This window comes from Camelina sativa, chromosome 17, assembly GCF_030686135.1.
Source record: "Camelina sativa cultivar CO46 ecotype springtype chromosome 17, ASM3068613v1".
NCBI lineage: Eukaryota > Viridiplantae > Streptophyta > Magnoliopsida > Brassicales > Brassicaceae > Camelina > Camelina sativa.
In genome coordinates this window covers 19,690,791-19,798,703 of record NC_141896.1, presented here as the reverse complement: position 1 = coordinate 19,798,703, position 107,913 = coordinate 19,690,791, and the positions used below count along the sequence as shown (strand labels likewise).

Here is a 107,913-nt window from a genome sequence, read left to right as displayed (position 1 = left end):
GTATAGAAAACTTATCTCGATGAATGTGTCGGACAGAATGCGTCTGTTTAAGAAACACGTTGATAGCTTTTGGTAGAAATTGCCGATTGACATGGAATTGGTCTTGTTAGATAGATAAGCTTCGGGGCTTCAAATTGATATGTTGATCGGCGTCTGGCGCCTTCTAGAGTGGCAGGAAATTGCTTCCAAAGTCGGCTCTTTGGACAAGTCAGATCTGTCATTTAGAGTTTTGACATATCACACCTGTTGAGGGAAATTGGTGATAAATTTCTTGAAACAGCTTGGCTTCAGGCGAAGTCGATCTCCTAAGAGAGATGAGACTCGGGGCTTCAAGCTGATATGCAGATTGATTACATCTTCCATATGGATTGCTGGGAATATCGTCATGATGTAAGGCGATCTGACAATTGCGGAAAGGCTGCATCTGATCAAGATAACTGATCATAAGTTGAGATGTTGAGCACCAATGAAGATGTGATCGATCTCGTTAGGAAGATAAGCCTTGGCGCTTCAAATTGACATGGTTCTTCCTAGAACGCCAGAAAGTTGTCTTCAAAGTTTGATTTTCTTGACAGATCGGATTAACGATTTAGGGTTTTGACAGATTGCACCAGTCGAGGAAAATCTGTGATAAGTTTTTTAAAACAGCTCGGATTGAGGCGAGGTTGGTCTCGTTAGAATCATAAGCGTCGGGGCATCAGATTTATATGTCATACGACGCTTGGTACTTTCCAGATCGATGGGAAACGTCGTTAAAAGTCGGCTTACTTTTACAAGTCGGTTCTGCGATATAGAGGTCTGACAGATTAGACCAGTTGAGGCAGATTGGTGATAAATTTTTTGAAACAGCTCGGCTTTAGGCGAGGTCGGTCTCGTAAGAGAGATGAGACTCGGGACTTCACACTGATATGCAGATCGCCTAAAGGTCTATCTAGATCGCTGGGAATATTGTCACGATGTGAGACGACCTGGCAATTGCGGACAAGCTGCATCTGCTCCGGAAAATTAGTCATAAGTTTAGATAGAGAGCACTGATTGAGACGTGGACGATCTGGTTAGACAAATAAGCCTTGGGGCTTCAAATTGATATGTAGATCGCCGTTTCGGTTCCTTCTATATCGGTGGCGAACTACTCTTTAAGTCATGACGGTGAGCTGATAGCTAGACTTTCGACCAGGATATGTCAGTTCGGAAGTAGGGTGATAACTTTCGGTAGACACTTCGGATTGAGTTGAGATTGGCTTTTCTGGGAAGATAAACCTCTGAGCTTCAGTATGATATGTATACTGGCTCTAGGTTCCATCTATATCGGTGGCAAACTGCTCTCCAAGTCGGGATGACGAACTGACAGCTATAGTTTCGAACAAGATGTGCCTGTTCCGGAAATAGAGTGATATCTTCCGGTAGACACTGCAGTTTGAGACGAGGTCGGTCTCATTAGAAAGATAAGCCTTAGGGCTTAAATTTGATATGCATACCGGCTCTAGGTTCCTTTTAGATCGATGGCAACCCGCTCTCCAAGTCGGGACGGCGAGCTGTTATCTTGGCGCTAGAGCATCATTGGAAGCTAAGCGATCTAGGAGAAAAGCTAGGCAGTTGGGCGACCTAGAGAGGTAGTTGACAATTTTGGCGACCTAGAGAGGTAGGTGACAAGCTGGACAACCTGACGAGGTCGGTAACAAGCTAGGCGAACTGGCTAGTTCGGTGACGAGCTAGACGATCTGGTGAGTTCGGTGACGAGCTAGACGACCTGGTGAGTTTGGCCACAAGTTGGGTAGATTGGCAGACTGCTCTGAACTGTCAGCTAGGTAATCTGTTGACGAGCCTGTTCGCTTTGGTTTGCTTGAAAATTGTTTCCAAAGCAGGTTGGTCTGCGTTTTAGGGTTTTAGACACGCTGCACAGAACAGGCAACAACTCTTAGTTCAGAGCTCGGACTCAACCAGGGTCGGTTTTTCTGGAAAGCTGACGTTAAGGGCTATCCGTGGATAGGTTATGCGTAATCTGGGTCATAGTACTTTGTCGGAAAATCGATCCCGAAACTGACTGGTGCGATAAAGACAGATCTGCGTTTTAACAGATTGTATATGTTTGCAGAGAAACAGTGATATCTCTCGGTAGACGGATCCGATCGACGTGAAACCGGATTCTATGGAAAGCTTATTCTCTGGTCGATCCATAGGTAGGTTATTTATAACCTAGTTCGGCGGAGTCGGCTGATAAATCGGCCCCGAGGTCGACTGGTCGGGACCCGTCAGATCTATATTAATTTCAACAGATAGAATATGCCGCAGTAAGAAGGCGATATCTCTCTGAAGAAAACTCCGATTGAAACGAAATTGAGTTATATGGAAAGCTTATTTTCAGGGCAATCCATAGATAGATTATTCACGACCTGATTCGTTGTACTCAACCGGGAAATCGATCCCGAGGCTGGCTGGTCGAAAACAGACGAATCTATATTTGAAGGATAGAGTATATTGCAGAGAAACTGCAATATCTCTTGGAAGGGAGCTCGGATTGAAACGAAATTTGGTTCTACGGAAAGCTGGTTTCCGAGGCAATCCGTAGACGGGTTATTCGTCTTCCAGTTCGTCGGGAGCTGCCGGGAAATCGCCTTGCAAGGAGGCGGTTTGGATGGTAAAACTTTTGTTGATCTTCTGGTTTGTTTTAGTTTTTGCGGTAGAGAGAAAACGTAGAACTTTGTGTAAGGGTCCCCACAGACGGGGCCAATTGTTGAATCTAGAATTCACACAATGAATTTGTTTGAGTGGGGAACAAATTCACTTAAGATCTCTCTTTAGAAAACTGGATTAAAGCTAGAAAATAAAGAGGGGTTATGATTTCTTGAAGAAGAGGGTAGGGTTTCTCTCAAGAACAATAAAGAAGTAGGGTTTTTGTATTAATTGCTAGATATCTTACAAGGAAGAGGTATTCCTCTATTTATACTTTGTCTTAGATTACAAAATATATCTACTTTCCTTAAATCTCGGATTGAAGATATGGTAAATTTCCTCTTCTGAAGATCAAATCGGATTTTGGAGGCGGTCTCGGGGGTCGGTTGAGTGACTTCGTCGGGCTTCTGCTTATAGGTCCGTTTAGCTGGCCCAAAAGGGGGGTCCCTCGATTTAGTTGATGTGCAGAGTTTATTCGGTTTAACTTTGGTTTAGATCGGTATGTCGTGGGTGCTAAATCCCGCACCAACAAAAACTTTTGGTCATATATGTTTTGTAGCCACGCGACGACCAAGAAGACCGTAAACATAAATCAAGCGTTCACATCACCATTATACAACTTTTGGTCATATAGTTTTGTATTCGCCGACGACTAAGAAGACCTTAAAATAAAAATCATAGATAAGATTTTATTATATGGCACTGATTGAATCTCTTGTTGATGGTGTAATACTGTGACTAACCAAACAAATTAAATTCTCGGACAAAAAACAGGTGTGTAATTTATATCGACAATGTGGACTCTCTTCTCGGCTCTTGTTCTGTTCTTCACCATCATCACAAGCTTCTTTGCGACTCTAACAACATCCACTTCACCAGCTTTACATCCAGATGAATGTATCAACTCAAAAGATTAATTCTTCTAATATTAAAGGTCAACAACATCAATACTTTTCCATTTGCATGTATTATATACTCATAATTTGTGCAGTGAATGCACTTGAGGAGATAGCTACTACACTTGGCATAAAGAGATTAAACCTAAGTTATGGAGACCCTTGCCATTTAGGAACTCTAAAGATGGATGTTGTTTCGAAATCGGAGATAGAAAACATCATTAAGTGTGATTGTTCCTTCAACAACAACACGACATGTCATATTACAGAGTTGTGAGTGTTAATCTTTATTTTGTAGTGTTCTCTAATGAGATATATATTAACTTTTATACTAATTCTTTTTGTTGTACGTGAAAAAACACAGAATTCTCAAGTCCGCGAGTCTTTCAGGAAAACTTCCGCCTGAGTTGGCCAAGCTTCTATATCTCCAGAAGATGTAAGAGTTTTTTTAAAAGAATCCATGATTTGTCAGAGGATATGCACAATCCATGGTTGGTAATTTATATATAAGGGAAAATTAATGCTCAAACAACAACTCAGCCGTTATTTTAGGTCAAAAAATAAGAGTTGTTTTGCTCATATATTTACAAGAGAAATAGAAACAAACTTGTTATGTATCAAGAAAATATGAAGTACAACTTATTATTGTGTTGCTCTTGTTTGCAGAAACTTTTGCAGGAACTACCTCTCAGGCACAATCCCAATGGAGTGGGCTTCATTGCCTTACCTCACTTTCATGTTAGCTCTCTCTCTCTCTCTCTATCTTCTCTCTCCATGATGCTTCTTCTACATGATCCACGAGTAACTTTGACTTTTCCTCACAGCTCGGTTTGCGCAAATCGTTTGTCTGGGAATTTACCTACTGGATTGCAAAACTTTAAGAGTCTGACATTCTTGTACGTCACAAATTGTTTCCTAGCTATACCGGAATATGCCTTTTAATTTTATCTAATACTACGGTTATATGACAATTTGTAGAGGGGTTGAAGCAAACCAGTTCTCTGGCCTGATTCCTAATGAGCTTGGTTACTTAACCAACCTAACAGGATTGTAAGACCATTTACATATAATATTTTAACCATTTTTGAAAATCCATAAGTGTTTTTAGAATGTTATTATGTGAAACTGGGTTTTTTAGGGAACTTGCCTCCAATCAATTTACAGGCAGCCTTCCTAGCACTCTCGCTAGACTGGTTAACCTTAAAAAATTGTAAGTTGTTGATATATATATATATATATATATATATATATATTAACAATGATAGGTTCTTAGAATCTTTTGGCCTTTTTAATTGGAAATGATCTTCTTGAATATATAATTAGACTGAAAGGCTAGTAGATTTATGAAGTTGATATATCGTTGGAAACTTTGAAGGTGTTCTTTTATTGCCAATGCCACCTATAATTATATATTGACATGGCACCAGTTAATTAGTACTTTTGCGTTGAGAATCTTCCTTGACTTTAGGTATGTTGTCTCTTTTTCTTTTGGTAGTGAATTGATTTGACACATGCATACGAAAGGCTCAAATAAGTGTGTGAATAGATATCCCAAAATAGAGCATATATAAAGTAGTCTAAGAAGATAAGTTTAGCAAAGCTTCAAACTAGTTGTTTGTTTTCATTATGCAGTAGGATATGTGATAATAACTTCATTGGCATCATCCCAGAATATATCGGCAACTGGTCGCGGCTTAATAGGCTGTAAGATTGTCCATGATCGCTAATTCTAATTATTCTCTCTTTCTTATAGTTTTTGTTTTTGTGTCATCTAACATGTTTCAGTTTGATATACAGAGATTTATACGCAAGTGGACTGAAAGGACCTATTCCTGATGCAGTTTCCCGCCTAGAAAATCTTACTGAACTGTAATGATACTATTTTCATTAGATTACCAAAACGAAAATTGAGATATTACTGATGTTTTTAGCGGTATATTCATATGCAGGAGTATTAGTGATACGACTGGGATAAACTTCTTTCCTAATATATCTAGCAAAGTCATCACAAACTTGTATGTGTTTGCAAATGAAGCTTAATTATTCTTCTTCTATTTTTTTTTATTTTTTTTTTTTTTTTGAGAATGTCAAATTTAAGTCTTTGTTCTCGTTTCAGGATTTTGCGGAATGTGAGTATGTCTGGCCCAATTCCTTCATACATATGGAATAAGTCGAACTTAAGAACTCTGTAAGTATTCTTTTCATTTTTGCATGAAATGTTAAAAGACTGTAAATTCAAAGCAAGGTAGCCCAATATTCCACCTACTGAGATGTTTGGGTGAAATATGACATCTTACATTTATTTTAGTATGGCTATTATCAATTAAGTAGGCCCTTCTCCTCTCGAAAATCAGTTTCTACAGAGAGTCAATAGCTCAACAGGTAAAGATTTATGATAAAACTAACTTAGAGGTCATTGGTTCAAGTAACATTGCCCCATAATTTTTTAGTTATTCAAAAAAGAGAGTCCGTTTCTAGGTGTAAATATTGATTTTCTTGGAACACATAAATAAATATCGTAGAGAGACGAAATGGTGTATGACATGATCCAAATATAGGCAAAATATTTACTCATGATTTACATTCATACAAAAAAAGTTCATTTGTTTTGTTCATGTTGTTTGCTGCAGTGACTTATCCTTTAACAAGTTGACGGGTGAAGTTCATGGAATAAAAGTAGCACCATTATATACGTAAGTACTTTAAATGTGAATATCATAGATTACTCCTTGCGGATATATAGTTTAACTTTTTTACATGGTCTTACAGCTATCTGACCGGCAATATGCTTTCTGGAAACATCAATTCTAGTGCTTTCCTCAGCAAGCAATCTAATATGTATGTTTCAAGATTTCTCTTGTTTCTGTGGCTTGAGAAATCTTCATGTAAACTAATATTCTAGTTGGTTCGACATTTGGTGAATTTCTCAGTGATCTCTCTTATAACAATTTCTCATGGTCGTCTAGCTGCCAGGAAAAGAGGTACCTACATAAATATATTTGTTAAATAATTAATCTGCTAATATAGAATTTTGACATTATGCTCTTAATTTCTGTTGAATCAGTAACATTAACACATACAAGAGCTCATATTTGAAAAACAGTTTGTAAGTACAGTCTTGTACCTCATCATCTTGCAAGAATTGATTAAACTTAGTAATCTCTAGACTCTAGCTTTCCAATACGGAACTAGAGACGGTTTGAAAGCGTTGAGCTGATTAGATGCCAAATTACTATGATTGTTTTTGTTATACAGAGCTGGGCTTCTTCCATGCGCTGGTCCAATCAACTGTAGGAACTGTACGTACCTGTATATATTGATATCTTACATGCATGCATTCAATACTTGACATAAGAATTAATATTTATTGTTATTTCTACGTACTATTATCTTACGCTGTTAATTCCCTCCTTTTAACATTAAGAAATCAAACACCCTTTTACTTCTTCTGTTGATGGTGATAATTGTTATGGATTGTAGATCAACGATCACTACATATAAATTGTGGTGGAGAAAGTGTTAATATTACAACCCCTCTGCGTAAAATCACTTATCAAGCTGATAACAGTGAACTCAGAGCTGCTACAAGTCAACACTTCAAAAACTGGGGAGTCAGTAACACGGGTGACTTTGGCGATGATAATGCAGATGAAGATACATACATCACTTCAAATACTTCAGCACTATCTGGAAATTTTCCTGATATATATAAGACTGCACGTCGATCTGCTCTCTCTCTAGTTTATTATGCGTATTGCTTGGAAAATGGGCCATACAATTTAAAACTCCATTTTATGGAGCTTCAGTTTTCAGAAGAAGACCTATATAATCGTTTAGGTAGGCTCATATTTGATGTCTACGTTCAGGTATAGAGTCACTACTTACTGAATACTTGATATTTCTAGTAATCTTTAAAAATAAGTTGTGGAAGATTAAAGTTCATTTTCTTTTTGTCCTTCTTTCTCTTGTTCAGGGAGAATTGTTCTTGAGGAATTTTAACATCAAAGAAGAAGCTAATGGTACTCTAAAGCCTGTTGTGAAAGAAAATAAAGCTGTTAACGTGACGGATCATATGTTAGAGATTAGGTTGTATTGGGCGGGGAAAGGGACAACCCTCATTCCCAAAAGAGGAAATTATGGTCTTCTTATCTCTGCAATCTCCTTGTGTCACAGTAAGTACCCCTTTTCCTCTGTCAAATCTCTGCTTGAGAAAACTCCGGATTCTTAAACTTTAGTATATATATGGTTGCTTTTTTGAGCTTCACTTTCATCTTCTTGATTATACTCGTTTTTTCCTCCTAGCCATAATGTTAATCATCTTTCAAAAATTTCAGGTCTGGAACGACGATGTGGAGGTTGTATATAAATTTTAAAATTACTTTGTTAAAATTATTTTCTGTAGGCCATGTATATGCATGGTTTAATACCTTTTAGTGTTTAATGTGCAGTGGAGATTATAAAACATCAAACTAATTATCCTCTAATTTTCGGGGCAACGGGTGCCTTGGTAACAATACTTATTATCTTGACTTTGGGAATATATGCTCGGAGGAGATACATAAGAGACAATAACACAAGAGAACGAGGTATCACTTAGCAGAGTTCAATTATATACGAAACCATTCTTGGTACACGACTGATTTGTATTCGCATTAGTAATGTTATAATTATGTTGTGATCACATAGACCTGAGAGCCCATGGTCTACAAACAGTTTGCTTTACTTGGAGGCAACTACAAGCTGCAACAAACAATTTTGATGAAGCCAACAAACTTGGAGAAGGAGGTTTCGGATCCGTATTCAAAGTATGCTAAATCAGACACCAAGTTCTTCTCAAACGAAAATATGGCTTTAATTAGTGGTGTACTGATATGAGAAACTAAGTGTAGGGAGAGCTGTCAGATGGGACTATCATAGCAGTCAAGCAGCTTTCTTCCAAGTCAAGCCAAGGAAACCGCGAATTTGTGAATGAGATAGGAATGATCTCAGGTCTAAATCATCCAAACCTTGTCAAGCTTTATGGTTGCTGTGTCGAGAAGAATCAATTGCTACTAGTGTATGAGTACATGGAAAATAACTCTCTTGCACTTGCGTTGTTTGGTAATTTAAAGTCGTTCAGCTTTTTTTTTTGTTTTAAATATGTTTTGAGTCTAATAAAAGTGTACGTATAGGTTATTACATGTAAAGTGATATGGTTTCTCCTTGGTTTACTTCCGTTACCAGGAAAGAGCTCCCTTAAACTAGACTGGGCAGCGAGACAAAAGATCTGTGTGGGGGATTGCACAAGGCCTTGAATTCCTCCACGAAGGATCGATGATCAAAATGGTTCACCGTGACATAAAAGCCCCTAATGTGCTCCTAGACACCGACCTTAATGCAAAGATATCTGACTTTGGATTGGCTAGGCTCCACGAAAATGAAAACACGCATATCAGCACCAACGTTGCAGGAACCATGTAAGTAGTTTTGCATAAACATACCCATGACACATAGTGTGCTACAAGTATTGAATATGTCTTAATTTCTCTTTATGCTGTAGTGGCTATATGGCTCCAGAATATGCGTTACAGGGTCACTTGACAGAGAAAGCAGACGTGTACAGCTTCGGAGTTATGGCAATGGAAATTGTTAGTGGAAAGAGTATTACAAAACAGCTGGGAAGTGCTGATAACGTCTCGCTTATCAATTGGGTAACCCTGGAGTGTATATGTTTCTCTTTCCCACGCAGTTAATAGTTGAATCTGTGATTTCTTTTACCATTAAGTTGTTCACATCAAATCTCAGGCGCTGACTCTAGAACAGAGAGGGGACATAATGGAGATCGTAGATCCGATGCTGGAAGGTGAATGCGACAGAAAAGAAGCAATGAGGATGATCAAAGTTGCTCTTGTTTGCACAAATGCAGTTCCTTCGTTAAGGCCATTGATGTCTGAGGCTGTGAAAATGCTCCAGGGAAAGATGGAAATAACACAGGTTCTGTCAGACCATGCTGTGTATGGACACGACTTGAACTTCTCAAAGCTGACGGAGACGAGACCAGAACAATCTTCGATGTCTGGTTATGATCTGTATCCACACAACACAGAATCCACAACTCTAAACTCCACAGTAGAGTTTTCTTCCTCGTCAACGTACTCTTAAACGTTGTGCATATTGCTTTTGTCTCTTGTGATTTTGAGAGGTTTGTGGATCTCATATCTTATTAACTGCAAAGTCATACAACTAAAAGTTGTATGAAACCTTATATTAGCTAGAATGTTTGTAGAATAATAGTATCTTTACATGAAAGTTTCTTGTGTTTGCTGTGATTTTCCTTTTTGAATGGAATTTTTACCAAGACCAATAGCTCAGGTTACAATGAATGCGACCTTAAATCTGATATGAAAGTTACAAGAGTTTGAATCACACTTTGGGCTATGAACTAGGGAGGGCGAGTGGCTAACCAAGGTGAGGTCATCCTCGTAATTATAGTCTCCTCGGTTTCGGATGGAGCTGAACCGGTTCCTTATGTTTTTATCGATGAGTTTTGCAAGACGAGATATATTGATCTTTCTCTCGATGGGGTTGAGTCAGCTGGCATCAAATGGGAAAAGGGAAGTTGAACTATATTTTAACCAAATCAAGAATGTATATATAACTGCCTCAATACAATTTTATATCTTGTATTGCAAACTAAAGGCTTTAAAAAAGAGAGAAATTATATCGCATTTGGTGTTAAACAACATACGGCCGGGTCACAGAAAAAGAGACATAAAAATAAAAATCAAGTCACATCAGTATTATAACTTGTTGGTCATATATGTTTTGTAGCTGGGCGACGACCAAGAAGAGTAAGAAGACCTTAAAAAGAAAAATAATAGATCAGACGACGACCAAGAAGACCTTAAAAATAAATACAATTATAGATAAGCTTTTTATGATATGGCACTGATTGAATCTCTTTTTTTTTCCCGCAGCACTGATTGAATCTCTTGTAATGGTAATAATGGGACTAACATCGAAAATGTGGACTGTCTTCTCGACTCTTTTTATGTTATTCAGCATCATCACAAGCTTCTTCGCGACTCAAACAACATCCACTTCACCAGCTTTACATCCAGATGAATGTATTAACTCAAAAGAATAACAACATCCATACTTTTCCATATGTGTTATTTATATACTCATAATTTTTGCAGTGATCGCACTTGAGGAGATAGCTACCACACTTGGCATAAAGAGACTAAATCTAAGTTATGGAGACCCTTGCCGTTTAAGAACTCTAAAGATCATACAGGAAGCTGATATTGTCTGGAATCCGGTTATGAACAACACCATTCTTTGTGATTGTAGCTTCAACAATAACACTATTTGTCATATTACAGCCTTGTAAGTGTTATTCTTCTTTTTTTTTTTCCTCTCTCTATTTTCTTTTCTATATTGCACTAATATGAAACAAATACAGAACTCTCAGGAATTCTACTCTTTCGGGGAAAGTTCCACCTGAGTTGGCCAAGCTTCGACATCTCCGGTCAATGTAAGTTCTAGCTACCGGGCAGAATATACAGAACAAATACTTGATTAGTCTTACTCTCAAGGCTTAATAAATTTACAAGAAATTGATTTTAGAAAAATAATTAAGCTTCGGTTGTTTGAATTTGATTATGTTGGTTAAGAAACAATCAGTTTAAAACTTTATTTGATCAATCCACAAAAAAAAAAAAAATGCAAGAGAATAATTAATCCTCAAGAGAGCCGTGAGAAAAGTTTCCATAACGCTCTTCTTTGCAGTGACTTATACCGAAATTACCTAACGGGCAAAATTCCAATGGAATGGGCTTCGTTGCGATACCTCACTTTCATGTTAGCTCTCTCTGTTTCCTCTCTGTGATGTTTTCATCTCCATGATGTTGCGAGTAATAACTTTGGCTTTTGTCCCAGCTCACTCTCTGCGAATCGGTTGTCTGGGAATTTACCAACTGGGTTACAAAACTTCAAAAATCTAAAATATTTGTACAATTTCAAACTAACATTTTCCCATCTATGGTTATGTATAATTATGTTCGTTTTGATTAGATGTCTAATATTACAGTAATGTGATCAAATTTTTAGTGGGGGTAATCAGTTTTCTGGTTCGATTCCTGATGAGCTTGGTAACTTGACCAACCTAAAAGTATTGTAAGCCAGTATATCTTTCATATATATGAATTAATTCTTTGGTTTTATGGAATTTTTATTTATTTTTTCATTATGTTTTTATTTGTTAAACCGATTTTTGCAGGTTTCTTTCGTCCAATCAATTTTCAGGAAGCCTTCCTAGCACTCTGGCTAGATTAGTAAACCTTGAGGAATTGTGAGTTGTATTTGTAAATTGAAAATTTCAAAAGTTTTTTTTTTGCCTTGTTAACTGGATACGCTGATTTTTGACTAGACTGAAATCACAGTCAAATTCACTGAGTTTTCAGAGGAGGAGGCACATTTTTCTGGAAGCTTTCAGGAACAAATCATTTTGTAGATTATACTGAAACGTGTATTTAACTAAAGCTTTTTTGCTAAGCCTTTCCTTCACTTTATACATGCATGGTTACTTCGTAGTATGTGTCGTTTGGTAGCAAATTAATCTGTTACTTTCAAGACACGCTTACTTAACTTAAGTGTGTGGAATGATTGTACGTAACACCTATAAACCAGTTCAAGAAGATCAGTTTTCCGAAGTTCTAAATTAAATTAGTGGTTTGTTCTCATTTTGTAGTGTGATATGTGACAATAACCTTACTGGAATCATCCCAGGATATATTGGCAATTGGTCTCGGCTTAAAAAGCTGTTAGTTTCTCTTCCATCACTAACAATAGATTTTCTTTTTGTTTATTTCTTCCTACCATCTAACATATGTTGGTTTTGATTAACAGACATCTTTATGCAAGTGGACTGAGAGGACCTATCCCCGATGGAGTGGTCAGCCTAGAAAGTCTTGCTATACTGTACTTCACTACCTTCAATATATTACTAAAGGGCCATTAAAATGACGACGATGGTGTTTAAATGTTAGATTAATGATTTTTTCATGCAGGACCATTAGTGATACAACTGGGATAAACTCCTTTCCAAATATATCCAGCAAAACCATCAAAACCTTGTATCCATTTTCCACTGAAGCTTATTTTTTTTGTCTTCCTAATATTAGAAAATTTCAGTCTAATGTCTCCACTCTTGTTCCAGGAGTGTCGGGTCCGATTCCTTCTTCCATCTGGAATATGCCGAACCTAAATGTTCTGTAAGTTCCTTTTTTTTATGAGACTTTGTAAATTGTAAACTTATCCGAACTCGGTTGTATAATGTGTTACGTTCCACATCTATCTACTGAAGATACTGCGTATGCGTAAATTTTGTCTTTAAATTTAGTAGGATATATGAATTTTTATGTGTAAATTCTAGAGAGAAAAAATAGTAGTAACATTTTGTGAGAGCGGATATCCAAGTATCATGATATGTTTAAACCTGAAAAAAAAATCTTTATGTATGTGTATATTTGCAGAATTTATATATCAAAATAGTGTCCCATAGATAGCTAAAGTTACAGGCGGAATATTTTTTCTCACTGTAATAGCAAGCTAGCTTGTTCAATATGTTCTACGTACGTAGTAAGGACTTCCTATGCCTAGATATGTATAGTCATAACAACATTTAATTTATATGTTTGGACTGAGTGAAATCAAAGATTGTCAGTGTCATAAGTAAGCACATGCATGAAAACTTTTGTAAGAGCAGTATGCAAATAAGAAATGATCTTTTAAAAGATTTACTCTCTTTTCTTATGCAAACAAATAGAATATCTGGTACAATTACGTTTTGTACCAAATAATATTTACAAATTGTTTGTTGTAGTGATTTATCGTTTAACAAGTTGACTGGTGAAGTCCAAGCAATACAAAGAACACCCAAATATAGGTAAGTACTGTCACTGCATTCCAGGATTGAGTATTTTAAAGTGATGACGACCTTTTAATGTGAATACCGCTTAATATTGGTTCAAATTGTTCTTTCAGCTATTTGATAGGCAACATGCTTTCTGGCAAAATTGAATCCGGTGTTTTCCTTAAGAGCAAATCTAATATGTACGTGTTAGGATTTTTCTTTTTTTTTTTGTATGGCTTTTGGTAATTTTTCGTCATGCATGCAAACTAATCTTTCTTCTTGGTTTTTTTTATATTTGGTGAATTTTCATAGTGATCTTTCTTACAACAATTTTTCATGGTCTTCAAGCTGTCAGGAAAAAAGGTATGAACACAATCTTGGTAGATAGGATACATCTTCTATATATATGTTAACCTGCTCATGATGAAGTTTTTGTTGTTTCAGTAACATTAACACATACAGGAGCTCATATTTGAAAAATAGTTTGTAAGTAGAGTCTTCTGCCTTATCTTGCAACAAGAATGTATTAAACTTAGTAAAATTATTGCTTTCCAATAGGGCAATAGAGTTGGTGTACTACTGATTACATGTGTAATTACTATGATCGTTTTGTTATACAGAGTTGGGCTTCTTCCATGCGCTGGTCCAATCAACTGTAGGAAATGTATGTACAATACATGTAATATCTTATTGTTATTTCTACTATCTAGTTACTACGTTAATTTCTTCCTTAACTTTCAGAAATATTAAACACCTTAATTTTTTTATGTTGATTGTGGTTTTCTTTATGGATTATATTGTAGATCAGCGATCACTACATATAAACTGTGGTGGAGAAACTGTAACTATTACAAACTCATTTGGTAAAATCACTTATCAAGCTGACAACAGCGAAACCACTGCCGTAACAAATCAACACTTGGAAAACTGGGGAATCAGTAACACGGGTCACTTTACCGATGATGGAAGCGATGATGACGCATACGTCATTTCAACTAGTTTAAAATCATCTGGAGATTTTCCTGATATTTATAAGACCGCACGTAGATCTGCTCTCTCTCTAGTTTATTATGCGTTTTGCTTAGAAAATGGAGCATACAATGTGAATCTTCATTTTTTGGAGATTCCGTTTTCAAACGAGGAACTATACAGTCGTCTCGGTAGGCGCATATTTGATATCTATGTTCAGGTGAAGCGTCACATTATTTTACTTAATAAAGTTTTCATTTAATCATCTTTGAAAATAAGTTCCATGGAAAATTGAAGTATCATTTATTTTTGTCCTTTGCTTCCCCCTTAGGGAAACTTGTTTTTGAAGGATTTTAACATTAATGAGGAAACTAATGGGACCCTGAAGCCTGTTGTGAAAGAAGTGAAAGATGTTAATGTGACGGATCATTTGTTAGAGATTCGGTTGTATTGGGCGGGGAAAGGGACAACCCACATTCCAAACAGAGGATATTATGGTCCTCTCATCTCTGCAATCTCCTTGTGTCACAGTAAGTACCCTCAACTGGCTTGAGTACCCCAACTCTATCCAAATTAAAGGCAGTTGGTTTGCTCTCAACTGTCTATTATTTCAGATTAACACTTTTTCGTATATGATTTTTTTTTCCCTTCATCTACTTCCAATCATAATATTTGTTTTTATACTTACAGGTCAGGAGCTACACTGTGGAGGTCTATACTACATTTATAAAGATAAGTTTCTGTAGTTGCTATATATATTTAAACTTTAGGTGTCTCATTTGCAGCGGAGAAAACAAAACATCACACAAAATATCTACTATATTTCGGAATAACGGGTGCCTTGGTGACAATTATTATCTTGGCTATGGGATTATATGCTCTGAAAATATACAGAGGATACAAGAACATGAGAGAAAGAGGTATCGAAATTAACAGCGTATATGAATCCATTCCTCATGTATATATGCTCATAGCATTTACTGATGAATCTCTCTTGTGGACCTGATCATATAGAAATGAGATCCCAGGGTCTGCAAACGGTTTGCTTTACTTGGAGACAACTGCAAGCTGCAACAAACAATTTTGATCAAGCTAACAAACTTGGAGAAGGAGGTTTCGGATCCGTATTCAAAGTACGTAGTACTGAAAAATATGCCAAGTTCTTCTCAGATATAGATACCTGAGATGTTTTGGGTTTCTGATATGAGACACTTAATGCAGGGGAAACTGTCGGATGGGACTATTATAGCAGTCAAGCAGCTTTCTTCCAAGTCAAGCCAAGGAAACCGCGAGTTTGTGAATGAGATAGGAATGATCTCAGGTCTGAACCATCCAAACCTTGTCAAGCTTTATGGATGTTGTGTGGAGAAGAATCAATTGATGCTCGTGTATGAGTACATGGAAAACAACTCCCTTGCTCTTGTGTTGTGTGGTAATTTAAAGTCATTCAGCTTTTATTTTACGTTTTGAGTTTAATTCAAGTGTTAAGTGATACTATTTCTCTTTGGTTCACATCCACCATTGCCAGGAAAGAACTCTCTGAAATTGGACTGGCCAGCAAGACAAAAAATATGTCTTGGAATAGCAAGAGGGCTTGAATTCCTTCACGAAGGATCGATGATCAGGATGGTTCACCGTGACATAAAAACCAGTAACGTTCTTCTTGATGCCGACCTTAATGCAAAGCTATCTGACTTTGGATTAGCTCGGCTCCACGAAGAAGACCACACTCACATTAGCACCAAAGTTGCAGGAACCATGTAAGTCAGTAAGTGTAATAATTGTATTAAGTTTTAAAACCACACCGTGGCAGACGAAAAATAACATAGTCTTTGTTTTTCTTATAACGCAGGGGATATATGGCTCCAGAATATGTATTATGGGGCCAATTAACAGAGAAAGCAGACGTGTACAGCTTCGGGGTTGTGGCAATGGAAATTGTTAGTGGCAAGAGTAATACAAAACATAAGGGAATATCTGAAAACGTCTCGCTTATCGATTGGGTAAACATGGAGCTAGCTTTTCTTTCTCATTAGCCCCCTATATATTTTTTTCTGGGCTGAGGAGTACATCCTCTCAGGCTTTTATGTGGTCTCGTCCCAAGCGCCACTCGAACCAGCTACATCTAGACTTTTGCCAGATATTTTTATCAGCTGAGCTATTGGCTTTTGGTATATGCACATTTTATAATGTTTTTACATTTAATCTCAGGCGCTGACGCTACAACAAAAAGGGGACATATTGGAGATTGTAGATCCAATGCTGGAAGGTAATTTCAACAGCAAAGAAGCCGTGAGGATGATCAATATGGCTCTTGTTTGCACAAATTCATCTCCTTCATTGAGACCAACAATGTCAGAGGCAGTGCGAATGCTCGAGGGAGTGATGGAGATAACACCGGTTATGTCAGATCCTGGTTTATATGGACAAAACTGGTGCTCAAAGCTGAAGAACATTGATACAGATGGTAGCTCCAGCACGTCTGGTATGACCGATCAAATAACAAGGACAACGAAATCATCTGTTTCTGGTTATGATCTCTACCCGTTATACCCAGAATCCATTATCCAAAACTCCACATCAGAGTCTTCTCCATAGTCATTGTAATATTAAAACCTGTTTACATGCTTTATCTCTGATAAGTGGCTTGTGAGATTATACTTCAGTTAACTACGTAGCTATATCCTATACTAGTAGTCACTCCTTACTATGCACGGATTTAGTTTTCATTGTTTTTGGATATTTTTTTATGATTTTGGAGATTGTTAGTTAAGACAATACTAAGTAAATAAAAATATTATGTGAGATTTGAGATATAGTATGAAGGTTAGTAAAATGTGTATCTTTCTATTAATAAGGAAAATTGTAATTAAGCCGCATATAGTATAGAAATTTTATTATTTAATTGGATAATAAATACACTAATTTTTATATCAATTTCTATTTATTAGGTAAATGTAATTTATACTTCTTCCGGTTTTTTACTTGTGGTTAAACTATTAAATTTTCTGTTTTACCTTGAATTAATATATTTTATAAATATTTCATTGGTCAAAACTTTAAACAGCATGGATAAACTGGAATATTAACTAAACATTTTTATTGAAAACCTACAACGACAACTAAATTAAAATAGAGGGAGTATTTCATTGTTATAGGAGCCACATAAACTATGCAAGAGTTATAGATATGCAATCATTACATATTAATATATTTTCTTATATATGTAATATTTCTAAATGTTATTATTAATCATTCATTGCATTACTATAAATATTATGAAAGTTACAAAAATGAGAGTTAGTACAAAATATGGGATTGATGAGATAGAATAGGAAAGTTAATAAAAAAATGTGTCAGTTTTATAAAAATACAATATTGTGAATTAATAACTAAAATTGTCTATTTTTTTTTAAATATATATTCAAGAGTTATATATTATAAATATAGACATATGAAAGGGCGGTCTTAGCTAATCAAATCATGAATTTAAATATATATTCACTTCTCTCTTTAAACAGAAATATATACAGTTATCTCTTTATTACAAAAAAATATATACAATTCTCATTTAGCTATTTAGAAATTATATATTAAAATATACTTTAGTTTATTATTATTATTTTTTTTGTCAACCATTTGGCCACAACAGACCAGCCCATTAGCTAAATCTCTATATTCGTATGGAGCGAAACTCAATCTATGGTGTGATGGTGCCTTGTGCATTAAGGACTTACCATTGGTTTTGTGTAAATAGATTATAAATGATATAAAATAATGTAATATCAAGATCATGTGAATTATTTATATTAAAGTGTCGAAATAAAACAGCCAATTATTACTCGACATTATTTTATACAACCCAAATATATATATTATAATCTTATATCCTTAAACTATTTAATCATCAAATTATTTGTTAAGAAAAAAATTTATTATGTAAATTCAATTGAATAAATTTGTTACACTAAAAATTTAAAGAAACAAAATGACACTTGTCAAAGAAGAGAGCATCAAATGACAATGTTTTGGAGCTTACCAAAACAAAATTTTACTTTAGTATTAAATAATATAGTAATGTTTATTTCAACTCTTACTCTAAGAATCTAAGCCAATCATCATTATATATTAAAATTCTTTTTAAATCAAATACACATACAATTATTTATTTTCTTTTATAAATATTTTAAAATGATTGCATAAATCATCAAAAGATGAACAATAGTAAAAATAATTTACATTTTTGGAAAAATTATTCAAAACTTAGTAAGATAATTATCTTCTAAAGTTAGAAACTTCCCAAAAATGGATGATCCGAACGACGATACTATTGTTACCAGTGTTTTGTTGTTCGTTGGAAATTGAATTGAGAATAGAAAAGAAAGTAAATGTTTTAGTTTTCACAATAATCTGAAAGAGGATGTGTTTGTATGGTAATAGGTTTTTTTTAGAAAACCAAACTTTACAGAATGTTTGAGCCTTTAAGAGAGAAAAGGGATTGAGATGAAATATTAATGATCATAAATTCGCAAGTGTTTAAAAATAATAAGTTAAAAATGAGAAGTAATATAAACAAAAATGAAAATTGAGGAAAATAGTGGGTAGATATAAGGCAATGCATAAAATGATGGTATTATTTCAAATCAAAACATAACTAATTATGTTCATAATTTATTCTGAAATTCCTAATATGAAAACTTATAAATTTTATATAATTCAAAAATACCATGACGTTTGAAATAATAAGTGTGAACCGAACAAAATAATTATAGAATTAGATTAAAATATCTCACAATCTTACGTAATAATCTAGAAAGTAAGCTCAAAAATTTAATTTTATATAAACAATTATTTAAAAAGTTAAACTAATTTACTTAAATAATATCATCCCACCATCTTACTTAAATTTGATTCCGCTTGTGCCTGTAAAAATTAAATAAGATTCAAACCTAGAAATTAAACCCAAGAATTCAAAATTGTAAATTTAATTTAATGTTGGTTTAGTTCCGAGATAAACCAACCACACACTGATATAAGGTGGCTCTAGATTTTTGGAGGTTGTATATGTTTCTGATTAAAAAGGGAGGAATGAAATGTTGATTTTTTTTTTTTTGGTTTTATGGGTCTGTAGTTAATTAGGTCCAAACTATAGTTAATTAGGTCCAAACAAAAAAAATACAGGTGTCAGATAAATAGTAAGCCAAGTGTCATCTCCTTAACAAAAGTTGAGAAAAACTTTGTCTTATTATATAAGATAGGAACAAATGTCTTTTTGGATGTTCAATAATATTCATTGATTCGTCCAAGTGACCAGGTTTTGCAAACATTTTAGCGACACTGTGATAGTATTCGTGGTATGTATGATTCCAAATTCCCTGTACATATATATATTCTCTCCACATAGATTCACAATGCAGTGATCCCTCATAAGAATCTCCTCGCAATACAATTTGTTGCTTCATTACCATCCCCGTCGGTTGACAAATTAATCACCAAGTTTCTGAATTCATATATCTCAGGCATTTTGTCGACATCTTCAGTGTTTCATATCAACAGATCCGTAACCAGAATTGCGAGAGCTACCATCAGAAGGAGAAAGCAGAGCAATGATGCATTCATGAAGAGCCGTTGCTTCTTCTAAAGCTTCTGCTACATTACATAATTTCGCTAACGTTAAAAGTCTGATATATATACCATAACTCCCACCCGAGGTTTCACTTTTATTTTCCAATAAATATTTGACATGAAAGCCAACGCATTTCGGAAGTTGTGCAGATCAGCAGATGCTAGATGAAGAGAGTAAAGAGATCATATCATATCAGTTGTACGGTGGTGACTTGCTCTTGAAGTCATCGTGTGATTATAGAGCCGTCGCACAACATATTGGGGCCACAAACCCATGTTAAGGCTGATTTTTTAGTGGACCATATTGTTCTCAAATAAAAGTTTGAAGATTGAATATAAAGAATATCTTTCTTTATTACTTAAGAAAACTCTCTCAAAAACTTAAGTCTCTCCAATCTCTCTCACAAACTCATAAGTTATGTCACACCTTGACATCTCCTTATATATAAACTTTTAGTCCTAAACCTATTAGGAAACACCTTGTGTCTAGATAACTCCTAAACACTTTGATCCTTATCTCTTAACCATTGCCCGGTTGGATAAGGATTCCCACATTTCTTCAAGTTGACTTCATGCTTAAGCCAACAATCTCCCTTCTAAGCTTGAAGTCTCTCACTCCAATCAATTCTCTCATTACCTTGAACTTGATTCTCCCAAGAGGTTTTGTTAAAATGTCTGCCTTCTGTTTTTCACCAGGAACATGTTCAACCTCTATCTGTCCATTCTCTACACACTCTCTAATAAAATGAAATATGGTGTGTATATGTTTACTGCGTCCATGAAATACTGGATTTCTTGGAAGAGCTATTGCAGACTCATTATCGATTCGAACAATTACCTTCGCACACGCCAACATTGTGATCTCGCTCAATAACTCTTGGAGCCAAATCGCTTGTCTTGCTGCCTCAGTCGCAGCCATGAACTCTGCTTCACAAGAAGACAGAGCAACTGTGTCTTGCTTTTGTGAACACCAAGTAATCAGACTTCCACCGAGATAAAACACATGTCCAGTCGTGCTCTTCCCGTCATCAGGGTCCACATTGTGACTACTGTCACTATAACCAACTAACCTTAACGTCTCATTGGAAGAACACTTGAACATCAACCCAAACGAAGTGGTTCCTCGCAAATACCTGAGACATTGTTTTAATGCAGCTCCATGCGACTCTTTTGGGGCCTGCATATACCTACTTAAAACTCCAACACAATAAGACAAGTCAGGCCGTGTGTGAAGTAGGTATCGCAGACAGCCTACAATTCTCCTGTAGTTCGTGCCATCAATGTCTTTCTCCTTTTCTGATTTCGACAGCTTAATACCATCGTCCATTGGTGTCTCTACCGAGTTACACTTGCTCATACCAGTCTCCTCCAGAATTCTTAGTGCATATCGCTCCTGACTCAGAGTTATCCCATTATGATTTTGGCAAACCTCAATACCTAGATAGTAAGTTAACTTACCGAGATCACTCATCTCAAACTTCAAAGACATTTCCTTCTTGAAATTCTCTACAACCGATGTACTTGATCCTGAAACAAATATGTCATCGACATATACTGCAACAAGTAGAATTTCTTGACCCACCTTTTTCCGGAACACTGATGGTTCTTTAGTGCACTTTCTGAACTGGAGTCCTTTAAGAACCTGATTAAGCTTCTCATTCCAAGCTCTCGGAGCTTGCTTCAAGCCATACAAGGCTTTATGGAGTTTGTACACTTTATCTTCACTCCCTTCTACAATGAAACCATCAGGTTGCGAGACGTAAACTGTTTCCTTCAATTCTCCATTGAGAAAAGCTGTTTTAACATCTAGATGATGTATCTCCCATCCCCTTGAAGCAGCAAGACTTATGAGAAGTCGGATTGTCTCTATTCGAGCCACTGGAGCAAACACATCTTCGTAATCAATTCCATACCGTTGTACGTACCCCTTTGCTACCAGCCTAGCCTTATATTTATTTATAGATCCATCAGAATTCCTCTTGAGCTTAAAAACCCATTTTAAGCCTATAGCTTTAGCACCATGTGGTAAATCAACGAGACTCCAAGTATTATTCTTAGAGATCGAACTCATCTCTTCCTTACAAGCTGCTAACCACTGTTTTGACTCTCTTGCTTCACTAAAGTCTCTTGGTTCATTATCCACACACATTAGCAGCTGTTCTCCTTTGATCTCTGCCAATAATATATAATCATTGAGATATTTAGGTCTGGTCACCACTCTCGATGATCTTCTTACCACTATCTGTTCCTCATCAGCTTCGTTCCCTTCTTGCTCAACTCCTTCTTCGTCATGATCAGACTCTGCATCAGTTAGTTCATCACTCGTATTTGCAGGTTCTGCATCATTCTCCTCTGTTGCAGGTTGTTCTAACATGTTGCTGTTTTGATCAATTCCTCTGATCCCATGATTGCCAAACACTCCAAGTTGTATTTTGAAATCTCCAGCTCTACTCTGTTCTTGAGTAATCTCCCTCCAATACCATCCTTTAGTTTCGTCGAAGACAACATCTCTACTTACCACTATTCTTTGAGTTATTGGGTCTAAGAGTCGATACGCTTTTGTTCCTGGTTCCACTCCTAAGTGCACTAGCCTTCGCGATCTGTCATCAAGTTTCTTAAGATGCGGAGTGTCCACCTTTGCATATCCGATACAGCCAAAAATCCGCAGATGTTCGATAGTTGGTGTCTTGTTACGGAACAATTCATACGGTGTCTTGTCCTTAACAGCTCTTGTAGCAATTCTATTTAGCAAATAAGTCGAATGCCTCACAGCTTCTCCCCAAAGATGGTTCGGAATACTCATGTGTTTCATAATACTTCTGGTCATCTCCATGAGAGTCCTGTTTCACCTTTCAACCACTCCGTTCTGCTGTGGTGAGTATGGAGCTGTGAGATGACGTCTTATCCCTGATTCTTCACATTAAGAATTAAACTCAATCGATGTGAACTCTCCTCCTCTGTCTGTTCTAAACGTTTTAATCTTCTCTCCCGATTCTTGTTCTACAACAGACTTGAACTTCTGAAATTTAGAGAATGCATCACTCTTTTCTTTTAACAATATTGTCCACATATATCTTGAGTAATCATCTATGAGAACAAAGATATATCTGTTCCCAGCGGCTGCGCTTGGTGTGATTGGTCCACACAAATCTCCGTGAATCAATTCAAGTTGTTTGGTAGCTCGAAACAGAGTTGCCTTGGGGAACATTTGTCTCGTCTGTTTTCCCAGTAAACATGAAGTACAAACTTCCTTCTCTATCTTGACTTGTGGAACCCCTGTAACTATCTTCTTTGTATCATCGACCTCATTGTCTCAAGGTTTATATGCCCCAATCTTGCATGCCATTTGTTAGACTCGCTTAGCACCTTTACACTTAAACACATGTGGTCTTTAATGTTCATGCGAACCTTGTACAATCGATTCCTTGACCTAGTAGTCTTAACAACTAACTTCCCATCTGTATCGTGCATAGTTAGGTCTTCTCCTCGCATTCGTACATCAAAACCAACCTCAGTCGCCTGTCCAAGGCTAATAATACTGCTCTTCAAATCAGGAATGTAGTATACGCTAGACATAGTTCTTTCTTCCCCATTCATATCGACAAACTCAATAGATCCATTCCCTTTTATATCCACGCGAGAGTCATCTCCAAACCTCACTTTTCCAGTAATAGTAGTATCCAAAGATGAAAAATACCTGCGGTCTCCAGTCATATGATTGCTAGCTCCATTATCAAGGTACCACACATTATCCTCCTTAGTATCTGTCTCATACTTCTTTGGATCAACCTTTTTCTCATTCAAAAATACAATCTCATGCATCATGAGCTCATCTGCTTCTTCAGTGTCTTTTATATCAGTTTCTTGAGTTTCTTGTAGCTTGAGCAATCTGTCTGGACACTCTGACGCATAATGACCAAGTTTATCACATCGAAAACACTCAACTTTTAAAAAATCTCTTGCTCCGTTAAATCTCCCACGGCCTCTTCCTCTAAATCGTCCTCCGCGACCCCTGCCTCGATACCCTCCATAGTATCCTCCATTGAAGTCACGATTTTGTTCAAAACGGTTTGATTGTGGTGCTTGAGGCTCCGAATTTGTGTACATCAATTTATTTTGATCTTCAAGGACCTCTTCTTCTTCTGCAATACGTTCTTCGTAAGCCTTCATGCGACCAACAATGTCTGCAAAACTTGTTTTGTTCAGATCGAGCACTTGCTCTAAGGAAGCAACCATGTGTATGTATTTTTTCCGAGGGAGACACTTAAGAAAATTTTTGACAAGTTTCGATTCCTCAATATCCTCTCCTAGAGCAGCAGATTTAGATGAAATAGCAGATAGATTCCCAGCAAAATCGTCAATAGTCTCTGAATCTTTCATCTTGATCCGGTCGAACTCTGCCATCAAAGTCTGCAGTCTGGCTTCTTTCACCCGCTCTGCCCCAACATGACGAGACTTTATGGCATCCCATACCTTCTTTGCTGTGTCTAGCTCTCCTACTTGCAGTATCAGAGACTCGGGGATGGACTGGAAAAGTAACGCCATGGCGAGGTCATTCATATCCTCGTCCTTGTCCTCTGTTTCGATAGCATCCCATACTTTGTTTACTCTGAGAAGTATCCTCATGCGCATGGCCGAGACAGTGTAGTTGCTCATGCTTAGCATAGGACACTTGATGGAAGAAGGTCCTCCTCCTTCCTTTTGTTTGCTCGTTGATGTCTCTGTGTCATCGTTCTTCATCATCTTTTCTTCCTTGCTCTGATACCAAATATTGTTCTCAAATAAAAGTTTGAAGATTGAATATAAAGAACACCTTTCTTTATTACTTAAGAAAACTCTCTCAAAAACTTAAGTCTCTCCAATCTCTCTCACAAACTCATAAGTTATGTCACACCTTGACATCTCCTTATATATAAACTTTTAGTCCTAAACCTATTAGGAAACACCTTGTGTCTAGATAACTCCTAAACACTTTGATCCTTATCTCTTAACCATTGCCCGGTTGGATAAGGATTCCCACATTTCTTCAAGTTGACTTCATGCTTAAGCCAACAGACCAAAGAAAATAAAAATAAAAATTGTTAGAAACAGAGGTGATTGGGCTCGAACACAGACCTCTATTACTTTTTAAATGACTTTTACCACTGCACTAACAAACATATTATGAAAGGCTGAGAAACTAGATATTATTTTATGGCCGCAAGCACATACTTCATCAGCATGTGCTTGGGGCCGGCTATCGTGGCAATTAAGGCCTTGATTGTTAGTGTATATAAATGAGCATATAGATTTTAGAAAGCCAATCACGTTTTGTTTAGAAAGCATAAAGGGAGCATAAAAGGCTTTAGAATGCTCTACAGCCCAATGCTCCTAAACGAAGCATTTCCCAAGCATAATGGTTTTAAAGTTATTAAAATACAATTTTACCCTCATTAAACACTTAGAGTTTACTATATTTGTATATTTAAAATATCTAATTTTGTAATTTTATGTCTAAATGCTAACAGTTGTACCAATCACATATCATTGTTAATAAATAATAGCATACAACTTATGCATCATACTGCTCATGCTGCATAATGCTAATGCTTCACTAACTGTTGTTCCAATCAAGGCCTAATAAGTTATACGTACCCTTCTATTTGTTGGCTACAATGGGCTCAAAAGAAGTGTGAAATTAGGGCTCCATCATTCTGGCTGCAAATGGCCAGGGTTTTATTTTGATCAATATGTTCTAAAATATACTTTAAATCTTATTTTCATTTTATTCTTACATCGACATAAACACTTAAAATTCTTTATAAAGATAAAAACTTGACATTGATATCCATAAGGTACACTTCTAAGTTCGAACCAGTGGCTGATCCATAAATATTTGTTATTTGGCCAAAATCTATACTAAATAAAAATAGGAGCTTATATCCTAAGACTGTCCACGTAGAATTAAAAACATATAATCGGGGTTCGACATGTCACTAATTAACATTTTTTAAAATTTTCAAAATTTTCTATATTAAAATTTTTTTAAAACGACCAATCGCGATCAGACAACTCAATATTTAACATTTTTGAAATTATGTTAAATTTCTATATTAAAATACTTATAAATAAGTGAATTTAAACCGTCTCACATCGGCTAGAAAAATTTATACAATGGTTGAGAACCATTATAAATAAGATTAATATGCTTCCAACTACGAATGAGCACGAAGCTTGATTTATCAAGCGTCCAAATTTTGAAATTTTAAAAGTTTAAAATATTATAATTATTGCAACTTTTCAAAAGTTCAAATATTATCATTATTCTCTCCTACGAAGGCGATGAAAACGGCGACGGCTGATCTAGATTTCTAAATGGATCGTAATGTATTCTCTTTGGATTGTTATCGGGTTTTTTCTGGTCTCCTGGATCTTTAAATCTTCCTTTTTCTCTTGGCTCATCTGGAGCGTATGGAAAGAGATTATTGGGTCTCACAGTGATGTCCAAATCTTCGCTTGGAGATATGGTTTTAATTTGGTATCCTGGGTTTCTATGGGCAAGCGGATTCGGGATCGTGTAATACGATCAGCATTAATGGGTTTTGAGGTTGAGATATCCCACATCTCCCTCCAAATGCGATCCGATTGGTATGTACGATCTAATGTCATTGATGATAGCGGAAGCTTGATTTGGGACAATGGTTTGTTTGCATTTCAAATCCGTTTGAGGGTTGATTCGCAATGGCAAATAACAATGATTCTTGTTTCCTTTTTAGGTTCAATGGTGATTTCGGATTCTCTTCTGATTTCTGAGTATCAAGAAAAGTCCAGTTGCCTTTTCTGCTTCGAAGAAAAACAGAAGGTTCGGATGGACGACATTAAAGCACAAAGGCCGCTTTGTCAATGCTTGTATATTTGGGACAAAGGTTTGATCTTATTTCGAATCCGATCGAAGATTGATTCGCACAAGAGATCATCAATGATTCGATCAACCTGTCTGAATGTTTTAATGGTGATTTCAGATATTATTCTGATACTTGCGTATCATGAGGTTGTCAATTGCCATTTATGTATCGAATCGGTTGGATTCATAGCTCTTTGGTTTTGGAATGTTTGGGGCTATATAAGAGATCGCCTTGCAGCACTCAGTCCTCATCACAACATCTTTTGCTTCCTTGTCTCAGTATCCGAGTGTTCTCTTTTCTTGTCTAGTTGGTGTGCTTGGTTTTCGCTGGTGAGCTTCATCATGTCTCAGAGTGCTTTCTTGGGGAAGAATGTGGAGAGTAAGAGTGAAGAGGGTATGGTTCCCAAGCGCAGAATAAAAATCCCATATTTTGATAATTCTGCCTTGATTGCGGGGTATTCAAAAACAATGGTGGGTCGCTGTATGAATCCTAAGGTGCAGGATATGAAGTCCCTCTTGATCATGCTACCCAAGTTTTGGCATGTTGAAGGAAGTGTTGTGGGAGCTGACCTTGGGCTTGGGAAGTTTCAATTTGATTTTGACAATGAAGAAGACATCCTGGAGGTTCTATAGATGGGTCCATTTCATTTTGATGGTTGGATGGTGTCACTGGTTTGGTGGAGCCCAACAGTGGATCCTGCCTACCCTTCAGACTTAACTTTTTGGGTCAGAGTCCTGGATGTTCCATTTCAGTTCTAGGCTGAGCCAACCTTTCGTAGCATTGGCTCAGAACTTGGTCGAGTGGAGACGGTGGATATCGATGGTGGAAGAGTGAAAGTGACAGTAAATGGGTTCAAGCCCTTGTGCTTTGACACGGTGATCGAGTTTTACAATGGCTAGGAGACTATTGTCAACCTTCATTATGAGCGTCTTCATGGTTGTTGCAAGAAGTTCTCCAGTCTATGTCACGATGAGAATCATTGCCCACTGTGGGCTACCAACAAGATCACTCCGGCGTTGCATGTTCCTATTGAAGACGACTCAGCTCGTCCGTTGCAGAGTTACAAAGGGGCTGTCATGAATGATAGAAACAAGGGAAAAGGTAAGGCGGTGGATACACGGAGATTGTCTCAGTCCAGTCAGCGCCCATCCAAGGGAAAGTAGGATGCAGGGACAAAGAATCGGTTGGGTGAACCTTCATCTAAACCATGTCAGTCCAACAATACTGTGCCTTTTAATGATTACCGCCAAAAGAATAGAGCTACCACGACTGTGGTACCTCCCTTGGGTGTAGCTCTGGTTGAGGAATTGGAACCGGGACAGATTCCAGATCAGGTCGAGCATGTGGCGGTTCAGGCTACAACTTTTGGGGTTCCACCATTGAAGCGGGTCCGGAGGCCTCTTTTCTAGGAACCAGAGTTGGTTCAACAGTCCCGCTTGGAAGAAGAGGTGATCTTGGTTGATGCGGGTTCTTCAGTCCTGGGTGATGGGTTAGTTCCACAGTTCACTGGCTCTGGTGTTCTGCAGTCTGACTCAACTGAGGTGAATGCTGGCGAAATTTCGGCACCTGTGAGTGAGACACCGACTCAGCAGGTGTCGACAGCAGCAAAGGAAACTTTGGAGGAGAGCTTTGATTAGCAGATGGAGGAGGTAGAGGCAGAGGATGTGGACAAAACGGTTGAGGATCCACAGCAGCAGACTGATGGAGACATGGATGTTTCGGTGGAAGATCCTACCTTTGATCCAGCCATGGTCAATGCGGCTCTCGGAGGAGCACCAGCGGACTCAGGTGGTGGCCCCATGGAAGCAAAACTTAACTCAGGTGTAGCTTCTGTTGCGGTTCCGCAAGTGGAGAAGGCCAACAAGGTGAAGCCTCCTTTGGCTCTCAAAGGAGATTTTTCCAGGAAATTGAATGTGTATCTATGTACAACACCAAGGAAACGCCATGTCCCTAAAGAGGCTGGAGAAGGACCAAACCTAAGGAACCCGGAACAGGAGAAGGGTTCAACTGGTGGAACAAAGCTGGAATGAAGATTTTAAGCTGGAATTGTCAAGGACTTGGGAATAAAGCAACTATTGGGTATCTCAGGGATTTGTGGGGAAAGCATAGACCTGATTTTTTATTTTTATCTGAAATAGACAGCCTTTATCTATTTTGTAACCTTTTATTGGTCATTTTGGTTATTCAAATTTAAAAACAGTTGATCCTATTGGATGTAGTGGCGGTTTGGCCTTATTTTATAATAAGAATTATGATGTTTCAATTTTATTTGAGTCAAACTGTTTGATTGATTTGGAACTTACCTATAAAGGACATGTTATTTACTTTACCTTTGTCTATGGTGATCCGGTTCCAACGAATCAAGATCTAGTGTGGGAACGGTTAACGCGGATTGGTTTGTCTCGTGATTCTCCTTGGTTTCTCATAGGTGATTTTAATGAACTTAAAGGTAACCACGAAAAACAGGGCGGAAAGCTTCGTCATGCCTCCTCTTTTGTGAATTTTAACACAATGATCCGGCATTGTGGATTATTAGAGTTTCCAGCGGTTGGGGATAGCTTGTCGTGGCGCGATTGGTGGGATTAGAAGCCAATCAGATGTCGTCTCGACTGCGCCCTAGCCAACGAGAAACTCCATGACATGTTTCGGAATGCGTTTACAGAATATCTACCAATGATAGCCTCAGATCATAAACCGGTGGTAGCCTCTTTGGAGGATACAGTTCGGAAAGGGAGGAGCATTTTTCGATTTGACCGACGGTGGCTTGAAAAAGAGGGTTTCTTTGGAGCCATTTCAGAGGGTTGGGCCTCAGGGGAAACTGGGGTGCCTAGGAATTTAATGGACAAAATAATAAAGTGCCACCAAGCAATTTCCCGTTGGAGGAAACCACAAGCCCCGTTTGGACGTGAAACGATTGAGGAGTTAAAATCCCAATTAGCAATTGCTCAGGAGGACGACTCTGTTTCTGTTGAGGTTATCTCAGAATTGAATTGGAAATTGCGTGAAGCTTATCGGGATGAGGAGATTTACTGGTATCAGAAAAGCCGAAGTAGGTGGATGCGTTTCGAGGACCAAAATACTAGTTATTTTCATGCCCAAACAAAATTAAGAAGAGCTAATAATCGGATTGTCGGGATGCATGATGAATCCAGACACTGGATTACGGAGGAGACTCGGGTTCAGGAAATTGCAATATCATATTTTTAAGAGGTATTCACGTCTATCGACCCCTCAGAGATTGAGGAATCGTTGGGCGAAATAAGCACCTCTATCACGGACGACACCAATGAGACACTGACTAGACCAGTCACAGAACAAGAAATTAAAGAGGCTCTATTTATGATGCATCCTGATAAAGCCCCGGGACCGGACGGTATGACGGCCCTGTTTTGTCAGCGTGCTTGGGATACGGTTAAGGCTGACTTAAAGCTTTCGGTGGATTCCTTTTTTCAGGATGGGAGTTTTGATAAACGCCTAAATAGGACAAATATTTGTCTCATCCCGAAGGTAGAAAAACCGACCCGGATACTGAATGGCGCCCCATTAGTTTATGTAATGTCGGGTACAAGATTATTTCGAAGATCTTATGTCAGCGGTTGCATAAGTTTCTACCAGCATTGATTTCTGAGACACAATCGGCATTTGTAGAAGGATGCTTGATTACGGATAATATTTTGATTGCTCAGGAAATGTTTCACGGACTTCGTACCAATCCCTCTTGCAAGGGCAAGTTTATGGCCATCAAAACAGATATGAGTAAGGCCTATGATCGGGTAGAATGGTCTTTTGTTGAATTATTATTGCGGAAATTTGGTTTCAGTGACAAATGGATTTCTTGGATCATGTAGTGCGTGACATCAGTTGAATATAGTGTCTTATTAAATGGTCAACCCCATGGATCATAATCCCGTCTAGAGGGCTCCGTCAAGGAGACCCTTGTCACCTTACCTTTTTATCCTCTGCATTGAGGTCCTTATTGCAAATTTACGGAAGGCGGAAAGGTCTAAACTTATTACAGGTATTAAGGTCTCCACTGTGTGTCCGGCAATCTCACATTTATTGTTTGCAGATGATAGTCTGTTTTTCTTTCGGGCCATGAAGGAGCAGTGTGAAGTTATTTTGGGGATTCTCAGGCAATATGAACGGATTTCTGGTCAGAGGATAAACTTCCAGAAGTCTTCAGTTCAATTTGGACATACAGTAGATGCAGGAGTACGTGAAGATTTAATATGTATTCTGGGCATTACCACTTTAGGCGGCATGAGCTCATATTTGGGAATCCCGGAAAGTCCTGGTGGGTCGAAAACCAAAATATTCTCTTTCTTCCAAGATCGGTTACAAAAACGGGCTGCTGGATGGCCTGCCAGGTTACTATCTCGGGGGGGGGGGGGGGGAAGAGGTCATGATCAAATCGGACGCAACCGCTGTCTCTACCTTTGTTATGTCTTGTTTTAGAATTCCGAAAACAGTTACATGGAAACTTACGAGTGCCATCTCAAACTTCTGGTGGAGCTCTTCAGGAGAAACTTGGGGTCTTCATTGGATCGCCTGGGACAGGCTGTGTGTTGATAAAATGGAGGGAGGCTTGGGGTTTAGGTGTTTGGACGATTTCAATACCGCATTTTTTGCTAAACAACTTTGGCGTTTGATCTCAGTTCCAGATTCCTTATTTGCAAAGGTTTTCAATGGACGATATTATAGGCATTCTGATCCATTGGATCCTATTAAATCTTATTCTCCATCTTATGGATGGCGAAGTATGATTTCTGCTCGCTCTTTGGTGAACAAAGGACTCATTAAACGGGTAGGAACTGGGGCCTCCATTTCAGTATGGTCTGACCCTTGGATACCTGCTCAACTCCCGGGACCAGCATTGCGTTCAGGATCGCCATTCGATCCAACGCTTAGAGTTGAAAATTTCATTGACAGGACTTCACGTTCCTGGAATTTGGCATTACTTTTGGCTTTTTTCGAGCCGGAGGATGTAGCCCTTATTTCTGCTTTACCCCTTGGCAATCTTACCACACCGGATAGTTTGGGATGCCATTTGACTAAAACCGGTGGCTATACTATTAAATCTGGGTATCAAGCTTTGCGGCAGAAACCGGTAAGTGATCTCCCCATTTCCGGTCCCAATATTATTTCTCTACAGGCATTTGTCTGGCACATTCGGTGTCCACCAAAAGACATTTTTTGTGGCTAGCAATTACGGGTTGCATGGCGACAACAGCTAATCTACGACGTCGTGGACTAAGTAGTGATATGGAATGCGCAATTTGTGGAGGGACGGAGGAGACAGTTAACCATGCTCTCTTCTTATGTCCTCCGGCTAGGCAGGTTTGGGGATGGTCCCAATTCCCGACCTCTTTGGGTTGCTTCCCAACGGATTTTGTATATACTAATATGGACTCCTTATTTTGGAGGTTTCAAGACATTCCTTCGGTGGAAATGTTTCTGTGGATTCTATGGTATATCTGGAAGACCCGAAATGATAAATTATTCAGTAACTTGGACTCCAATCCGATAGCAATTTTACGGTTAGCAGAGGAAGAATTCAGGCTTTGGTCTTCAGCCCAGGAAGATCTATTAGGATCCTTTTCTCCTGGTGTCCCTCGGCCTCTATCCAGATCTATGACTCAGACTTGTAACACGGTTCATGGTTATGAGTCTAGTCATCGATGCTTTGTAGATGGTTCCTGGAAGGTGACTGATCAGTTTATGGGTAGAGGATGGTATTGCATTTCTCCCGAGGGAGAATCTCTCACCATGGGTGCATCTAATTCTCGCCGTAGCTTGTCACCACTCCATGCAGAGGTAGAAGCCCTTATCTGGGCAATGAGATGTATGATTGGTGCTGATAATGATAAAGTCGTTTTTCTCACAGACTGTTCTGATTTGGTGAAGATGGTGTCTTCGCCTTCCGAGTGGCCTGCTTTCAAGACATATCTGGACGTTATTGATGAAGATAAGGGTGAATTCCTTTCATTCTCTCTCGTTCAGGTACCAAGATCACAAAATGGTAGAGCGGACAAACTGGCGCGTCGAGCTAGAGTGGAATCGCTTCCAATCACATTTGTGAACAATTTTCCGTCTAATTGGCTCATTTGAGCCAATCTTGTAATCTGCTAGCAAAAAAAAAAAAAAAGTTCAAATATTATAAATTTTTAAACTTTATAGGATATTTAAAAATATTATAAATACCTCCATACAGTAAAAGAAAATGATTTTATTGAGACAAAAAATTTATGTCACAAATTTGTGACACTTTAAATATGATATTATGACTAAATTTATTTGTCACAAATTCATAGTATTTTCGTCACTATATTATGACGGTAAAATTCATAACCAAAATTTGTCACAATTAGTGACGAATATGCTACGATATTATTAATCATCACTCTTATGACTACATTGTGATCAATATGTTGTTGCAAATTGGTTATGAACTTATAACATATATGCAAGTCACAATTTGTGACATTAAAATGAGTAAACATTAGTCATAAAATAATATAAATTGTTATGTCAATTATGCAAGGCCCATTAAGCCAAGTCTCTAATTCTAATTTAACAAGACTTATTTAAGAGATGATTATAGTTTTATTCTTTATAATTTTGTGCCTCCTAAACCTAGAGAGAGAGAGAGAGAGTAAACGTTTGAGAGAAAGAGAACAATGAGCCACAATTGAGATTAAGGACAGATCTTACATGTCCTAGGAGATGGTGAAAAAGAAGGAGTAAACAGACTCTTTTATGGACGAATTTTGGTGAGCATTTTCCCAACCAATAGATGTAAGTTTTCCCCAAAGGATTTTGTAACCCTTTTTGTAGATTAAAAGTTATACATGTTTTCTCAAACCTATTCTGCATAGATTCGCGAATTAACATCAGTCATCTTGTGAAATCGTTTCCCACTCCTACAAATTGAACCAGAAGCTGTTCTACCCGCTGTTGGCAAGATATGAGTTTACCTTACCAGAGAGCTTGAGATCGTTTCCATAGGAGTTATAATATGAGAGTTATGGTCGAATATGTGTATCTGGACGAATTTAAAATTTATTTTGTTTGTAAGAATAAAGATAGCTTATAATGTATATCTAATGTTTATGATTATAAAAAAATTGTATGATTATAAATTTTAAAAAAAAATTTTGAGATTATTTCTTTAGTTATAATTTTTTTCATATGCAATAAATTTTTTAGTAATAACTTGTGACTATTTGAATCTAACTTCTAATGATGAGACTGGACATTATGATAGTCACAAAATATCATGATTTTTGAGTATTTGTTAAAATTCTGCGACAAATTTTTAATTATCATTTGTGACTATTTGAGACTATAGTTTCATAATAATAAGATACATAACTAAAACGTTATTTTAAACACGAATTGTGACGATTTAAAGATGTTTTGTCAGTCTGTATTAAAAATTTTATATTAAAATACTTATAAATAACATTTAACATTTAAGATCGACAACTCAATATTTAACATTTTTGAAATTATGTCAAAATTTCTATATTTAAATACTTATAAATAAGTGTATTTACAACTTCCCACATCAGCTAGAAAATTATAGACAATGGCTGAGAACCATTATAAATAAGACTAATATGCTTCCAACTATGAATGAGTAGGAAACTTGATTTATCAGACGTCCAAATTTAAAAAATTTAAAAGTCTAAACTATTAGAATTATTAAAACTTTTTAAAAATTCAAATATTATAAATATTTAAACTTTATAGGTTGTTTAAAAATATTATAAATACCTCCATAGAAAGTTTAAAATATTATAAATATTTAAATTTTATAAGAAGTTTAAATATTATTAATATTTAACTCTCAAAAATTTAAAACATGTTTTTATGTATGACTTTATAGATGATTTATTATTGGTTCAAAAATTTTGAGGATTATTACACAAGTGTGCATAACAATAGGGGATTCAAAATACAATTTTAAAATTTTAGAGGGTTCAAAACACAAAACCTAAAATTTAGAAGATTCAGAAGTAGACTATATATTACATATTTCTAAAACTTAGTAGGGTCAGGGGTAGGCATGATCAAAATTAAACCATAACCATATTTTGGACCGTATTCAAACCGTAACCATATCAAAACCATTGGTTTACCGCATAGGTAAACTGTAATTTGTTAAACGTAACTGTTTTTAAAACATAATAAATATACTAACTCTGCATCGACCGATGCATGCTCGACATTTCACGAAAAACCCTAGTTTCATCGACCGACGCCTCCACATGGCATCGACCGATGCTCCTAGGTCAAATCGCGCCGTCCTCGTATTTGCATTGACCGACACACAAAGTGCATCGATCGACGCATCTGCCGAGCATCGCTTTTTCCGAAGCTTCTCGCCGGATCACCGTTCCTAAACCATCAAAAACTCGATTCCAAGCCACAAGAAAGCTCCAAAAAGTCCCAAATATCATTCTAACAAGCCAAACAAGCAGATCAGAGAAATCTCAAGTTTAGATAAGCCATGGTCATTTACTCACCTTTGCCAAGAAGATTCTAAACTTAAACAAGAAGATCTACACTCCTAGGAAGCTCCTACAACGATCCCAGCTACAGATCTCGCAATAACAACCACCAAACTCCAAGAATCTCACCAAGAGCACTCAAGAACACTTCCTCTCTTTTCTTTTTCCCAGAAACGGCCAAACTCGGCCAAACCCTCGAGTTTCTGCTTTTATAAGCGATTCCAAGGTTTTTCTAACCCCAAAATGCAACGTTTAACTTAAACTCGTCCGTGAAAACTAATCTTGCATCGATCGATGCACTATCTCCTAAACCAAAATTCCGGTTCGCAAATGTTACAATATATAACCGTAACCGTATAACCGTTTATTAAATGGTTATAGTTACGGTTAAAACAAAATTTCTAACCGTAGTCATGCACTATCTTCATTTACTGCTTCCGCCCCTGTTCTAAGTTCTAACGAATGTGCTTGACTATTGCATGTTTACTTTTAGTTTTTTTTTTCCTCCTAGGAACATGATTTTAAAAGCTTTCTTTATAGTATAAGAACGAGTGGTGTGTATTTTGGCGTTGCGTTTACTTTTGCGTCTTCATCCGGTGATTTTGTGAAATTATTTTGCTTTTTGACTTTTCTGCGTACCCAAATATTGAATCAATCAATTTGGGAAAGTAGCATTCGTTTATTTTTTCTTACGGTTGTTAGGTTGGATCAATATCTTATTCACTTTTACCATTATAAGGAACGAGAGCTGCTAATAACAGTTGCGATATTTTGTTTTATTTTTCATATAATATATATATATATATATATATATATATTTTAAAAAATTTAGACAATTACACTTTTTTATATAATTGCGTTTATTTATTGTAGAATTGTGTCTTTTCAATATATTTTATTTGAATCTTTTCATCATAATTTTTTTTTATAGTTGTGTCTTTTAAAAACAATTTTGTCTGTTTATATGTTCATGTTTGAATTTAAATAATTTGAATTCCAATATCCAATATCTAACGTTATTAAATACTCTACCTATATTTGTTTGAAAGGATCATACTAATATACAAATTTTAAATCTTTAAATCTTTAAATCACTTATGAAGCTGATAACAGTGAAACCAAAGCAGCTACAAATCAGCACTTTGAAAACTGGGGAGTTAGTAGCACAGTTTCACTTTGAAAATTAGTGATGAATGATGTATACTTCAGGCGTTCCTCGAACCCTGGTTCCCACCCTTTAATAACCAGTAGGTTATTGGTGCGTCAGGCGTTCCTCGAACCCTGGTTCCCACCCTTTAACAACCTTCTCACAGGACAAACTGTCACCAATTGACCTGCAGATCAATTGGTGACAGCTTGTCCTGTGGGAAAGTTGTTAAAGGGTGGGGACCAGGGTTCGAGGAACGCCTGGCGCACCAATAACGTACTAGTGGAATTAGATGAATAGTTCCTTTCCACAATGAGGAGTTAGGATTGATGCCCTGCAGGGCCAGCTTGGAGCCTATGGGGGCAAGCTAGCAGTGGGCTAATGGGGTCAACGGGATGGATTGTCACAGATACTTGGCATAATAACCAAACAGCCTCTAGTGTTGTTGACTGGAGTAGTGGTGTGTGGTTCACTCACCCCACCCCAAAATTTTCCTTTTGTGCCTGGTTAGCTGTTCAGAACCGTCTATCCACAGGGGATAGGATGTTGTTCTGGAACAGGGGAGCTGATGCAACTTTTGTGCTCTGTCACAATGCACTTAAAACGAGAGACCACATCATTTTCTCATGTGATTTTTGGCTCGTATTTGGAACAACCTTTCTGCGCACATTTACACCACATGACACTCCGCAGATTGGCAAACTATTGTACAGAGCGCTTCTAATCACTAGCCTAACCGGACAGTAGGGTTTCTTGCGCGCTACGTTCTGCAGATCTCTGTCTACACTCTTTGGCAGGAGCGGAGTGACCGTCGACACGAGGCACCCCCAACCGCACAAGCTCAATCATTAAATGGATTGATAGACAGATTCGAAACCAGCTGCTCGCAATCCCACTTGGGGGTGACGAGCGGTATGCTAACGGACTGAGCATTTAGCTATCATCACGACTATAACTGTTTTTGTTTCTCCTTAATCAGCTACCTCTGTTTTGCTATTACTTTTAATTTCAATGCTGCACAAATTGTAAAAACGCTATTTCTTTTTTAAATCTAATTTTAAAAAAAAAATAAAAATTGGTTGAACACTTTTCTGAACTAATTTACATCAATTTCTCTCCATGAGACCTTGATGGCATCGAAGGACACGAACGAGTAACTTGATGATCATTTAACCAAGTCTAAAAACTTACTGCTAATATAAATGATTTAGACAAAGATGTCTCTATAAGTTGAAAACATATTCGAGTAGAGGAAAATGTCTCTATAAGTAGAAAAAATATCTTATCAATGATTTTTTATTGCTTTAAATTATCATATAATACATCATATTAATAAACATCATCATATACTATATAATGCATATGTTGGGATTCTAATATTTTTTAGAAAGGACATATATTATTCAATTAATGAAAGAAAAATGTGTTTAATGTCCCATATGGCCTAAAAGTTGTAGACAATGATTTATGGTCATATTTTATTATATAAATTTTGGTTTTCAAAGTTAGTAACTCATATGATTGTGACATGCGTCAATTTTAACGATTAACGATTTTGCTATGTAGAAAATAAAAACTTAGTTTTAATAATTTTTTTAAAAGTATAAAGATAATTATAAGAAAATGTCCTAAAAGAAAAAGGATTATAAAAACTTATCTCTATCTAAAAACTAAACTATTTAATATTTTCTCACTTAATAATGTAATTTCTTCAACTTTGTTACATTGGTAAAGCTATTGTTTTTTTAAGAAATATTTTTTTATGAGGTTGTATTATTTTTATGATGATGTTTCATATTATAAAGTAAACTACACAAAAATTGTATAAAATATCTCATATTTTCAAAATTTTACTAGATTTTAACACGCGGTATACCGCGAGATTAATTTTTTTTACTAAAATCATTAATTTTTAAATTGTAATTGTTAGTTAATTTTTTACGTTTTATTTGAAGTTTATGATTGTATAATTGTATTTTGATTGTTAATTCTATGGCTTAATCTGCGGTTTATATACAACACAATAATTTATTTTTGTTATAAATTAATTTCACCAATCCAAGATAAAAATATTCGGAGAATGAGCCAGAATTCATTACAAAACTTATTAATATCCGTTTATACTATTAAGTTGTACTAATTTGTTTATAATAATCATGTATATAGAGATGTAAAACAGGTCGGTCCTCATTTTTTTTTCATGGACCGCAGCGGGTCAACCCGCTAAGGCCGTGGTCGTTAAAGTTATGCCCAAGCATGTCCTCAACCTAAATTTTATATTAATTATTCTTAAAAAATTTAGTGGCAAAAAAAAAAAAAATTTTAAATAACTTATAATATTGATATTTTGGAGTTATCTTAATTGGTGTAAATTAAATTTCCTCACATTATCACATATTTCACGTATTATATATACAGAACTATATAAAAATATTATTTATATATATAATATATTTATTTAAATCTTATATTTTTAGTTTTTGGGATAACCCGCCAACCGCAGACATACCTTGCTAAAATCCGTTATCCCGATAGACTTAATTGTAATGACCATCTTTTAACGGTACAGTACAGGCCGATATTTTCTATATAAATTATATCTTTAGAAATTTATTACTTTTTATTATAATATACTGATGGTCGTAGCGATGGATTATTAAAATTTTAAATTTATAAGAATATCGATCGTAACCCGTCCCATAATAATTTAAATTTATTAAAGTTTATTAAATAATATATTTAAAACATTTATAAAAATTAATTGCTATACAGAAATCTGACTGTTTAGGAACTAAAAATTTGTTTGTTTTATGTATTTTTAGGAATTTTATTTTGTAATGTTACTTTTCCAATCTTGTTATAGATTAAATATTTTATATTTAGTAGAGGAACTCTTTAGATTTTCTATATATTAAAGACGGAAATTCTGGAGGAATTTTTTTAAAAATTAAAAAATTTGAAGTAATTGAATACGATTGATTGAAATGAATATAGAGTTTTCTATATTGGAAAAGCAAAAATTTTGTTTAGTTTTGCAGAAAATTAGGTTCAGAGGTGGAGATAATTTAGGAAAATTATATTGGATTGATAGGAGGATATTTAATTAACATACCTTATTTTGCATATTTCATTTTTTGTTTTATTTTTTTGAAAAGTATTTTAATGGTAATGGCATTGGTTGTAAATACCTTTGAACTCCAAGTCTTCTTCTCAAAAATGCTGTAAAAATAATAATATAGATTATGAGCCCAAACTAATCCATATATATATATATGCGTGTGTGTGTTTACGTAACTCAAAGCATATGTTAACATATTATGCATATATATTATTTATCTTTTTTGACATGAAGTAAATTATTACTTAGGACAACGATATGTATATAAATATCTTAGCAAATTGGTTTCTATAAAAATTAGTGGTTTTTTTTTAACAATTACTTTTTGTTTATTTTCAAATATTTTAATTCTTATTATGATATGGACTAAGATGCATAGATTGTGTTTAATATAATTTTGTAGCTAAAATCCATTTAAGATAAAGTATGAAAAAATTAAAATATGATTTATTATGATGGTACAAATGTTAAATTGTATTAAAAATAGATATAGTGAATTTCAAACATGTTTTTTTTAAAAAATTATTCAAATGTATATATAGTCACTAATATTGAAATTATTATCGATTTATTTATTGTTTTTACCTGCGTATGAACGTGAGCCTTATCTAATATAATATATTTACTCAGTGTAATATGGTTATATTTTTTTAATAAGTAACCTGCTGATACTTTAATCATCATATTTCAAAACAAATCTATAGTTAATTCTCTTTTTATAAATGTGCCTTCTCTCTCAAAGATACATTAGGAAGTGGGAATTTTAAGTCTTATGATTTAGACTACCAATATTTTGGAGACTACCAAATTTATGTCATTAGATTACCGTGAAAATCTTAAAAGCTTACAGCTATGTTATTTTTCTGGATAGATTCACGATAATTTTTTTAAGTTATTAGAAAATGAAAACCTTGCATGGAATCAGTTCAAGCTAATGAGTCCGATTAGACCAAGATGAAGCTATTCCCCACTTCAGTCACCCATGTTTATTATTTTCAATGTTACATAGATGGCTCACGGAAAATATATTCAGATTCAAATAGTTTTGTTTTCAGGATTAAGTGGACGAATCTATAATGGGGGAAAGGAAGCATAACCATTTTCTCCCAACTAATTTGAACTAAAAGGATTAGGGGCAATGGTACTATAACATACTGTTTTTATTGGTGAAGATGATATCAAAATTCACCATATTATTCTACTTTTTACACATTTGGATGAACTCATGAAGATCAATATTTACGCACTAAAAATTGGAAGAAGAATAGTCTTATACCACAGTTTGTCAAAAAAAAAAAAATAGTCTTATAACACTCTTCTGAATCCTCTCTATAATAAAATGTAAGTAAACAACATTATTTTATAAACTATATAATTTTAATAAGTTAGTTACAAATAGGTTATATACTAATCCCCTTTTTAATAAAATGGAAGTACACGACTTCAAATTGGTAGATCATATAATATTAATATAGGTTGTAACTAAGTTGAACTCGTGATATCTTACATAAGAGATGTTATTTTCATAAGCCATATTCAGTATATGATTTCATGTCATAATATTCTATCCCAAAAAACCTTTTAAAACAAATAAAATAATTATATATGCGATGTTTTAAATAAAAATTACCAAATAAACAAAGAAGGAATTTCAATCCGTGCTCTAGCACAGATCATAGCCTAGTAGTAGCATTATTTTGTAGGCTATGTACCTCCGGTTTAAATTTTTGAAATATTTTAATTTTAATCATATTCATTGATAACAAAATAATTAAATTTAATTATTCATATTATCAACATAAAAAATATAGAAATTTTACTTATTTCGTTATCCAGTATACCTTTGTAATGATAACCAACCCAATAGATATTATGTATTAATAAATTCAGAGAGATTAGTTGGATAAATCCTAATTTTATTTTTAATTTTCTGATATAAACACTAGGATATATCCCGTGCTTAAAGCACGGGTCAACATTTTTAAAAAATTATAATATAATAATAAAAATTATTGTTTTATTTTTTTTTTAAAGTTATTTTGTTTGAGATAATATTTATTTTAAATTTTTATGTAAATCTTTTAGTCTATTTGAATACTAATTATTTTAGAATATTATAGTATTTTATTTTTGACGTATTATTACAGTTTTATATTGTTTGTTTGTTGTATTTGTATCATAATTTTGTGAAATATAAATTAGTAATTTTAATATTATAATTGTGAGCGAATAAAAATTATTAATTTATCATTTATATAAATTTAGTTTTACCAACCTGCCAATGTGAAAATTAAAACACACATTTTCATACAATGAGTAATATATATTCGTTTTTAAAAATTCAAATCACAACATATGCAGAAAAAATTATGCATTTTAAATTATAAGTATTATATGAAAATTCCAAACAATTTGTAAATAAAATAAAATAAAGATGATAGGAGAATCATAATTTGAAAACTTAACAAAATCTTCAAGTTTAGTTATTAAAAACAATTGTATTGTATACTTAGATATAAAATCTTAGTTTTTAAAATTCTGATTGGTTTATATATATTTTTTTTTTAAAAAATAATTAGTAGTTTCGTCTATAATTTATTAGAGAGAGAAAAAAAATTTTTAGATTTTTTTATATGTTTTAAATATTTGATCAGTGAGTGTTTTTTTTAAATTAATTATATTTATTTAAATTAGTTAATTAAGCTTAATTAATTTTTTCTAATGACAATTAAATGTAATTTTTTATATATTTTAAGATTAGTTTCATATTTATACTTCTCAATTAATATAGTAGGATTTGATTAGATGTTTGAATCAGTTTGCACAAAAAAAAAAAAAAGATGTTTGAATCCAACTAAGGGAAAGAAAAATACGAGGAAATTTGTTAGCAGATTTCTGTTTATTTCTTTATCTCTCATATACATTTTCTTTAACTAATAGTGTACTATCAAATTATTACACTCACAGTCACAGATTAAATGCAAATACAATGCAAATAGGACGTATAATCACGTGGGAGGCCCTCCAGGTAGGTGTCACAGACATATCACATACGCTAATCTCTAGGAAGAAGCTTAATTCGAATTAACAGACTTATAATATTTGCAACTTGTCTACCATAATGAGGTTTTCTAATAAAATATTTCTTCTAAAATAACATTTTTATACTAACACGGTTCTTTTTCTTTTTGAACACCACTAACACCTTAACACGTTCCTTATCTTATCTTTCCCTTTAGAACAAAACGTCATTATTTTGTTTCTCTTTTCTAGACATGGTCCAATACTCATCTTCATATATTAAACATATAATGGAACGAAACCGATGCGGAATTATTTGACAAGTAAATCAATGTGCATGTGGAACCCGGAGAGGAAAATTAAGTCCAATTACGGCTGCTCTTGGTGTTACTGATCAGTTTTTTTTGTCATCACTAAATCGATAAAACTCGATTCATAGCCAATTTTTACTACACGAGGTAACGTGACTTACTAGAGTCGAACTCCGGTGGAATCGATTGCAGGTCTGGGCGTTCGGATATTGAATCGGATTCAGTTAGGATATTGTGGATTTTGATTTTTTTGGATATTAGCTCTAACATCCATTCGGATATTTAAAAATTTCGGATCGATTTCGGTTCGGATAATTCAAATTTCGGATCGGTTCAGATATATTACCGTTAACCAAAATTAAACCAAAATTATTGAATAAGGTTTTATTCAGATACTTTTTAATTCTATTGTATCGAAAAAACCATACTAACTGAATATGTGAAAAATAGAAATGCAACAAATGACAAGTTTCAAGTTCAAACTAACATAAAATTATACCAATACATAAAAGTGCGACGTACTAACATACAAAGTGAGACATAAGACCGTGTCAATGCCAAAAAATAAAAACCAAAGTAAACAATAACATAAATATAGGAATATATCTATGATTCGTGTATATTGTATATAGTTAGGTGTGTATACCTATATCTATGATTTATGTATATCGTATATAGTTACTTATACATCTATGTTTACAAAGTTGTTTCTTATATTTTGGTTATATTCGGATATCTATTGAATATCGGTTTGGATCGGATTTAATCCGATATCTAAAAGTAATGAAAACAAAAACCGATAGGTTATTTTCTCATTATCGGTTCAGTTTTTATCCGATTTTTTCGGTACGGATTTGGTTAGGACTTTCGGATTTGGATTTTATGTCCAGGCCTAGGTCGAACAGGTGGTGTCTTAATGAGTTTTTCACTTTTGGTTATTATGACTGCTACAGTTTGTGAGTTTCCATATCTGCTCTCATGCCATGAATTTTATTCTAATTCTATAATCGGTAAGTTCTTCTACGAAATTTGAACAATTTTTTTTTTTTTACAACAAATTTGAACGGTTTGTTTATTAACTATATAGAAATTTCTTTTTGGCTACATTGTTGGTTTAAAGTTTGAATTGGTCTTAGTTTGTTTGTCAATAAGCTCCGATGTATAAGGAGTCAATAGGTTGTCCTAGTTTTTTGTTTCAGGTAGTAGTGCATCCTATTAATTTGCTTCCAGTATCTGTAGAAGATTGAGTCTTCAACAGTTTGGCTATTTATAGCTCTTTTCTTTGTGATAATAATACTATCGAACTATTCAGTTTTCCTTGCGTATTTGCTTCTAAGATCAACATTTGGTATTGGAGCATAACTTCTGGGAAAGGGAAACACTAGTGAGAGAGAGTGAAAACACGGGTGAGAGAGAAACAAAAACATGGGTGATTCAAGCAATTTTGCAGCGTCGAGCATACCAAGGTTTGATGGTGATTACGATCATTGGAGCTTGCTCATGGAGAACTTGCTGAAATCAAAGGAATATTTCTGTGTGGTGAGGGATGGAGTTACAGAACCAGATAACAAGGAGACACTGTCTGATGCACAGAAGAAGACTCTTGCTGAGGCAAGATTGAAGGATCTCAAAGCTAAGAACTACCTCTTCAGCGCAATTGACAAGTCTATTCTCAAAACGATTACCTTGAAGGAGACCTCCAAGCAATTGTGGGACTCAATGAAGACAAAGTATCAAGGTAATTCAAGGGTGAAGCGTGCTCAGTTTCAATCTCTAAGAATAAGTTTTGAGCTATTGGAGATGAGAACCAGAGAATCCATCACCGATTACTTCACGAGGATGATGGTGATTGCAAATGATATGCGGAATTGTGGAGATGATATGCATGACGTGAAGGTAGTGGAGAAGATCTTGCGTACTCTAACCGAAAACTTCAACTACATCGTCTGCTCCATTGAAGAATCCAAAGACATTGACAGTCTTTCTGTCGATAAACTGCAGAGCTCATTGTCTGTTCATGAGCAAAAAATGAGAAAAACAAGCCATGGAGGAGAAGAACAAGCGTTGAAGATCACATATGAAGAACGTGGCGGTAGAGGCAGGGGAAGAGGACAAGGAAGAGGAAGAGGGAGATCTCGGTTCTTTAACAAAGAATCCATCGAGTGTTTTAAATGTCACAAGCTTGGACATTTTCAATATGAGTGTCCAAAACTGGAGGGAAAGGTCAACTATGCTGAAGCTAATGGTGAGGAAGAAGATGTCTTATTGATGGCATTCACCGAAGGAGAAAGAAAAGAGGAAGACTGGTTCCTCGACTCAGGCTGCAGCAATCATATGTGTGGAGACAGGTCGTGGTTCTCATCATTCTATTGTGATTTTCGTCATTCAGTGAAACTGGGGAATAATGCATCTCTAACCGTGGTTGGAAGAGGGAGTGTGAGCTTGCGGATTGATGGGAAGGCACATACTATTAGCGATGTGTATTTTGTACCTGAGCTGAAGAGTAACTTGGTGAGCATCGGTCAGCTGACTCAGAAAGGGTGTGAAATTCTGATAAGACAAGGAGTATGCAAGCTATATCATCCGGAGCTGGGTCTAATCATGCAGTCAGAGATGACAAGAAACAAGTTATTCAAGATCACTGCAGAGAGAAATGGGAAGGAAGTGCCGGAGTGTCATAAAATCACTGAAGCAGACGAGTCACAGCTTTGGCATCGAAGGTTTGGACATCTCAACTACAAAGGTTTGAGAACCTTACAATATCAAAATATGGTAGAAGGGATGCCTCAACTGAAGAGAACAGAAGATTCTAGTACGTGTGTAAGTTTGCTTTGTGGGCAAACAACATAGGGAGAGTATTCCAAAGAAAAGTCTGTGGCGTGCATCAAGGAGACTGCAGCTGGTACACTCGGATCTCTGCGGACCAATCTATCCAGCTTCAAATAGTGACAGAAGATACATTCTTACCTTCATCGACGATCACAGCAGAAAGGTTTGGGTTTATTTTCTGTCAAATAAATCTGAGACTTTTGCTTCGTTCACAGGATTCAAGAGTCAAGTGGAGAGAGAAACTGGAGAGGCGGTTGTATGTCTGAAAACAGACAGAGGAGGGGAATATCTGTCAAATGAGTTCAAGCGTTTTTGTGAAGAAATCGAAATTAGCAGACAACTTACAACAGCCTTCACACCTCAACAAAATGGAGTGGCAGAGCGTAAGAATCGCACAATTATGGAGATGGTGAGGTGCATTCTGAGTGATAAAGAGGTTCCTAAGAGGTTCTGGCCTGATGCTGTAAGATGGGCAGTCCATGTTCTAAATCGGAGTCCCACTTCTGCTTTGAAAGAAAAAACACCAGAAGAAATGTGGAGTGGAAGCAAGCCAAAGGTGGATTATTTCAGAGTGTTTGGGTGCTTGGCTCATGTTCATGTTCCAGATCAGAGAAGGAAGAAACTAGATGATAAAAGCACTAGATGTGTTTTAATTGGAGTGAGTGATGAGTCAAAGGGTTATCGGCTGTATAATCCAACTACGCAAAAAGTGGTGACAAGTAGAGATGTGGTGTTTGAAGAAGAAAAAGGCTGGAACTGGGGAGAAACAGAAGAGAGAATAAGTGAAGAGCCATTGTTGTGGGAAGAAACTAATTCGGAAGAACTACCTCAAGAACCACCGGTGTTGCAAGCTGAAGAACCTTTGGTTACGGAGACAGTGGTTTCAGAGACTGGAGAGGTGTCTCAAAGTAACGGTGCTCAATGCTCAACAAGAACTCGGAGGCCACCAATTTACTTGAGAGAATATGAGACTGGCGACAACTTATCCGAGGAAGAAGATGTAGCTGAGTTTGCTATGTTTGCCTCAGAAACTGATCCAGTCACTTTCGACGAAGCTAAAGGTGATGAGAAGTGGAGAAAAGCTACAGAGACTGAGCTTGAATCCATTGAGAAGAATGGAACGTGGTTTCTCACTGAAATACCAAAGGGAGCAAAGAAGATAGGTGTCAAATGGGTATACAAGACCAAGCTAAATGAAAGAGGAGAGGTGGATAAGTACAAAGCCAGACTCGTTGCTAATGGTTATGCACAACAACAAGGGGTAGATTATAATGAAGTCTTCGCTCCTGTTGCAAGATGGGACACTATAAGAATGATTATGACTTTGGCAGCTCAAGAAGATTGGTGTGTTTATCAGCTGGATGTAAAGAGTGCTTTCTTACATGGTGAGCTATCTGAAAGTATCTATGTAGAGCAGCCGCTGGGTTACATCAGAGAAGGAGAGGAGCATAAAGTTTACAAACTCACAAAGGCATTGTACGGCTTGAAGCAGGCTCCTCGTGCTTGGTACAGCAAAATTGAGGCATACTTCTCCAAGGAAGGCTTTCAACGATGCGAGTATGAGCATACACTGTTTGTCAAAACAGAGGAAGGTAACAAGATTCTAATTGTTAGCTTGTATGTGGATGATTTGATCTTTACCGGGAATGATGAGAGCTTGCTAGAAGGTTTCAAAGTATCTATGAAGAAGGAGTTTGATATGACAGATTTGGGGAAGATGAAATACTTCTTAGGCGTGGAAGTGATACAGAATGCATATGGGATATTCATTCATCAAAAGAAGTATGCAGGAGAGATCTTGGAGAGATTCAATCTGTTGAATGCAAATGAGGTGAAGAATCCAATTGTGCCAGGAACAAGATTGTCAAAAGAGGGAGACGGAAACAAGGTGGATCCAACCCTGTACAAGCAGCTCATTGGCAGTCTGATGTATATCACGACAACAAGGCCAGATATGATGTATGCAGTGTGCTTGTTGAGCAGATACATGGCGGATCCTCGTGGTGAGCATATGCAAGCAGCTAAAAGAGTGATGCGTTATTTGAAAAGTACTCTTGGTTTTGGTATATTCTACTCTAGGAAAGCTGTTGGTGAGTTAACTGTCTATACAGACAGTGACTATGCTGGTGATATCGATGATAGAATAAGCACCAGTGGCTATGCGTTTCTGTTAAGTGGCGGAGCTGTGGTATGGGCGTCGAAGAAGCAGCCAGTAGTGACTTTGTCAACAACATAAGCTGAATTCGTTGCAGCAGCTCATTGTGCTTGTCAGTGTGTTTGGATGAGGAGGATCTTAGAGAAGTTTGGGTTAGAGCAGTCAGGAAGCACCACAATCATGTGCGATAATAGCTCAGCTATAAAGTTGTCAAAGAATCCTGTTCTTCATGGTCGAAGCAAGCATATTGATGTCAGGTTTCATTTCTTAAGAGATCTCATTAAGGCGGGAGTTGTGAAGTTGGTTCACTGTAGGACAAGGGAGCAGACTGCAGAAATCTTGACTAAGCCTTTAAGTTTGGAAGTCTTTGTGCAACTAAGGGAGAAGTTCGGAGTTTGTGAGAAGATAAACTGATTGCTATCGCTTTCAGTTTAGGAGAGGTAATGTTGGTTTTAAGTTTGAATTGGTCTTAGTTTGTTTGTCAATAAGCTTCGATGTATAAGGAGTCAATAGGTTGTCCTAGTTTTTTGTTTCAGGTAGTAGTGCATCCTATTAATTTGCTTCCGTATCTGTAGAAGATTGAGTCTTCAACTGTTTGACTATTTATAGCTCTTTCTTTGTGATAATAATACTATCGAACTATTCAGTTTTCCTTGTGTATTTGCTTCTGAGATCAACATACATTTGTCGATGAAAAGTAGAAATTGTCTATCGTAAAGTTTTTTTTTCATGACGAGAGTTGTTGAGGATATTTTGAGTTTCCTCATTATTCTACTTGACGTTAATTATCATGAATGATTGGTGAAGAGAGGAAAAATGATTTTTGGTGTGAAGTTGTGGGTGCATGTGGTTGTAATCGATACTCGTGTTGTGAAATGATGAAAAAATAAATGGTGGAAGAAGTAATTCAACTGATAATAAAAATTCGATATTTAGAGATCGTCAGTGCAATTGGCATTTGGAAAGACACCATATAAAGTATTCTGGCTCTAGATCCCATAACTTTTTAGCTATAAAAAATATGATTTGTTAACTATGTAAATTGTAATTGATTTCCGTTTCTACACTTAGTTATTCGAATGCATGATACTTGTGAGGGTTTGATTGTTGAGTATCATTGATAATTGTAATTTTAAATCTCATGCATCATTTATCATTTAAAAAGGGTAAGTTGCTTGTTATACATAAGACCAGGAAACTTAACTTAACAATTCAAATTTAAAAATTTGTATCGGTTACATTTGCTTCAAATACGTTTAACTATATCAGATATAAATATTTTAGAAACTTTTGAAATATTAATAATATTATAAATATTTAAATTTATAAAGTTTAAAATATCACGAAACAAGGTTATATGGCATGACGTGTTTGGATCGACATTAATAAAAATTAAAAATATCATTAATTTAGTGTTAAAAGAAAAAGATAAATCATCATTTTATTATTTTGTTAACACCATTGATAGTACAATATTGACAAATCAAATTAAATAATTCAATTACGATATGTAAAATAATATTATCTTACACAAGTGTTTTTATTCAAGTGGTTAATAGTTCGAGAAAAAGCAAGTAGGCTATTGGTACTCACCTTTATTGTCTTCTCACCAAATCCGATTCGAACCCGATCCTTGCTTATAATTTGTAAGGTTGTCAAAAAAAAAAATGGTGAATAGTTCATCTATGTGACATTTTCCATTGGAGTTTGATTTCATCAAATCACGTTATTCTGTTATTATATATAATTTATTAGTGTTTTTCAGGCTGTGTCACAATCTAATATATATGATATTTAATATATATGAATTGATTATAAGAGTTAGAGATGTATTCGAAGTGTTTATAAAACGAATACACCAGTTTTTTTTTTTTTTAGAATTTAGTTTCATGGCTTACATGACATACGGGAGAAAAAGCACAAGGAGACATGAAAATATATCAAGCGTTCACATCACCATTATAACTTTTGGTCATATATGTATAATTACTTTTGTAGCCGTGCGACGACGACCAAGAAGACCTTGAAGATTTAAACATAAAAATCACTGATAAGATTTTTATTATATGCCACCGATTGAAACTCTTGTTGATGGTAATACTGTGACTAAACAAATCCACACAAAAAAACAGGTGTATAATTTTTGACACTCTGATAGTGTTCCGTGAAATTTGTGATTCCATATTCTCTGTACATATCTTCACAATGCAATCATCCCTCGTTAACACATTCACAATGCATAGATCATTACTATGTATTCCTTCCAATGACTTTGTGTTTTTTAAATTTTTGCTGATTTTTAAAATCATAGAAAATTAGAAAGTAAAAATGAAGGATTCTATAAGAAATTGTTTAAGAAGTTATTTTAAATCTTGCTGATTTGTGTTTTCTAATATTGTAAAATCTTTCATAAAATCTTTCAAAATCTTTCTATTTGATGAAAGAGTTTTCATGACTTTTGCTATGAAGGAAATGATATAAAATCCTAAACAAATAACACAAATTTTGAATTCATTAACAATCCAAGATTCTTTTGTTTGAATTGAATAACATAAAACTTTTAATGACTTTATAAGACTCTTAATCCAATAACACTAGATTTATCAAGATTTTAGATAACTTTTTACAAATCCACAACCAATAACACCAAATTTTTAAAGAGTTTTAAAAAGTTTTGATTGAATAACAACATATTTTACATAACTTTTAAAGTCATTAAATTTCTTTCTAAATCCTAAACCAATAACCCCCTTAGATCACCTCCAATAATAAGAGATTCGTTTGAGTTAATTAAAATTCAAATATTTAATATTTTAGTAATAAAAAGAAATTGACCAAAAAATCTTAAGGTAGTGATTGGTAACAATACCAAATGCGGATTTCAGAAAAAAATTACAAAACAGCATATAGAACACCAATCACAATTGTTAACATGAATATACATTTTTCTCATTTCAAAAAGTATATTGATTTGCGGTATTATAGGCTAACAAGTATTGCCTATCAAATAAAAAAACGCACTTCATTTTGTAACATGTCTAATAACCAGCGGTTCATGAAATCCGCATCCACTGGATAACATATATATTTATATAATAATAAATCTGTATATTTATTTAAACATAAACACACAAAATAATATTCAGAAATATTATACACAATTTCTCTCTCATACCATTTAAAGAAAAAAAAAATCATTTTTCTCATTTTTCTTTTAGTAGCCATTACTATTTAAAGTTTTTTTTCTAGTTAACTTTTTTTTTTTTTTTTGTCAACCATTGGGCCACAACTGGCCGACCTATTAGCTAAATTCCTACATTCGTAGGAACCGGGACTCGATCCCGGATGTGATGGTGCCTTCTACAAATGGACTTACCTCCTGCCACTGTACTAAAGTCACTTCACTTTTTCTAGTTAACTTTTTTATAAAACTTATTATTATTACATAAGAGTTTATGAATTTAAATGTGTAATTATGTAATTTAGTTATGTTTTAGCAATTTTAAAAAATATTTGATTTTAAATGTTACATTACTTATTTAGAAATTATATGATGTTTTCATAATTTTTATCCAACAAGAAAAAATTTATAACATGTAATCCAAACTTTTATTTTTTACAAGTCATATATTTTATAGTGTACTGCAAATATTTTTTCACCAATCAAACATCATTCCATACCGTTTATTTTGCATTAACCGCACTTGTCCCGCAAATATATTTATCCCGCATGAACCGTAGTCGAACCATACCGCACTGTCAAATCATTTGTCCCACACAACCAAATTCGCTGTTACCATTCGGACCCTAGAATTCCTTCACTGTTGGAGTTGTTCTTTATGATTAGATTTAGTAAGATATTAGTTTATCAAATGAAAATTTTCAAAAGTTTCAGTATAAGATTTTAGTAAACCTGGCACTTGAGCTCAATATCCAGAAAATCAGGAGACATAAAGTGATAAAACATCAAATCACTCATATTTATCTAAAAAGAAACATCAATTATTCATGAAACTCTCTGTTCACCCTCCCCTACAACTTGACGTCAACAGTTATTTTCGCCAATATATACAGTATATATATCTTTACTATCTATGTCTAGTCACGGACGACCCAAGCAAACCACACAAAAAAAAAAATATCAACAACATTTTCTTCATGCATGTTATATAAGTAACTTTTCTATCGCTATATTACTAACATTGTGATTAACCAGCAAGCACATACACAAACAAAGAATCACTATATACATAATTTCTATCGATATGTGGATCATTTTCCTGAGTTTTCTTCTGTTCTTCACCATCATCACAAGTTCTCTTACATATATAACAACATCGGCCTCTTTGCCAGCTCTTGATCTAGATGAATGTATGAGAAGAATCACCCATTTTGGAAAATTCTTACAAAACACAGACATAATAATCCGTATATAGATTTTTATATACAACCTCCATGTTTTATGTTTTACTATTAATATATATTAATGCAGTGAATGCGCTAAAGGAGATAGCTACTACACTTGGAATCACGAGACGATTGAACCTAAGCAATGGATACCCTTGTCCTAAAGGAAAACTGATGACCATACCAGAAATTGAGTCTGTTTCGGGGATGGTCAACACCATTGTTTGTGATTGTAGCTTCAACAAAAACGCCACATGTCATATTACAGAATTGTGAGTATTATAATTCTTCTGTATTCTCTTCGTTTGATCTTTTTCTTTTTATCTCATATTAATTTTCATATACTTTTTTGCTGCATTATTAAACAAATACAGAACTCTCAAAACTATGAGTCTTCGTGGGAAACTTCCGCCTCAGTTGGTCAAGCTTCAATATCTCCGGTCAATGTAAGTTTGGATTTATATGATTAATGGATGTTTTCCTATTTGCAAGACATATTTATATATTAGGAGAAAATTGATTTTCCTAAAAAATATAGGGAACCTAAATTTTAATGGTTTTAGTCAATTTTCAAAAAAAAAAATATGAAATCTATACATGACTTGATTTTTGATTAATTTGGGAAAAAATCATAAATAACAGGAAAAAAGTTTTGTTCCAAATATATCATATCATCTTTAAAGTTCTAAACATAGCATCATGTTTTAAGTTTAAAGTTTTGATATTAAACATTAAACGCTAAACAATAAACTCTATTTCTTAAAATTTATACCCTATATGTAGATAGTCAACTCAAATCTAAATATATATTTCTAAAAAATAATGTAATTGTGTCAATTAATGCTATTTTTGAAAGCTAGGAACAGGTATATGTTATAACTTATAACTAGGTAACAACCCGCACTATATGCGGTATCAAATAATTATTAAATATTTTTACTATAATTTTTGTTTACAAAATCTATAATATTTATCAGTAGTTGTAATCTAAAATTCGATTGTGTAGCATATATATTAAAAATATATATAATTTTTTTGTATAATAATTAAAATTTAACCCATGAGAATTATTATAATATCAATCTTATATTATCATATTATATCATATGAACAAAGAGTTCTTAAAATTCATTTTAATGATTTTATGAAAATGTAATTAAAGGATGTAATTAATTTAAAAAGAGAATATAAGAATTTAATTTTGGGTTTTAATTATATTTTTGGAAAACGGATGTAAATATTATTAAAAGCTAATGACAAATAAATGAAATAGTGTCTGGAGCTCTGTGAGGGTGACACGTCAGTATTTTGTATGAGAGTACTTCTCTATTAATATATAGGAGACTAGGTAACAACCCGCACTATGTGCGGTATCCAATAATTATTAAATTTTTTTTACTATAATTTTTGTTTACAAAATCTATAATATTTATCAGTAGTTGTAATCTAAAATTCGATTGTGTAGCATATATATATTAAAAATATATATAATTTTTTTTGTATAATAATCAAAATTTAACCAATGAGAATTATTATAATATCAATCTTATATTATCATATTATATCATATGAACAAAGAGTTCTTAAAATTCATTTTAAAGATTTTATGAAACTGTAATTAAAGGATGTAAGTAAGTTAAAAAGAGAATATAAGAATTTAATTTTGGGTTTTAATTATATTTTTGGAAAACGGATGTAAATATTATTAAAAACTAATGACAAATAAATGAAATAGTGTCTGGAGCTCTGTGAGTGCGACACGTCAGCATTTTGTGTGAGAATGCTTCTCTATTACTCCCTCTGTATCATAATAGATGATGTTTTAGGATTTTTACATAAATCAAGAAAAACATTTATTATTTAACAATAAGTGTATTATTATTTTCTAATAATATATTTTTATAATTATTAACCAATAATATTTCATCAAACTCTTAAATTTTCATTTAATGATTCTTGAACTTTGCAATTTCTTAGCATTAATTGATAAAAGTATATAGAAAATCATCTATTCCGATACAAAATAAAATCCTACAACATCATCTATTCTGATACAGAGGGAGTAATATATAGGAGATATCATATGAACAAAGAGTTCTTAAAATTCATTTTAAAGATTTTATGAAAATGTAATTAAATGATGTAATTAAGTTAAAAAGAGAATATAAGAATTTAATTTTGGGTTTTAATTATATTTTTGGAAAACGGATGTAAATATTATTAAAAGCTAATGACAAATAAAGGAAATAGTGTCTGGAGCTATGTGAGTGCGATATGTCAGCATTTTGTGTGGGAATGCTTCTCTATTAATATATAGGAGATTGCTCATAAAACTTGTTTTAGTATTTGAGGGTATTTGTTTTTTTTTCCATTTTTAATCAAGCTTAGCATAGACAAGTTTTTTACGTTAGCTTTTTTACTTAACAGGTTTCTTCTAGTTTGTATAATTATGAATAAATTATGCCTTACAAAAAGCTTTATTTTTAAAGTAAAGCAACCGATTACCAGTAAGTTGTGACTTTAGGTGACTTCAAGGTTGACAGTCTGAAATTTTGTCTAAGAGTTTACATTTAAAGTACAAAAACGTGCAAAACAAAATAAAAAATTACAGTTAAAACGATACTACTTGTTTAAAAAACGTATGAATATACGTATATTCATACATGCTGTAAGAGTTTTTGTCAGCAGTTTTGATTTTATTTTATTTAAAAAACATTATAATTTAATATTCAATCTTCATGAAAATAATAAACATATATGAAATATATTTAGATATATATTCCAAATATCTGATATTATTAAATTTATTTATATATTCATTAAAATTTCGTATAAAACAATCACAATTTATACCTTCATGAATTTGATAATCAATTTTTAAACGGGTGATTCATAATTAACTACCAAAAATCTTTGAATAGATTTTAAAACTAATCGACCAAAAAAAGCTCCACAATTTCGCTTATAAGTTAAATAGTTACACTTTTGGAGAAAATAAATCAAAACAATCGACTATACCAATATTTTAGGCTTATAAATACTCACAATACTTTACTCCAAATATAAATGGAGAGATCAACAGAACTGTGATCAACGAGAGTGATGGGCAAATATTCTAGCTCGTTTTTGTTCTTGTTTGCAGATGCTTGACCCGAAACTACCTTTCGGGTACAATCCCGATGGAGTGGGGTTCAATGCCACACCTTACGAAAATGTTAGCTCCTTCTCTCTTCTTTCTTCCCGATGTTTCTTTATCTTCATGTTTTGCATGCCTGTACGTATTTTGATTTTGATTTTTTTTTTTTCTCCCAGCTCGCTCGCCGCTAATCAGTTGTCTGGAAAGTTACCACCTGAGTTGCAAAATCTCAAGAATCTGACGTTTTTGTACGTCTCTAATAGTTCCTCATCTGTATGGTGCCTTTTAATTACATCTAACGCATTAAAGTAAAAATTTCAGAGCGGTTGAAGCCAACAATTTCTCTGGTACGATTCCTGATGAGCTTGGTAATTTGACCAAACTAATAACATTGTAAGATACCCTATGCATCTTAACCATCTTAACCATCTTAACCAAGCTACAGTTTTGATCCTTTTTGTGAAACCGTGTTTTGCAGGGAACTTGCGTCCAATCAATTTACTGGAAGCCTTCCTACCTCTTTCGCTAAACTAGTCAACCTTGAGAAATTGTAAGTTGAATTCCTCTATACTTAGCTATGAAAGATTTCAAAAGGCTTGCGTTTTTAACTGGAAATGCTCTTCTTTAATTAGACTTGACACTTGAAGATGATTAACACATGAATACATGTTGATTAGGAATTTTGCTTTGAGAGTGTTCCTCACTTTAGGTATTCATGGTTTGCTTCTTTGTAGTGTGAATTGATTTGACACTTGCGAAAGGCTTACTTAAGGATGTGAAGAGATAGTCCAGAAAACATATTATACAAGTCTAAGAAAATAAGTTTAACAAAGCTCTAAATTAGTTTTGTTTGTTTTCATTATGCAGTAAGATATTTGACAATAACTTTACTGGCACCATCCCAGAATATATCGGCAACTGGTCTCGGCTTCAAAGGCTGTAAGATTGTCCATCATCACTATTTCTAATTAGTCTCTCAATTATATAGTTTGTCTTTCTGTGTCATTCTAACTTGTTGTCGGTTATGACTTACAGAGATATATACGCAAGTGGACTGAAAGGACCTATTCCTGATGCAGTGGCCCGCCTAGAAAATCTTACTCAACTGTAATGAACTATTTTCAATATAGATTACCAAAACGAAAATTGAAACTAGACTGACATTCCGAGCAATATGCAGGAGCATTAGTGATACGACTGGGATAAACTCGTTTCCAAAACTACCTAACAAACTCATAAATCTGTATGTATTTACCTATGAAGCTTTATGTGTCTCGTCTTGAGGCTTGATTTCATCTGAGCGAGGATGTTAAACTTAAACTCCTCCGTTACAGGATTTTGAGGAATGTGAATTTGTCTGGTTCAATTCCTCCTTACATATGGAATTTGACAACTCTACGGATTCTGTAAGTTTCTTGATTACATTAATTTGAAACATATCAAAACTAGCTTCTTTTTTTGTATTAAAAAAAAATTAGCTTGTTAAAGTTTACTTGCGGAATATTGCGTAGTAGGACTAAGTGTGTATAGTGTACATTTTATTTCGGTGAGAAGTGTGTATAGTGTACTGTGTAGTGTGCACATAAAACATTGGTTTGGGCCCCTATTTTATGAGTTTAGTACTTTTTGTATGTGGCATCGATAGAGAAAGATAACTTGTTGTTAGAGATAGGCAAGTATGAGAAAAATATATTTATGAATGTTTGCAAAAACTATAAATAAGCAAATTCATTTATTATTATTATATACAGTAAAACCCCTATAAATTAATAAACACTATAAATTAATAAATTTTGCTGATCCCAAGTCGGGCGAGTGTAAAAGTTAACAATATTTGATAAGATAATAAGTTTTTTGAAATCTTCATGGTCTCAATAATATCAGAAATTAATAATCATGTAAATTATATATATATATATATATACTGATATAATAGTGTATGTTTCTCCTAAAGCTCATTTCTATAAAACAATTGTAATGTTGTATTTTCAAACTATAATGATATCTCTAAAACATTCTATAACATGTCATACAGATAATTTAATTTAAAAGTTTTAATTTTTAGATATGCATCATTTACAATTTGATAATTTGATAGATTATTAAAATAAGAGAATTGATATTATTATTCATAGATTAGAATTTATGTATGTCATGTGTATAAGTCAATTTGTCTATAGTATTTGTAATTTATTGTCAATAATGATTTCTAGATATTACAAGTTCAGTTCTTAAACCATAAAATTTATAACATCCGAAAGTTTAATCTTATTTTGCTATAGTTGTTTCAATTCATAATTTTAAAAAATTTAAATAATTAAAAATATATCTATAAATTAATAATTATTAATTTACACTATAAAATAATAATTATTAATTTATAGATAAATTAATATCATTATAAATTAATAAAATGTTTTGGTCTCAACATTATTAATTTATAGAGATTTTACTGTACATGGTTTGCTGCAGTGATTTATCGTTTAACAAATTGACTGGTGAAATTCAACTACAAAAGGTTCCAAAAAAGACGTAAGTGCTATAATCTTTGTCTTTGGAAGCCTTTTAATGTGAACACGTACAACAGAACTACTCTGTATAATTTATTTACCGTTTAACATGTTCTTTTAGCTATTTGACTGGCAATTTGCTTTCTGGAAACATTGAATCTGGTGCTTTGAGCAACAGCAAATCTTATATGTACGTTTCAGGCCTTAACTTGTTTTGTATGTATGGCTTGATAATTTTTCTGCCATGCATGCATGTCAACTAATATATCTTCGGGCTTGTCGGTTTTTCTATGTTTGGTGAATCTTCACAGCGATCTCTCTTATAACAATTTCTCATGGTCGTCTAACTGCCAGGAGAGGTACGTACGTGCATGAAATTATGGTAGAAGTGATAGTTCTGTTTTCTATATATTTATTTGTTGATGCTCTCACTTTCTGTTGAATGATCAGTAGCATTAACAAATACCGAAGCTCATATTTGAAGAACAATTTGTAAGTACACTCTTCTTCTCTAATTTGCTACAATAACAAATCAAGCTTAACAGCATCTTACTTTCATATATGGCAATAATTAAATAGTATTTTTGAGATGCCTAATTATTTTGATCGCCTTGTCATACAGAACTGGGATTCTTCCATGCGCGGCTCCAATCCAATGCAACAAATGTAAGTTTGTACTGAGCCGTTCTGATTTATATCTCTTTAACATGCATTATTTTTAACTACTGATGGTAATACTTGTTATATGGATTGTAGATCAGCGATCACTGCATATAAATTGTGGTGGAGAAAATGTAACTATCACAAACTCCTTTGGTAAAACAACTTATCAAACTGATAACAGTCGTCAAACCACCTCTGCATCAAATCAGCACTTCGGAAACTGGGGAGTCAGTAACACAGGTGACTTTACGGATGATGGAAGTGATGATGATGTATACTCCATTTCAAATACTTCAACACTATCTGGAAATTATCCTCATGATCTTTATAAGACTGCACGTCGATCTGCTCTCTCTCTCGTTTATTATGCGTTTTGCTTGGAAAATGGAGCCTACGATGTGAAACTCCATTTTATGGAGCTTCAGTTTTTAAACAAAGAACTATACACTCATGTCGGTAGGCGCATATTTGATGTCTATGTTCAGGTAAAACACAAACATATACTGAATATATAATTTCACTTTTTGTAATCATATTTGAAAATGATTAAGGTGCATGGAATTGGAAATTTATTATTTTATATTATCTCACTTGTTAGGATGAATTGGTTTTGAAAGACTTTAACATCAAAGAGGAGGCTAACTATACTCTGAAGCCTGTTGTGAAAAGTATGAATGTCAACGTGACGGATCATATTTTAGAGATTCGGTTTTATTGGGCAGGGAAAGGGACAACCCTCATTCCTGGAAGAGGAAATTATGGTCCCCTTATCTCTGCAATTTCCATGTGTCATCACAGTAAGTAGCCTTCTCCTCAGCTCGTCAGACTTCAGTTTACTTAACAATCTCAATTCTCTGCTTCAGTGACCTTACTGTAGTATTCATCATCTAAAATTTCAGGTCTGGAGCCGCGTTGTGGAGGTCCAAAAACAAAACAAAAAAAATACTTAAAAAAAAAATCTTTCTATAATTGATAAAAAAAAAAAAAAAACATATTTACACTTATGTTGTGTCTCATTTTGCAGCGGAGAAAATAAAACATCCCAAGAATTACCTCCTAATTATGGGGGTTTCGGGTGCCTTGGTAGCAATTCTCTTGGCGTTAGGAATATATGCCAGGAGAAGATGGATTAAACACAATAAAAAAAGAGAAAGAGGTATATATGAAACCATTTCTTATACAAGACCGAGGGTTCGTTTTAGCATTAGTAATGTTTTTCGGTTGTGAACGTGATCACACAGATCTGAGAGCCGAGAGTCTACAAACGGTATGCTTTACGTGGAGGCAACTGCAAGCTGCAACAAACAATTTTGATGAAGCCAACAAACTTGGAGAAGGAGGTTTCGGATCCGTATTCAAAGTAGGCTAAATGATCACATACCAAGTTCTTCTCAAAGCGTAGGCACGTACGTGAGAGAATGTGGCATTAGTAGGTAGGTTACTGATATGAGAAACTTATATATTTCAGGGAGAACTGTCGGATGGAACTATGATAGCAGTCAAGCAACTTTCTTCTAAGTCATGCCAAGGAAACCGCGAATTTGTGAATGAGATAGGAATGATCTCAGGTCTGAATCATCCAAACCTTGTCAAGCTTTATGGTTGCTGTGTCGACAAGGATCAATTGCTGCTCGTGTATGAGTACATGGAAAATAACTCTCTTGCTCTTGCCTTGTTTGGTAATTTAAAGTCATGCATGTTTCTCATTACATGTTTAATTCAAGCGTCAATGTTATTATATGTAATTTCACTTTGGTTAACATCCATTAATTCCAGGAAAGGGTTCCTCGAAACTGGACTGGAAAGCAAGACAAAAAATCTGTGTTGGAATCGCAAGAGGTCTTGCATTCCTCCACGAAGGATCGACGATGAGGATGGTTCACCGTGACATAAAAACAACTAATGTGCTTCTAGACGCTGACCTTAATGCAAAGATATCTGATTTTGGGTTGGCTAGGCTCCATGAATCAGAAGACCGTCACATTAGCACCAAAATTGCAGGAACCATGTAAGTATATATTGAAGTAGAACGTAAAGTCTAAAACCGCATCATGGCTAAAGAAATATCACATTCTTAATTTCTCTAATGCTGCAGCGGATATATGGCTCCTGAATATGCATTATGGGGTCAACTGACAGAGAAAGCAGACGTGTACAGCTTCGGTGTTGTGGCAATAGAAATTGTTAGTGGAAAAAATAATGCGAAACAGAAGGGAAGTGTTGATCACGTCTCGCTTATTAATTGGGTAACAATTGAGCTTTTCTTTCACTTTAGGCCATTATGTATATATGTTTCCATAAGTTAACTTCAATCCCTTTGTTATATCAAATCACAGGCACTGACGCTGCAACAGACAGGGGATATAATGGAGATCATAGATTCAAAGCTCGAAGGTGAGTTCAACAGCGATGAAGTCGTAAGAATGGTCAAAGTTGCTCTCATTTGCACAAACTCATCTCCTTCCTTGAGGCCAGCAATGCCAGAGGCTGTTAAAATGCTCCAGGGAGAGATCGAAATACCACAGGTTATGTCAGATCCTGGTTTATATGGAGATAACTGGAACATGTCAAAGCTGAGCGACTTTGATACACATGGTAGCTCGAGCACGTCTGGTCTGACCGACCAAACAACAACAACAATAAAATCCTCTGTTTCTGATCTCTACCCATTATACCCACAATCCGTGATCCAAACTCCAACCGTAGAATAACCATCCTCGTCTCTGTAAAATCAAAAGCTGTGCACGTTACCTTTTTTCTTACTGTATTACTTTATGAGAGGCTCTTGTGAGGTTATATTCCTAAAGTTATAGTTATATCACTGAAGTTGTCTTAAACTTTACTATATGCTAAATTAATGTACATCCAAAAGCACATGTATGTATCTATCATAAATGTTTGTCAAACTCAAATCAAATATTTTTATGAAAGTCTCTTTGTTCTCACTTTGGTTGAACATTTCTTCCGAACTCATTTCCATTGATTGGATTGACTCGGATGACATAAAATGGACATTAATTGGATTAACTATATGAATATGGTCCCAAATCTAGAGTTTATTTTTTACATAAGTGACCCTGCAGAAACAAATTTCTTCATTAAACTATATATATCATTTTTTCTAAACATTTTTCTATAGAAAAAAAATAAAAGTTCGAGTAGGGAAACGATCAGTTACAGTTAGAGTTAGGCATGTCAATTAGGGCCAAAGCCCGCGGGCTGGCCCGGCCCGGCCCTGAAAAATAGTGGGCTCGGGCTTAAGTATATATGTCCAGAAAAAATCGGGCTTTTCGGGCTCAGCCCGTTTGGGCTATAGGGTTTTCCGGGCTTAGCCCGACCGGACTCGGGCCAGCCCAAAAAGCCCTCTAACAAAAATATTTGTACTTTTTTGTTAACATTTTTGTTTGATTGCAATATTTGATTAATAATTTATTGTAATTAAAGTTTTAAACTTTAATCCTAGTTTTTATATGTACTTAATAACCATATTTAATACTTTAAAAATGTTTATCTATGATATTTTATATGAATTATATATTAGTTTATTTGGTTAAAGTATCAAAATTTTGTTTAGTCTTAAATTTTTTATATTAAATTAAGTTGGTTGTAATGAATATAGATGAGTTATTAAATTTTTGATTGATTTTTTTTATAGTGCACTTTGAAACACTGTTTTTAAAGCTTATAAGTTTGAATTTTTTATCGGTAAGATAAGCCCGAAAAGCCCTGTAGCCCTGTTAGGGCCGGGCTCGGGCTTTGAAATATAGGCTCGGAAATATTTCGGGCCGGGCCGGACCGGGCTCAAACATATGCGGGCTTTACGGGATTCGGGCCGGGCCGGGCCGGGCCAGCCCGATTGACACCCCTAGTTAGAGTGAAGGAGGTAGAGAGAATGATCAAGGTTTCACGAAGTTGTAAAGATGCTTGAAGGAGAGACTAAGATAGAACTTGTATTATCAAATCCTAGAGTGTACTGGTAATGACTTGCATTTCAAGCCATCGTCTTTGTCTTATGATTATGTTGTGCTGAATAAGATCAAGATCGGATGCGATCATACTAGCACTAATGCACCGGATCCCATCAGAACTCCGCAGTTAAGCGTGCTTGGGCGAGAGTAGTACTAGGATGGGTGACCTCCCGGGAAGTCCTCGTGTTGCATCCCTCCCTAAAATTTGTTCAAAAAAAAAAATAAAAAAAAATAAGATCAAGATTAAAGGGACCGAAACCTCTGATACAACAATGTTAGAAAAAAAAGATAGTAGAACAGAGATCTCTGATACTTCCAAAAAAAAAAAAACAGAGAACAATATATAATACTTTTTTGAATGCTATTTTATTGTCTGATTTTTCTCAGATGATTAGGAATGAAAGAGACTACATGATTATATGATATTGAAAGTAAAATGTAATTGCACCCATTAATCATTATATCTTACAATTAAAACAAAAATTGAAACTCTCAAATTGATTAGAAATGAATGAGACTATGTGATGATTATATAGAAAATATAATGTAACTGCAATTAAAAGTTAAAACAGAAATTAAAACCTCCAAATTGATTAGAGATGAATGAGATTACGTGATTATATAGAAAATAAAATGTAACTACAATTGAAACCCCCAAATTGATTAGAAAATAAAAACCGACAAATACTTAAACTTTAGATCGCATTTCAACAAGTGCATCATCAACACATCCGTAACCAGAAACATCTCCATTATTACATTGCGCGAGCTAACATCAGAATGAGAAACCAGAGCAACTATGAATTGGTGAACTAACAACCTCTGCTTGACTGCTTCTGATTTATCACATAGTTTCGCCAACCTTAAAATTCCGACAGAATCCATAGCATAAACCCTTATTCCCACCCCTCGCACAAGGTTTCACTTTTTTCCTAAAATAAGTCCCCGTCTCCCCGACATGAATGAGTAGTAAGGACAAGCATGTCGGAAGTTGTGAAGATGTTTGAAGGTGAAACTGAGATAGAGTCGCCCATTTTAGACTGTTTACACTGCTGACTTGTCGTTTAAGCCATCATCTTTTCTTCTCACTATGACGTGTCGATTACGTTATCCTCTGAACTTCGTTATGATCTATGTCCACGCATTCCTGAATCCATTGTTTTCACTGGAAAATAGGTAAAAAATCTTTGATATTCTCTACACGAGGGAGTCTAAGACTCTTAAGGCTATCGCTGTGGTCTAATTAAAGTGTAGAATCTCATATCGCTGCGAACGTGTGATACTTGGAAAGGGTTTCATTTTGTCTTATAATTAACACGGATAAAGCAAATTGAGATCCAAAAATTCCCTTATAGTTCTAACAAAGTCGACTTTGAATCTTCACCGCGTTTACTTTGAATCTTCGTCCTGGGAACACACTTTAAATGCTTTCTTCTTTTATTTTTTTTGGACATCACTTTAATAAATGCTTTATCTTTGTAGTGCTGTATAAGATGGGGTAATGTGTACGTAGTGATGTGAATAGGTTGGGGACATCATGTGAATGCATGTGATTATGTGTTTACCATTTGCTTTTCGACGTAGATTTAAAATTAATTTGGAAAGTAACACATACAAAACAAGAAACATCAATATCATTCCTCGTTTTCAAAAAAGAAACATCAATTATTTATGAACATCACTATTCACTCCTATCTACTCGACATTAACATTTCTTTTCGACTTTTCGTCAATATATATCTCTACTCTCTCTAGTCACCGACCCATGAGGTCCCTAGCTAATAAATAATTGATGTTATATAAGTAACTGTTTTTTGGCTTGTTGATGATAACTTTTTCATTAACTAATAAACAAATACACATACAAAAAAATCAGTACTAATATATACAGTTTCTACCGAGATATGTCGATCGCCTTCTCAAGTTTTCTTCTGTTCTTCACCATCATCACAAGTTCCCTCACAAATATAACAGTGGCCTCTTCGCAAGCTCTTCCTCCAGATGAATGTATAAGAAGAATCGTCATTTTGGAAAATTCTTACAAAACATAGTCAAAATTCATAATCAGTATATATAAATAATTTGTATATACAATCGATTTATTTGTTGTTATATTAATGTAGTGAATGCTCTAAAGGAGATAGCTATTACACTTGGAATCACGAGACGGTTGAACCTAAGCAATGGATACCCTTGTTCTAAAGGAAAACTGATGACCATACCAGAATTTGAGTTTGTTCCGGAGATGAACAACACCATTGTTTGTGATTGTAACAACGCCACATGTCATATTACAGAAATGTGAGTATTATTCTTTATTCTTTTCTTCGTTTAGCCTTTCTTCTCTTCTATCTTAATATACTTTTTTCTGCATAATTAAAAAAAAATTTATAAAAACAGAGATCTTGTAGAAACTGAGGTTTCTCACAATAAATTTGTTTAGAGGGGAAACAAATTCGATAACAATCTCTTGAAGGATTTAGATCAAAGTAAGCAAGAAAAGAGGAAATGAAATCTCTTGAGAAACAAGTTAGGTTTTGCTCAAGAACAAAGAAGAATTTAGGGTTTTGTATTAATGATTCGATGATCTTACAATGAGAGGATTGCCCTCTATTTATAGGTATTCAAAGATCTACTGAATATATTCGAGGATATACTGAATATATTAACTTTCCTAATTACAGGCGAACTGATTAGGAAAGTCCTTCCTTTCTTGCTAGGTCAGCCGCAGGGCGAGTTGAAGTGCCGGTTTGTCACCTCGTCCATGGGCTTCTCGGTGTTACTGGGCCTTCAGAGACAAAGTCCAAACCTAGGTCGAGCTCTCGGTTTAGATAACCGGTTCCTTTAACGGGTTTATATCGGTATGTTGGGGGTGCTAATTCCCGCACCAACAATTAGTCCCCCCTCAGTTCGGTACATTCAGAAGTTAATTCGAATGACCGAACTTTAAGAGAGAATATTCGATTTGATCCGTAAAGAGATCCGAATCTAAACACTCCGGAATCCTGCTGACCTGTTGGTGCGGGAATTAGCACCCCCAACATACCGATCTAAACCCGTTAAAGGAACCAGTTCGCCTGTAATTAGGAAAGTTAATATATTCAGTATATCCTCGAATATATTAAGTAGATCTTTGAATACCTATAAATAGAGGGCAATCCTCTCATTGTAAGATCATCGAATCATTAATACAAAACCTTAAATTCTTCTTTGTTCTTGAGCAAAACCTAACTTGTTTCTCAAGATATTTCATTTCCTCTTTTCTTGCTTACTTTGATCTAAATCCTTCAAGAGATTGTTATCGAATTTGTTTCCCCTCTAAACAAATTCATTGTGAGAAACCTCAGTTTCTACAATTGGCGCTAGAAGGAGGGGCCCTAAGTTCTACAAAACACTTCTCTTCTAGATCTCATCAAAAGCAAGAGCCAACACCATGTCTTCAACCCTCAACAACGGTGCCAACGGAACTGCCCCACGACAAAACGACCCAACCAGCCGAGAGACCAACTCTCAGGACGTCGCCGCGGATCCACCTGCCGCCGCACCCACCACGCGCGTCTACGTGCGGACGGGTATTCGCCGAACTTCGGCCAACCCAGCAGATGAGTCCGCGGCACTTGCCGACGGGGTGGAGGAAGTTGAGATACCCCGCCAGGGGGATCAGGAGGCCGACGAGGTGCCACCAGTCAATGGAACCGTCGATGGACTGAGGTCGCCTGCGCAAGTCGCCCAACCATCCCAGTTCGTCACAATGGACGACCTCCGTCACGTGTTCGGAACGGTATCCAGGGACCTCTTCCAGGCTATCTCCGCAACAAATCAACGGCTGGATGCGATGGGTCACAGCGCACCCCCGCCACGTCAACAGAACGAGGCACCGTCACAGGAGGTTCGGAGGAACGATCCTCTAAACTGCCGCCTGTTCAACGACCCGTCGTCTTCGACTTTCCGATTCCCGAACCAGCCCGTACCATCCGTACTAGCATCAGGGACGCAGCCTCAGCTAGGCAGTCCTCCCAGAGAAATCCGGCCACACCTTCCTGCCCCGAGCTGGAGGAAATGGACCTCAGGATCAAAGCTATGGGGTCCCTCCTCCACCGAGCTGTAAGCTCGGCACCTGAGATCGACAGAATGTTCGAGGCCACGCAGCGATCTCCATTCACCCAGCGCATCTTGAGAACATATGTCCCGAACGTAAAGATAAGGGTTCCAACTTACGATGGAACGAAGGATCCAATGCAGCACTTGACCTCGTTCATGGCTACTATCGCAAAAGCTAGGTTTACCGAGGAGCAGAAGGACGCTGGCCAGTGCCAACTGTTCGTCGACAGTCTGATCGAGAACGCTCTAATATGGTTCTCCCATATCCCTCCGGGCACTATCGACTGTTTCGAACAACTATCGACAGCCTTCCTGCGAAATTATCGGGTGTTCATAGAACGCAACGCTTCCAGCGCCGAACTATGGGAAGTAGTCCAAGAGCCCGACGAACCCCTGCGAAAGTACCTCACCAGATTCAAGGAAAAATACGCCACCATAACGGTCGCTGAGGACGTCGCAATCGCTGCTTTCAAGAAAGGACTCATTCCCGGATCCCGACTGCACGTAGATCTCAATATCAGGGAAGCCACTGACCTGGACGAAGCCCTTCACCGAGGATCTCGCTTCGCTTATGTGGAGGAAGACGAGGAGAAGCGAGCTAACAAGCTCCCTCCTCCTCGCCCGGCCGTGGCCAAAGAAAAAAATCGGGATACCTATCAGGAACCTCGGAAGCATCACGACCAGAGGGACCCCAAGCGCGGAGTAGTCAACGCGATATCCGAGGACGAAGGACAGAACACCACTTCTCCCGATGCACAAGAGGAGCTGTACTGCGATTTTCATATGTTCGGCGGCCATTCAACAGCCGAGTGTAAGCACCTGTCCAACTATTTATACGAGAAGTACCTGTACGGTGAAATCAAAGCTGTCTACCAACCAAAAGTTTCTCGCGGCGGCCGCGGTGGCAGAGGTCGAGGAGGAAGGTTCGGGCGATCCAACCCCGGCCGAGGTCAGAAGGGCGCCAACCAATCCAACAACGCACCAGATACTCCGCAACAGCCACCCCCCACCGAGCAGCAGGCATCGCTAACAGGGACAGTGGAAGTCCCCCAGACACCGTCCAAGCGTCAAAAAGGACAGCAAAGCGATCAAGCGACACCTCGGGGTCGTATATCTATGATCATCGGCCAGACCGATGAATGCCCGGACTCTGCACGAGCCCTGAAAAAGCGAGCGCGTCAGGTCTTTAACGTCCAAGCGATTTCCAAAGACGAAGCGCTGAGCTCGGACCCCATCGCGTTCACCGCGGAAGACGCCAAGGGGATCCACCACCCTCATAACGACCCCCTAGTGGTGGAAGTCAGAATGGGCGAATTTGACGTAGAACGCGTCTTAGTGGATACTGGTAGCACGGTTAACGTCCTGTTCTCGCAAACACTGGAGAAAATGGGCGTCACGCTAGAACAAATCAAACCAGGGGGGAGAAGGCTGACCGGGTACGACGGCGTCGCCAAAACATCGATGGGCGACGTGAAACTACAAGTCCAAGCCGGTGGCATAGCACGTAAGACCAAGTTCGTGGTCATAGACGCCCCACCAATCTACAACGCCATCTTGGGTTCACCTTGGATCTACTCTATGCAAGCAGTTCCTTCCACCTACCATCTTTGCCTGAAATTCCCAATGGCTGCAGGAATTTACACGTTGTATGGCGACCAGAAGATGGCTAGGACCTGCTCCGTCCTCAAGAAAAAGCAAAGACGGAAGGACGACGCATAGCAATTACAGGGTGAGGATCACACAGTGGATCCTCACAAACCAGAGCGAGATCGGCTGAAGACCACAGGATGCCGGATCGTACAAGTCAACATCGACGAAGTAGACCCCTCCCGGACTGTCGGAATCGGGGCTGAGCTCGATGAAAGATTCGAGACCGAGCTGGTGGCATTTCTGAAATCGCGATCCTCGACGTTCGCCTGGTCCACTAAAGATATGGTAGGCATCGATCCGGCGGTCACATGCCATAAACTGAATATCGATCCCACCTTCAAACCAGTTCGGCAGAAACGGCAACGTCTCGGTGCCGATCGAGCGAAAGCGGTGCAGGACGAAGTCGAGCGACTTTTGAAGGCCGATCAGATAATGGAGATACAATACCCCGACTGGCTGGCCAATCCGGTGGTGGTCAAGAAAAAGAACGGCAAATGGCGAGTCTGCGTTGACTTCACCGACCTCAATAAGGCATATCCCAAGGACTGCTTCCTGTTGCCTCATATCGACCGGCTCGTGGAGGCCACGGCAGGCAACCAACTCCTCTCGTTCATGGACGCGTTCTCCGGATATAACCAGATCGCAATGAACCCAGCCGATCGCGAGAAAACCGCATTCATCACGGATAGAGGAACCTATTGCTACAAGGTGATGCCATTCGGTCTGAAAAACGCAGGGGCGACCTACCAACGCCTGGTCAACACAATGTTCGCCGACCTGTTAGGGAAAACGATGGAAGTCTACATTGACGACATGCTGGTAAAATCCCTTATAGCAGACCAACACGTTCAGCACCTCACCGAGTGCTTCGACATTCTAGACCGATTCCAGATGAAGTTAAATCCCACCAAGTGCACTTTCGGGGTTACCTCGGGGGAATTCTTGGGATATATCATCACAGAACGCGGAATAGAGGCGAACCCGAAACAGATCGAAGCGGTGCTGGGACTCCCATCACCAACCAACAAACGAGAGGTACAGCACTTAACAGGTCGAGTTGCCGCGCTAAACCGTTTCATTGCCCGATCAACAGACAAGTGTCTCCCATTTTATCAACTCCTCCGGGGCAATAAAGACTTTCATTGGGACGACGCCTGTGAGGCTGCCTTCGGACAGCTCAAGCAGTACCTGACCAATCAGCCGGTGCTCGTAAAGCCTGAGGAGGTAGAAACACTATACCTCTACATCTCCGTCTCCAGCTCGGCGGTAAGCGGAGTGCTAGTCCGGGATGACCGCGGTGATCAGCGACCAATATTTTACACAAGCAAGGCTCTCAACGACGCGGAAACACGCTATCCAACCTTGGAGAAACTCGCTCTCGCCTTGATCGTCGTCGATTGGAAGCTACGACCTTACTTCCAATCGCACTCCATTGTCGTGTTAACCGAGCTAAGCGAGTACGATATCGAATATTGTTCCCACCCGAGCTTGAAGTCACAAGTCCTAGCGGACTTTATCACCGAGCTATCTCCTGACCTCGAAGAGACCGTACCAAAGGAAGAACCCTGGACTTTGTTTACCGACGGCTCCTCTTCCAACCAAGGATCTGGCATCGGAATTATACTCCGATCTCCAACAGGTGAAGTCCTCGAGCAAGCTATAAAACTCGGCTTCAAGGCATCGAATAACGAGTCTGAGTACGAAGCCGTCCTCGCTGGACTGCGACTAGCTCAAGGTTTGGGAGTAACTAGCATCCGAGTGTTCTCCGACTCCCAGCTAGTGGTTAGCCAGTTTAATGGGGAGTACGGTGCTAAAAACGGGCGCATGGAGGCATATCGCCAGTTACTCCGGACTCTCTCTGCACAGTTCGCCTCGTTCGAGTTAATCAAAGTCCCGAGGAGCGAAAATGCGTCAGCAGACGCTCTCGCCGCCCTGGCAAATTGTTCCGACCCAAGTCTACGACGGACGATCCCGATCGAATGTATTGAGGCTCCTAGCATCGACCACTCCGAAATGGCATACGCCATCAGTAACGCCGCGGACCCAATGGAAGTCGACCCACCCATTCAGGAGCCCGTGGAAGTGATACAACCACCAGACGATTGGCAGCTCGAAATAAAGAAATACATCAAGGATGGCAAGGTCCCAGAGGATCGCTGGCAAGCTCGCCGTCTAAAGGCTCGGTGCGCGCACTACGCCATGATGGGGGGCAGCCTCTTCCGACGCAGTTCGTCCGGAATCCTTCTCACCTGCATCGATCGGGAAGAAGCAGAACGGATAATGATGGAGGTCCACGAAGGTGATGGCGGAAACCACTCTGGAGGGCGCGCACTCGCACTGAAAATCAAGAAGGATCGTCACTATTGGCCAACCATGATCGCCGATTGTGAGACATTTTCGGCGAAATGCGAGCCTTGCCAACACCACGGACAGATGAAACATGTACCTCCCGAGCTGCTAAACACCGTTACTGCGCCGTACCCCTTTATGCGTTGGGCGATGGATCTCGTCGGCCCACTACCCCCATCGAGGTCAAAGAAGTTCCTCTTGGTCCTGACCGATTATTTCACCAAATGGGTGGAAGCAGAGTCATTCAACAAGATACAGTCGCTGGACGTCACCAACTTCATCTGGAAAAACATTATCTGTCGCCATGGGCTCCCTTACGAAATCGTCACCGATAACGGGACACAGTTCACCTCAATGATCACCAGACGCTTCTTAGGCAAATGGGGGATACGCTTGAGCACTTCGACCCCTCGATATCCTCAGGGAAACGGCCAAGCCGAGGCGACCAACAAAACCATCATTGACGGGCTGAAAAAACGTCTCGGACTCAAGAAAGGAGCGTGGGCAGATCAACTCGACGGCGTGCTTTGGTCCTACCGGACTACCCCTCGCAGAGCCACGGGGCTATCCCCATTTGCGTTAGCATACGGCATCGAAGCTCTGGCTCCAGCCGAGGCAGGAGTGCCTACATTGCGCCGCGCTATGCTGGTCAACGACAGCATGATGCTAGATAACATTGACTTCGCCGAGGAACTGCGCGATCAAGCTCTCGTCCGTATCCAAAATTACCAAAATGCCGCATCCAAATACTATAACAAAACCGTTCGCCAGCGCAGGTTTAACAAGGGCGACCTGGTATTACGTGAAGTGTACGAGAATACAAAGGAGATCAATGCTGGCAAGCTCGGCGCTCGCTGGGAAGGACCGTATCTCATCTCCAAAGTAGTTCGCCCAGGAGTGTACGAGCTCCTGACCATGGAGGGTAAGCAAATCAAAAATTCTTGGAATGCGGCTCACCTCAAACGTTACTATTATTAGACCATTTGCTTAAAAATTCGGTTGTGAGAGTATGTACACTGCGGACTACGACTGGCTTGATCCCGGATCTCGGGTACGTAGGCAGCCCTCGGTTTCTTTCACGAAATTTCGAGGGCACAGCTAGAAAAATAGTAAGATTCCTTTTTTCCTAAAAGAACTTATTATTCCATTTCATTTCTGCCATTTCGCCACATACAAAGAGTGTTCGACATCGGCATATCGCCTAAGAAAGATAAAGCATAAAACAAGAAGAAGGAACTACAAGCAATAAAAAGAGGACGGTCTAATGCTGCGGTAGGTCTCTAGTCTCGGGAAGCAGATGTGAAGTATGACCTCCCTCCTGTGATCTCAACCTCCTCGGCGATTCACAGGCGCAGAGCTCGAAAGGTCAGACTCCAACGGCTCCTCGACAGCTACACCTTCCAGATATGCTCGCCAGTGTTGACACTCCCGCCTCAGCCCTTCTAGCCGACCCGCGGGCATTTCTGCCCCCCTGTCCGCCATTTCCTCCAGGAACGTGCATGGACCCTCCACGGTGTGACTCTCCCGAAAATAACGATCCGTGGCCTCCAAGTGGAGTATGTACTGGCGTAACCTCTCTATTCGGTCCCTGTAGATCGGAATTTCCGCAACATGCAGATTCTCCAATTCGCCCAGCGGCTCATAATCGCCCTCCGGCAGGTCGGGAAACAAGGTCCTGACGACCTCCCCCTCACATCGATCACGATCGGTGAGTAGCCGGGTCATGCGCCAGCTCGCCAGGTAGAAGCCTCCAGCGATGAGCTCGTCGAGAACCGCGATGGTTACTTCCAAACGGCAGAGCTGGCAGACGAGATCGCGTTTCAGACGAAACGCCTTGATATACGAACTCATCCGCTGACAACGAGCTCGGTAGACGCGAATCTCCCTTTGCAAAGGATCCTCCTCAGTCCCCACGGCGAGTTCGTGGGATGGAGGCGAAATCGCCTCTTCTATGGGAAGGGCAATATTCGAAGCTTCCGGGTCGAATCCACTGACCCCGGCAGCAGTCAGCTCTCGAGCTCGCCTTAACCATGCAGATCGTTGATCTTTCTGAAGTTTGGATGGGGGATGCTCAGCAAACCTTCTCTTCCCCTGTTTATAGGGGGGAAAGGGGGAGATAAATGCTGCGCCCCGAAAATCTCGCACCAATCAAATCGTGGGAAGATGCGCGCTGCGTCCCGAGACTCTCCCACCAATTAATTTGCATTGTGAAACCGCGTCTGTATTTAATGCAGTGGTTACGCCTCGGGAATGACCAAAAAAAAAAAAAAAAAAAAAAAAAAATTCCGTTGGAATTGTCTACCCAGTTCGGAATCGTCTACCCAGTTCGGAATCGTCTACGTCTACCCAGTTCGGAATCGAACTACTCGACATCTCGGCCAAGTGCTCGACCTACTCTCCAGCGGGAGATTAATCCGACCCAGAGAATTCCGTTGGAATTGTTTCGATTCTAAGTCTCCAATGCGAGACGCATCGGGCCCAGAGAATTCTTTCAGAATTGTCATCGATAAACTCCTTGACGAGAGATAAAACCGAACTCAGAGAATTCTTTTGAATTGTTTCGTAAGTCCCAGATCGGACGAATGTAAGCCGGACCCAGAGTTATAAATTTCGCTTTCCGTTTTCCGAAATGGGGCACAGAGAGTAAGCCGAGGCATCATACCTCGCCCCAAGTTCACAAAATATATTTACGTTTGGGGTAAACTACCCCCACAAAGGGTCATTCAGCGTAAGCCGAGAGACGTCTCGCCTCGTTTGAATTTCCAATGAAAACAAAAAAAAAAAAGTTTTATTGCAAGGCTGAATTATCTGAACAGGATAAATTCGACAGGAAATTAAGAAACTACGTATAAAGGCTCAGATCGCCAAAGTATGTCATCCGTCAAGATCAAGTCCGGCGGCAATCTTCCTGGTGTCAGCTTTAAGACGCTTTGGCATGGGCCATAGGAGTTGAAGTCTCGTTTTCTCCCAATCAGCAGGATGCGACTCCAATGCCCTGATCTTCAGCTCGGCCTCGTCCATACGGGCAACGGCTTTTCCTCTCTTCGCCCTTAAGGAGCTGATCTTGGCATCCAGTGCCGCTAGACGATCATCGATTTCATTCTTCTTCATGCGGTGGTAAAACAGCTTGTGGCATTGTTCACGATGCACGGATTCGATCTACGCACAAGGTCATCGGTCAATGAATAGTTGCTATAATAACTTCGCACGGACAAAGCTAGGGTTTATTACCAGGCGAACGAAGGCATGAGCAGCAGCAGCCTCAATATTGTTGGCGCGATTACTCACGTAAAACGTCTTCACCCTGGAAGGCATGAACTCACCGCTCAAAGAAAAACTTGGTTTGTTGGGAGTCGAGTTCTTCGACTGGTAGCACTCGTTGCAGTAATCGATCAAGCACTGCGGCATGTCCGCCACCCTGTCCAGACCATTCTCGATCCAGAACCTTGGGTGAGATTCAAGGCGCTTAAGTTTGAAAAGCAGTTCGTCTCGCGATTGCTCTGTTGCAGCTAATCGCTCGCGGTACTCGGAATGGCGTTCTTCGATGTGGGAGAAAAAGGTCTATAGTTCCAGCCTCTTCTCCGGACTAACACGAAACATTAACATCCAGGGAGCTCGGATATGCGGATAAAACGGCATCCCTCGTTCAATGGATTCCGAGTTCGAGAACGTCGGGACGTCGCTCTTAACATCGACCAAGGACGCAGTACTGCCAACAGAGCTCGGCATTTTTGGATTGTCTCGTCGGAGTTACGGTAAAATCAAACATGAAGCGATCATATTTATACTAATTCTGGACGAAACATTTCCAATTTTGATATTGGCAAATTACCATTTTCGCTGGAGGATAAATAAAAAGCGGCAATATTCCATGCAAAGCACCAAAGGGAAATTTCCAAAAAGTAGAAGTCGGCCGCAGAATAGGCAAAAATGTCACAGGATCTTAAACAGGACAATATAAAAAAAAAAAAAAAGGGAAAAACAGGAAATGCTCCTAGGGGACATTTTCGGGCAGTCCGGCCTAGAAAAGTCCGACATTAGAGCCATACGGATGTGGAACGGAGTCTGGAGCCGCATCCCCGGATTGAAGTAGTCCGAAGCCGAGCTGATCTGGAGACATGTCGAGATCGCCTTCCTCGAATTCTACGAGATCTAGCGCTTCCACTTCAGTCTGGGCGACCTCCCGCTTTTCCTTGATCTCGGCAACAAGATTGTCCGGGATGGATGCACCGTTCTTCAGCAGATAGTCCATAACCTGCCCGAATCCGTTCGCCTGGTTGAGAACATCTTCTTTCGGACGAGCCATCTCCTGGTCACGCAGATAGTCCTTTACCTTGTCAAGACGGCGCGCTTTCTTCGTGGTACCCTCGACCTTGGCTTAGCGATCTAGGCGAAGTCGTCTGGTCTCTGACTCGAATTTTGCCCAAGATCGTCGAACTGCCTTTTCAGCTCGTTTTTCTCTTCTCCCAGAATTTGTTCCTGCGATTCGAGCTCGGCGACCCTGTTTTCCAGGTTTTTGCAATCCTGTTCTTTGTTCGCAAGAAGACCTGTCAGCTCCTTGATCCTCTCGTTCTTTGTTATATCTGCTTCTTGGAGGTTCTCCAAACACTCCTTTATCTTCTCGAATTCGGCCTCTGCCGAGGTCATCGATTTGACACGCCTATCGTACATAAGAGTAAGCGATGACATATAGGCGGCGGTCTGCACTCCAAGACAAGATAGAATGAGAATCAAATTTTGCAGTTCAAAAAATAATAATAAAGGAGGCGATGAGATTCGAACCTGAAGGGCAGATTGGGGGGCCAGAACGTACTGGTCCCTGAATTCGAGCTTATCGACCGGCGGTAGCATGACCGATGATACCGTAAGTTGCCTGCACAACTCTGCAGCAGCTTCTTTGTTGCACACAAGAGGTGTTTCCCCAAAATAGTCGTAGCAAAATTGGTCAGTTCAACCAGCGGTGCGATGAACTCGGAAGCGGTCGTAGGATTCAAGGTCGGCCTCTTCCGCAGAGCGTTTCCGACCTGTTCCTTGGGCGGAGGCTTTTCCTTTACCCTTCTCTTTGTTTTTGTCCTTCTTGGACTTCTTCTTCTTTGAACCGCTATCTGGTTCAATGGCAATCTGCACTTCGACGATCGGTTCAGTCGGTGGAGGAAGAGATGAGTCATTGGGAACCACGTTTTCATCTTCTTCGTCAGCAGCCGGGAGCTCGTCCTCGTTCTCAATGTCGATGAATTCATTCTCCGTCTGCTCTGGCTCAGGGTTGAGGGACGGTTCGTCGTTTCGATCCATGGATCAGAGCATCTCGGCCGCGACAATTGTGGTTGGCGGGACCTCGGAAGTTTGACCCAGTGAGCTTGCAAAACTGGCGAACTGCGTTCTTGCTTTACCCATCGCTGCTTCTACGCGGCGTCGTGAGATTTGAGTCCAGCTGCGGTCTGCTACACTGAGGAGAGCGTTCTTGATGCGTTCGAATCTGGAAGATAATCTCCGAGCTGAATAAGGGCGAACTGCAAAACATATGAAAATACAAAATCAGGTCAGCATGATATTGTCCGATTTAACAGAATAAGGAGCAAGATGATACCCGGCGAATCGTTCCATACTCTTCGGCGACCGCATTTCGGATTTTCGAAAGAACGGCCGTCAACTCGGACGAAGAAGTAGCGAGCTCTCAGCTTCTTGAAGTTACTGACTTTTTCCCCCGGAAGGAAGTTATGAGCTGGCTTCGCATTAACCATCCATAATTTGCTACCTTGGCTATTCTTGAAGTTTGTCAACTGCTCGAAGCATTCGACCTCGAGAAACACCCCAGCTTCAGCCGCGAGTGTGAGGGCGGCGACGAAGTTGCAGATACTTCCTGGGGTGAGTTGACATATCGGAATCTTGCGGCGATGGGCGTATTGGGTAAGCAAATTAGGAAGAGGGAAGAATAACCGGCATTGGGAAAAAAATCCCTCGTACAGGCAAATATACCCGAGAGGCAGACTCCACGGACGTTGGTGCTCTCCGGGAATAATAATGTGAACACCAGAATTGGACAGGCCACACGAATTCAACAGGTCGCCAACCGACTTAGTAGTACTGGTCGTTTCCTCGCCCCCGATGTCACCTCGGTGGTCTCGAAGAGGTGAGAGGTCATTGATCATGACGTTATCAGGCGCAAGTCGGACCCTTTCATCGCCCAGGTTGTCAGGTGGGAGATCAGAAATTGGCGTAGCATTTCCGTGATCTTCGCGATCATCTTCGTCAATCAAAGAGGGGATTGGGATCTCGTTGGATCTGCGCCTTGAGGAGCATTCGGCTTCTTCTGGTCTATTCGGCATATCGCCTCGGACCGACCTGACAACGTTCAGAGGTTCCCTGCTGGAGCCTTTGCGGATCAATGGTTCACTTGTGGTAGCCGATGAGGAAACCATGGTCGAGGTGAATAACAACGCAGATCGCCGAAGAGTGTGGAAAAATTGGCGAATAACAAAGTAATTAAAAGCGAAGAGAGTGAGAACGAAGTGATTACCTTTTTGACGAAGCGGCGAAAAGTGAAAACATTCGGCGGATACTAAGTATTTATAGACGGGAGCGGGTGGCAACCCTACGCGGGGTCATAATTGCCTACCATAACCTACGCGACGCTTCAGCTTCCGAATTGACAGACGTGACGTATCGGACACGTGTCACCCGACTAGAGGAGGGCGAAGCGGCGCGACGATTCCGGAGTGTTTAGATTCGGATCTCTTTACGGATCAAATCGAATATTCTCTCTTAAAGTCCGGTCATTCGGATTAACTTCTGAATGTACCGAACTGAGGGGGACTAATTGTTGGTGCGGGAATTAGCACTCCCAACATACTGATCTAAACCCGTTAAAGGAACCGGTTATCTAAACCGAGAGCTCGACCTAGGTTTGGACTTTGTCTCTGAAGGCCCAGTAACACCGAGAAGCCCATGGACGAGGTGACAAACCGGCACTTCAACTCGCCCTGCGGCTGACCTAGCAAGAAAGGAAGGACTTTCCTAATCAGTTCGCCTGTAATTAGGAAAGTTAATATATTCAGTATATCCTCGAATATATTCAGTAGATATTTGAATACCTATAAATAGAGGGCAATCCTCTCATTGTAAGATCATCGAATCATTAATACAAAACCCTAAATTCTTCTTTGTTCTTGAGCAAAACCTAACTTGTTTCTCAAGAGATTTCATTTCCTCTTTTCTTGCATACTTTGATCTAAATCCTTCAAGAGATTTTTATCGAATTTGTTTCCCCTCTAAACAAATTCATTGTGAGAAACCTCAGTTTCTACATATCTGAAGACCATGAGTCTTCCTGGAAAACTTCCACCTCAGTTAGTAAAGCTTCGATATCTCCGGAGAATGTAAGTTCAGATCTATATGATTAGTTAATTCGATGTTTTTCAATTTGCAACTTGCAAGACATGGTTACAATACATGTTAAGAAAACAAAGGGCTTCTTTTTCAAAAAGGAAAAAAAAAACAGCTATATTAATTGCAGAAATTTTTTTTTTTTTTTTTTTTTTTTTGACAGCAAGATACAAGATCAGCTCAAAAGAGCCAATTGGTAGGGAAAAAGTTTACAAAGGTAACTTGATGTGACTCGGTTCTAGCACGCCGTGCCAGCTTGTCAGCATTACCATTCTGCGTTCGGGGAACTTGGACTAGTGAAAAGGATAAGAACTCCTCCTTGTCCGCCTCAATCTCGTCCAAATATGTCTTGAAAGCAGGCCACTCAGACGGCGAAGACACCATCTTCACCAAATCAGAACAGTCTGTGAGAAAAACAACATTCTCATTATCCGCACCGATCATGCAACGCATTGCCCAGATTAAGGCTTCCACTTCTGCGTGGAGAGGTGACAAGCTGCGGCGAAGGTTAGATGCACCCATAGTGGGAGATTCCCCCTCAGGAGAAATGCAATACCATCCTCGGCCTGTATACTGATCAGTCACCTTCCAAGATCCGTCCACAAAGCAACGGAAGCAACTCCCATATTTGTTGGCTGAAAGCAGCCCAGAAACTATAGGACCAGTGTTGGGGTGAGGCCCAATCTGGTGAGGCAGTTCTACTGTATCCGCTTGGGCCGAAGACCAAAGTTTTGCTTCCTCCTCTGCTAACTGTAAAATTGCTAGCGGATTGGAATCCAGATTGTTAAAAATCTTATCATTTCTGGCCTTCCAAATATACCAAAGAATCCATGGGAAGATATCAGCTGAAGGATTCCGTTGGGATCTCCAAAATAGATAGTCCATGTTTGTATAGATAGATTCTGTGGGAAAAAGGTCTGGAGATGTCGGGAAGGAGGACAGAGCCCACACCTGCCAAGCCGGTGGGCATAAAAATAGGGCATGATTAATCGTTTCCTCAGGACAACCGCACCGGCCACATTCAGGATCACAGGTCATACCACGCCGCCTCAAATTAGCCGTTGTTGCTATACAGCCCGTAATTGCTTGCCATAAAAAATGACGAATTTTTGGTGGGCACCGAATCTTCCAGACAAAGGCCTGTAAAGGGATAATGTTTGGGCCAAAAGCAGGTGCAGAGGCCACCTGGTTCTGGCGCAAAGCATTATATCCAGATTTCACTGTGTATAAACCAGTCTTTGTCAAATGCCAACCCAACATATCCGGAGAATCTGGTTTACCAATAGGTAAAGCAGAAATAATGGCAACGTCCTCCGGCTTGAAAGAGGCCGAAAGTAAAGCCAGGTTCCAGGAACGAGAGCTCCTGTCAATAAGGGTTTCAACTCTAAGCGTGGGATCTATGGGCGATCCCGAACGCAATGCTGGTCTCGGGGGTTGAGCAGGGATCCAGGGATCTGACCATACTGAAATGGAATCTCCAGATCCTACTCGTTTAATAAGTCCTTTGTTTACCAGAGAGCGAGCAGATACCATACTCCGCCATCCATAAGATGGCGAGTAGGATTTAATTGGATCCAAAGGGTTGGAGTGCCTATAGTACCTTCCTTTAAAAACCTTAGCGAATAATGCGTCTGGAGCTGAGATCAGCCGCCAAAGTTGTTTAGCTAACAGAGCGGTATTAAAATCATCCAAACAACGAAAACCCAAACCTCCGTCGATCTTATCAACACATAACTTATCCCAGGCAATCCAGTGTAAACCCCGTGTATCCCCGGACGCACTCCACCAGAAATTAGAAACCGCACTAGTGAGTTTTCGTGTGACCGTCTTTGGGAGACGGAAGCATGACATGACAAATGTAGGGACAGCAATTGCTACCGATTTAATCATTACCTCTTTTCCTCCTCTTGACAGCAATCGGGCAGGCCATCCACCTGTCCGTTTTTGTAATCGGTCTTGGACAAATGAAAAAACCTTGGTTTTTGAGCCTCCTAAGCTTTCGGGAATGCCCAGGTAAGAGCTCATACCACCCAAATTCGTGATCCCCAGTACTCCTTTTAGTTCCTCTCTTAAGTCTGCATCAACAGTATGCCCAAATTGAACCGAAGACTTTTGAAAGTTTATTTGCTGTCCAGAAGCCCGTTCATACTGTCGAAGGATACCTAGGACAGCCTCGCATTGCTCTTTCGTAGCGCGACAGAAAAAAAGACTATCGTCTGCAAATAGCAAGTGAGAGACCGCAGGACAAGCAGTCGACACCTTAATGCCCGTAATGAGCTTGGACCGCTCCGCCTTGCGGAGATTAGCAATAAGGACTTCTGTACATAGGATAAATAGGTAAGGTGACAAAGGGTCTCCTTGTCTAAGTCCTCTAGACGGGAGTATGGCCCCATGTGGTTGACCATTTATTAAAACTTTATATTGGACAGATGTCACGCACCACATAACCCAAGAAATCCATTTTTCACAGAAGCCAAATTTACGTAACAGATGTTCGATAAAGGACCATTCGACCCTATCGTAAGCCTTACTCATGTCTGTTTTAATGGCCATAAACTTACCCTTGCAAGAAGGGTTAGTACGAAGACCATGGAACATCTCTTGAGCTATCAAAATATTGTCTGTGATCAGACGCCCCTCTACGAAAGCCGATTGTGTCTCGGAAATCAGAGTCGGCAGGAAAGATCGCAGCCGCTAACATATTATCTTTGAGATAATCTTATATCCAACATTACAAAGACTGATGGGTCTCCATTCAGTCATCCGAGTCGGTTTATCCACTTTGGGAATAAGGCAAATATTTGTCATATTTAATCTTTTGTCAAAAACACCATCCTGGAAGAATGAATTAACCAAAAGCGTTAGATCCGGTCTAACTGTATCCCATGCACGTTGATAAAACAGGGCCGTCATACCATCCGGTCCGGGAGCTTTATCAGGGTGCATCATAAATAAAACCTCTTTGATTTCCTGTTCTGTAGCTGGTCGGGTCAGGGAATCATTTATTTCGCCCGTGATAGACGGACCCACTTCACCTAGAATTTCCTCGAAATCTGAAGGGTTGGAAGATGTGAACAGATCCAGGAAATAGGAAACAGCTATGTCCTGGACCTTCGAATCTTCTGTAACCCAATTTCCGGACTCATCATGAAGACCCACAATACGGTTCTTAGCCCGTCTTTGTTTTGTCTGGGCATGAAAATAGCCAGTATTTTGATCCCCAAATCGCATCTAACGACTCCTGCTTTTTTGGTACCAATAGATTTCTTCGTCACGATAAGCCTCTCGAAGTTTCCAATTTAGTTCCGATATGGTCTCAACCGAGACCGAATCATCTGATTGGGCCTTGGCCAACTGATTCTTTACATCTTCAATCGTTTCCCGACCATAAGGGACCTGTGCTTTCCGCCACTTGGATATCGCTTGACGACATTTAATAATCTTATCCATGAAATTGCCCATCGGAATTGCTACCCCAGCATCCCAACCTTCTGAGATGGCACCAAATAAACCCTCTTTATCGAGCCATCGTCGGTCAAACCGAAACCAACTTCTCCCTTTCCTAGCTTTATCCTCAAGAAGTGCTAAAACCGGTTTATGGTCGGAGGCTACCATAGGTAAATATTCTGTGAAGGCATTACTAAAGGTATCATGTAACTTTTCGTTGGCCAATGCCCGATCAAGACGGCAACGGATTGGTTTCTTATCCCGCCAGCCACGCCAAGATAAACTATCCCCAATCGCGGGGAACTCTAATAGCCCACAATGGCGAATCATGGTGTTAAAGCCAACAAAGGAGGATGCATGACGCAGTTTCCCACCCCGCTTTTCATGATTACCTTTTAACTCATTAAAATCACCAATAAGGAACCAAGGGGAGTCGCGGGATAAGCTAATTCGCGTTAAGCGTTCCCAAACCAAATCTCGGTTTTTTGGAACCGGATCACCATAAACAAAAGAAAAATAAATGATTTGTCCTTTATAAGTGAGTTCTACATCAATTAACCTATTGGACTCAAATAAAATAGAAGCATCATAAGTATTATTATAAAATAAGGCTAATCCGCCACTACAACCAACAGGTTCAACCGTTTTTAAAAAAGAATAACCGAAATGACCAACAAAAGGTTCCAAAATAGAAAAAGACTGTCTAATTTCAGATAAAAAAAGAAAGTTCGGCCGATGCTTGTTCCATAGATCCCTGAGATATCCAATAGTTGACAATTCCAGCTTGCAGAAATTATAAACAGCAAACGCAAAAACGAAATGGAAGTGGAATGGAAAAAGTAACAAACAAAATAGAAATTATCTGAAATAATTGAATGGAAACGTATGTCTGATTTTAGAAAATAGAAACTATCTGAGCTTTTTTTTTTTTTTAAATTGTGACAGTAATAACGTGTAAATGCAAACCCAAACGTGGACTTGATAATCTGTATATAAAAAATATATATATATCGGAGGTACCTTCGCGCTACATTAATATTTGTCTCTTCACTGCAAACTGAGATATCCAATATGATGTTGTGCTTGGTTGGCCTTTATCATTTTCAACGGCAAAAAAATATTAAAAATTGCAGTTTCAATATTACACCAGCTTTAGCTATTTTTAAGAGCTGCAGAAAATAGACATACTGTTTTCTTAATTATATTTATCCAGTAAATTTTAATAAAACATTTAGTTATTGTATCATATCACTACGTTGTACTTTATACATAAGACAAAAAATTATATATTTACATACTCTTACTAACATAAATAAAATATATTTTCACGTGGATTGACTAAGGTACACTATACTTTTTGTGATATTATGTTAGTTTATGACTTAGCATTGAGTAAAAAAGTATGTTATGCATTGCATTGTGGTTAGTTTATGACGTAGCATGAGTAAAATAATGCTATGCATCGTAATTAGTATTATGACTTAGCAAAAGTAAATTAGTGTGTCAATGAATAGTTATAAGATTTCATTCGTTAAAATATGCAAATATCTAAAAAAAAAAAAAAATTGTTCACCAATATATACACAAATATCTAAAATTTTATAGTTTTAGTTATAAAGTAAAAATCTTCTATTTATGTTTCGCAAGTACATAACTTCTTTTTGGTAGACAATATAATAAGTTATATACGTTATAAAGTTATAGTTATTATTTGATTCATTAGTTGGTTACAAAATAAGTTATATGGGTTGGTTTCGTTAGTCTTACCAAGATTTAGAAATTAAAATAATTACTTTACCTGCATTATTATTAATTACTAGTAATGAATAAGCTTAAATAAGATATTCTAAAGAATAATACAACTTAAAAATATATATATATATATATATATGTAGACAAATAAAATAATTAAAACAAATCTTTAACAAAATATTTCTCTATTAAACATAACCATATATACTGTTAGGCGATCAAAGAAATAAAATAAAATATACCAAATATTTTATATTAAAAGTATACTATTAAAATTAGATTTGGGTCATTAGTTGGTTATAAAAATATAATACTTAAAAATATATATCAAAAGCATTTTTTGGTAGACTATATAATAAATATATGAGTCATTAGTTGGTTATAAAATTAAGACTTTAATAATTAAAATGGATTTAAGTTATGTATCATTTGTATAATCATCATTTATAGGTTAACTTGACAATCGATTGATATCTAACTAAAATATTTTAACTTGATTATCGATCGGTTGACTTAAATTATTCATTAAATAAAATATTTTGATATCTAACATATCATATTAATTTGTTACTTATTATTATAATTCATATCTCATCTTTTTATGATTCAATTTATCTGAAATAAAATAAACAAAAAGAATTTCAACATGTGGTCTAGCACGGATCATATTCTAGTTTTATGATACTTTACAAAAAATCATAAAAATTTTCTTATATTCACCCAAGCCCATCTTAAAACTTTTTAGTAATTAAAATTAAATATCGTCTTTCATGAATTTTAAATACATATACAGTATCATGTTTTTAAAATATTACAATAACGTAAAGTAACATTTAAATTTTTTTATACCACTTTGAATAATAGTAAACGAATATATTATTTTATTTATACAAAATAAAATGGTCAGGATTTGCTCTCTTTTTTTTTGTTTCTTAGTTAAAGCATTTGCTCTTGTTTGCACTTTGCAGAGACTTGTGTCGAAACTACCTTTCGGGCACAATCCCAATGGAGTGGGCTTCAATGCGATACCTCACTTATATGTTAGCTAGCTCTCTCTATTCTCTCTCCGCTGCTTCATTCTCATGATCTGCGAGTAAAATTGATTTTTCTCACAGCTCGCTTTGTGCAAATCGTTTGTCTGGGCAATTACCAATTGGGTTACAAAACTTCAAGAATCTGACATTCCTGTACGTCTCAAAATATTACCCCCTTAATAACATTATAATATTTAAAATGTTCAGAGGGATGGAAGCAAACCAGTTCTCTGGTCCAATTCCTGAGGAGCTTGGTTACTTAACCAACCTAAAAGGATTGTAAGAGCTTTTGCCTTTTAACCATTTTTGGTAAACAATATTAATCTCTAGTTTTTTTATCTTTAGTAAAACAATATTAGTCTCTAGTTTTACTTCTTATCTTTCTGAAACTGGGGTTTTCAGGGAACTTGCGTCCAATCAATTTACAGGAAGCCTTCCTACATCTTTCGCTAAACTAGTTAACCTTGAGAAATTGTAAGTTGTTGCTCTACTTAGCTATGAAAAAGTTTTTGCCTTTTTAACTGGAAATGCTCTTCTTAATTAATTAGACTTGAAGATGATTAACACATGAATACATGTTGATTAGGATTTTTGCTTTGAGAGTGTTCCTCACGTTAGGTATGGTTTGTTTCTTAGTAGTGTGAATTGATTTGACATTTGCGAAAGGCTTTACTTAAGGATGTGAAGAGATAGTCTAGAAGATAAGTTTAACAAAGCTATTAACTAGTTTTGTTTGTTTTCATTATGCAGTAGGATATGTGACAATAACTTTACTGGCACCATCCCAGAATATATCGGCAACTGGTCTCGGCTTCAAAGGCTGTAAGATTGTCCATCATCACTAATTCTAATTAGTCTCTTATATAGTTTGTGTTTCTGTGTCTTTCTAACATGTTTCGTCGGTTATGACTTACAGAGATATATACGCAAGTGGCCTGAAAGGACCTATTCCTGATGCAGTGGCCCGCCTAGAAAATCTTACTGAACTGTAATGAACTATTTTCAATATAGATTACTAAAACGAAAATTACAACTAGACTGACGTTTCGAGCAATATGCAGGAGCATTAGTGATACAACTGGGATAAACTCGTTTCCAAAACTATCTAACAAACTCAAACATCTGTATGTTTTTTTTACCTATGAAGCTTTATGTGTCTCGTCTTAAGGCTTGATTTCATCTGACGATGTTAAACTTAAACTCCTCCGTTACAGGATTTTGAGGAATGTGAATTTGTCTGGTCCAATTCCTCCTTACATATGGGATATGACAACTCTACAGACTCTGTAAGTTTCGTTGATTACATTTTAAAAGTGTTTGTAACTTTGAAACATATATCAAAACTAGCTTTTTTGTATTAAAAAAAAATGCTTGTTTAAGTTTACTTGCGGAATAGTTTTGCGCAGGACTAAGTGTGTTATGTGTATAGTATATATTTTTTGTTGGTGAGAAGTGTGTATACTGTATAGTGTACTGTGTACATACAACATTGGTTTGGGCCCCCATTTTATGAGTTTAGTACTTTTTTGTATGTGGCATCAATAGAGAAAGATAACGTTTCTATCAAAAGAAATTCATATATTATTATTATACGTGGTTTGCTGCAGTGATTTATCGTTTAACAAATTGACTGGTGAAATTCAACTACAAAAGGTTCCAAAAAATACGTAAGTGCTATCATCTTTTAATGTGAACACACGTACTACAGAATTACTCTGTATAAATTATTTACCGTTTAACATCTTCTTTTAGCTATTTGACTGGCAATTTGCTTTCTGGAAACGTTGACTCTGGTGCTTTACCCAACAGCAAATCTTATATGTACGTTTCTTCATGCCTTAAACATCTTGTTTTGTATGTATGGCTTGAGAATTATTCTTCCATGCATATGTCAACTAATCTTCTTGTCGGTTTTTCTATTTTTGGTGAATCTTCGCAGCGATCTCTCTTATAACAATTTCTCATGGTCGTCTAACTGCCAGGAGAGGTACATACGTGCATGAAATTATGGTAGAAGTGATAGTGTTTTCTATACATTTATTTATGCTCTCACTTTCTGTTGAATGATCAGTAACATTAACAAATACCGGAGTTCATATTTGAAGAACAATTTGTAAGTACACTCTTCTGGTCTATGTTGCTACAAGAACAAATCAAGCTTAACAATATCTTACTTTCGTATTTGGCAATAATTAAATAGTATTTTGAGATGCTTAATTATTTTGAGCGCCTTTTCATACAGAACTGGGCTTTTTCCATGCGCGGCTCCAATCCAATGCAACAAATGTAAGTTTGTACTGAGCTAGCCGTTCTGACTTATATCTCTCTAACATGCATTGATTATTTTTTTTGATTAAAATGTAATATTTATTAGAAAAAAAACTTTTTACATGAAGTGCAACATATGGCTATAAGAGTTTACTGTTGCACTATGGATAAGTGCAACATGCATTATTATTTTTACTACTGATGGTGATACTTATTATGGATTGTAGATCAGCGATCCCTACATATAAATTGTGGTGGAGAAAATGTAACTATTAGAAACTCCTTTGGTAAAACAACTTATCAAACTGATAACAGTCGTCAAACCACCGCTGCATCAAATCAGCACTTCGAAAACTGGGGAGTTAGTAACACTGGTGACTTTACCGATGATGGAAGTGATGATGATGTGTACTCCATTTCAAATACTTCAACACTATCTGGAGATTATCCTCATGATCTTTATAAGACTGCACGTCGATCTGCTCTCTCTCTCGTTTATTATGCGTTTTGCTTGGCAAATGGAGCCTATGATGTGAAACTCCATTTTATGGAGCTTCAGTTTTTAGACAAAGAAGTATACACTCATCTCGGTAGGCGTATATTTGATGTCTATGTTCAGGTAAAACGCAAACATATACTGAATATATAAGGGAATTGCACTTTTCGTAATCATATTTGAAAATAATTAAGGTGCATGGAATTGGAAGTCACATTATTTTATATTATCTCACTTGTTAGGATGTATTGGTTTTTGAAAGACTTTAACATCAAAGAGGAGGCTAACGATACTCTGAAGCCTGTTGTGAAAAGTATGAATGTCAGTGTGACGGATCATATGTGATAAAACTTAGACAAGAAGCAGAGATTGTGTTTTGTTGTCTTAATCTTATTCAGGCGATAAAAGCCAGTACTTATACAAGAAGAAGATGAAACCTAATTAAAAGAGCTTACAAAGGAAAAGACTAAAATGGGGCAAATAAATATTGAATAAACCCATTGACTAAACTCTAATCGATGTACTTAAGTAATATAAAGTAGCAACATCTTCAACAGCCTCTCTCAAGTTGGAGCATGTACATCAAGAATGCCCAACTTGCCAAGAAAAAACTGAAGTTCTTTCTGCCCCAATGCCTTAGTAAGAATGTCTGCGAGTTGTTGTTGAGAAGAAACATGAGTGGTGGCAATAATACCAGCTAGAATGGCATCCCGAATATAGTGACAATCAACTTCTATATGTTTGGTCCGCTCGTGTTGAACCGGATTAACGCTGAGAGCAATGGCAGATTTACTATCCGAGAATATGCGCATTGGCTGATTATGAGAAACGCCAAGATCGAACAAAACCCGTTTAAGCCAAATGAGTTCTTGAGTGAGAAACGCTATGGCTCGATATTCCGCTTCCGCCGAGGAGCGACTGACAGTGGGTTGTTTCTTTGTTTTCCATGATATAGGTGTATCACCAAGCTGCACAAAATAGCCTGTGAGAGAGCGCCGAGTGAGAGGACATGCAGCCCAGTCACTATTACACCAACCATTAAGCTGCAAATTTGAGGTTTTTGAAAGCAAAATGCCTTGACCAGGATTAGACTTTAAGAAACGAACCACCCTTACCGCAGCATCCCAATGATCATGGCGTGGAGACTGCATGAACTGTGCTAGCGTATGAACAGAGTATGACAATTCAGGTCTTGTGACAGCCAAGTAAATCAATCGCCCAACTAAGCGACGATACCTCTCAGGATTAGTAAGCAAAGAGGACTTGGACAAAGAAAGCTTGTGATTCTGTTCCATGGGAAAAGAAGATGGCTTAGTGCCAAGAAGTCCCATCTCTGAAATAATATCAAGAACATACTTCCTTTGTGACAAATAAAAACCTTGATCATTTCTTGCCACTTCAATGCCCAGAAAGTATTTCAGAAAACCAAGGTCTTTCATATGGAAGCATGATTCCAAGTAAGCTTTGAAACGGTCAATGGCAACGGAGCAACTGCCGGAGATAATCAAGTCATCAACATAAATGAGAACATGAACATATGTACCATTTTTGCTATAGCTGAAGAGAGAATAATCCGACAACGACTGTCTAAAACCATATTGTTTTAAAGCTGTGGAGAGCTTTGAAAACCAACACCGCGAAGCTTGTTTTAAGCCATAAAGAGATTTATGAAGCCGACACACCTTAGTTGGATCATCACAATGAAAACCTTGAGGCAATTTCATGTAAACCTCCTCTGTCAAATCACCATGTAAGAAAGCGTTGTGTACATCCATTTGATGTACACACCAATCACGAGCAGCCGCAACACCAAGAAACAAGCGCACCGTACTCATCTTTGCAACCGGTGCAAAAGTCTCATCAAAGTCGACGCCTTCTTGTTGACGATTACCCAATGCGACTAGACGAGCCTTGTATCTCTCAATTCTTCCATCGGAATGATATTTAATTTTGTAGACCCATTTGTTGCCAATTGCTCTCTTCCCAGGTGGTAAATCCACAATGGAAAACGTTTTATTGACCTCGAGAGAATCAATTTCAGCTGACATCGCATCACGCCACACCTTGTCAACCACGGCTCTGTTATATGTTGTGGGTTCCATTCCAGCAGTCACAGCAGCAAGAAAAGCTTTATGAGATGTGGAGAAACGATGGCAATCAACATAATGCTCAATAGGGTAGAGAGATTTTGAGTTTTCACCTGTCAGATCAGATTGAATACCAACAGTATTGGTAACAAAATTCTTTAGAGTTACCGGTTTTTGTTTCTTGCGATGACCTCGTCCAAGAGCTTCTTTGGTCGCTGCAATTGCCGGTTCAACAATTTATTCTTGAAGCTCTGTAGATGTAATATCTGGAGGCACATTCGCAGAAGACGAAGATGAAGGCTGAGGAACAATTATTGGATCACTTACTTGAGGTGGATTTGACGGAGTTACTATTGGGCCTGTTTGAGTAGTAACAAGGTTCGGCCCATTAGTGTCTAGGAGCTCAATAATATTGGTTGTGTTAAATTCTTGGCCCACATACCCCACCTCACGATCATCTTCTTCACGAAGATCACTAGCATAAGGAAAATCTGATTCAGCAAAGATCACATCACGAGAAACAAAGAATTTGTGTTCCTCCAAATCATATAGCCTCCACCCTCGCTGACCATGAGGATACCCAACAAATACGCATCTCCTTGATCTTGAATCAAATTTATCTCCCTTATGATTTTGGTTGTGTGCATAGCACAACGATCCGAAAACGCGAAGATGAGCGTAGTTTGGCACCGTCTTGTAAAGCAGCTCATAAGGAGATTTTCCGTGAAGAAGCACTGACGGAGTTCTGTTGATTAGATAAGCTGCAGTCAGAATACATTCTCCCCAAAACTGAATAGGCAAATGTGATTGAAATCTCAAAGCTCTAGCAATATTCAAAATGTGTCGATGTTTTCGTTCGACTCTTCCGTTTTGATGCGGAGTTCCAACACATGAAGTTTCATGATGGATTCCGCGTTGAACAAAATAATCCCGCATGCATAAGAACTCTGTACCGTTATCACTTCTCACCACCCTGACATGTGTGTGAAACTGACATTCAACTAAAGCAAGAAAACTCCTCAAATGTTTCTGCGTTTCACCTTTGTCAACCATCAAATATATCCACACACCACGTGAGAAATCGTCTACTATTGTCAAGAAGTAGCGGGCACCTGAATGTGACGGGGTTCTATAGGGTCCCCAGACATCACAATGTATAAGATGAAACATTTCTGAGCTTCTATTATCACTGAGAGGAAAAGTTTCATGAGTTTGCTTAGCTCGCATACATGTGTCACATACACTGTCCAAAATCTCTCTATTACTTGACAAAATATGATTAGGTAGCAAGCTAACTACTTTGCTTGATGCGTGTCCCAAACGCCTATGCCAAAGATCCATGGAACCTTTAACGCTGGTGTGTACCTCAGCTACCGACTCCATACTTCTAAACAAAAAACTCCCTTCTTCTCTTTTACCAACTCCAGTCACCATCCTCGTAGTGCGGTCCTGTATCACAAGAAAGTGATCAGCAAGTTGGACAACACAGTAATTTTCATCCATCATCTGCCCAACAGAGATCAAATCCGATGTCAACTCCTTAACATAGAAAACTGATTTCAAAATCAGATGTGAACCTAAACGTACAGTCCCTTCTCTAACAGCCACTCTCTTATTTCCATCTGCTAGTATGATCAGAACCGGAGACATGGTGCGTAAATCAGTCAACAAATCCAGCTTTCCGGTCATATGGTGGGAAGCACCTGTATCTAGGATCCAAGAAGGAAATTCAGAACATGTACCTGTCAAAGTCTCATGACCGCTGGTTTTGATGTTATTCTCACCGCTTCTTCCTGCGTTTAGGAGTGTAACAACTCCACGCCACTGCTCATCAGTTAGACCGCTCACAGCATCCCTATCACGGTCTGTGATGACCCGATTCACACGCTCAAGCGATGGTACTCCAGTTGTTACAGCATTCGCATACGTAGGCATGGTTCTAGTTTGTCCTCCACTGAAACTGGGACTAGAGCGGCCTCTCCCTCGACCAGATTGTCCTCGTGGTCTCTCACCCCACCACTCCGGATACCCAATAATAACGAAACAATTATCTGGTGAATGACCTCCTCGGTTGCAATGCTTGCACAATTTTCTGTTTTGAAGCTTCTCGGAGCCTGTATCAAAACGCGGACGAGACTGAGTAGCAAAGGCAGTAACTTCAGATCTTTCTTCTTTAAACGTTCTGTTGTTCAACATATCTTCTTCTTGCCTTACAATGTTATAGATTTCTTCTAGCCCCGGAAGAGGAACACGAGATGTCAAGCTAGATCGAATCGAGTGAAACTTACTTTCATCAAGCCCATAGAGAAATTGGTGAACCATGTCGTCCTGTCTATCTTTCTCTTGTTCAGCTTCTAGATTACACACACATCTTCCACATTTACATGTGCGAAGTGGACGATAATTATTGATATTATCCCAAATCTTGTTGAGTTTTCCATAATAAGCTTCTACCGTCATACCGTCCTGTTTGCAATTAGCAAGATCGGCTTTCATTTTCTGATTTTTCGGACCATTCGAAACAGAAAAACGCTTACGGATGTGTTCCCACAAGTCTCTCGCCACATCACGGTGGGAGATATTTGTCAAGAGCTCTGAGTCAATCGTCATCTTCATCCAAGAGACAAGCAAAGCATTGATCGTTAGCCAATCTTCCAGATCCGGTGAACCCGCTTGTGGTTGAGGAATGGTTCCATCAAGGAAACCAAACTTCTTTCGTGAACGCAAGGCTGTCTTGAAACCACACGCCCATTCATCATAATTGTTTGTCTTCAAAATCGGATGGGAGATCACAGCTCCAGAATTGTCAGCCGCCGTCAAATCATACGGCGAGATCGTCCTTCTCACCTCAGCCACTACCGGAGGCGCTTGAGCAACAGTCACAATCGGAGGTGCTTGAGTTTCAGCCATTACTTGACAGTGAATTTAGCAAAGACAGATTTAGAAAAGAAAACCAGGACCACGGCTCTGATACCATGATAAAACTTAGACAAGAAGCAGAGATTGTGTTTTGTTGTCTTAATCTTATTCAGGCGATAAAAGCCAATACTTATACAAGAAGAAGATGAAACCTAATTAAAAGAGCTTACAAAGGAAAAGACTAAAATGGGGCAAATAAATATTGACTAAACCCATTGACTAAACTCTAATCGATGTACGTAAGTAATATAAAGTAGCAACATCTTCAACAATATGTTAGAGATTCGGTTTTATTGGGCAGGGAAAGGGACAACTCTCATTCCTGAAAGAGGAAATTATGGTCCTCTTATCTCTGCTATCTCCTTGTGTCATCACAGTAAGTACCCTTTCCCTCAAACTCCAATTTACTAATTAACAATCTCATTTATCTGCTTCCGCGACCTTACTTATTAGTGATAATATTCATCTTTCAAAATTTCAGGTCTGGAGCCACGTTGTGGAGGTCCAAAGACAAAAAAAAAACTACAAATTTTTTAAAAAATATCTTTCTATAATTGGTATATAAAAAAAACATATTTACACTTTTGGTGCGTCTCATTTGCAGCGGAGAAAATAAAACATCACGTGAACTACCTCCTAATTTGGGGGGCTTCGGGTGCCTTGGTAGCAATTATTCTCTTGGCTTTGGGAATATATGCTAGGAGAAGATGGAAAAGAGACAATGAAAAAAGAGAAAGAGGTACATTATGAAGGGTTCAGTGTATGAATCCATTTCTCTGGTACAACATGACCAATTCGTTATAGCATTAACTAATTATTTTCTATTTGGAACTATATATGATCATATAGATATGAGAGCCCAGGGTCTACAAACGGTTTGCTTTACTTGGAAGCAACTGCAAGCTGCAACAAACAATTTTGATGAAGCCAACAAACTTGGAGAAGGAGGTTTCGGATCTGTATTCAAAGTATGCTAAATTATATTTCTTCTCAAACGTAGGCACGTACGTACGTGAGAGGATATGGCTTTGGTAGGTAGGTTACTGATATGAGAAACTTATATAATGCAGGGAGATCTGTCGGATGGAACTATTATAGCAGTGAAGCAACTTTCTTCCAAGTCATGCCAAGGAAACCGCGAATTTGTGAATGAGATAGGAATGATCTCAGGTCTCAATCATCCAAACCTTGTCAAGCTTTATGGTTGCTGTGTCGACAAGGATCAATTACTGCTCGTATATGAATACATGGAAAATAACTCCCTTGCTCTTGCCTTGTTTGGTAATTTAAAGTCATGCAGTTTTTTTTTACATTTTGAGTCTAATTCAAGTGTAAATCTTATTCATCATTAAAAAAAAAAAAAAAAAAAAAAATCTTATTCATTACTTGTAAAGTGATATAACATTCCTCTTTTGTTTACATCCCATTGTCAGGAAAGATGTCTCCAAAACTAGATTGGGCAGCTAGACAAAAAATCTGTGTGGGGATCGCAAGAGGACTTGAATTCCTCCATGAAGGATCGACGATCAGAATGGTTCATCGTGACATAAAAACAACAAATGTGCTTCTAGACGCTGACCTTAATGCAAAGATATCTGATTTTGGGTTGGCTAGGCTCCATGAATCAGAAGACAGTCACATTAGCACCAAAATTGCAGGAACCATGTAAGTATATATAGAAGTAGAACGTAAAACTAAAACCGCAATCATTGCTTAAGAAATACCTAGCTCATTCATGGTTTCTCTAATGCTGCAGCGGATATATGGCTCCTGAATATGCATTATGGGGTCAACTGACAGAGAAAGCAGACGTGTACAGCTTCGGTGTTGTGGCAATGGAAATTGTTAGTGGAAAGCATAATGCGAACCAGAAGGGAAGTGTTGATCACGTCTCGCTTATCAATTGGGTAACAATGGAGCTTTTCTTTCTTTTTAATTAGCCCATTATGTACAGTATATCTGTTTCCATAAGTTAACTTCAACCCGTTGTTATATCAACACTCAGGCACTGACGCTGCAACAGACAGGAGATATAATGGAGATCATAGATTCAAAGCTCGAAGGTGAGTTCAACAGCGATGAAGCCGTAAGAATGATCAAAGTTGCTCTCATTTGCACAAACTCATCTCCTTCCTTGAGGCCAGCAATGTCAGAGGCTGTTAAAATGCTTGAGGGAGAGATCGAAATAAAACAGGTTATGTCAGATCCTGGTTTATATGGACACAACTGGAGCTTCTCCAAGCTGAGCGACCTTGATAAACATGGTAGCTCGAGCACGTCTGGTGTAACGACCGACCAAACAACAACAACAATAAAATCCTCTGTTTCTGATCTCTACCCATTATACCCACAATCCGTGATCCAGACTCCAACCGTATAATTACCATCCTCGTCACAGTAAAATTAAAAGCTGTACATGTCTTGTCTCTTATCACTTCAGAGGCTTGTGAGGTTATCCTAAAGTTATAGATCGTTTTATCATTAAAGTTGTGTGAAACTTTACTATATAGTTAAGCTAAATTAATGTATATCCAAAAGAAAAAGTATATATCTCTTATGAATGTTTGCCAAACTCGAATCATGTATACCAAGGTCACACTCGCACTTGCCGCACTTACACAAACGCAATGGACGATAGCTCGCCATACTATCCCAAATACGAGTCAATTTTCCAAAGTAAGTCTCGATAGTGAGTCCCCTTTGTTTGCAGCATGCGAGGTCTGCCTTGATTTGTTGAACTCTAGGTCCATTAGTCACCGAGAATCGCTTCTGTAAGTGATCCCATAAATCTTTCGCAACATCTCTGTGAGAGATGTTCGAACGAAGTGCCGGTTCGATCGACATCTTGATCCAAGACACGAGGAGTGCTTGGATTGTCCACCAATCTTCAAGGTCCGCAGAGCCTTCTTCTGGTCGCGGGATTGCTCCATTAAGAAATCCAAATTTCTTGCGAGAACACAACGCCGTCTTCATACCGCATGACCACTCATCGTAGTTCGTGCCTGTGAGCAAAGGGTGAGAAATCACCGCTCCGGGGTTGTCGGCAGCTGTCAAGTCGTACGGAGATATGGTTCGTCGGACCTCCGTTGTCGTTGTCGTTGTCGTTGTCGGGTTCCGGGTTAGGTTCATCGGTGGTGATGATCCATCGTTTGTGGTCGTCATCGTCGTTTTTGGGTAGTTTCAGAAAGTAAATCAGAGATTTTGCTCTGATACCATAAAGAATCGAGAACGATGGAAAGAATATTTCTGAATGTATTTCGATGATGAGGTTACATAGCTTTTATACAATGACATAAGATATGAGAATATCTAATTACAATAAATGTACAATCGTGATCATATCCCGGTTACTTGATAACAGGAACTTGATGCTCAAGGTGCGGAACTGAATCCTCTGATTCCGCGATTACTTGCTGAATCAAAATCCCTTTCTTTTCACTTTGGTTGAACATTTTTCCGAACTCATTTTCATTAGATTGACTCGGATGCCATAAAATGGACATGAAAGACAGAAATAGTAACTCTATGATCATTTAACCAATTGTAGGGTTTATTGTTTACATAAATGACGTAGAAACAAATTTCTTCATAAATTATATATTATCTTCTTCTTAACACTTTTCTCTTGAAAAAGAAAAACGAGTACTGAAATGACTTGCGTTTCAAGCCATCGTCGTTGTCTTCTGATTACTCTTGATTAAGATCATCCTCTGAATCTGCTTATGATGTGTACACAAGTGACAAGCCCATTGTTATTGCTAGATAGTAAAGCGAACCGTCTAATTAGGATAATTCTTTGGTGTTCACCTCTCTTATTCACTTCGGCTTTATTAACCAATCAAAATATCATGTCATATCATATTAAAAAGATAAAGTAAAATAAAATAAAAAAGACCAAAAAAAATTTAAAAGCAAATACTGTAGATTTTTATTGAAGAAATTATGTAGGTTTTGGGTTTACAAAATAGGAGTTAGGAAATTAAACAAACCAAAATAATTAATATCATCTAAATAAAAAAATATTAATGTTATCTAAATAAAAAAAATCAATTTTAAAATCATTAATCCTAATATTATTTATAGTTATATAATTATGATATCTAAACTCTAACCACTCTTTTATAAACTCAAACTGACATAAATTTTTTTTAATTGTAAAATCTAAACCATAACCACTCTTTTATAAACTCAAACCGACATATAATTTATTTTAATTATGAAATCTAAACCCTAAATCCTAATCATTCTTTTATAAACCCAAACCGAAATATAATTTTTTAAAATAGTAAAATCTAAACCCTACCCTAACCATTTTTTTATAAAACCAAACCAACATATAATTTCTTTTAATTATAAAATTTAAACCCTAACCACTCTTTTATAAACTCAAATCAACATATAATTTTGATTAATTATAAAATCTAAACCATAATCTTCCATTATAAACCCAAACCAACATAATTTCCTTCAAAAACATCTGTAGAATTTTGTTCTTTAAATAGTTTTGTCTTTTTGATTTTAATTTTAATTTATTTTTAAATATGATATAACATGATATATTATTAAATTTTGATTGGTTAATTAAAAGGAAGGAAATTAGAGAGGGGTGAACCCAATAAATTTTCGTCTAGTTATATCTACGCTACTCGCTAGTGTTCTTAATTGTGGTGGGCTACAACATTATGCATGTGCAGCTCGATAGAAGTGTGAAATTAAGGCTATCTCACAGCGTTCGTGCTAGTAATTGGAACGGGTCGTAATTTAGACTAGGCCTGGGCAAATAAACCGAACCCGAGGAACCGACCCGACCCTGACCCGCAAAAACTCGACCCGACTCCGACCCGCTTCTGTATAAATAACCACTCAATTTTTGTTTCCAAATAGCCATAGGTATCGGGTATTACCTGAACCGAACCCGAGGAACCGACGATATCTGTTTGAACCCGAGTACAATTATACAGCATATACACCTTATCCCTTATGAATCAGCGATGATTTGATTTCATAAAACCGTTTGCCTTATTCTCCCTCTCTAAATCATTGTGAATCTTCCTAAAAACTCATAACCATGTCGAACTTGCCTGATTTTGTCCGATTTCAAGAATCTTTTGGTTTTATAAACCAAAACCCATACCCAAAACCTAAGTCCGCCGTTAGCTTCATCGTTGGGTTTACTAACATTTTGTTTTTGTTTGTTTTCAGAGTTTCAAAATGAAAACAATTAGAACTCAGAGACTCATGAGAAGACATTATACTTGGCGATAAGTTCAGCTCTTACATATTTTTGTTCTTTCAAGTGAGGCTTAGTTTTTAAAATATTTAGTTTGATGTAACAGGTCATGATCTATGGATAATGTGTTAAAGGCTGACATGCTGGGATGATTCTTCTTTCTTTTTTTCTTTCATTTGCGAAACATGCTTTTCTATGTTGGGATGTTTAAGTTTTGTTTCCTTTGTTGGGATGTTTAAGATTTTAAGATATGCTTTTCTTTGTTGGGATGCTTATTTTACGAGACATGGTATGTGTTTGAATTGTTTTGCGAGACATGATATGCTCAGTTTCATTTGTTTAAGATTTCATGTTATGCAGTTTCATTTGTTTTTCGGGTTATTCGGGTTTTCTGGGTACTTTTCAGGTTTTTGTGGGTACTTTGGATATGTTCGAGTAGGTATTATCCATAACCGAATATATTTTGGATACATTACAGGTTTCTTAAAGTCAATACCCAAATAACCCGAACCCGAGAAGAATCGAACCTGACCCCGACCCAAAATTATATGAACACTTGTTCGGATCCTATATTTGTAAACTCGAAAAACCTGAACCCGAATTACCCGAACCTGACCCCGACCTGAACACCAAAATGCCAAGACCTAATTTAGACCATTTCATTTTTTTATTGCCACAAAAAAACGAAAAAAAAAAAAAGAAGAAACCTTACGTACGCCACATGCGCCATTGAATTGCACTTTACTACAATAACATTTGACAATGCCTTTATTGCCATGCGTTTACTTAGAAAACTAGAGTCTTTAATACCTTTTTCTTAGCAATTTTTTCTTCCGTCGTCGTTTATAGTTCACACGATAGATTCAAACCCAAATGACAAGGCGAGAACAATATTCCAAATTATTAAACTACATGTGGTCGTCCTTCTATCATTAATTAGATTGCCGACGTGATTATATGAAAACTTGTTATATATATATATATATAGCGACAGTTATTTTGTCATCTAAATCCTTTAACCCATCTTCATTTTTTAAATAGCAACGGACGAGATTTCTTGCCGTCATTGCCTCATTGGCTATCACTATTTTAGAATTTATTGTCATCACTCATCATGCCAATAATTACGGTGAGTTGAACGCCACCGGGAGTGGGATATGAACTGGTCATGCAATAATGCACGTTGTTTTGAGGCCTTTTTCAAAAAAAATACTAGAGGATCGAGAATATTTCGTCTTCGTCCGGACCTCAGTGTTAACGGAGTCGTCGTCGTCATCAACAACTTTAGGGGACAAGAAACATCACGCATTCGTGAACTTGGACATCAAAACGAATTTTGGTCAATTATATTTATATATCTCTACTATTTAGTTACTCTACGACTTTATCAGTTATCCCTAGAATCAAAGGAAAAATATTTTCATTTTTATAAATAAATAAATATTTTCATTTTAATTGTTCTGTCTTCTCTTCATTAGTATACTTTAATTCTCTTTTGTTACTAATTTTTTTTTTGTCGTAAATTCTATTTTCTGGTTGCATTTGAGCGAGAACAGAGAGCTCAAGACCCTTAGCCTTCCAGGGAAACTTCCACATGAATTGGCCGACCTTCGATATTTGCAAAGGATGTGAGTTCAACCAAAAAACACAACTAAACTATTTGACTTCTTCTTTACGTTACTTGCTTCGTTGGTTATATCAAACTTACATAAATTGAAAAAAAAAATAGTAACGAAAAAACCTAAATATAGTTTTAATTATTTTATTCTTTATTCATTACGTAACAAATGCACTATGTTCGTAACATATAGTATTGCTTTTCCGTAACATATAAGTATGTTAGATTTTTTTTCCGTGCAGATCTAATTTATTGGCTAAAAAGTATAACTCATAATGACAAAATTAGACGTTTTGCATAAGAGAATAAATAACATCTTTCAGGAATAAAAAATAGTTTATGTAATAGGCTTCCTTAATTAATACTATGACTAGAATATCACCTGTGCTAGAGCACGGGTTGAAATTCTTTCCATTTGTTTATTTGGTAATTTTTATTTAAAACATCGTATATGTGATTATTTTATTTGTTTTAAAGTTTTTTTTGGATGGAACACGGATTAAGTTGTGTGATAAAATTAATTTTCTTTGTTAATTTATTTGATTTGTTTAGTATTTAAAATTATATATTGTATTTTGATTGTTAATTCTATGATTTAACCTATAGTATAACGCATACTAATTTTAGGACCAAATATGTAACGTATATTTGTCAAAATCATTGTGACCGAGAAAGCCTACCAAACAATATGATTCCAAACTTAAATTTAATCCGACAAATCATATTTTTGAAATTTTAACCGTGTTCTAGCAAGAAATCATATTTCTTGAAATTTTTTCATATTATAGTGACATATAATTGACCCGTGCTATAACAAATCAAATTAAAGTGTTTATGATTTTTAACTTTTTGACCTATCATATATTTATGATATTCTTAAAAATATCAAATTAAACTATTTTTAAAGATTCCAAATTAAATTATTTAAATTTTTTATTATAGTATATAAAACTATACAATTCAACAAAAGAAATATATGAAATAAATTTAAATATTAAAATTTTGACTAAGTATAATTTTCTGATAAACTAAAGTAAGATTTTATTTTTAGTATAATCGGAAATCACTTGTAATCTGTGGAAGAATGATTAATTTCTGAGATTTTTTTGACTATATATATATGGTTAGTTAAATATTCTTTGAAAATTCTATTTTATTCTTTAGAATTTATTTTTAGGAGGATCCTAATTCTAAATCTATATAACCTATCAAATAATTAATCCATATAACCTATCAAATAATAGATTTTAGTTATAACCTATATTAATATTATATGTTCTACCAATTTGAAGTTGTGTTCTTCCGTTTTATTAAAAATGGGATAACAATAATTCAAATGATTGGCATAAGTAAAAGTGACCAATGATGGCCATTTTCTTTGTTACATATCTATGACTTGTTAGTCAATCACCTAAATCATTCTCAACTGAAACTGAATTGCAGTAAATCAAACCTGAAATACTCTGTTTTCTTACTGTTTGAGATTCCCCTCGTTTCTGAATGCTTCAAGTATAAAAATTTGAAACCTACAAAAGATATGGAGAAATCAACAAATCCTGTAGCGACTAGCGCGAGAATCACCAAAGTGAAGCATGAACAAACTTTCAACCTTGCTTTTCCTCTTATTTGCAGCGAATTGTGCCGGAACTACCTATCTGGCTCAATCCCGATGGAGTGGGCTTCAATGCCACACCTCACCACCATGTTTGCTCTCTCTCTCTCTCTGATGCTTCATCCTCATGATTTGCGAGTAACGTTGATATTTCTCGCAGCTCGGTCTGCGCAAATAATTTGTCTGGGAACTTACCACGTGGATTACAACACTTCAAGAATCTAACATTCTTGTACGTCACACAAATTTTTTTTACCGGCCCGTACGTAGTTATGTGCCATTTACTTGCATTATTATTTTCCAGAGGAATTGAAGCAAACCAGTTCTCTGGTCCGATTCCTGATGAGCTTGGTAACTTGATCAACCTTGAAAATTTGTAAGACCTTTTACATCGTAACCAATTTTGAAAAACCGCAAGAGTCTTTAGGTATTGAGCTTTTCTAAAACTGGCTTTTTCAGGCAACTTGGATCCAATCGATTTACGGGAAGCCTACCTAGCTCTCTCGCTAAACTGATTAACCTCAAGGATTTGTAAGTTGTGTTTGTCTACTTTGGAAATGGAAAATTTTAAAAGCATTTTTTTTTCTTCGTACGTAACTGGAATTAAAGATTATAGTAAATTCTTGAAGTTCTTGAGGACATGGATACATTTTGCTGGTCGCTTCCAAGAAGAAGTTTATTTTTAGAATTTAGAGTAAACTGAAATATGTTTGATTTTAAAGCCTTTGAGTTGAATCTAGTCCTCGATTTTAGATATGTGTTGTTTCTTCCTAGTACGGATTGTTTGGTTGTAAATTGATTTGACACTTGCAAAATGCTTTGCCTTACTATATGAATAGCTCTAAACTAGTTGTATATTTTCATTATGCAGCAGGATAAGTGACAATAACTTTACTGGCATCATCCCAGGATATATTGGCAACTGGTCTCAGCTTCGAGAGTTGTAAGCTTGTCCTTTACTAAATTATTGTAATTTCTCTTATATATAGTTTGTGTTTCTGCACCGCCTAACTTGTTCTTTTGGTTATGATCAACACTCAACAGACATTTATCCGCAAGTGGACTGAAAGGACCTATTCCTGAAGTTGGCCGCCTAACAAAACTTAAGAAACTGTAAGTAACTACTTAGATAATATCAATAAGGACATAAAGTTGAAACAAGACTAATGTTTTAAGCGATATACTCATGCAGGATTATTAGTGGTACGAGTGGGATAAACTCTTTTCCAAATATAACCAGCGACGCCATCAAAACCTTGTATTTATTTTTCTAGTAATCTTTAATTTTCTTGTCTTGAGGCTTGTTTCTATCTGAAAATTTCTAACAAATATCTTTGTGTCTGTTTCAGAATTTTGAGGAATGTGAGTTTGTATGGTTTGATTCCTTCTTACATTTGGAGTAAGCCAGAGCTAAGGACTCTGTAAGTTCTTTCTTGTCACAAGGTTGAAACTTGTCAGTTAATATACTCCACATTTACGTGTTGAGGACGTTAGGTAATCTCATTACATTGTTCATTTATATGCTTATATTTACTGGACTATATCATGGGTAAGCACATAAATAAATATGCATGTATGAGAGAGTCTAATTAGGAACATGTTTGCTGCAGTGATTTATCGTTTAACAAGTTGACTGGTGAAATTCATGGAGTACGAAACACACCAATATATACGTAAGTGCTATATTCTGAGATTCAGAATGTCAAAGAGTTGAAACCTTAAGTGAATACAACAGTATCATGATCAAGTATGCATCGTTTTTTCACACATGTTCTTTCAGCTATTTGACTGGAAATAGGCTTTCTGGAACCGTTGAATCTAGTGTTTTTCTCAATGACAAATCCAATATGTACGTGTAGGCTTTTCCCTTATCAATATATCACTTGAGATATTTCTGGTTCAACTTATTTGTCTTCTTGTTTCTATTTTGGTTATTTCTCACAGTGATCTCTCTTACAACAATTTCTCATGGTCGTCTAGCTGCAAGGATAAGAGGTACGAACATGATTTCTTGGTAGATATGATACAAGCTGCGCATGCATGTTGAAGTTTGTATTTTCACTTTCTGTTGAATCGGTAATATTAACACATACCGGAGCTCATATTTGAAGACAAATTTGTAAGTACACTCTTTTTATCTAACCTTGGAGCAATTAAGCAACAAGAACATATAAAACTTATTTTGATAGTCTTTTTATACAGAACCGGGATTCTCCCATGCGCTGGTCCAATAAGCTGCACTAGTTGTAAGTACATAATGCTTAGTGCTTTTAGCTTAGTACATAAGTCTCTCTTTTAGCTGATGGTGATAAACTGATAATCATGATTGGGGTTGTAGATCAGCGATTTCTACATATAAATTGTGGTGGAGACAACATAGTAATTACAAACTCTTCTCATAAAATCACTTATCAAGCTGATAACTACAAACTCAGTGCTGCAACGAATCAGCACTTCAAAAACAACTGGGGAATCAGTAACACAGGTGTGTTTAAAGATGATAGTGAGGATCAGTACATCCTTTCAACTAGTCTACCTGGAGATTATCCTGATATTTATACGACTGCACGTCGATCTGCTCTCTCCCTCGTGTATTACGCGTTCTGCTTGGAAAATGGAGCTTACGATGTGAAGCTTCATTTTATGGAGATTCAGTTTTCTGATGAAGAACTATACAAGCGTCTCGGCAGACGCATATTTGATGTCTATGTTCAGGTAAAGCTTTCTTGGCAGACGCATGTTTACTGAAGATTTGAAATTCATTTGCTTTTGTTTTTTTTTTCTTCCCTGTTAGGGGAAATTGTTCTTGAGAGACTTTAACATCAAAGAGGAGGCTAATGGAGCTCTGAAACCTATTATGAAAGAAAAGAAAGCTGTGAATGTGACGGATAATATGTTAGAGATTCGGTTGTATTGGGCGGGGAAAGGGACAACCCTCATTCCTGAAAGAGGAAATTATGGTCCTCTTATCTCTGCTATCTCCTTGTGTCACAGTAAGTGTACTCTTCCCCTCTGCTGGTTTGAAAATCCACATTATTTGACTATCTAAAGTCTCTGCTTTAGCAACTTACTCTGCATCTTATTGCTTTTGTGTCTTTCAGTCTTTCTTCACATTGACTTGTTTCACTCTCAAGTGTCCACCTAAAGCTAATATTCATCTTTCAAAACTTTCTCAGGTCAGGAGCCACGATGTGGAGGTCCAAAATCAAAAAGAAACTACTTCGTTAAAGATATTTTCTTGTCGCTTGGAGTATATATATTTACACTTTTATTGTCTCGTTTGCAGCGGAGAAAACAGAACATCATACTAAGTATCCCTTAATTGTTGGGGTCACGGTTGCTTCGGTAACAATTATTCTCTCGGCTTTGGGAATATATGCATGGAAAATATGCAGAGGAGACAAGAACATAACAGAACGAGGTATTCAAGAATTCACAGCGTATGAATTGGTTCCAAGAAGGCAATCCATATGTTTTAGCCATTAGTATAATGATTGTCTGTTGTGAACGTGATCACGTATATAGAACTGAGAGCACAGGGTCTGCAAACGCTTTGCTTTACTTGGAGGCAACTACAAGCTGCAACAAACAATTTTGATGAAGCCAACAAACTTGGAGAAGGAGGCTTCGGATCCGTATTTAAAGTAAGATGCAAAGTTTTTCCAAAATGTAGATTATTGTTGCTTTGGGTTTCTGATATAAGAAACTTAATGCAGGGAGAGCTGTCAGATGGAACTATCATAGCAGTGAAGCAGCTTTCTTCCAAGTCATGCCAAGCAAACCGCGAATTTGTGAATGAAATAGGAATGATCTCAGGTCTGAATCATCCAAACCTTGTCAAGCTTTATGGTTGCTGTGTCGAGAAGAATCACTTGCTTCTCGTGTATGAGTACATGGAAAATAACTCCCTTGCTCTTCAGCTGCTTGGTAAATAAAAGTCACTCAGCTTTTCCAGACGTTTTAAGTCCAATTCATGTGCACATATATGTAATTTCACCTTGGTTAACATCCATTGCCAGGAAAGGGTTCCTTGAAACTGGACTGGGCAGCAAGACAAAAAATCTGTGTCGGAATAGCAAGAGGTCTTGCCTTCCTTCACGAAGGATCAGCCATAAGGATGGTTCACCGTGACATAAAAACAACTAATGTGCTTCTAGACGCCGACCTTAACGCAAAGATATCTGATTTTGGGTTGGCTAGGCTCCATGAAGCAGAACACAGTCACATTAGCACAAAAATTGCAGGAACCATGTAAGGATATAACATGAAACTAAACCGCAATCATGGCTGAAGAAATATCTCATTCTTGGTTTCTCTAATGCTGCAGTGGTTACATGGCTCCAGAATATGCATTATGGGGTCAACTAACAGAGAAAGCAGACGTGTACAGCTTCGGTGTTGTGGCAATGGAAATTGTTAGTGGAAAGAGTAATACAAAACAGCAGGGAAGTTCTGATAACGTCTCTCTTATCAATTGGGTAACCGTGGAGCTTTCTACTATCTCTAGCCCATTTTCAGTTGAATCAATTTTACGATCTGTTTCCATAAGTTTACTGAAACTGGTTCTTACATGAAATCTCAGGCGATGACGCTGCAACAGACAGGGGACATAATGGAGATCGTAGATCCAATGCTCGAAGGTGAGTTCAACAGGAATGAAGCAGTAAGGATGATCAAAGTTGCTCTTGTTTGCATAAACTCATCACCTTCCTTAAGGCCAACAATGTCAGAGGCTGTGCAAATGCTAGAGGGAGAGATCGAAATTACCCAGGTTATGTCAAGTCCTGGTTTATATGGACCCAACTGGAACATCTCAAAGCTGAGGGACATTAATACACATGGTAGCTCGAGCACGTATGGTGTGACCGATCATCAAATGACAACAACAGTGAACTCCTCTGCTTCGGGTTGTGATCTCTACCCATTATACCCAGAATCCATGATCTTAAACTCCACAGTAGAGTTGTCTTCCTCGTCATTGTAATATTAAAAACTATGCACATTGAAACCTTACTATTATCATCGTTAACATAGATCCAAAAACACATCTATATGAATGTTTGTCAAACTTGAACTATACCTTTCTATATGAAACTGTCATAGTGCACACTGAATCAAATTCTCTTTCGTTTCAATTTGGTTGAACACTTTTCTGAACTTATTTACATCAATTTCTCTCCATGGTATTGATTTGGATGGCATCCAAGGACGAGTAACTTGATGATCATTTAACCAAATCTATAAACATACTGCTAATATAAATGATCTAGAAAAAGATGTCTTTATAAGTTTAGATACTCTTGATTTCAACTTGTTTTGATTGAAAACATATTCGAGTAGAGGAAAATGATCAGTTTAGCTCACCAGTAATCGTTGCACCAGCAGACGCCGTTTTTGAAGTAGTGGTATCTCTTTGCATCTCGCTTAATCAGTTCTCTGCCAGTTATCATAGACATCAACTTCATTACATTGTGGCAATCCTTACAAATGCGCATATTAGTTAGCACAGTGATTGAAGATGGAGGTTTTGAGTTAAGAAGTCTTCTAACAACCGCGAGTTCCTCGTTGTAACCATAAATCCGTTGTTTATTCTCCATCACCAGGATTAAAGTACGATAAAACCTCGTATCAGGACCATAACCCATTTCTTTCATTTGTGACCTCAAACTCATTATTGTCTCGTAGATGATATTTGTTTCTTCATGTGAAATATCTTCCGGTCTCCATGTATAAGAATACCGTTCATACGACCGACAGCTCGGTGACTCCTTCACAAAATCCGATGCTTTGGTAGCTACAAGACCTGCCCTCGACACTTTGTCCAATCTCGTGGCATCCAACTTCTCAACCAGCTCAGCACATCTATCTCCAAGCTCAACATCTCCATGAACCCGAGAAAGATTTATGAGTGTTTCCCACACATCAACACTTGGTTCCATCGGCATTCTCATAACAAAGTCCAGTGCCTCATCCAAGTAACCAGATGTTGCCAACATCTTTGTAACACTCTGATAGTGTTCCATGGAAGGTACGATTCCATAGTCTCTGCACATAGACGCAAACTGAAATGATTCTTCTTCAACATCTCCGATCAAACCACACGCAGCGAAGACTTTGTTGAATATTTCCCCATCTGGTTTGTTCCCTTCTCCGAATCCCTCTCAGGCATTTCGTCGAACACGTCCAACGCATCATTAACAGAACCACAAACAGAGTACAAAGTATTGATGAATAATGCCTTGATACTCACAGACTTGCTCAAACTTGTCGATTTGAAACTCACCACCATGATCGCTTCGAATGGTTTTGATTGAACACTTCTCACTATTAATCATCACAAGGATGAATTTTCGGCCAGATATACTCTGAACTTGTATAGGCCCCATCAGATCCATGTGAACCAACTGTAGAGTATGACTTGTGCGAATGTCTGTTAGAAACCCATGATATGCTTTTATCTGCTTGTCCTTGTTGCATGGACCACATACACAGTGTGGATCATCCTTCAGTTTGGGCAGTCCGCGTGCAACTTCTTGGTTAGCCAACTTCAACATTGTGTGAACATTCACATGACCAAGGTTCTGATGCCACAACTCAGTGTCTAACTCCGCAGTGGCATTAAAACATTGCATTTCAGATTTCCACATATAGCTGTTATTCCCAGATCGTCTTCCTCTGAGTTTGACAGACCCTTGTTGATCAATGGCTTTGCAACCCTCCTTGGTAAAGGTAACAACCAAACCTTCATCACACAACTGGCTGACATTAATCAAATTGGCCTTCAATCCATCCACCAAGAACACGTCCTTCAGATGTGGTTGAGTGTCACCACTAGTTTCACCCTTTCCTTGGATTGTGCCCTTTCCTCCATCTCCAAACGTAACTCTTCCTCCAACAACATTTTCTAGATGAGACAAATTATCAAGAGCACCTGTCATATGTCTGGAGCATCCGCTGTCAAAATACCATTTAGTCTGATCAACCTCAGTTCTATTCGCTGTGTATGCAACATGTCTGTAGAGATCATCTTTCCTGACATACCCTTGACTAACTCTTCTAACAGCTGGATAGAAACTATCATTCTGCACTAGTTTTATCACACGATTCTGAAACTTATAGCACTGGGCCTTATAGTGATTTTGATGACCACAATACCAGCATCCTCTTCTCCTGCTAAGACCAACAGGTCGCTGAGCAGGCTGTTGGTAACTATGTGAACCATAAGACTGTCTTTCAGACACCTCACG

At 37.3% G+C, this 107,913-nt stretch overlaps 13 protein-coding genes, 1 long non-coding RNA gene and 1 other non-coding gene across 27 annotated transcripts; 12 read left to right on the top strand and 3 right to left on the bottom strand.

Moving 5' to 3' along the window:
• The first annotated feature begins 3,332 nt into the window (after positions 1-3,332).
• On the top strand, positions 3,333-9,912 carry LOC147924070 (putative LRR receptor-like serine/threonine-protein kinase At1g29720). 2 transcript variants are annotated; one of them, XM_087496266.1, is made up of 24 exons: positions 3,333-3,570; positions 3,665-3,842; positions 3,934-4,005; positions 4,236-4,307; positions 4,394-4,465; positions 4,548-4,619; positions 4,708-4,779; positions 5,202-5,273; positions 5,367-5,438; positions 5,519-5,584; positions 5,686-5,757; positions 6,200-6,262; positions 6,339-6,407; positions 6,500-6,550; positions 6,634-6,675; positions 6,825-6,868; positions 7,050-7,435; positions 7,543-7,745; positions 8,004-8,155; positions 8,256-8,374; positions 8,459-8,669; positions 8,793-9,025; positions 9,109-9,259; positions 9,354-9,912. In XM_087496266.1, the coding sequence occupies exons 1-19, from the start codon at positions 3,468-3,470 to the stop codon at positions 8,008-8,010; spliced, it is 1,788 nt and encodes a 595-aa protein (XP_087352392.1). In that variant the 5' UTR covers positions 3,333-3,467; the 3' UTR covers positions 8,011-8,155; positions 8,256-8,374; positions 8,459-8,669; positions 8,793-9,025; positions 9,109-9,259; positions 9,354-9,912. The 2 variants fall into 2 exon arrangements, with proteins under 2 accessions (XP_087352392.1, XP_087352391.1); XM_087496265.1 differs by lacking the exons at positions 3,333-3,570; positions 3,665-3,842; positions 3,934-4,005; ... (10 more) ...; positions 9,109-9,259; positions 9,354-9,912 and adding an exon at positions 7,904-7,924 and having other exon boundaries at positions 6,482-6,550; positions 7,543-7,741; positions 8,018-8,155; positions 8,793-8,934.
• On the top strand, positions 8,883-9,912 carry LOC104741557 (putative LRR receptor-like serine/threonine-protein kinase At1g29720). Its single transcript, XM_087496261.1, has 3 exons — positions 8,883-9,025; positions 9,109-9,259; positions 9,354-9,912. Exons 1-3 carry the CDS (start codon positions 8,883-8,885, stop codon positions 9,708-9,710), a joined length of 651 nt encoding a protein of 216 aa, XP_087352387.1. The 3' UTR covers positions 9,711-9,912.
• Positions 9,913-10,396: 484 nt separating this feature from the next.
• Positions 10,397-17,249, top strand: LOC104759519 (putative LRR receptor-like serine/threonine-protein kinase At1g29720). 7 transcript variants are annotated; one of them, XM_087496256.1, is made up of 25 exons: positions 10,444-10,675; positions 10,748-10,937; positions 11,014-11,085; positions 11,340-11,411; positions 11,490-11,561; positions 11,661-11,726; positions 11,830-11,901; positions 12,301-12,372; positions 12,459-12,530; positions 12,620-12,685; positions 12,769-12,823; positions 13,435-13,497; positions 13,596-13,664; positions 13,777-13,827; positions 13,909-13,950; positions 14,085-14,128; positions 14,268-14,653; positions 14,765-14,963; positions 15,124-15,144; positions 15,219-15,353; positions 15,448-15,566; positions 15,655-15,865; positions 15,962-16,193; positions 16,286-16,436; positions 16,645-17,249. In XM_087496256.1, exons 11-25 carry the CDS (start codon positions 12,804-12,806, stop codon positions 17,029-17,031), a joined length of 2,130 nt encoding a protein of 709 aa, XP_087352382.1. In that variant the 5' UTR covers positions 10,444-10,675; positions 10,748-10,937; positions 11,014-11,085; positions 11,340-11,411; positions 11,490-11,561; positions 11,661-11,726; positions 11,830-11,901; positions 12,301-12,372; positions 12,459-12,530; positions 12,620-12,685; positions 12,769-12,803; the 3' UTR covers positions 17,032-17,249. The 7 variants fall into 7 exon arrangements, 5 of the variants coding, with proteins under 5 accessions (XP_019094625.1, XP_087352382.1, XP_087352384.1 ...); XM_087496257.1 differs by having other exon boundaries at positions 10,503-10,675; positions 11,023-11,085; XR_015587334.1 differs by having other exon boundaries at positions 10,397-10,675; positions 12,620-12,823; positions 15,962-16,201.
• A 6,091-nt stretch (positions 17,250-23,340) lies between these two features.
• On the bottom strand, positions 23,341-24,801 carry LOC104759517 (uncharacterized). Its single transcript, XM_010482429.2, has one exon. It carries the CDS (start codon positions 24,799-24,801, stop codon positions 23,341-23,343), a length of 1,461 nt encoding a protein of 486 aa, XP_010480731.2.
• Positions 24,802-26,339: 1,538 nt separating this feature from the next.
• On the top strand, positions 26,340-29,210 carry LOC147924069 (uncharacterized). Its single transcript, XM_087496269.1, has 2 exons — positions 26,340-26,685; positions 26,814-29,210. The coding sequence occupies exon 2, from the start codon at positions 28,583-28,585 to the stop codon at positions 28,970-28,972; it is 390 nt and encodes a 129-aa protein (XP_087352395.1). The 5' UTR covers positions 26,340-26,685; positions 26,814-28,582; the 3' UTR covers positions 28,973-29,210.
• Positions 29,211-29,615: 405 nt separating this feature from the next.
• On the top strand, positions 29,616-32,145 carry LOC147924068 (uncharacterized). The gene is made up of 6 exons (XM_087496605.1): positions 29,616-29,991; positions 30,178-30,449; positions 30,629-30,715; positions 30,814-30,960; positions 31,044-31,309; positions 31,398-32,145. Exons 1-6 carry the CDS (start codon positions 29,616-29,618, stop codon positions 32,143-32,145), a joined length of 1,896 nt encoding a protein of 631 aa, XP_087352731.1.
• A 14-nt stretch (positions 32,146-32,159) lies between these two features.
• On the top strand, positions 32,160-33,050 carry LOC147924067 (uncharacterized). Its single transcript, XM_087496604.1, has one exon. The coding sequence runs from the start codon at positions 32,160-32,162 to the stop codon at positions 33,048-33,050; it is 891 nt and encodes a 296-aa protein (XP_087352730.1).
• Positions 33,051-52,019: 18,969 nt separating this feature from the next.
• On the top strand, positions 52,020-61,682 carry LOC104757307 (putative LRR receptor-like serine/threonine-protein kinase At1g29720). Of its 4 annotated transcripts, none has more exons than XM_010480036.3 (25): positions 52,020-52,407; positions 52,529-52,715; positions 52,818-52,889; positions 55,586-55,657; positions 55,756-55,827; positions 55,901-55,972; positions 56,058-56,129; positions 56,447-56,518; positions 56,615-56,686; positions 56,760-56,822; positions 56,914-56,985; positions 58,052-58,111; positions 58,211-58,279; positions 58,401-58,448; positions 58,540-58,581; positions 58,712-58,755; positions 58,846-59,237; positions 59,351-59,549; positions 59,652-59,672; positions 59,777-59,908; positions 59,994-60,112; positions 60,221-60,431; positions 60,529-60,760; positions 60,848-60,998; positions 61,089-61,682. In XM_010480036.3, the coding sequence occupies exons 1-25, from the start codon at positions 52,302-52,304 to the stop codon at positions 61,461-61,463; spliced, it is 3,027 nt and encodes a 1,008-aa protein (XP_010478338.2). In that variant the 5' UTR covers positions 52,020-52,301; the 3' UTR covers positions 61,464-61,682. The 4 variants fall into 4 exon arrangements, with proteins under 4 accessions (XP_010478338.2, XP_010478339.2, XP_087352389.1 ...); XM_010480037.3 differs by having other exon boundaries at positions 52,027-52,407; positions 58,543-58,581; XM_087496263.1 differs by lacking the exons at positions 58,052-58,111; positions 58,211-58,279 and having other exon boundaries at positions 52,027-52,407; positions 58,543-58,581.
• Positions 61,683-62,796: 1,114 nt separating this feature from the next.
• LOC147924066 (5S ribosomal RNA) lies at positions 62,797-62,915 on the top strand. The gene has a single exon (XR_015587947.1). It is a non-coding gene; the product is annotated as a 5S ribosomal RNA (ribosomal RNA).
• A 1,623-nt stretch (positions 62,916-64,538) lies between these two features.
• On the top strand, positions 64,539-87,550 carry LOC104759513 (putative LRR receptor-like serine/threonine-protein kinase At1g29720). The gene is made up of 16 exons (XM_087496268.1): positions 64,539-64,727; positions 64,844-65,021; positions 84,371-84,442; positions 84,518-84,715; positions 84,839-84,910; positions 85,187-85,258; positions 85,353-85,424; positions 85,498-85,560; positions 85,651-85,722; positions 86,044-86,103; positions 86,189-86,257; positions 86,376-86,423; positions 86,508-86,549; positions 86,679-86,722; positions 86,932-87,323; positions 87,443-87,550. The coding sequence occupies exons 1-16, from the start codon at positions 64,625-64,627 to the stop codon at positions 87,467-87,469; spliced, it is 1,584 nt and encodes a 527-aa protein (XP_087352394.1). The 5' UTR covers positions 64,539-64,624; the 3' UTR covers positions 87,470-87,550.
• On the bottom strand, positions 78,343-83,209 carry LOC147924065 (uncharacterized). The gene has a single exon (XM_087496267.1). It carries the CDS (start codon positions 80,799-80,801, stop codon positions 78,384-78,386), a length of 2,418 nt encoding a protein of 805 aa, XP_087352393.1. The 5' UTR covers positions 80,802-83,209; the 3' UTR covers positions 78,343-78,383.
• Positions 87,551-92,477: 4,927 nt separating the features above from the next.
• Positions 92,478-92,895, top strand: LOC147924064 (uncharacterized). Its single transcript, XR_015587336.1, has 3 exons — positions 92,478-92,582; positions 92,688-92,708; positions 92,811-92,895. It is a non-coding gene; the product is annotated as an uncharacterized LOC147924064 (long non-coding RNA).
• A 162-nt stretch (positions 92,896-93,057) lies between these two features.
• Positions 93,058-94,608, top strand: LOC104759512 (putative LRR receptor-like serine/threonine-protein kinase At1g29720). Its single transcript, XM_010482424.2, has 5 exons — positions 93,058-93,174; positions 93,277-93,487; positions 93,640-93,871; positions 93,963-94,113; positions 94,212-94,608. Exons 1-5 carry the CDS (start codon positions 93,058-93,060, stop codon positions 94,584-94,586), a joined length of 1,086 nt encoding a protein of 361 aa, XP_010480726.2. The 3' UTR covers positions 94,587-94,608.
• A 118-nt stretch (positions 94,609-94,726) lies between these two features.
• Positions 94,727-95,368, bottom strand: LOC147924063 (uncharacterized). Its single transcript, XM_087496603.1, has one exon. The coding sequence runs from the start codon at positions 95,366-95,368 to the stop codon at positions 94,727-94,729; it is 642 nt and encodes a 213-aa protein (XP_087352729.1).
• Positions 95,369-100,508: 5,140 nt separating this feature from the next.
• LOC104759510 (putative LRR receptor-like serine/threonine-protein kinase At1g29720) lies at positions 100,509-105,801 on the top strand. 3 transcript variants are annotated; one of them, XM_087496271.1, is made up of 22 exons: positions 100,509-100,758; positions 100,827-100,898; positions 100,971-101,042; positions 101,126-101,197; positions 101,538-101,609; positions 101,711-101,779; positions 101,859-101,924; positions 102,016-102,087; positions 102,277-102,339; positions 102,447-102,515; positions 102,611-102,660; positions 102,743-102,785; positions 102,869-102,912; positions 103,005-103,381; positions 103,461-103,659; positions 103,843-103,863; positions 103,953-104,087; positions 104,192-104,310; positions 104,383-104,593; positions 104,686-104,917; positions 104,994-105,144; positions 105,249-105,801. In XM_087496271.1, exons 1-22 carry the CDS (start codon positions 100,592-100,594, stop codon positions 105,648-105,650), a joined length of 2,778 nt encoding a protein of 925 aa, XP_087352397.1. In that variant the 5' UTR covers positions 100,509-100,591; the 3' UTR covers positions 105,651-105,801. The 3 variants fall into 3 exon arrangements, with proteins under 3 accessions (XP_087352397.1, XP_087352396.1, XP_087352398.1); XM_087496270.1 differs by having other exon boundaries at positions 100,709-100,758; positions 102,611-102,658; positions 102,741-102,785; positions 103,461-103,665; XM_087496272.1 differs by having other exon boundaries at positions 100,709-100,758; positions 102,447-102,521; positions 102,611-102,658; positions 102,741-102,785; positions 103,461-103,665.
• Positions 105,802-107,913: the final 2,112 nt, after the last annotated feature.

Bases quoted from the DNA above. Each gene is read 5' to 3' on its own strand.
- LOC147924068 (XM_087496605.1), top strand. From the start codon at position 29,616: ATGATAGCCTCAGATCATAAACCGGTGGTAGCCTCTTTGGAGGATACA. The intron at 30,961-31,043 runs GTATTAAGGTCT...CGGGCCATGAAG, and splicing joins AAGGTCTAAACTTATTACAG to GAGCAGTGTGAAGTTATTTT. The intron at 31,310-31,397 runs GTTACTATCTCG...GTCTTGTTTTAG, and splicing joins GCTGCTGGATGGCCTGCCAG to AATTCCGAAAACAGTTACAT.
- LOC147924063 (XM_087496603.1), bottom strand. From the start codon at position 95,368: ATGACGACCACAAACGATGGATCATCACCACCGATGAACCTAACCCGG.
- LOC104759510 (XM_087496271.1), top strand. From the start codon at position 100,592: ATGGAGAAATCAACAAATCCTGTAGCGACTAGCGCGAGAATCACCAAA. The intron at 101,780-101,858 runs GTAAGTAACTAC...ATACTCATGCAG, and splicing joins CTAACAAAACTTAAGAAACT to GATTATTAGTGGTACGAGTG. The intron at 104,918-104,993 runs GTAAGGATATAA...CTAATGCTGCAG, and splicing joins ACAAAAATTGCAGGAACCAT to TGGTTACATGGCTCCAGAAT.
- LOC104759513 (XM_087496268.1), top strand. From the start codon at position 64,625: ATGTCGATCGCCTTCTCAAGTTTTCTTCTGTTCTTCACCATCATCACA. The intron at 64,728-64,843 runs GTATAAGAAGAA...ATATTAATGTAG, and splicing joins AGCTCTTCCTCCAGATGAAT to TGAATGCTCTAAAGGAGATA. The intron at 86,550-86,678 runs GTAAGTACACTC...CTTTTCATACAG, and splicing joins TCATATTTGAAGAACAATTT to AACTGGGCTTTTTCCATGCG.
- LOC104757307 (XM_010480036.3), top strand. From the start codon at position 52,302: ATGTGGATCATTTTCCTGAGTTTTCTTCTGTTCTTCACCATCATCACA. The intron at 56,130-56,446 runs GTAAGTTGAATT...TTCATTATGCAG, and splicing joins CTAGTCAACCTTGAGAAATT to TAAGATATTTGACAATAACT. The intron at 58,582-58,711 runs GTAAGTACACTC...CTTGTCATACAG, and splicing joins TCATATTTGAAGAACAATTT to AACTGGGATTCTTCCATGCG.
- LOC147924065 (XM_087496267.1), bottom strand. From the start codon at position 80,801: ATGTTCCATGGTCTTCGTACTAACCCTTCTTGCAAGGGTAAGTTTATG.
- LOC104759517 (XM_010482429.2), bottom strand. From the start codon at position 24,801: ATGATGAAGAACGATGACACAGAGACATCAACGAGCAAACAAAAGGAA.
- LOC147924069 (XM_087496269.1), top strand. From the start codon at position 28,583: ATGGAGGAGGTAGAGGCAGAGGATGTGGACAAAACGGTTGAGGATCCA.
- LOC104759519 (XM_019239080.2), top strand. From the start codon at position 10,546: ATGGTAATAATGGGACTAACATCGAAAATGTGGACTGTCTTCTCGACT. The intron at 12,824-13,434 runs GTAAGTTCCTTT...TGTTTGTTGTAG, and splicing joins ATGCCGAACCTAAATGTTCT to TGATTTATCGTTTAACAAGT. The intron at 13,828-13,908 runs GTATGAACACAA...TTGTTGTTTCAG, and splicing joins TCAAGCTGTCAGGAAAAAAG to TAACATTAACACATACAGGA.
- LOC147924067 (XM_087496604.1), top strand. From the start codon at position 32,160: ATGGCGACAACAGCTAATCTACGACGTCGTGGACTAAGTAGTGATATG.
- LOC147924070 (XM_087496266.1), top strand. From the start codon at position 3,468: ATGTGGACTCTCTTCTCGGCTCTTGTTCTGTTCTTCACCATCATCACA. The intron at 4,006-4,235 runs GTAAGAGTTTTT...TCTTGTTTGCAG, and splicing joins CTTCTATATCTCCAGAAGAT to AAACTTTTGCAGGAACTACC. The intron at 5,439-5,518 runs GTAATGATACTA...ATTCATATGCAG, and splicing joins CTAGAAAATCTTACTGAACT to GAGTATTAGTGATACGACTG.
- LOC104759512 (XM_010482424.2), top strand. From the start codon at position 93,058: ATGAGAGCCCAGGGTCTACAAACGGTTTGCTTTACTTGGAAGCAACTG. The intron at 93,488-93,639 runs GTAATTTAAAGT...TCCCATTGTCAG, and splicing joins CCTTGCTCTTGCCTTGTTTG to GAAAGATGTCTCCAAAACTA. The intron at 94,114-94,211 runs GTAACAATGGAG...ATCAACACTCAG, and splicing joins ACGTCTCGCTTATCAATTGG to GCACTGACGCTGCAACAGAC.
- LOC104741557 (XM_087496261.1), top strand. From the start codon at position 8,883: ATGATCAAAATGGTTCACCGTGACATAAAAGCCCCTAATGTGCTCCTA. The intron at 9,026-9,108 runs GTAAGTAGTTTT...TTTATGCTGTAG, and splicing joins ACCAACGTTGCAGGAACCAT to TGGCTATATGGCTCCAGAAT. The intron at 9,260-9,353 runs GTAACCCTGGAG...ATCAAATCTCAG, and splicing joins ACGTCTCGCTTATCAATTGG to GCGCTGACTCTAGAACAGAG.